At 45.4% G+C, this 121,896-nt stretch overlaps 2 protein-coding genes and 9 non-coding genes across 20 annotated transcripts; 4 read left to right on the forward strand and 7 right to left on the reverse strand.

Annotated features, from left to right (window-relative positions):
* Nucleotides 1-4,241: 4,241 nt before the first annotated feature.
* On the reverse strand, nucleotides 4,242-53,833 carry RMND5A (required for meiotic nuclear division 5 homolog A). Of its 8 annotated transcripts, none has more exons than XM_056554272.1 (9): nucleotides 52,754-52,913; nucleotides 39,469-39,614; nucleotides 34,012-34,155; nucleotides 27,730-27,830; nucleotides 24,966-25,132; nucleotides 24,725-24,890; nucleotides 17,288-17,390; nucleotides 8,710-8,864; nucleotides 4,242-5,342 (listed from the first exon to the last, which is right to left on the reverse strand). In XM_056554272.1, the coding sequence occupies exons 1-9, from the start codon at nucleotides 52,782-52,784 to the stop codon at nucleotides 5,279-5,281; spliced, it is 1,077 nt and encodes a 358-aa protein (XP_056410247.1). In that variant the 5' UTR covers nucleotides 52,785-52,913; the 3' UTR covers nucleotides 4,242-5,278. The 8 variants fall into 8 exon arrangements, with proteins under 8 accessions (XP_056410247.1, XP_056410256.1, XP_056410251.1 ...); XM_056554281.1 differs by lacking the exon at nucleotides 52,754-52,913 and adding an exon at nucleotides 53,800-53,833 and having other exon boundaries at nucleotides 4,243-5,342; nucleotides 39,469-39,611; XM_056554276.1 differs by lacking the exon at nucleotides 52,754-52,913 and adding an exon at nucleotides 53,800-53,833 and having other exon boundaries at nucleotides 4,243-5,342.
* A 4,409-nt stretch (nucleotides 53,834-58,242) lies between these two features.
* On the forward strand, nucleotides 58,243-95,831 carry RNF103 (ring finger protein 103). 3 transcript variants are annotated; one of them, XM_056554232.1, is made up of 5 exons: nucleotides 58,243-58,487; nucleotides 63,305-63,564; nucleotides 65,107-65,246; nucleotides 89,315-89,430; nucleotides 91,102-95,831. In XM_056554232.1, exons 2-5 carry the CDS (start codon nucleotides 63,339-63,341, stop codon nucleotides 92,627-92,629), a joined length of 2,010 nt encoding a protein of 669 aa, XP_056410207.1. In that variant the 5' UTR covers nucleotides 58,243-58,487; nucleotides 63,305-63,338; the 3' UTR covers nucleotides 92,630-95,831. The 3 variants fall into 3 exon arrangements, with proteins under 3 accessions (XP_056410207.1, XP_056410205.1, XP_056410208.1); XM_056554230.1 differs by having other exon boundaries at nucleotides 58,244-58,482; XM_056554233.1 differs by lacking the exon at nucleotides 58,243-58,487 and adding an exon at nucleotides 60,864-60,984.
* Nucleotides 95,832-100,951: 5,120 nt separating this feature from the next.
* On the reverse strand, nucleotides 100,952-101,024 carry TRNAT-CGU (transfer RNA threonine (anticodon CGU)). Its single transcript has one exon. It is a non-coding gene; the product is annotated as a tRNA-Thr (tRNA).
* A 2,721-nt stretch (nucleotides 101,025-103,745) lies between these two features.
* TRNAT-CGU (transfer RNA threonine (anticodon CGU)) lies at nucleotides 103,746-103,818 on the reverse strand. The gene has a single exon. It is a non-coding gene; the product is annotated as a tRNA-Thr (tRNA).
* A 1,370-nt stretch (nucleotides 103,819-105,188) lies between these two features.
* On the forward strand, nucleotides 105,189-105,261 carry TRNAT-CGU (transfer RNA threonine (anticodon CGU)). Its single transcript has one exon. It is a non-coding gene; the product is annotated as a tRNA-Thr (tRNA).
* Nucleotides 105,262-106,319: 1,058 nt separating this feature from the next.
* On the reverse strand, nucleotides 106,320-106,392 carry TRNAT-CGU (transfer RNA threonine (anticodon CGU)). The gene has a single exon. It is a non-coding gene; the product is annotated as a tRNA-Thr (tRNA).
* Nucleotides 106,393-107,762: 1,370 nt separating this feature from the next.
* Nucleotides 107,763-107,835, forward strand: TRNAT-CGU (transfer RNA threonine (anticodon CGU)). Its single transcript has one exon. It is a non-coding gene; the product is annotated as a tRNA-Thr (tRNA).
* Nucleotides 107,836-109,903: 2,068 nt separating this feature from the next.
* Nucleotides 109,904-109,976, reverse strand: TRNAT-CGU (transfer RNA threonine (anticodon CGU)). The gene has a single exon. It is a non-coding gene; the product is annotated as a tRNA-Thr (tRNA).
* A 1,920-nt stretch (nucleotides 109,977-111,896) lies between these two features.
* Nucleotides 111,897-111,969, forward strand: TRNAT-CGU (transfer RNA threonine (anticodon CGU)). The gene has a single exon. It is a non-coding gene; the product is annotated as a tRNA-Thr (tRNA).
* Nucleotides 111,970-120,126: 8,157 nt separating this feature from the next.
* TRNAT-CGU (transfer RNA threonine (anticodon CGU)) lies at nucleotides 120,127-120,198 on the reverse strand. Its single transcript has one exon. It is a non-coding gene; the product is annotated as a tRNA-Thr (tRNA).
* A 1,419-nt stretch (nucleotides 120,199-121,617) lies between these two features.
* TRNAT-CGU (transfer RNA threonine (anticodon CGU)) lies at nucleotides 121,618-121,690 on the reverse strand. The gene has a single exon. It is a non-coding gene; the product is annotated as a tRNA-Thr (tRNA).
* Nucleotides 121,691-121,896: the final 206 nt, after the last annotated feature.

Consider the following 121,896-nt stretch of genomic DNA (forward strand, 5'->3'; position numbering starts at 1 on the left):
GACAAACATGGTGACATCCTCGACATTTGCTACCACCCTCAGAGTGGAATCTGGTACGGCCTGATGCATTCTAATCCCGGTCCCCAATCAATTGGACTGGATCAATTGCGAACACATACAATACCATCATTTAAAGCCCCAGCCAGAATTTTATTACCAGATACATTTTCCCTACATTCACTTCTACATTAATTCCCTCATTCATACTGGCTGGATCAGATGTCATAATCTCAGCATCACTGACAGCTCACTAGCCCATTAGGCAAGGACCAACAGCCTTCCTAGCCTGTTTAGAAGCAGCCCCAGCCCTGTTTTTACTGGTACATTCCATTTCATCAGTGCTCGAGATTCCAGCTCCTGGACACTGCTAATCTAGATCAGCAGCATCTTCTCTGACTTTTTTTTCTCCCCATGTTCCTCCTCTGGTAACTCATCTCCATCTGTAAAGTCTTTGATGCGACCTGGTGACTCCAGGTGCTTGATCCGACCTCCCCAGTAACTGGTGTTGCTCATAGCCCGTGAACCACCAGGCGACATCGCTGCTTGCAGGGAGCCCACTGTATGGAGTCAGTTGTTGCAGACCCCCAGGTGGATTCAGCTTAAAGGGGTACTACCGTGCTGACAACTTATCCCCTATCTAAAGGATAGGGGATAAGTTGCCTGATCGCGCAGGGTCCCACCGCTGGGGACCCCCGCGATCTCGCATGCAGCACCCCGCTCTCATCAGGCCCCGGAGCAAACATTCGCTCCAGGTCTGATGACGGGGCCGGTGATCGTGACGTCACAGCTCCGCCCCCATGTGACGTCACGCTCCGCCCCTCAATGCAAGTCTATGGCAGGGGGCTAGATAGCTGTATCGCCCCCTGCCCTAGACTTACATTGAGGGGCGGAGCGTGATGTCACATGGGGGCGGAGCCGTGACGTCACGATACTCCGGCCCCGTGATCGGCAGTCATCAGCGATGTTCACTCCGGGGCCTGATGAGAGCGGGGTGCTGCGTGCGAGATTGCGGGGGTACCCAACTGCGGGACCCTGCGCGATCAGGCAACTTATCCCCTATCCTTTAGATAGGGGATAAGTTGTCAGCACGGTAGTACCCCTTTAACATTACCGTCCTCTGCATTGTCATCTTCCCCCTCCACCCTGCTCAATGGCTTAAGGACCCTCAGCCTTCTTTTCTTTCTCCATTTGAGTAAATCGATCATCTTTTAACAGTTTCTCTTTAAAAGGCCCACTATTCTAAAAGTTCCCTTTCTCTCCAGCTTGATTTCATTTTTCCGCTGTTTTAATCCTGGCTGACAGCTCAGCCTTTTCACATGTGGGTGCAGTGTCCATCAATGCTTTAACGTCATGTAACTCCTTCTAAAGCCTATACAAGTAGTCCCTGGCTTCATTATACCCATGGAGGCACTCCACTACCCGGAAACCATAGAAAGATGCAGGTTCCTGGGCTCGGAGCATTCTCCAATCATTCTCCATAGGCATGCAGCCTTAATCCAGGAGTGTCCCGCATTGCCCTGGTTTGTTTTCACAATACCTGTACCTCCAGAAATTGTACTTGCGTCTACTCTTTGTCAGCATGGGTTCAGGGGGGCTTGAACTGCATTGCTACATCTCATAGGAGAACACCATCCTGAAGGCCTCTGACCCAAGCGAACCTGTTTTAGGGGCAGGAGTTAGGGACATGTCCCCCTCCAATTTAGAGGAGAGCTCCACCTGGGAGGCTGATGTTTTCCCTCCTAACAATTACATTACTTATGCTATACTGAGTTGCACCCTGTATACTCCTGAGCTACACTTACTATTCTGCTGGTGGGGTCACTGTGTATATACATTACTTATCCTGTACTGATCCCGTATTATACTAAAGAGCTGCACTCACAATACTGCTGGTGGGGTCAGTGTGTGTATATACACATTACACTAGTATAATTTACATGAAATCAGATTATTGTATAGTACATTTGTGCATTTGTAGCCTGTAGAATTGTGAATGCATTTGTAGACTATAAAACAGGCTGTGTCACAGGATCAGTTTAAGATCAGTTTTGTTCAACAGGAATTCATTTCTCATTCATTTCTATTATGTGCATCTCCAGCGCCACCCTGTGGGCTATGACAGGAATGTCACATGTACATTTATAGGGGGAGATTTATCGTTGCTTTTAGAGCATTTTTTGTTTATGTTTTGGCGCAGTTCAGATGCAAGCAGCATATTTAGCGACATTTATGCGCCTTTTGATATAGACAGGTTCAGTCTTTATGCCTACCCGTAGAACTTTTTCTTTTTGACCATGCAGTGGTCACGTATTTATCATTTGCAACTTTTGTCAAAAGTCGCTATTTTGTGCGCAAAGGTACTTTTTTAGGTGCAAAGAGAATCACTTCTACCTTCCACAGTTCAACCTTTAACCTCTTGTGGACGACATCGTCCCACTCCCCTTCTAGGACATGCCCTCAGGAGCTGAGCATGGGTCATAGCTGGGTGGTCCTGGCCGCTATCTGCCACCAGGACCCATCTCTAATGCCAGACATCCCCGATCACAGTGATGCCCGGCTTTAACCCCTTAGACACCGCAATCAAATTTGATTGCAGCGTCTAAAATGCAAGTAAAAATGTCCCGGCAGCTCTGTGAAAGTAAATAAAAACACCTAACCTGCCAAATTCAGGACCCGGGAAAGTGTCTACTTCCCTCCCTCACAAGCGTCTAGAAAAAGTGTATGTGGTAGAGCTTTTCCCGCCACAGCAGAACTGCGCAAAATTCATCATCCTGCTGCACCTTCTTGATAAATAAGATGGACGCTAATCAAACCCACCACCCAAATAAACGTGGGAAAATAGCTCTACCATAGACATTCTTTGATAAATCTGGGCCATAATCCTTATTCTGTATTGCCTACCTGTAGAGATGAGCGAACTTACAGTAAATTCGATTCGTCACGAACTTCTCAGCTCGGGGGTTGCTGACTTTTCCTGCATAAATTAGTTCAGCTTTCCGGTGCTCCGGTGGGCTGGAAAAGGTGGATACAGTCCTAAGAAAGAGTCTCCTAGGACTGTATCCACCTTTTCCAGCCCACGGGAGCACCTGAAAGCTGAACTAATTTATGCAGGAAAAGTCAACCGCCGAGCCGAGAAGTTCGTGACGAATCGAATTTACTGTAAGTTCGCTCATCTCTACCTACCTGCAGTTTTACTAAATCTAGAACTCTTCTAGAATTGAAATGTAACCAAAATTTCTTCCCCTGATGATAGGACAAAATAAGGTAGAAAATGAAATTAATAAATTACCGTAATTTCTCATGCCCAGGAACCAAATCATGTAGAATCAGTGTGGGGGAGATTTATCAAAACCTGTCCAGAGGAAAAGTTGGTGAGTTGCCCCTAACAACCAATCAGATCGCTTCGTTCATTTTTCAGAGGCCTTTTCAAAAATGAAAGAAGCGATCTGATTGGTTGCTATGGGCATCTCAGTAACGTTTCCTCTGGACGGGTTTTGGAACTAAAAAAAGCACGTCAAAATAAAATTAAAAAAACTATGTGGGTCTAGCATTTCATACTTGATCTTCAGTTAACATCTGGCTGCAGTGTTTTCGGTGAGGCATTTTTTTTTTTTTTTTTTTTGTTAAATTCCAGCCTTATACACATAAAAAAAAAGACAAATAACACATGAATAACACTATAACTTATTAGTCGAAAACACTGGCTGTTTAGTCATGAGTAAAAGGGTTAAACATGTTGTCCCCTCACAGGTAAAAACAGTATAAGAGCAACTTCCAAGACCTTGGGCAACTAGAATGAGCTGCATTTCCCAACCAGCGTGAAACAAGCTGTTGCAAAACTACAATTCCCAGCATGCCCGGACAGCCGAAGGCTGTCCGGGCATGCTGAGAGTTGTAGTTTTATCCACAACTGGAACATATAGGCCCACATTTATCAATATGTTTACACCGTTTTTTCCTTCTATATTTGGCGCTAATTTGGCGCAAAGTATGGTTTTTGCGCCTTTTTGTTTAGAGGTTTCTGCTGATTTTGAGTTACGATCCACCGATTTGGGCAGTACGCATGATATGGACGTGTTTTATCAATTGCGTATTTTATTTTAAAAAAAAGGCGCATAAAAAAGGCGCAAAGACCAGAAATACGGCAAAAATTTACACCAAGCTCGAGGTGGTGTAGGAAATCCTTCTACGTGTCCACAAAAACCAGCGTAAGAGAAAGGTGTAAGATAGAGGTTTCAGGGTATTACCGTGCTTGCGCCAAAATCAGCAAGATGCGTGCGTCTTTTTAATAAAAAAGGCGCAAGGACGGGATCTATACGGGGTTTAAAAAGACGCGACAAAAACAAGGAGGTAGACAGCTAATGATAAATGTGGGCCATAGAGTCCTCCATACCAGAAGAGGATGATTGTTATCAGCTCTTGGCTGTATCTCTGGTGTCCTGTACATATCTGAAGGGATCATTGCCTAATAAAGCTTTGTATTGAGAAGACTGACCGCTATACAGTCACCCGACAAACGCGTCAAAGTCATAGCTTTTTTTTTTTTTTATTGAATATTCTGTTCACACAAACCTTTTTTTTTCTTATTTCAGTAAAAGCACAATATACCCCGTTATATCTTAGCAGCAAATAGCTCCTCGCTCTTATTAAATTATAGTCACGGTGCCGGGATTATTTACACTTTTTTTTTTGTTAAGTACAGCAAAAGGAAAAAATAAAATAAAATTAAAAATCAAAAAGGAAACTATGAAGATATTACGGCAATTTTTTCTTAGCAAAAAAATACATATTAGATCTTCTATCGGCTATGTCTGTACTAGGAGTCTCTGAAGAATGGGTTTAGGTTATGTACAACGTACAGGAGGAGGTAACTCACGACATTGCTCTATATTGACAATCAGCAATAAGATGACAGGAGGGAGAGTAAGAGGAGGGAGAGGAACTGATTTGGGGCTTTACCAATAAAAAGTTTACATCATCTCTTGCTTTGTAAGTACAAAAAACCTGCATGGTTTGACTGCTGCGGTCATATACAGAGGTTACGCGGAGGTCCTTGGGACGCACATTTACAACAAGACTTCAACCCTTGGTGCTGACTTTATTGTAGTCAGGATTATGCTTGTTGGTAGTAGTGTCTGTGTGGATTGGCTTTACCAAAAAAATTCTGGATGATCCTGGGAGTTCTGTAATAAATGGAAAATGAAGGGGGAAACTCCCCGAGCTTTCTTCAAAATGAACTAAAAACAGAGGAGGCCGCCGAAGGAAGAAGCCTCCGTCCTCAGAAGAAGATCTGCTTGGCGTCTCCTGGACTCTGCTCCATAGGGCAATACGGGCACTTTAATCTGCGGAAGAGACACAGGTTATCAGCACAGAAGATGGCTACATACAGTACAAATCACTAGTCAGACCACACATAGAATACTGTGTACAGTACTGGTCAGACCACACATAGAATACTGTGTACAGTACTGGTCAGACCACACATAGAATACTGTGTACAGTACTGGTCAGACCACACATAGAATACAGTGTACAGTACTGGTCAGACCACACATAGAATACTGTGTACAGTACTGGTCAGACCACACATAGAATACTGTGTACAGTACTGGTCAGACCACACATAGAATACTGTGTACAGTACTGGTCAGACCACACATAGAATACTGTGTACAGTACTGGTCAGACCACACATAGAATACTGTGTACAGATCACTAGTCAGACCACACATAGAATACTGTGTACAGTACTGGTCAGACCACACATAGAATACTGTGTACAGTACTGGTCAGACCACACATAGAATACTGTGTACAGATCACTAGTCAGACCACACATAGAATACTGTGTACAGTACTGGTCAGACCACACATAGAATACTGTGTACAGATCACTAGTCAGACCACACATAGAATACTGTGTACAGATCACTAGTCAGACCACACATAGAATACTGTGTACAGTACTGGGCACCAGAGTACAAGAAAGATATAGTGGAGCTGGAGAGGGTTCAAAGACGGGCAACCAGGGTAATACGGGTAATGGGAGGACTACAGTACCCAGAAAGATTATCAGAATTAGGGTTATTTAGTTTATAAAAAAGAAGGCTTAGGGGAGACCAAATAACTATGTCTAAATATATCAGGGGACAGTACAGAGATCTCTCCCATGATCTATTTATACCCAGGACTGTATCTATAACAAGGGGGCATCCTCTACGTCTAGAGGGAAGGAGGTTTCTACACCAGCACAGATGAGGGTTCTTTACTGTAAGAGCAGTGAGACTGTGGAGTTCTCTCCCAGAGGAGGTGGTCATGGGGAACTCTGTAAAGAGATCAAAAGGCGCCTGGAAGCATTTTTGGAGAGTAATAACATTACAGGTTATGGATTCTAGATTTATAGGGACAGAACGTTGATCCAGGGATTTATTCTGATGCCATATTTGGAGTCGTGAAGGAATTTTTACCTCTAGTCTGAGGGTTTTTTGCCTTCCTCTGGATCAACTCCGTAAGGACTCATTAGGGTTATAGATTGAACTTGATGGACTCTGGTCTTTTTTCAACCTCATGAACTATGTTCCTATGTTAGTTTAGTGACATGTCAAAAGTTTAGATCGTATCGTGTGTCAGTCACAAGACAGACTGCGATCACGAGTAATGTTCAGGTGAAGCGCGCAATGCACTCCACGACTGTTACAATTACATGTAACCTTATTGACATAGAGAATACATACACATATACATAGAGATATATCTCTCTCTCTCTCTTTCTCTATATATATCAATCGAAATATATATATTTATATATATATATATATTAGCTGAGTACCCGGCATTGCCCGGTTTTTCCTTACTAATCCTTGTTGGGGAGGAAAATCAACAAAGGAGGAAGCTTTTAACTTCATATCCCGTCCTCATATATTGTCATATCCCAACCCCATATCCAGTCATCATATCCCATCCCTATATACTGTTGTCATATCCCATCCCCATATATTGTTGTCATATCCCAACTTCATATCCCGACCTCCTATCCCGACCTCCTCTCTGTGAGATGGGGTGTGGCTTGCAAGCCAGACAGACACATTCATCAGGAGATGCAGAGCGGAGCTTGTGGAGTAAGGTACTGGAATATACTCGCATGGGACTTGAAACAAAACCCCATCTTTCATATAAGGGTGTATGTAAGGGTTAATTTAACTATCATATCTTTTTATTTGGCATATAAGTAATATGTGTACCAGGTATTATTGAAATATCTCCAGCCGTATGGAAGTTATGTGGGAACATACATTTCCTATTGATTTGCATGGGACTTTAAACAAAACCCCGACCCTCACAAATGTGGGTAGTTAAGGGTTAAATTAACTATCCTATATTTTACGTGGACATATAAGTAACATGTGACCAAGTATTATCGAAATATCTCCAGCCGTTTGGAAGTTATGCAGTAACATATTTCCCATAGACTTGTATAGGACTTTAAACATAAACCCCGCCCCTGGCAAATGGGGGTGAGTAAGGGTTAAATCACCTATCCTATGTTTGTTGTTGACATATAAGTAACATGTGTGCCAAGTTTCATGTTTATATCTTTAGCAGTTTGAATGTGATGCTGGAACATACACACATACATACATACACACACACACAGAGATATATGTGACGGAGTCAGCTGAGGCGAGTCCCGGAAGTGGCGCGGCGTTCGGTGGCTCGTGCGTCATGCGTCACAATGGAGACAGACAACTTTATCAGCCACTCAGGTATGTGATATTTACTACAAATCACTAATTCTGGTCCCTGATTGGACAGTATTTAGATAAAGAGTATTTGCACTAAGAGGACGTCACCCCCCAGGACGAAGGATATCGCCGAAAAGTACGCTGGGGTGGCGTCACCCCTGCTGCACTGGTCACTTTATACCTCATTTAGGTTGGTACTGTATATTATCTATGCACTTTGTGTTAATTTTTTCACCTTTGTTAAGACTTTGGTCTGTGTTATTATTTCAATATACTACCTATGCAATCTGCACCTTATTATGTTTACAAGTGTGGCAGCACTGACGCCCTTTGTTTTTTATTGACTCGGAGGGTGGGGGAGGGGCCTGACCGTTATAGCGGTATGGGCAAAAATCCATACCAGTATACCGCCCAGCACTACGGTGGGGGGTGGGGAGGGGGGTGGTCGTGGTGTGGTGGGTCCGGGGCGTTCGCGGTGCGGCGGGTTGGTGGGCGGGGGTACGGTCACGGTGCCGGCGGTGCGAGGGGCGGGGCATTATCGGCTTATCGGCAAGGTAATTGCCGATACCGATAATGCCCAAAATCGTGATTATTGGCCGATAATCGGTCGATCCCCACTAAATACGAAAAGCGCAATCTCTTCTCACTGCTGAGACCAGAATAACGGCAGACACGGCTCTGAACAGATAGTAAAGTGGACACACAATAATGCTGTGTTTCCCCAACCAGGGTGCCTCCAGCTGTTGAAAAACTACAACTCCCAGCATGCCCGGACAGCCTTTGGCTGTCCGGGCATGCTGGTAGTTGTAGTTTTTGCAACAGCTGGAGGCCCCCTGGTTGGAAATCACTGCAATAAGGAGAAGAGGAGAGACTGAAAGAAATACTGTTAGGGCATAATAATATAAGACACCAAATAACATGAGCTAATGTATTGGGGGGGGGGGGGGGGGGGGAGTCAGACACTTACTTGCTACCATTAAACATTTTATTTAATGCATCTCTGGATATAATATGTCCACAAACAAGTTTCATTGGAGGATTATTGTCTGTAGTTTGCTGACGAAGGATCGGGCAGGCGAATATTGAATGGTACCAGCACTTCTTACCAAGGTCCACTTCAATCTGGGAAGAAAAAAGAAGGACACATACATTATGCATTGCTGACACAGGACGAAACTGTATTAGAAAAGGACAATCCACATTCTACAGCAGAGACTGGCTCATCACTATGCTTACAGTCAGCAGATTGGGCAGGATTTTAATAAAGTATATAAAGGTCCGTTCTGGATGACCAGCATGGTGTGGGGGAGGGGTGACACTCTTTAAATTCTACAAACTCCCGACACAACCGGCCATCAGCTGCATGGTCATAGTAAAAAAATTATATCAACTGGCTCCAGAAAGTTAAACAGATTTGTAAATGACTTCTATAAAAAAAAAAAAAAAAAAAAAAATCTTAATCCTTCCAATAATTATCAGCTGCTGAAGTTGAGTTGTTCTATTCTGTCTGGCAACAGTGCTCTCTGCTGACATCTCTGCTTGTCTGGGGAACTGCACAGAGTAGAATAGATTTGCTTCTACTCTGGACAGTTCCCGAGACAGATGTCATTAGAGAGCACTTAGACAGAAAAGAACAACTCAACTTCAGCAGTTCATAAGTACTGAAAGGATTACGATTTTTTAATAGAAGTAATTTACAAATCTGTTTAACTTGCTGGAGCCAGTTGATCTATAAAAAAAAAAAAAAAAAAAAAAATAATGACATTTTTAATACTTACCGTAAAATCTCTTTCTCGAAGGATCCATTGGGGGACACAGACCTTGGGGGTATATGCTGCTGTCTCTAGGAGGCTTGACACTATGGTAACCAAAAAGTCGGCTGCTACCAGCAGGATATACCCGCCTCCAGGCCACTGAGCTAATCAGTTTTATTCCCAGAGCAATAGGAGGAGACCGACAGGTCAAGGAAAAAACACGAACTGTCCAAGAACCAGAAGAAAAATTAACTGAACACTCCCTCGGACAGATAACCGAATAGGAACCCCAGAAAAGGGCGGGAGCTGTGTCCCCAAATGGATCCTTCGAGAAAGAGATTTTACGGTAAGTATAAAAAATCTCCTTTTCTCTATCGGCTCCATTGGGGGACACAGACCTTGGGACGTACCAAAGCCGTCCCTTGGGTGGGCAGACAAAAAAGGTCAGGCAGTCGGCTGTACCACCGCCGCCTGCAACACTTTACGGCCCAGACTAGCATCAGCTGATGTGAAAGTATAAACCTGGTAGAATCTCGAAAAAGTGTGCAAAGACGACCAGGTGGCAGCTTTACAGATCTGCGAGGCCGAGGCCTTGTTTCGGAGAGCCCAGGATGCTCCCATAGAACGGGTGGAATGAGCCAAAACCCTGAAGGGTGGGATCTTCCCCTTGCAGCGGTAAGCTTTCGAAATAGCACATCGGATCCACCGAGAAATGGTGGCCTTGGAAGTAGGCTATCCCTCTCGACAACCTTCCGTAAGGACGAAAAAAGAATCGCACTGATGAAAGGAAGAGGTGACAGGAAGATAAGTCCGAACAGCCCGTACCACATTCAATTTGTGGAGCAAGCACTCCCTGGGATGAAAAGGAGCGGGACAATAGTACGGAAGGACGATGTCCTCGGTGAGATGAAAAGCCGAAACGACCTTTGGTAAAAAGGACGGATCTGGCCGGAAAACAACCTTGTCCTGATGAATTATCAGGAAAGGAGAACAGCAGGAGAGAGCTGCCAGTTCAGATACTCTCCTAATGGAAGTAATAGCTATAAGAAAAGCCACCTTCCAGGATAGGAGGCGAAGGGGAACCTCCCTAAGAGGCTCAAAAGGTGCGTCTTGGAGAGCGCCTAGAACTAAGTTCAAGTCCCAAGGGGGAGAAGGGGACCGGTAAGGGGGAACAGGGTGTGCCACGCCCTGAAGGAAGGTCCGGACATGCGAATCGGAAGCAAGAGGAAGCTGAAAGAGAATGGAAAGGGCCGAAACCTGACCCTTAAGGGAGCTGAGAGACAGCCCTTGTTCCAACCCCGACTGCAAAAAGGAGAGGAGACAGGGAACGGAAAAGGTAATTGAAGAAAAGGTCTGAGTTTCGCCCGCCCCGAAAGTAAGCCCGCCAGGTACAGTGATACATTTTCGCAGAGGAGGGCTTGCGAGCCCTGAGCATGGTGCGAATTACCTGGGAAGAGAAGCCGCGGGCCCTTAGAACCGCGGTCTCAACCGCCACGCCGTCAAATGCAGCAACTGTAAATTGGGGTGGCAAAGGGGACCCTGTGACAGTAGGTCTGGACGAAGTGGAAGACGGAACGGAACATCGTCCAGAAGCCAGGCCACGTTGGCGTACCATGACCTTCGGGGCCAGTCTGGAGCCACCAGAATGGCGGGAACTCCTTCCGCCTTGAACATCCTCAGAACCCTGGGAAGGAGGGGGAGGGGAGGAACAGATAGGGCAGGACAAAGCCCGACCATGGAATTACTAGGGCATCCATGGCTAGAGCCAGGGGGTCCCTGGACTTCGACACAAACGTTGGAATTTTCCGGTTGTGTCGAGACGCGAAGAGATCCACGTCTGGGGTCACCCAGAGGTCGCAGATCTGTGCGAACACCTCCGGAAGAAGAGACCACTCTCCGGGGTCGGCTGAGGACCGACTGAGGAAATCCGCTTCCCAGTTGAGCACTCCCGGAATGTGAATCGCCAAAATGGCCGGAACTTCTTGTTTCGCCCAGAGGAGGATCTTTGTCACCTCGGACATGGCTGCTGAGCTGCGAGTGCCGCCCTGCCGATTGATGTACGCCACAGCGTTGTCCGACTGGACGCGGACAGGGTGGCCCTGAAGCAGGGACTCCCAATGCTTCAGACAAAGATATATCGCCCTCAGTTCCAGGAGGTTTATGGAAAGAAGGGCTTCTTGGGGAGGCCAGAGGCCTTGAACCGTCTGATCCGTGAAAACACCCCCCCAGTCCGACAGACTGGCATCTGTCGTGACAACCTGCCAGTGGAGGGGAAGGAACGAACGCCCCTGAAGAAGAAGGGGGGAGCGGAGCCACCAGTGCAGAGACCGACGGGTCCGAAGAGGGAGAACAATCTTGCGATCGAGAGAGAGAGGAGACCTGTCCCACCGGGCAAGAATCGCCAGCTGAAGAGGACGTAATGAAACTGGGCAAAGGGTAGGGCCTCCATGGCTGCCACCATCCGACCCAGGACTTCCATGCAAGTACGGATGGAGACCGAGGATGGTATCCGGAGGGAGCGGACTACCGACAAGAGGGCCAGACGTTTGTCCGGCGGGAGGCGAATCCGAGCAGAGGCTGTCGAACTGAAGCCCCAAGAAGACCAGAGACTGGGTGGGGGAGAGAAGAGATTTGTCTCAGTTGACCATCCATCCGAAGCGACATAAGGTCTGAAGAGTGAGGCTCACATTCTCCCGAGCCTGGGCTCTGGTGGAGGCCTTGATGAGGAGGTCATCTAAGTAAGGAATCACTGAGACACCCCTTGACCATAGTAGGGCTATGACAGGTGCCAAGACCTTGGTAAAGACCCGCGGAGCAGTGGCCAGACCAAAGGGGAGGGCCACAAATTGAAAATGACCTTCTGGAACCGCAAGCGGAGGTACCGCTGATGGCCGGGAAATAGAGGAACGTGGAGGTAGGCATCCTAGATGTCCACCGAGGAAGAAACTCCCCTTGATCCATAGACGCCACCACTGAGCGGAGAGATTCCATTCGGAAATGGCAGATTAGAAGGTGTTGATTGAGACGCTTGAGATCCAAGATGGGCCGCACAGAACCGCCCTTCTTGGGAACCACGAAAAGGTTGGAATAGAAACCTGGAAAGCGCTCCCTGGAAGGGACCGGGACAATGACTCCCTGGATGAGAAGGGACTGAAGCGCCCCCGAAATTCCCTCCGGAAGAGAAGCAAGTTCGATCCGGTATCTGTTGGACACCACGTCCCTGACCCAGGAGTCTTGAATGTGGGCCGCCCAGACGTCTCTAACAATAAAAGACGACCTCCCACCCGAGAAAAATTTGTGGGTGGGGGCGTCCCTTCATGCGGAAGTGGGTTTGCGGGTGCCAGGCTTGGCAGCAAAACGGCCGGAAGGATTTTCCAAATTCCAAGAAGGGCGCCCGGAAGGAGGGAACCTTTTTGTCCCGCGAGGGCGCCCGCCCCGACCCATTATTGGGACCAAAGTCTGAAAGGACCGAAAAGAAGCAGACTTCCTATGGGAAGTAGTGCAAGCCCTATTCTGAGGTAATAAGGAACTCTTGCCGCCCGTTGCCTCAGAGATGATCTCATCAAGGCGCTTGCCAAAAAGTCGGGAGCCGGCAAATGGAAGCTCAGTGAGAGACCTCTTGGAAGCGGCATCCGCCTCCCATGCCTTAAGCCACATGGAGTGACGGAGGGCCACTAGGTTACCAGTGGCAAAGGCAGCACAGCAGGCTGACTGCATGGAAGCAGAACTTAAAAAGTCTCCAGCCTTGGAGCACTGGAGCGCTAGGTCAGACAGTTCCTCCGGAGGAGATCCAGAAAGAACACCTTGACAGAGTTGGGAGGACCAAACTGAGAGTGCCTTCTGACACCCAGGCAGAAGCAAAGGCAGGAAGCAGGGAGGAACCCGCTGCTTGGAATGCAAACTTTGCCAGGGTCTCTACCCTTTTTGTCTGCCGGATCCATGAAGACAGCTGCATCCGCCAGCGGCAGCGGCGTAGCCTTAGAGAGGCGGGAGACTGGCGGGTCCACTGAAGGAGGGGACGTCCACTTTGAGATGAGGTCCTTGGCGAAAGGATACCGCGCCTGAACCTTCTTTGCTTCCTGAAACCTCTTGTCAGGATGCCTCCAGGCGATTCCAGCATCCAACATCTTGGGTGCTGGATGGGCACGATGAAAGGATACTTCTGGAACTACGTCCGAAGATCCTGGGTCATCTAGATGGAAGGTGTCTCTTATGGCCAAAACCAATGAGTTCACCATGTCAGCCATATCCGATCGGTCCTCTGAATCAGATGCCGAATCGGAGACTTCATCCGCAATTTCTCCAGGAGAATGGGAGCGTGTTGAGGCGGACCTGGATGAGGGAGAGGCTGACCTGGTACGCGGGTCTGGGGAGCCAGAGCGGCGACCATGAGAGCGTCCTCTGGAAGAGAGACGCCTGCAACCTGCTGGAGCAAGGAAGCGATTGCTCAGAGAGGAGCGTCCATGCCTGCCAGAAGACTCTGGGGAAAACCCTGAAGAAACACCCCGAAGACTCTTACGAGCGCGGTCAGCATAGGGGGAAGGGGAACTGGTCCATCTGGAGGGCCGGTGAGGAAACCCAGGCTGGAGGGACGGCTGAACCAACAGGGTCTGGAGGGACATCCTGAACAGAAACGACCAGGGGGTCTCAGGGAGCAGTGGTGCAGGCAGAGCAAGTTGGTTGAGCAGAACCAGACATTTTAGAGTTAAAAGCCTTACAAGTGTAATAAGTAAAAAGAAAACGGCCTCACCCAAGTCTGTGTCCCTTAACCAGGCAGCTGCTGGGGAGAACTCCTGTGAGCTAGCTGAAAACTTGGACCAAGGAGCAGGGGAGGGGGGGTCGGGCTAGAGTAAGGGCACACTGATTGGTTGAGAAACTCCTCTCTGCGCGAGCAAACGGCTTGTAGGAGAGCGTTTTCGCGCCGGAGAACAGTGCAAGACGGTGGGCGGAGCTAAATGGCACGTACTGTGAATCCCCTGTAATGGCGCCCGCTCCCGTCCCCAAGCACACATGCGAATCGGGAGCGGGGAGCGGGCGGAGATAACCCGCCGGCAGTTTCCCGGCTGACGTAGACCAGCGCACACACGCGGCAGCCGGCAGCTGCGCTCATAGAATCTCCACACAGAAGCACCACTGACATCCCCCAAATGAATAAAGAGAGTCCCTTTCCATAAAAAAAAGTGGGGCTCCATATAGAGAATAAGGAGGGAACAATACCCTCCAGACAGACCCCCAAAAACTAGCATAAGAGTGGTCACAAGTCAGGGGTCTCCAGAGGTTGCAAGGGCTCATCCAGGACCTATAGAGAGAGGGAGATATACTCACCTTGTCTGAAGAACTTACCTCATGAAGTCTTCAGTCATGGAGTCTTCAGTCAGCATTGTCACCTGCAGCAAGCCAAGCTCATAGCGAGGCAAACAGGGAGGTAGGGGGACCCGGACCCATGAGGTACAACTCCAAGCGCTGACCGTTGGCGAGAGGGGGTTAACAGTACATCCAAGATGCCTGCCACCTCCCGCAATGGGGAAACAGTGAACCGCAGTTCCCGAGTCCCCACCTGAAAACGGAAAGAAAAAGGAATAAAAGAACACATTCCCTAACTAGGAAAATAAAAAAAATAAAAGACCTGGTCTGAGGAGAATCCCAGATCAGTGTCTATCCTCCTTAGACACTAAGCTTAAACTGATTAGCTCAGTGGCCTGGAGGCAGGTATATCCTGCTGGGAGGAGCCGACTTTTTGGTTACCATAGTGTCAAGCCTCCTAGGTCTGTGTCCCCCAATGGAGCCGATAGAGAAAAGTTTTTTCATGGATAACCCCTTTAATGCGTAATGTGTCTGTTTCAGGAAATACAGTGACCCCCCCCCCGCCCCCCCCGGACCTACGATGGCCCCAACATACGATAATTTCAACATACGATGCTTTTGTATGTCGGGGCCATCACATAAACGGCTATCCGGCAGTGCAGGCTGCTTCAGCTGCCGCCGGATAGCAGTTTATGGTGCCCCTTGTGCTCCGGTGATGGTCTCCTACCTGTCCTCGGGGCTCCGGAGCGTCCTCTTCAGGATCCCCTGCATCGCCGGCGCTCTCATCCGTCGTCATCACGTCGCCACGCACGCCGTCCCGTCATCCAATAGGAGTGGCGTGCGTAGTGATGTGATGGCGGCGATGGAGAGCGAGGATCCTCGGGAAGCAGAGATGTCCGGAGTGGCGGGGACACTGCGACAGCGATGGAGGGCGACATCCAGGACAGCGGTGACGGGTCCGGAGCGGCGGGGACAGGCGAGTGTTACGTCCTATACTTTACATTGCACGGATCCCTCAACATACGATGGTTTCAACAAACGATGGTTCGTTTGGAACGGATTACTATCGTATGTTGAGGGACCACTGTATATGAACAAAATTAACCCTGGGTGTTACCATTCCACTTGTCAGTAGTCAAACAATCAAAGCATTGACTGAACAGCGTCAAAAGCGCCATTAGGGAAGGGTGACACGTAACTGATCCGCAGTGTATTTTACGCTGCGGATCCACCGATGACCGACTCTAGAGTAAGCCCCCTACCTGTGCCCATGAGTCCACTTGTAGCAGCAACCCGCCGCTACGAGCACACACAGGGATCAGCGCCACTGTAGTAAACTACATGCACAGTTTACTCTCTGCCTAGCTCAGGGAGCTAAGGAGCGGCCGTGATGTCGGAGTAAACTGTGCATGCAGTTTGCTACAGCTGCGCAGATCCCTGTGTGTGATCATAGCAGCAGATTGCACAGGGACAGGCAGGGGCTCGGTCTAGGGTCTGTCATTGGCGGATTTACAGCGTAAAATACAATGCGGATCTGTTATGTGTGAGCCTACCCTTAAGTGGAACAGTAACACCTAGTTGTCATTTTTACTGAAGGTAAAACAGAAACGGCACAACAGAGTTTAAAAAGATACCTCATTATTGTTAAGAGAACCTGTCAGGACAGTCTTCTTCTATGATACAAGAAGATATTCCCTGAGGTAGCATTCACACAGACCGTATCAGATTTGATGCTGTTAAATATAAATATTTGACCGCAGCAGCAAATCTGCAGTGGATACGGTATGTGTAAGTGGGTAAAAGGAGTTTTCCTAACCACTTCTCCACAGGACAGGACGAGAAGAGAGATAGGTATATCGGTATACACAGATAGATATAAAGTGATCCCTCAACATACGATGGTATTTGGTTCCAGGTGGACCATTGTTTGTTGAAACCATCGTATGTTGAGGGATGCGTACCATGGATCATACTCACATGTCCCCGCCACTCTGGTCCTCAGTTCGCCGCTCATCTGCTGTCGTATAACTATGTCACTGCTGCCCTGCAACTTCGCTCTCCGTCGCCCATATTGGACGGCGGGGCGGCGTGATGACAGAGGGCGAAGGTGCAGGGCAGCGGCAGCAGTGGAGCGGCAGGGATATGTAAGTATCATTTAGCGGGACACATTAAACGGCTATCTGGCGGCAGCTGAAGGAGTCTGCGCTGCCAGATAGCCGATTTTTGCGATGGCCCCGACACACAGAAGCATCGTATGTTGAATTGATCGTATGTCGGGGGACCACTTTATAGATATATACATTTACTTATTTATACTAAAGTTATTCTTTGTACTTTGTCAGGCCAATGGTTGAACAGACTTGAAATTAAAACCATTTCTCTCTGCCAGAGATGTACATTTTTACTAGTAGAATAGACACGACACAGCACATCATATATTCCCATTATGTGGACCAGGAGCCATGTAGGCATTACACCACTACTCACCGGTAACTCGTCCTTCTGATTCCACACCCCGGTGCACTGCCGCTGTTCTATCACCGCCTTAATGTTTATTAACGCTGGGAGCGCCACACATCCCGCGGAAAAGCTACAGGACGACAAACGTAAAATCATGTGATGATTACATTCAGACTGAGCGCCAGCGTTCACATTGTATCACTTATGTATTCACACCACGTTTCTGCAATACAGTTCCCGTATATGTATGGAAAAGTATCGAAAACTGTATGCATTGACTGTCCATTGAAAACCGAACGATGTATCCGGTTGCACCAGTTTTGCGTCTTAGGCTGGGTTTACACCACGTTTTTGCAATACAGTACCCGTATACATTTTCAATTTGAAAACCGTACGGAACCGTATTGAAAACCGTATGCGTTGACTCTCCATTTAAAACCGTATGCCAAAAGATGCATCCGGTTGTGTTCGTTTTGCATCCTGTACGGTTTTGTCAGTTTTTTCCCCGTACCCAAAATCACAGCCTACCACGTTTTTTTTGTCCAGGTGAAAAACCGTATTGAAACATATACTTTTTATTAACATGGGAATCAATGGGCACCGTACAGAACCATATGTGCGTACGGTTCCATTCGATTTTCACCATACATTTTTTGACTTTGCACAGTTTTTTTTCTTGGAATTTCAATCAAACAAGTGAAACTTTATTCATAATGGAGTAAAAAGTTGAAAGTGTATACTTTTTTTTTTTCTTAAAAAACGGATGCAACAGGACATAATTTTTCAAACCGTATACAGTTTTTAACTGTATACGGGTTAAAATTTGTACACACTTTTTGATACAGTTTAGTCCGGTTTTGAGGAATCCGTTTTTCATCAAAAAACTGATACGGGAACTGTATGGCAAAAAACGTGGCATGAATGCAGCCTAAGCCAAATAGCAGGGGACAGGACAGAGAAAGCCTGTAAACTAAAGGCTGTAGCATGGTCAGTGACAACAGAAGATCAATAACACTGCGTGCAGCTTGTTTATTGGAGGAAATGCACAGTACTATTGCGAGGGAGTGTGACAGAGAAAACCTGGTGGAAATGAGAGGCTGCAGCACTGTCAATTGCCAACAGAAGAGCACCAAAACTGCCTATGCCGCCATTACGAGCAGGTCCCTGGCTGCCATCAGCAGCTGGGACCTGCCGTGCATGACGCGAGCATCGCTCCGATGCTCGCGGTTATGCATAGAACGTAAATGTACGTCCTGGTGCGTTAAGTACCAGCTCACCAGGACGTACATTTACGTCCTGGGTCGTTAAGGGGTTAAATGGGTACTCCGGTGGAAAAAAATTTTTTTAAATCAACTGGTGCCAGAAAGTTAAACAGATTTGTAAATTACTTCTCTTAAAAAACTTTACCCTTCCAGTACTTTTTAGCAGCTGTATGCTACAGAGGAAAAGGAGATTTTTTTAACACTTTCCGTAAAATCCTCTTTCTCAAAAGGATTCATTGGGGGACACAGACCATGGGTGTATGCTGCTGTCTCTAGGAGGTATGACACTATGGCAACAAAGAAGTCGGCTCCTCCCAGCAGGATACACCCGCCTCCAGGCCCTGAGTTAATCAGTTTTAGTACCAGAGCAATAGGAGAGGACCGACAGGTCAAGGAAAAAACACGAACTGTCCGAGAACCAGTCTAAAATATATAACTGAACACTCCCTCGGACAGAGAGCCAAAGAGAAACCCAAAAGGGTGGGAGCTGTGTCCCCCAATGGATCCTTCGAGAAAGAGATTTTACGGTAAGTGTTAAAAAATATCCTTTTCTCTATCTGCTCCATTGGAGGACACAGACCGAGGGACGTACCAAAGCCGTCCCTTGGGTGGGCAGATAATCAGTCAGGCAGACGGCTGTACCACTGCCGCCTGCAGCAGACTACGGCCCAGACTAGCATCAGCTGATGCGAAGGTATGAACCCGGTAGAACCTCGAGAAAGTGTGCAAAGACGATCAAGTAGCCGCCTTGCAAATCTGCGAGGCCGAGGCTTTGTTCTGGAGAGCCCAAGATGCCCCAACAGAAACGGGTAGAATAAGCCACAACCCTGAAGGGAGGAATCTTCCCCCTACAGCGATAGGCTTCTGAAATGGCAGACCGGATCCACCAAGAAGTGGTAGCCTTGGAAGCAGGTATTCCCTTACGGCGACCTTCCGTAAGGACGAAAAAGGAATCGCACTGACTAAACGAAGAAGAGATAGAGAGGTATACCTAACAGCCCAAACCACATCCAGTTTGTGGAGTAAATGCTCCCTAGAATGAGAAGGAGCGGGATAAAAGGACGAAAGAACAATGTCCTCATTGAGATGAAAGGCCGAAACAACCTTAGGCAAAAAGGAAGGATCTAGCCGGAAGACAACCTTGTCCTGGTAAAGCACCAGAAACGGAGAACGGCAGGAGAGAGCTGCCAATTCAGACACGCTTTGAATGGAGGAGATAACAAGAAAATGCCACTTTCCAAGAAAGGAGGAGCAGGGTCACCTCCCCAAGGGGTTCAAAAAGTTCACCATGGAGTACCCCCAGAACCAGATTCAAGTCCCAAGGGGGAGAAGGTGACCGATAAGGAGGGGCAGCATGCGCCACTCCTTGAAGGAAGGTCCGGACATGAGAATTAGAAGCCAGAGGACGCTGGAAAAGAAAGAAAGGGCCGAAACCTCACCCTTAAGGGAACTGAGAGACAACCCCAGTTCCAATCCCGACTGCAAGAAGGAGAGAAGACGGGAAACCGAAAAGGTAACAGGACACAAGACCTGAGCTTCACACCAACTAAAATAAGACCGCCAGGTACGGCGGTAAATTTTTGCCGAGGAGGACTTATGAGCCTTGAACATGGTGCGAATGACTTGGGAAGAGAAACCACGGCTCTCAAAACCGCGGTCTCGACCGCTACGTCGTCAAAGCAGAGACGGTAATAGGGGTGGCACAGGAGACCTGAGATAGGAGGTCTGGACGATAGGGAAGGCGCAATGTTAAGTCGTTCAGGAGCCTGACCATGACGACGTACCACGCCCGCCAGGCCCAGGCTGGGCCACTAGAATGGCGGAAACGTCCCACTGAGAGTTTCCTCAAGACCCCGAAAAGAAAAGAAAGGGAGGAAACAAATAAGGTAGGGCAAGGCTCGACCAAGAGAGAGGAACGCTTCGGTTGTGGTGGGAAAAGCAGAGGTCCACGCCTGGAGCGCCCCAGGGGTTGCAGATCACAGCAAACACCCCTGGATGTAGGGACCAGTGCCTTGGACGACTGAGGACCGGCCAAGAAGATCACATCCCAGGGACGGCCAGACTGAAGATAACTGAGATGGCCGGAAACCTGAGTTCCGCCCAGGAGGGAAATTCCCAAGAAGCAAGCGAAGAAAGAATTGCCCTAGGCCCCAAAATGTTGAAGGGGAAAAAGTTTCTCGGGGGAGCCAAGACCCCAGACCGGGCGATCCCTGAAAATACCTCCCCAGTCTGACAGACTGGCAGGGATGGACAGGAAGGAACACCCACGAAAAAAATGAGGGGAAAAACAAAGCCACCATAGAAGGGACCAACAAGACTGACGAGAGAGGATGATCTTGCGGCCGAGAGACAATGGAGACCTGTCACACCGGAAGAAAATCACCAGTTGAAGAGGTCGGTGATGAAACTAGGCAAATGGCACGGCCTCCACAGCCGCCGCGAATCGACCCAGGACATCCATGCAAAAGCAAATGGAAACTGGAGCAGGGAGCCAAAGGCATCAGACTCTTGAAGAGAGTCGGCGGAGTCGAAAGCGGGCAGAGGCCGCATCTAACTGGAGCCCCAGGAGAGCGGTTGGGCTTGTCCCAAATGACCATCCAACCGAAGTGAGACATGGTCTGGAGGTTGAGACTAAGACTCTCCAGGATCTGGGTCCTGGCTGGAGCTCAGATCAGGAGGTAGTCCAAATATGGAATCACGGAAACAACTGTTGTCCGTAAAAAAGGCTATCACGGGCGCCAGGACTTTGCTAAAAGTCCGCGGAGAAGTGGCCAGACCGAAATGGATAGCCACAATAGAAAATGACCGTCCGGAACTGCAGAGCAAAGGAACCGCTGATGACCGGGAAACAATGAGAAGTGGAGGCAGGCATCCTTGATGTCCACCGAGGAACGAAAACTCCCCTTGAACCATGGATGCCAGCACCAAACAGAGACTCCATTCGGGATGGGAACGCAAGATGCTGGCTGAGATACTGGCTGAGAACAAAGACTGGGCAAACAGAAACTCCTTTCTTGGAGACCACAGAGAGGTTGGAATAAACCTCGAAAACGTTCCCCTGAAGTTGCATGATCAGGCATCCCGGAGGGTAAGAGGCGACCAACCACCCGAGAGAGGTCGGCGGGTGGGGGAGACCCTTCAGGTCGAGGAAGGCCTACGGGTGCCTGATGGGGCCGCCAAACGGCCGAAACGGATAGCCGACCTCCGGGAGGAATGGAATTGGAAAGAGGAGCCCTCTTCCCTTGAAGGCGCCTTGCTGGACCCTTTGTTGGTACCAAAGGTCCGCAGAACCGGAAGGAGAACTTACGACAGAAAGCAGTTCTGTGAGTCTTACCAGAGGTAATAAAGAACTCTTTTTCCGCCCATCGCCTCACTTCCTGAAGGTGGCGTCCGCACAGTGGCTGCACATGGAAGCAGGACACAGAAAAATCTCCGGCTGCAGAGCATCGGAGAGCTAGATTAAATAAATCCCCCGGAAGGATTTTGAAGACTACCCTGGCAGAGTTGGAAGACCATACTAAAAGGGCCTTTGACACCCAGGCAGAAGCAAAAGCAGGAAAAACCTGCTGCCTCAAGGGCAGAGATTGCCAAAATATCCACCTTCATGTCCGCTGGATTCTTGAAGGCAGCCGCATCAGCCAATGGCCGGGTAGGCGCCTTAGAGAGGCGGGAGACCGGTGGATCCACAGTTGGAGAGGAGGTCCACCGAGCAATGAGGTCCTTGGCGAAGGAATACCGCGCTTGAACCTTCTTCGTTTCATGAAACTTCTTGTCAGGGTGACTTCAGGCGGATACCCGCAGGGTGTAAAATTCAGCGTGAGAGCTGAAAGTCTTGAGTGCCGGTCGGGCAAAGAGAAGGAGACTTCTGGAGCCACGTCAGAAGTTCCTGGGTCCTTTAGATGGAAGGTGTCTATTATGGCTGCAACCACTGAGTACACCACATCAGGCACATCCGTGCGGTCCTCTGAGTCGGAGGCCGAATCAGAAACCTCATCCACAAGTTCTCCAGGTGAATGGGAATGAGGTGAGGCAGCCCTGGAAGAGAGAGACTGACCTGGTACGCAGGTCTGGAGAGCCAGAGCGGTGACCCTGGGAGCATTCTCTAGAGGAGCGACGCTTGCTACAGGTCGGAGTAACAGGGTGATGCCTGCGAGGGGAGTGCCCGTGCCTGCCAGAAGACTCGGGGGATGAGTCAGATGACACACCCCTATGATGCTGCGAGAATAGGGTGAGAGTGGGACCCTCCGGAGGGCCGGTGTAGGGAGGGCCTCTCCAGGGCAGTCACCACATAACGGGAGACCTGAGCCAAGTCGGATATAGACTGGGAGAGGGAGGGAACCCAGGATGGAGGGGCGGCCGAACCCACCGGGTCGGGAAGAACAACCAGGGAGAGTAGCAGGGGGTCTGGGGGAGCAGTGGAGCAGGCAGAACAAGTGGTTCAGCAGAACCAGACAGACAGTTTAGAGTTACAGTATTGACAGAGTAAAGGAGTGGCTAACACTCCAGTTAACTGTTTAGAGGGAGGCCATTCTGGGCCTCTCTCACCCAAGACTGTGTTCCATATTACTGTGTTGCTGATACAGTCTGCTTATCTTACTGTTTTACATGCCTTGAGATCCCTATAGACCACAATGGGCCTATTAAAAAAATTAAACCACAACACTGTAACACTCTGTCCCACCCTGGGACTCGAACCCGTGGTGGTCTGCAGGCTGTCAAAGAGGAGAAATGCCGGCCAATAGCAAGTGAGGGGCATGTTAGGAGCAGGGGGCACCACTGATTGGCCCCTGCCACCAATTGCGCGCACAGCGCTGATTGGTGTACAGTTCGCGCCCAGAGAAGCATTAACAAGAAGTCTGTAATGGCGCCCGCTCCTTGCCCCGAGTGCACATGGGAATGCATGTGCGCTCGCGGGGAACTGAGCGGACTAGACGACGCCGGCAGCAGCCGCTGACGAAATGAAAGTAAACCGGCACTCAGAGCGCCCGCATAGAGAACGCCGCGTCTGTCAGCCGCTTCAATGTAAAAATACACACACACAGACGTTCCACACACACACACACACAGTATATTTGAATAAAGTGTAGAGAGTTGTGCCCCATCCAAACTGCCACTGATTACCCCAGTAATAAAGGACTCCCTGTCCAGGCCAGCCCCAAATCTGCACCTAAGGAGAAAGGGAAATATACTCACCTCAGTCAAAAGAGCTTACCTCATGAGGTCTTCCTATGAAGTCTTCAGCCAGCTTTTATCACCTGCATCATGCCGGGCTACCATGTGCGAGCGAGGCGAGCAAGGAGATAGGGTGACCCGGACCCATGAGGTACAACCCCAGGCGCTGACCGTTGGCGAGAGGGGGTGAACAGCGCATATACGCAATGACTGTTCCCCCTCAATCGCAATGGGGAAACAGTGAGCTGCAGTTCCTGAGTCCCCACCTGAAAACATGAAAGAAAATGGAATAAAAAACTAACACATTCCCTAACTAGGAAAATAATAAAACATAAGACCTGGTCTGGAGAAATCCAGACCATGTCCACCTCCTTCAGACACTAAGCTTAAACAGATTAGCTTAGGGCCTGGAGGCGGGTATATCCTGCTGGGAGGAGCCAACTTCTTTGTTGCCATAGTGTCATACCTCCTAGAGACAGCAGCATAGACCCACGGTCTGTGTGCCCCAATGGAGCTGATAGAGAAATTCTTTTTTTTTTTGTCTCGTCAACAGTGCTCTCTGCTGACACCTGATGACCGTATCATGAACTGTCCAGAGTAGGAGAAAATCCCCATAGCAAACCTATGCTGCTCAAGACATTTCCTGACACAGCTAGAGGTGTCAGCAGAGAGCACTTCGGACTATACAAAAAAGAAATTCAAAAAGAAAAGAATTTCTTCTGTAGCATACAGCTGCTAAAAAGTACCAGAAGGGTAAATATTTTTTAATAGAAGTAATTTACAAATCTGTTTAACTTTCTGGCACCAGTTGATTTAAAATAAATTGGTTTTCCACCGGAGTACCCCTTTAATAACAAAGAGTGATTTCATATGAAGCCAATTTTATTTTTTATATCCATGAACATCTATATAAGGGCCTTTCATGTGGATCCAGACACACCGGTAGATCTATACATGCAGCTCCATTAATGGATGTTCCCCTCTAACACGTCACTATATTTTAGAAGAAAAGTGGGCACGTGCCCCTCACCTAACACTAAGAGGAGATTCAACAGAGAGGCCCAGCAGGGCACAGGCATCCCGGGTGAAGATGTCACAGATGTCTGCCCACTGGTTTGCATCTAGCAGATGGACATAGGGAGAGTTCTCGATTCCCTGCCGCAGATACACAAGGCTTCCCATCAGCACCTGGATATCTAGGAATGAGAGGGAAGGATTAATACACAGAGGATCGTTCTTCACAGCTATAGAGGGACCTGCTGAACCCTCACCTTTCTGATGATTTAAAGCAAAAGGCTGGAAGTTTTTGGCGTACAGCAGTGCCTCCCTCTGGTTGGCGGCTCCCCCCATCAGTAAACTTATGAAGTATAATCTGTGCAGCTTGAACTCCAAGGAGCTGTTCTGAGCCATCAGCATCTCCCTGTTTGACACTGCCCATCTAAAGAAAGAGAAATAAATGAATATCCTCTCCGCTAACACATCATATTTAAAGGCGTACTCCGGTGCCAAAAAGTTAAACAGATTTGTAAATTACTTCTATTAAAAAAATCTTAATCCTTCCAGTACTTATCAGCTGCTGTATACTACAGAGGAAGTTGAGTTTTTCTTTTCTATCTGACCACAGTGCTCTCTTGCTGACACCTCTGTCCATGTCAGGAACTGTCCAGAGTAGGAGAAAATCTCCATAGCAAACATATGCTGCTCTGGACAGTTACTAAAATTGACAGAGGGGTCAGTAGAGAGCACTGTGGACAAGACAAGAAAGAAATTAAAAAAGAAAAGAATTTCCTCTGTAGTATTCAGCAGCTGATAAGTACTGGAAGGATTAAGATTTTTTTAATAGAAGTAATTTACAAATCTGTTTCACTTTTTGGCACCAGTTGAATAAAAAAAAATAAAAAAAAGGATAATTATAATAATAATAATAATAATGTTTTCCACTGGAGTACCCCTTTAAGACCTTTCCTTGCTGACGGTGCATAGGAACTTTCTTGTTTATGCCCAGAGGTGAGAATTTGCTACTATTTTGGAAAATCCTCTATGAGCTGAACAGCTTGGACTCCAAGCTGCTAAACTTATGTTTAAACTCACAGAGCACTGCCTAGACCAGTGTTTCCCAACCAGGGTGCCTCCAACTATTTCAAAAACTACAACTCTCAGCATGCCCGGACAGCCGTTGGCTGGGAGTTGTAGTTTTTGCAATAGCTGGATGCACCCTGGTTGGGAAACACTGGCCTAGACGTCAGCAAAAACTCAGCTAGGGCTTCTACTTATCAGCACCCGTTGCTCCGGCCATGGCCCCGCCCCGATGGCTTGCGTCATCTCTCTGCTCCGTCTGCTTAGGGAGCAGAGCGATGACGCGAGCCGTCATTCAAGGCCACGGCCGGAGCAATGCGGAGCAACGGGTACTGGTAAGTAGAACTCCCCGCCCAGAGGACTACTTGCCGGGCGCCTGGGAGGGACTTAGCTTAATCTCTTCACCATCCCTGGGGGCACCAATGTCCCCCAGGGATGGTGAGGATAATAACTGCCAGGCGTTATATATGCTAAAATCTGATGATTAGTTCCCTTTAACCCTTTAGAAGCCGCAATCAATCTTAATAAACTTCTTCCAGGTGCTCAGCAGAGCTGATCAGGACCACCAAGGTGGCCATAGCAGGCTGGAGCAATGGAGCACAGATAACACTGATCAATGCTATGAAAAATTAAATTAACCCCTTCCCTAATAAAAGTTTGAACCACACCCCATTTTCGCATAAAAAAAAAAAAATTATATATATATACACGTTTATATATTAGACAAGAAAGGAATAGAGGGAGCACTCACTGCGTAGGGATGATATCAAGTGGTTTCTTTATTCTTTGACATCGGTGCAGTGTGTGTGCATCGTGGAGCGGGACGCCAGGAGCCCATAGAGCTAGACACTCTAGCTCATGGGCTCCTGGCGTCCCACTCCACGATGCACACACACTGCACCGATGTCAAAGAATAAAGAAACCACTTGATATCATCCCTACGCAGTGAGTGCTCCCTCTATTCCTTTCTTGTCTGCTTTGCATGAACTTCCATTTTCATTAGGGGTTGAGCACGGGAAGATTTCATCAGAGTGGGCCAGTTAGTGTGTAATGCCGCTGTTGAAAATAGTGAAAGTTAAGACATCTGTATCAGAAACGGCAGTGGCCGATCTCTGTTTGTTCAAGTCTTGCCTGATTTTTTTTATATATATTTATTATAGACACACACCCACAAATATAAATATAATTAAATTTTTTATGCAAAAATGGGGGGTGTTTCAAACTTTTATGCACACGGTGATACCACATGTTCGTTTAATTTTGGGTACACACACACACACATTATATATATATATATACCCAAAAATAAACAAACATATGTGGTATCACCGTATGCATAAATGTCTGGATAAATTTACCCACAGGGTCAATGGCATGTACGTATGTAAAAAAATACCAGAAGTCCAGAATTGTGTATTTTTGGTCACTTTGTACACCATAAAACAAAAAGTATAAAAAGCAATCAAAAAGTCCCATTAAAACCAAAATGGTACCAATAAAAACTACAGATCACGGTGCAAAAAATGAGCCCTCACACATCCCCGTATATGGAAAAATAAAAGGTTATAGGGGTCGGAAGGACAATTTGAAACTTACTAATAAGCGAACAAAAAGTTATTTTTTTTTTTTTAAGTAGTAAAACAAAATAAAACCTACATAACTTGGGTATTGTTGTGTATATGAATGTAAAGAAGATAGATGAGGTGTCATTTTTACCAAAAAGTGCACTGCGTAGAAGTGGAAGCCCCCCAAAATTTACAAAATGACGGGGAGGGGGTTATTTTTAATTTTGCCCCACAAACATTTTTTAGGGGTAGATTTTGTGGTAAAATGATTGGCGTCATTACAAAGTGAAATAGTCTTCATGTAGGTCTGTAGGTGGAAAACTGAAAGAAAGTGACGAGGAAACAGTGAAAGTGCAAAAATAAAAACTGTGGTCCTTAAAGGGTTAATACTCACTCTAAAGCTGGTCGCAGAACTCGCACCTTCAACGCTTCTAATATCCTGTTCAGCTCCACAAATGGTTCTTTTTGGCTTGGGTCTATGGATAGTCCAGCTTCCTGCAAAACAGAGAGAAAACAAAACTGACCGTGAGCCTAAAGACAGAGGGGGAGATATTCAAAGACTACAGTCATTTTTTTTTTTCTCATTGCACCTTTTTCTGCTTTGAACATATAAAAATTTGTGAGAGTTCATTTTCGTGGTACTTGTGTTTTCTTTTTCTCACAAAAATTGCCAGTTTTGGCGCAAAAAAAAAACATTTCTTTTTGCCACCATCATGAATTTTTTGGCACCAAAATTGACGATTTGGCACCAAATTCTGAATCACGGAAAATTCTGGCAGAATCATCTCACATAATATTCCATGATTTCTAGTGCTCATACAAGCGATACCTGTATAAATATAACATGTCCAGGGGTTGAAGGTGAGTGCAGGTGCAGTGACCGTGAATTTTATTTATTTATTTATTTATTTTTTAAACAATTTTCCAAATAGTAATTATTTATTTTTCAATAGTTGATAAATAACACCTTCCCCCACCAAAAAAAAAAAAAAAATATATATATATAACCATTTCCATGATTTGCTGGTGTGAAATTTTTGATGACAAAGGGACTCACTGCTTTTAAAATATAATGTAAGAACTGGAATTTACTAAACCACACCCACTTTTGCAAAACTTGTGTGACTTGGATCATTCTCATGTAAAACCCTTTGAATATCTGATAGGAACTTTTTTAGAATATTGACCCCTAGAGACTACAATCCAGCAATGAGAAGATTACACAGGCCTGATGTGACACTCCACAAAAGACCAAGGTCTGTGCAGCGGGAGCAATTTACACAACGCTTTCACCAGCTGAATAGTAAGTGCATCTCTGACGTACAATACAGGATGTAACTTAGGATCAGTAATGTAATGGATGTACACAGTGACTCCACCAGCAGAATAGTGAGTACAGCTCTGGAGTATAATACAGGATATCATCAGGATCAGTACAGGATAAGTAATGTAATGTATGTACACAGTGACCTCACCAGCAGAATAGTGAGTACAGCTCTGGAGTATGATACAGGATATAACTCAGGATCAGTACAGGATAAGTAATGTAATGTATGTACACAGTGACCTCCACCAGCAGAATAGAGAGTACAGCTCTGGAGTATAATACAGGATATAACTCAGGATCAGTACAGGATAAGTAATGTAATGTATGTACACAGTGACCTCACCAGCAGAATAATGAGTACAGCTCTGGAGTATAATACAGGATACAACTCAGGAATAGTACAGGATAAGTAGATTTTTATGCTTACCATAAAATCTCTCTCGGTTGATTCATTGGGGGACACAGACCGTGGGTATTTGCTGCTGCCACTAGGAGGCTTGACACTATGGCAACAAAGAAAAGTCGGCCCCTCCCGGCAGGATATACCCGCCTACAGACTCTGAGCTAACAGTTTAGTCCCAAAACAGTAGGAGAGGACAGACGGGAGAGAAAAAAACAGTAACTGTCCGAGGAAACCACTGAATAAAAATTAACTGAAACCACCCTCGGACAGATAACCGAACCAGGAACACCAGAACAGGTAAGCTTCTGAAATGGCAGAACGGATCCACCATGAAATGGTCACCTTTGAAGCAGGAAGGCCCTTACAACGACCCTCCGTAAGCACAAAGAAGGAGTCACTCTGGCGAAAGGAAGAAGTGACTGAAAAGGTAAATCCGAACAACCCGTACCACATCAAGACTATGAAGCAAAACATTCCCTGGGATGAGATTGAGCAGGACAAAAGAATGGAAGGACGAGGTCTTCATTCAGGTGAAAGGCGGAAACCACCTTAGGCAAAATGGATGGGACCGGACAAAAAACAACCTTGTCCTGGTGGTAAGACCAGGTAGGGAGAACAGCAGGAGAGAGCTGCCAGCTCCGAAACTCTCCTAATGGAAGTGACCACAATGAGGAAGGCCATCTTCCAGGAAAGGATAGGAAGAGGAACGTCCGGGAGAGGTTTGAAGGGAATACCCTGTAGGACACTGAGAACCAAATTTAGATCCCAAGGTGGAGTAGGGTATCTGTAAGGGGGGGGGGGGGGGGGACGCATGAGCAACACCCTGCAGAAAGGTCCGGATGTGAGGATCTGAAGCCAGGGGACGCTGAAAGAGAATGGCGAAAGCCGAAACCTGACCCTTAAGGGAACGGAGAGCCAAGCGTAGTTCCAGCCCAGACTGTAAAAAGGAAAGAAGTCATGGGAGAGACAACATAACTGGAGAGGAGGGAGATTCACACCAACGAAAACAGAACTGCCAAGTACGGTGATAAATCTTTGCAGAGGAAGGCTTGCGTGCCCCGATCATAGTGCATATCACTTGGGGAGAGAACCCCGTGGCCCTCAAAACCGTGGTCTCAACCGCCACGCTGTCAAATGCAGCGACAGTAAATTGGGGTGGCAATGGAGACCCTGAGAGAGCAGGTACGGACAAACTGGGACGCGCATTGGCACGTCGTCCACTAGATGAACCACGTTGATGTACCACGCCTGCCTGGGCCTGTCCGGAGCCACGAGAATGGCGGGGACGCCCTCCACTTTGAGCTTCCTCAGGACCCTGGGAAGGAGAGAAAGAGGAGGGAAGAGATAGGGGAGTGCGAAGTGCAACCAGGGAATCACTAGGGTGTCCACGGCTAGGTCCAGGGGATCCCGGGACTTTGCCACAAAGCGAGGAACCTTCCGGTTATGGCAGGATGCAAACAGGTCCAAGTCCGGGGTGCCCCACAGGTTGCAGATCTCCGCAAACGCCTCTGGATGAAGAAACCACACGCCAGGGTCGGCTGAGGAGCGACTGAGGAAGTCCTCCTCCCAATTTTCTACTCCCAGTATGTGAATCACTGAGATGGAGGGAACTCTGAGCTTCCCCCAAGAGAAGAATCCTGGAGACCTCAGCCATTGCCACGGGGCCACCCTGGCGAGTGACATATGCCACAGCTGCTAAGTTGTCCAACTGGACACGAACAGGACGGTCCTGGAGAAGGTGCTCCCAATGGAGGAGGCAAAAGGTAAATTGCCCGGAGTTCCACGATATTGATGGCGAGGAGAGCTTCCCGGGAGGACCTAAAGCCCTAGGCCGTCCGGTCCCTGAAGACTCCTCCCCAACCGCTGAGGCTGGCATCTGTCGTGATGACCTGCCAGTGGAGGGGCAGAAAGGCTCGTCCCTGATGAAGAAGAGGAGGAGACCAAAGCCCCCACAGGAGGGACTGGCGAATCCTGGGAGGAAGAATGATCCTGCAATCGAGGGATAGCGGAGACTTGTCCGACCAGGACAGAAAAGAAATTTGAAGAGAGCGATAATGAAACTGGGCGAAGGGAACGGCTTCCATGGCTGCCCCTATGCGACCCAGGACTTCCATACACAACAGAATGGAAACTAGAAAAGAATGCTGGAGAAGCCGAACTCCTGATTCCGAGCAGAATCTTCGGGTGGGGGCGTCCCTTCAGGCAGAAGGAGGATTAGGGGGTGCCGACTTGGCCGTGAAACGGCCGGAACAGTTATCCGATTTCCAGGAGGGACAGGCCTTGAAAGAAGGAGCTTTCTTATCCGGTGAGGGTGCCGGTCTGGTCACCCTAACCGAGCCATAGGACCGAAAGGAAGTAGACTTCCTGCGGGAATCAATACGGCGAGACTTATTCTGCGGTAATAAGGAGCTCTTACCTCCAGTAGCCTCTGTGATAATCTCATCTAGGCGTTTCCCGAAGAGTCGGGACCCAGTGAAAGGAAGCTCAGTGAGAGATTTCTTGGAAGCGGCATCAGGGTCCCAGGCCTTGAGCCACATGGAACAACAAAGTGCCACTAGATTACCTGTGGCAAAAGCCGTACAACGGGCAGACTGCATAGAAGCAGAGCACAAATAGTCTCCAGCATTGGAGTTGAAGTGCAAGCCAAATCTTCCGAAGGGGCCCCGAAAAAAATGTTATGGCGGAGTTGGGAAGCCCAGACCCAAAGGGCTTTTGACACCCAAGCAGAAGCGAAAGTAGGAAGTAAAAATAACCCTGCTGCTTCAAAGGCAAACTTTGACAGATTTTCAATTCTCTTGTCTGCCAGGTCCTTAAAGAATGCCGCATCCGCCAGGGGTAGGGTAGTTGCTTTTGAATGATGGGAAACCGGAGGGTGCTGTTTCTAGTAAGGTGTCAAATTCAACAAATTCAACAGGTGTCAATAAGCTGAAAACCTTAGGAGAGCGACGGGAGCGGGTGAAAGGAAACTTCTGGAGCTGGGTCTGAAGTTCCTGGGTCCTCTATGTTTAAAGTGTCCCTGATGGCAGAGACCAAGTTGTCTACGATGTCGGACCAGGCTGGCTTGGTCCTCTGGATCACAGGCAGAAAGAACCAGACGCCTCACCTTCAGCTCCCCAGGAGAGTGGGAGCAGGTGGAGGCAGCCTTGGATGAAGGCAAGACGGACCTGGTATGCAGATCTGGAGACCTAGGACGGTGACCAGAAGAGCCCTTAGAAGAGGGGCATTTTCGGAGTGCCTGGGAAGGGGAGCGAGACCTATGAGGAGAGAGTCTATCCCGACTTCTGGAATCTGGAGATAAGCCAGAGGAGAAACCCCTAGAGCGCTTATGAGAGCGCCTAAAATAAGGAGAAGGAGAATGAGCCTCTCTGGAGGGCAGGCCTAAAGAAGACCTCTCCAACCTCCAAAGCAGTCACCATGGAACGGGAGACCTGCGCCAAGACGGAAATAGACTGGGAGAGGGAAGCCAGGAGGGCTAGCCCAATAAGAAGGAGGGGGGTGGGGCCAGCACCAGCCAGGTCCTCATTGGTCCAAAATGACCCCTGTAGCACGCGCACTACATTGATAGGCAGGTGACAAACACCCAGTGCGCGTGCTGAAGCACTATAGGGCCGGAATCCACGCCGAAAGCCGGCCGGCGGGGAGCGGATGGAGCTCAACTCTGTGAGGAGACCGCAGCCCGCGGCCATATTAAAAATTTCCTGTATGGTGACTAATAGTAAAGGCAAGTGCGGCTGGGATAAGGGAAGCTGTTCGCCGTGCGCGAACAGCGCAGCCGTCAGAATAACAGAGCCTCCGTGCACGTGGAGGCGGCCGGAGTTAAAATGATCCGGCGCATGCGCAAAGTGAAGGCGCCGAGAGTAGGGCTGTAAAAATGCCCCCCAATACTGTGAAAAAAAAATAGCAAAATGTCCCTGCACCACTGTCTCTGTCCCCAATATTCAGAATGGCAGAGCAGGAGACAGGGGGGCTACAGAGGTTGAGAATCCTGATGAAGGCTAGATATCTGAAAAAAAGGGGATAAATATACTCACCTTGCCCTTGGAAAACTTGCTTCATGAAGTCTTCAGCCAGCTATTACTACTTCTACGTCTGCATCATGCTGGGCTGAGACAGCGAGACGAGAAGGGTAGATAGGGGGACCCGGACACAAAGTTATAACCCCTGGTGGCGAGACGGAGTTGACAGAACATAACTCGATGCCTGTGCCCCTTCTTCGCAAATTGGGGGGGGGGGGGGACTTTTGAGCGCTATGCTCCTGAGTCCCCACCTAAAAATAGAGAAATAAAAAGGGAGAGAAAATTCTAAATATACATCCCTAAACTAAAAAATAAGAAATATAAACAACCAGGTCGGCAGAACTCCCTACTGACACCAAGCTAAAACTGTTCGCTCAGAGTTTGTAGGGGGGGGTATATCCTGCTGGGAGGGGTCGACTTTTCTTTGTTGCCTAGTGTCAGCACCTTCTAGTGGAAGCAGCATATACCCACAGTTTCTGTGTCCCCCCCAATGGAGCTGATCAGAAAAGTAAATGTATATTTACAGTGACACCACTAGCAGGATAGTGAGTACAGCTCTGGAATATAATAAGGGATATAACTCAGGATCAGTACAGGATAAGTAATGTAATGTACGTACACAGTGACACCACCAGCAGAATAGTGGGTGCAGCTCTGGAGAATTATACAGGATATAGCTTAGGATCAGTAAAGTGATAAGTAATGCATGTACACAGTGACTCCACCAGCACTTAGGATCAGTACTACATAAGTAATGCAGAGTAAGTGGAGTGATTCCATGTAGAGTAAGTGAGTGAAAGCATATCCATGGCTGCACTGAAAATGAAGACCGTGGTCATAAAAATCAGAACATATAGCTAATGCACATCTTTATATCTCATCACTGCTAGAAATTGCACAGAATCTAGAAATCTAGAGAGTACTACTGACAGCAGGTACCTGGCACAGCTCCTCAGCCACATCCAGCATTCCCTGCCTGAAGAAGTGTTCCACCATGACTTCATTCAGCATGCGTTGGCTGTCCGCCGGCCAGCAGCCGTCAATGCCCACACTGCTGATGTCTGCATCAAAATTCTAGAAAGGGAAAAAAAAAAAAAAAAATATATGAAAGATCTTGGTTGCCACTTTATGAGGCTTTGAATACAAGTCTAAGGAACTTATCCCCTTAAGGACCAGGCCCATTTTGGCCTTAAAGAAGAACTACGGGATTGAAAAATGTATCCCCTATCCTAAGGATAGGGGGTAAGTTTCAGATCTCGGGGGGTCCGACCGCTGGGGCCTCCCACAATCTCCCGTACGGGGCCCCAGCTATCTGGTTAGAGAGGGCGTGTTTGACCACCGCACGAAGCAGCGGCCAACATGCCCCCTCCATACACTGCTATGGGAGAGCCGGAAATTGCAGAAGGCAGCGCTTCGGCTCTCCCAAAGCAGTAAATGGAGGGCGCGTGTCAGCCGCCGCCTCGTGCTGTGGTCGACACGCGCTCTCTATGCAGAGAGCCGCGGCCCCGTACGGGAGATCGTGGGGGGCCCCAGCGGCCGGACCCCCCCGCGATCTGAAACTTATCCCCTATCCTTATGATAGGGGATAAAATGTTAAATCCTGTAGTTCTCCTTTAAGGACCAGAGCGTTTTTTGCACATCTGATCACTGTCACTTTAAGCATTAATAACTCTGAGATGCTTTTACCTTTCATTCTGATTCAGAGAGTTTTTTTCGTGACATATTCTACTTTATGTTAGTGGTAAAATTTCATCGATACTTGCAAAATTTCTTGGTGAAAAATTCCAAAATTTGATCAAAAAATTGAAAATTTCGCATTTTTATAACTTTAAAGCTCTCTGCTTATCCGGAAAATGGACATTCCAAATAAATTATATATTGATTCACATATACCATATGTCTACTTTATGTTTGCATCATAAAGTTGACATGTTTTTACTTTTACAAGACATCAGAGGACTTCAAAGTATAGCAGCAATTTTCCAGTTTTCACAAAATTTTCTAAATCTGAATTTTTCAGGGACCAGTTCGGTTTTGAAGTGGATTTGAAGGGCCTTCATATTAGAAATACCCCATAAATGACCCCAATATAAAAACTGCACCCCTCAAAGTATTTAAAATGACATTCAGTAAGTGTGTTAACCCTTTAGGTGTTTCACAGGAATAGCAGCAAAGTGAAGGAGAAAATTCAAAATCTTCATTTTGAATTTCTTGTAGACCCAGTCTAGGGGTAAAAGGAGAGAAATCTTCCTAAAATTTGTAACCCAATTTCTCTAGAGTAAGGAAATACCTCATATGTGTAGGTAAAGTGTTCGGCGGGCGCAGTAGAGGGCTAAGAAGGGAAGGAGCGACACTGGAATTTTGGAGAGTTTTTCTGAAATGTTTTTTTGGGGGCATGTCACATTTAGGAAGCCCCTATGGTGCCAGGACAGCAAAAAAAAAAAATAAATAAATAAATAAAAAAAATAAAAAACACATGGCCTACTATTTTGGAAACCTCACCCCTCAAGGAACGTAACAAGGGGTACAGTGAGCCTTAACACCCCACAGGTGTTTGAAGACTTTTCGTTAAAGGTGGATGTGTAAATGAAATTTTTTTTTTCACTAAAATACTGCTTCCCCCCCCCCCCCCAATGTTAAATTTTTACAAGGGGTAATAGTAGAAAATGCCCCCCAAAATTTGTAACCGCCATCTCTTCTGAGTATGGAAATACCCCATGTGTGGATGTCAAGTGCACTGCGGGCGAACTACAATGCTCAGAAGAGAAGGAGTCACATTCAAAAGCAAATTTTGCTGAAATGGTTTTTGGGGGGCATGTCCCATTTAGAAAGCCCTATGGTGGCAGGACAGCAAAAAAAAAAACTCACATGGCATACTATTTTGGAAACTTCACCCCTCAAGGAACGTAACAAGGGGTATAGTGAGCCTTAACAACTCACAGGTGTTTGACAACTTTTCGTTAAATTTGGATGTGTAAATGAAAAAAATTTTTTTCTTTTAATTTTTTTTAACACCAAAATGCTGCTTTCCCCCCAAATTTTTTTTTTCCTTTTCACGGACGACTGTTCCAAAAATCTGTCAGACACCTGTGGGGCATAAATGCTCACTATACCCTTAATACATTACGTGAGGGGGGTAGTTTCCAAAATGGGGTCACATGTGGGGGGGGGGGGGTCCATTGTTCTGGCTCTATGGGGGCTTTGTAAACACACATGGCCTTCAATTTCGGACACATTCTCCAAAATCCCAATGGCGCTCCCTCTCTTCTGAGCATTGTAGTTCACCCGGACAGCACTTTACATCCACATATGGGGTATTTTCTTACTCAGAAGAAATGGGGTTACAAATTTTGGGGGGCTTTTTTCCTATTTTCCCTTGTGAAAATGAAAAATTTAGGGTAACACCAGCATTTTAGTGAAAAAAATTTTTCTTCATTTTCCCATCCAACTTTAATGAAAATTTGTCAAACACATGTGGGGTGTTAAGGCTCACTATACCTCTTGTTACGTTCCGTGATGGGTGTAGTTTCCAAAATGGGGTCACATGTGAGTATTTATTTTTTTGCGTTTATGTCTGAACCGCTGTAAAATCAGCCACCCCTGTGCAAATCACCTATTTAGGCCTCAAATGTACATAGTGCCCTCTCACTCCTGAGCCTTGTTGTGCTCCCGCCGAACCTTTTACGCCCACATATGGGGTATTTCCGTACTCAGGAGAAATTGCGTTACAAATTATGTTTTTTTTTTTGCGTTTTTGCGTTTTCCGCTTGTGAAAATAAAAAGTTCAAATTTTAAAATTTAAAATGTAAATAAATTGTTAATTTTTTTTTACACTAACAGGCTGGTGTAGACCCCAATTTTTCTTTTTGATAAGGCGTAAAAGGAGAAAAAGCCCTCCAAAATTTGTACTGCAATTTCTCCCGAGTACGGAGATACCCCATATGTGACCCTAAACTGTTTCTTTGAAATACGACAGGGCTCCGAAGTGAGAGAGCGCCATGCGCATTTGAGGACTAAATTAGGGATTGCATAGGGGTGGACATAGGGGTATTCTTCGCCAGTGATTCCCAAACAGGGTGCCTACAGCTGTTGCTAAACTGCCAGCATGCCTGGACAGTCAGTGGCTGTCCGGAAATGCTGGGAGTTGTCGTTTTGCAACAGCTGGAGGCTCAGTTTTGGAAACACTGCCGTACAATAGGTTTTTCATTTTAATTGGGGGGGGGGGGGCAGTATAAGGGGGTGTATATGTAGTGTTTTACCCTTTATTATGTGTTAGTGTAGTGTTTTTAGGGTACATTCGCACTGGCGGGTTACGGCGAGTATTCCGTTAGGAGCTTGCGTAGCGGCGAAAAATTTGCCGCAGCCCAAACTTGAAGTAGGAAACTTACTGTAAACCTGCCCGTGTGAATGTACCCTCTACATTCACATGGGGGGGGGGGCAAACCACCAGCTGTTTCAAAACTACAACTCCCAGCATCTACTGACAGACCATGCATGCTAGGTTGGAAAACCTTCAGTTTAGTTGGAAAATACTGAGTTAGGTAACAGAACCTAACTGAAGGTTTTCCAACCAGTGTGCCTCCAGCTGTTGCAAAAGTACAACTCCCAGCATGTACTGATGGCCGAAGGACATGCTAGGAGATGTAGTTATGCAACAGCTGGAGGTACTCAACTACAACTCCTAGCATGCCCACACAGCTGTTTGCTGTTTAGGCATGCTGGGATTTGCAGTTTTGCAACATCTGGAGGGCTATAGTTTTAGAGACCACTGCACAGTGATCTCCAAACTGTGGCCCTCCAGATGTTGCAAAACTACAAATCCCAGCATGCCCAGACAGCAAACAGCTGTGTGAGCATGCTAGGAGTTGTAGTTTTGCAAGATCTAGAGGGCCATAGTTTAGAGATCACTGCAAAGTGATCTCGGAACTGTAGCCCTCCAGCTGTTGCAAAACCACAAATCCCAGCATGCCCAAACAGCTGTCTGGGCATGCTGGGAGTTGTAATTTTGCAACATCTGGAGGGCTACAGTATAGAGACCACTTTATAGTGGTCTCAGACTGTTGCCCTCCAGATGTTGCTAGGCAACTCACCGGCTTCCATAGGATCCAGGGAGTCGCATAGCCATCTTCTTCTGCTGCCACAGCTGATCGCTGACGCCGCCGATGGGTAAGTGGACTTCGTCCCCGGTCCTCTGTCGTTCCCCCGTTCTGCCCAGCCTACTGTGGGTGGGCAGGACGGGGAAAGCGAAGGTTAACCCCCCCGCCTCCGATCTGCTATTGGTCGTCGCGTCTATACGACCATTAGCAGGGATAGGCGTCTTAGACAGCCGCGATCCCCCTTATATTCCGGGTCACCATAGACCCGTATGACCCGGAATCGGCGCAAATTGCAAGTGTGAATTCACCTGCGATTTGCGCCGATCGCCGACATTGGGGGGGGGGGGGGGGGTCTGATGATCCCCCCCTGGGCGTTTGCGTGGGGTGCCTGCTGATCGATATCAGCAGTCCGTCCCACCCCCCCGGTCCCGGTCCCCGCACGGCAGGGACCGAAATTCCCTATGACGTACGCTTACATCCTTGCTCCTTAAGTACCAGGGAGCTAGGACGTACGTGTACGTCCTTGGTCCTTATGTGGTTAAAGAACTTTGCCCAAAAAAAAAAATAAAAACTCATAAGGGATTTTTTCCCCCCACAAGTTCCAAAAGACAAATACATGGGGCAGATATAAAGACGTCTCCTTCGTGAGCTGGACGCTCTCCCCATGGTGCTCAGCACAGCTCAGCTGTAGGACTATCACATTCGATTACACCAGTGTTTCCCAACCAGAGTGCCTCCAGCTGTTGCAAAACTACAACTCCCAGCATGCCCAGACAGCCGTCGGCTGTCTGGGCACGCTGGGAGTTGTAGTTTTGCAACAGCTGGAGGCACCCTGATTGAGAAACACTGCATTATCACTATGATTCTGTACCATACAACACAGAGCCACCACATAAGAAAACTTTTTTATTACTTTATGTATTTTATTTTAATTTATGTATTTTATTTATGTATAATAAAAAAATAAATTAAATATAAATAAAATAAAAATAAAATAGCATTTTCATTTAATTTATTTATTTATATTTTATTTATTTTAAATAAAATATTATAAATAAATTAAATAACAAAAATATTTATTTTATTTATTTATTTATCTTTAAATTATTTATTTATATTTTATTTGTATGTATGTACAAAAAAATAAATAAAAAAAAAACAGCTTGCGCAAAAATTTTAACACAAAAAACAGGGGTAAAATCTTTGATACATGTCCCACATTGAGTACATATAGGACAGAACGCACACATACAGTAACTTACGCACAATGCAGAGTGCACACATACCATACCTTATCTATGGCCTTCCCCACCCGGGACACGCTGCTGTGGATATCCTTGTGGTCCGAGGCCAGCTTCTGCACTGTGTCCTTTATCCGCTTACTGCACTGTGTCAGCACCAGAGACAACGTTCCCGACAGCTCTCCATCTTGTTCTACTGGGGAGAAGAAAGGAGAAGAGTTATTTATGGACAATGCAGCTCCTGTAGGATTGGGTGGGTCTATAAAAATATAGCATACATAGAAAGACAAAAAGGTACCCGCACTCACCGCGAGGAAACAGCAGACCGACTTCTATGGCATCTCGGACAGATCCGACTTCAGGGTGACAGCAGGGCGCTCAGAGTGGAGGCGACTGCCGGCAAAGTTTTGCGCAGATCGCGCTTCTTCCGGCCTCGTACGAGGCCGGAAGAAGCGAGATCTGCGCGAAACTTTGTCGGCAGAAGTCGATCTGCTGTTTCCTCGCGGTGAGTGCGGGTACCTTTTTGTCTTTCTATGTATGCTATTGAGTGACTTCGGGTTTCTTGGTTCCCAGCACCTCCGGACCCACAGGCATCAGGACAGAACGCTAGCCTCCACAGTACATGCTGACATAATTGGTCTTTCTCCACAGCAGCGCCCTCTAGCTTGTGTTAGTTACTATATAAATATAGCTATATGTGTATTTAGTCATGTTACATTCACAGGGATGGACAAACAACCAAGTACGACCAAAGTGGCTTTTCAATAAGAAAAGATTAGGTGCGTTTGGTACATACCACGCTAAATACTAGGGATCCACCGATATTGATTTTTTAGGGCCGATACCGATAATCAGTGTCCTTTCAGGCAGATAGCCGATAACTTATACCGATATTCCGGCTATTTCTCCACACACACCCCGAAGATGCTGCTGCAGATCATTGATTTAAAGCGGGCGCTTTAAATCAATGAACTGCAGCGGCTTTTGAGGGGCCAGAGACCGCCAGCGCCACCTGCTTCTCTCCCCCTGCCTGTCCTGGGGTCCTCCTGAGACCAACCCCCCCCCCCCCCCCCCCGCGCCCTATCCTCAGGCCAGAGTCCGCTGCCGCCCGCTTCTCTCCCCCTGCCGGATCTTAGTCCAACCACTGCCACCGCCGCTACCCCATTGCCTCCCCATCCCCGGTTTTATAGTTACCCGTACTTCTGGCTCCTGTGGCGTCCTGAGCTGTCACTGTGCGCACTGACTGCGACGTCGCGTTGAGGACATCACTCATCATTGCGCAGCACGCCGCAGGAGCCAGAAGTAGCGCGGACCCCGGGAACAGGCAATTATAAAACTGGGGATTGGGGAGGCAATGGGGCAGCGGCGGTCTCTGGCCGGGGCGGTGCGCGGCATTATCGGCAAGGTAATTGCCGATACCGATAACGTCCAAAATCGTGAATATCGGCCGATAATCCCTACTAAATACTATATCCTATCAATAAGCAGCACCAAACAAAAGATTGGCCGGTAAAATCACAAATTTTATTGAACAGACATGATCATAAAAACATGATAGTAAAATAACATGAAAAATAAGGATCAGTGACAACTCTATACTACAGAGGAAGTTGAGTTCTTTTCTGTCTGACCACAGTGCTCTCTGCTGCCACCTCTGTCCATGTCAGGAACTGTCCAGAGCAGGAGAGGTTTGCTATGGGAATTTGCTCCTACTCTGTACAGTTCCTGACATGGACAGAGGTGGAAGCAGAGAGCACTGTGGTAAGACTGAAAAGAACAACTCAACTTCCTCTGTAGCATACAGCAGCTGATAAGTACTGGAAGGATTAAGATTTTTTTAATAGAAGTAATTTACAAATCTGTTTAACTCTCTGGACCCAGTTGATAGGAAAAATATTGTTTCCCACCGGAGTACCCCTTTAAACCCTGTGTAGGAGCAGTGAACTCAGGCCGGTCAAGCATGCAGGCTTACTTCAGTATGGATGGGAGATAAGCGGCTGCCAGACACCTGGAGCCGCTTTTCTCTCACATATAAAAATTAATAGAATAACATCCAATTATTATGGACCCACGATAACCCTGAGAAGAATCTTTTGTCTAATATACAGTATATAAAAGGGGCTGGACAGATGGAAAGAGGCCGGACAACAAAACTTTCTGTATCACGAGGAGATCAGTTCTGGTACAATAACCTCATTGTCCTGTCACAGTTCACACCAGAAATAATGGACTGTAAGACAATAGGACGTTCTCAGCCATGACGGGGCCGGTCCTGACCTCAGCCAGGCGTCCTGTCCCAAAATAAAACTCAAGTGCAAGAGCCCAAAATAGTTTGTCCCAACCCCTGCCTGTGTAGAAAAAAAACAACAATCACTACAGAAAGCGTAAACCCAGATCTGGTTGCCACCTGTTATGCCCAGATTGGTGCAGAAACAGGGCAGTACAGTTGCGGATTAATGGAACGTGCATATAGAACTTGTTGGGCGTCGTACGGTCGCCATCTTTAAGCACCAATCTGATCTGGAGATCAACACTGGACTTATGCTTAAAGGGGTACTCCACTGGAAATTTATTTATTTATTTATTATTATTTATTTTTTTTAAATCAACTGGTGCCAGAAATGTAAACAGATTTATAAATTACTTCTATTAAAAAAAAATCTTAATCCTTCCAGTACTTCTCAGCTGCTGTATACTACAGAGGAAGTTTTTTTTTTCCCTTTTTGAATTTATTTTCTGTCTGACCACAGTGCTCTCTGCTGACACCTCTGTCCATGTCAGGAATAGTCCAGAGTAGGAGAAAATCCCCATAGCAAACCTCTCCTGCTCTGGACACTTCCGAAAATGGACAGAGGTGTCAGCAGAGAGCAATGTGGGCAGACAGAAAAGAAGTTCAAAAAGTAAAGAATTTCCTGCGGAGCAGCATACAGCGGTTGATAAGTACTGAAAGGATTAAGATTTCTAAATAGAAGTAATTTACAAATCTGTTTAACTTTCTGGCACCAGTTGATTTAAAATAATAATAATTTTTTTTTCAGTGGAGTACCCCTTTAAAGGATTTATTGATGCCAGCAAGTGGGCACTGCAGGATATAGTAATGCTGCCCACCTTACAGCAGCTCATATACACGGAGCAGTGTTTCCCAACCAGTGTGCCTCCAGCTGTTGCAAAGCTCCCAGCATGCCCGGACAACAGAAGACACATTCAGAATGGGAAATTTAGATCACAGATCCACAACCTATGGCACTCTGAGGAAGTGTTTCTCAACCAGGGCGCCTCCAGCTGTTGCAAAACTACAACTCCCAGCATGCCCGGACAGCCGTTGGCTGTCCGGGCATGCTGGGAGTTGTAGTTTTGCAACAGCTGGAGGCACTCTGGTTGGGAAAACACTGCTCTAAGGGCTGTCAGGACATTCTGGGAACTGTAGTTCTGAAACAGCTGAAGAGCCATAGGTTGGGGATCACTACCCTAGAGATTATAATCAAGGCGGCAGCAGTGACACATCTTGACTGTCTGTGACTTAGTATTAATACTTGTTGAGCTCTATTCTTACTATCCAGGACATTGGTCGCTTTCCTGAAGCATGGCACTGGCATTACCAGTCTGTAGAATCATGCACAATCCTGGGCTCCACATATAGGTCACCTTCTCTCTTTGGGTCTTCAGTAGAGATGAGCGAATTTACAGTAAATTCGATTCGTCACGAACTTCTCGGCTCGGCAGTTGATGACTTTTCCTGCATAAATTCGTTCAGCTTTCAGGTGCTCCGGTGGGCTGGAAAAGGTGGATACAGTCCTAGGAGACTCTTTCCACCTTTTCCAGCCCACCGGAGCACCTGAAAACTGAACTAATTTATGCAGGATAAAGTCATCAACTGCCGAGCCGAGAAGTTTGTGACGAATCGAATTTACTGTAAATTCGCTCATCTCTAGTCTTCAGCTATGGCAAACAATACAACTCTCAAAAAAAAAATAAATAAATAAATAAGCCATACTTCGAATGGGTTCACATCACGTTTTCCCCATACGGCAGGGGGGAGCTAAAACCTCGCGCTCCCGTAGGTCATTCATTTCAATGAGCCGGCCGGAGTGAAATGTTCGGTCCGGTCGGCTCATTTTTGCACCGTATGCGCTTTTTCCCCGGACCTAAAACTGTGGTAAACCATGGTTTGAGGTCCGGTTGTAAAAGCGTATACGGCGCAAAATTGAGCCGACCGGACCGAACATTTCACTCCGGCCGGCTCATTGAAATTAATTACATACGGGAGCGCATTCGAAGGCATACGGGAGCGCGAGGTTTTAGCTCCCCCCTGCCGTATGCGCTCCCGAATGGGAGAAAACGTAGTGTGAACCCACCCTTAGCTATCCCTGATCCCCACAGCACCCACTTGCCTCCTTCCATTCCACCAATGCTTCTTTTTTCATTCAAGACAAGCGCTCGGTGCTGGACCTGCCCAACCAAATCAATCAATCAATGGTCGATTCGGCATCCTATCTCTGACATTGATCGGCCAAGCCTGCGGGTCCTCTACTGAGCGCTTATCTTAGAAGCAGGAAGAAGAGAAAAACATTGGGGGAACAGAAAGAGAGAAAAAACCAGGAGGCGGGGGACCAGGGGTAGGTAAGTATGGCTTATTTTTTTTTTTATTTTTTTTTTTTTTTTTTTATTTATGAGACCCAGCAAGATTATTTTCATGCAAAAGCCTGAATACCCCTTTGACCTATTAGTAACTTCACATGACAATAACTATTCAGTTGCTTAAAGGGGTAGTCCAGGAAAAAAACTTTTGTATATATTATATATATATATATATATATAAAATCTCAACTGGCTCCAGAAAGTTAAACAGATTTGTAAATTACTTCTATTAAAAAATCTTAAACTTTCCAATAATTATCAGCTGCTGAAGTTGAGTTGTTATTTTCTGTCTGGCAACAGTGCTCTCTGTTGACATCTCTGCTTGTCTCAGGAACTGCGCAGAGTAGAAGAGGTTTGCTATGGGGATTTGCTTCTAAACTGGGCGGTTCCCGAGACACGTGTCATCAGAGAGCACTTAGACAGAAAAGAACAACTCAACTTCAGCAGCTCAGAAGTACTGAAAGGATTAAGATTTTTAAATAGAAGTAATTTACAAATCTATTCAAATTTCTGGAGACAGTTGAATATATATATATATTAAATAAAGTTTTTCCCTGGATAACCCGTTTAAAATGTACCAGTCATAAACAAAAACCTTTTATATAATGTAGATAATACTATTATATGTGTATATGTAATATACATTGATTAAAAAATGTCTATATTTTTGGGTGAAAAGATGCTGTCCCTGCAGCTATTGCCTGTGTGTCTCTATGAGGAGTCCAAATACAGGAAGTGAGGGCGGGACAAGCAGGGCTCTGAGTAGACTCCTGGCTTGTCAATCATCCTGATGTGTGGGCTGAGATCATAGATCATAGAGCCTTAGTGCACATTGTCCTGCTTTTTATTATTGCACAGATCCCCTCTTGTCCCCCCTCACTTCCTGTACTTGGTCTCCTCATAGAGACACACAGGTAATAGCTGCAGGGACAAAAATATACATATAATGGTATTATCTACATTAGGGTGGGTTCACACCACGATTTTCTATAGTTTTTTGGATCAGTTTAAAAAAAAAAAAAAAAAAAACACAAAAAAAAAAAAAACGTATGCAACTGTACAGAAAACCGTGCCCATAGACTTTCCATTCAAAACTGTATGCACCATATTGCATACAGTTGTCTTCGTTTTTCACACCACACGGTTCTTTACTTTTTTTCTTCTGGACAGAAAACCGTAGCCTACCACGGTTTTTGACCTGTATACGTTTTTTTTTTTTTTAACATGGGAGTCAATGGGAATCGTACAGAACTGTATGTGCGTACGGTTCCATCCAGTTTTCACCATACGGTTTTTGACTTTGCACAGTTTTTTTCTTGGAATTTCAATCAAACAAGTGAAACTTTATTCATAATGGAGTGAAAAGTTCAAAACGTATGCGGTTTTTTTCTTAAAAAACGGATGCAACCGGACATCACTTTTCAAACCGTATACAGATAAAAAACTTTGTACACACGTTTTGATACAGTTTAGTCAGGTTTTGAGGAATCCGTTTTTACTTTTTTTTAATCAAAAACCTGAAAAAAAACTGTATTGCAAAAACGTGGTGTGAACCCAGCCTTATAGAAAATGTTTTTTGTTGACGACAGGTACACTTTAACTAGTCCACTAATGTCATGTGACTACAGTGAACCGACCCCCCCCCCCCCCCGACCTACGATGGATCGCATGTTGAAGGCAGCATCAACATACGATGCTTTTGTATGTCGGGCCATCGCATAAACGGCTATCCGGCAGCGCAGACTGCTTCAGCTGCCACCGGATAGCCGTTTACGGTGCCCCATGTGCTCTGGTGATGTCTCTTAACTGTCCTCGGGGCTCCGGCGCGTCCTCTTCACGATCCCCTCCATCGCCGGCGCTCTCCATCGTCGTCATCACATCGCGCGCACGCCGTCCCGTCATCCAATAGGAGCGGTGTGCGTAGTGACTTGATGACGGCGACGGAGAGCGAGGATGCCGGGGAAGCAGAGACGTCCGGAGCATCGGGGACACCCTGGGGACGCGGCGACAGCGATGGAAGGCGACATCCAGTGCAGCGGTGACGAGCGGTGACGGTCCAGAGCGGTGGGGACACATGAGTATAACCTCCAATACCAGTGGTCTTCAACCTACGGACCTCCAGATGTTGCAAAACTACAACTCCCAGCATGCCCGGACAGCCGTTGGCTGTCCGGGCATGCTGGGTGTTGTAGTTTTGCAACATCTGGAGGTCCGCAGGTTGAAGACCACTGTCCTATACTTTACATTGCACGGATCCCTCAAAATATGACGGTTTCAACAAACGATGGTCCATTTGGAACGGATTACCATCGTATGTTGAGGGACCCCTGTATGACTATCCAGTGTCATCACCTCCAGACATCGATGTCCAGGAAGCAATAAAGACAAGCCTGACAACTTTCTGCCCCCCCTAGGAGGAACAGTATAGGATTCTCCTGACCTTAGTAGGGTCACACAAGTAATTTGACAACATACATTATTCAGTGCTGGATTCTGCCTTGAATCAGACCCCCATTGATCTTAGGGAATGTTCACACGGAGGAAATTTTCCTCTAAGAACATTCCCCCCCCCCCCCCCCATGGTAAAATGAAACAAGAAATGATCAGGAATTTTTATATTTATTTGACGCAGAATTTTAAAGTGGAATTTGGCATTGAAATTCAAAGTCCCATTGGCTTCTTGGGATCTTACATGCAGATTGCGCTGAAAGAATGGACATGTTTCGGATCAGTTTACACTAGAGATGAGCGAACTTACAGTAAATTCGATTCGTCACGAACTTCTCGGCTCGGCAGTTGATGACTTTTACTGCATAAATTAGTTCAGCTTTCCGGTGCTCCCGTGGGCTGGAAAAGGTGGATACAGTCCTAGGAGACTCTTTCCTAGTAATGTGTCCACCTTTTCCAGCCCACCGGAGCACCGGAAAGCTGAACTAATTTGCGCAGGATAAGTCATCAACTGCCGAGCCGAGAAGTTTGTGACGAATCGAATTTACTGTAAGTTCGCTCATCTCTAGTTTACACGTTGGAAATTCTGCAGTGTGAACAGAGTTTCTAAAATCCCATTGAAGTCAATAGGAGTCTGAGTCCAGGGCAGAATTTTAGAAAAATTTAACATAGAATTTGTATCAAATTCCTCACGAATTCCTTCTCAATTTCCTCTGTGTGTGAACTGGCGCTTAGGGTACGTTCACGTGTGCGGATTAGAGGAGAGTTTCTCACTGTCGGTATAATAGGTTTGTCCTACGAAAGAAACAACCTGTATATGGTGTCAAGATGTACAATAAAGCAACTTACTAATATAATGTTTCAGTCGTACTGCACAGATCTTTCCATATCAGCTGAGCTGTAGATATGACATCATGTCACACTCAGAGCCTCCATCCCTGTCCCCCCCCCTCCTCTCCTCTCCTCTCTGGACCAGATCATTGATGTGAAGAGAGGAGCTCATATTACTGCTCATCAGATTTTAAGGCAGGAGGAAGTAGTGCTGGGCGGCATACCGGTATGAACCGGATACCGTTTTTTTTTTTTCCTCCCATGGTATGGATTTTGCCCATACCGCTATACGGGTCGGGCCCCTCCCCCACCCTCAGAGTCAATAAAAGAAAGTAAACTTACCCGTAATGGGGGTGGTCTGGGCCATCCATCCTTCCTGTAGTGTCCGGCGGCATTCCGGGTGGAGGGTGAACCGCTCCGGGCTGTCCTTCTCTGGGGTCCTCTTCTCCACTCCGGGCAGGTTCTGGCCTAGTAACGCTGCATAGACGCCGCTACGCTGTGACGTCAGGTGCGTCGCTGCGTAGCGGCGTCTATGCAGCGTTACTAGGCCGGAGCCTGCCCGGAGTGGAGAAGAGGACCCTCGGAGAAGAAGAAGGACAGCCCGGAGCGGTTCACCCTCCACCCGGAATGCCGCCGGACCACTACAGGAAGGATGGATGGCCCGGACCACCCTCCCCAGACGGTCCCTGCAGCAACTGGGAAGGTGAGTCAGGGGTCTGTATAATATACTATACAGTAGGCCCTCCAGCTGTTGAGGCCCTCCAGCTGTTGCAAAACTACAACTCCCAGCATACACGGACAGCCAACGGCTGTCCGGGCATGCTGGAGTAGTAGTTTTGCAACAGCTGGAGGCACCCCTAATTGGGAAACACTGACCTATACTATACACTACTATATAGTCCAACATGCTGGGAGTAGTAGTTTTGCAACAGCTGGAGGCACCCCTAGTTGGGAAACATTGACCTATACTATACACTACTATATAGTCCAACATGCTGGGAGTTGTAGTTTTGCATCAGCTGGAGGCTGTAGGGTTGTTTGTTACATCTATTTAAAAGGGTACTCCCCTGCCCCAGTGTTCAGATCATTTAGTTCCGTTACGCCACCTCAGTGCAAGTCTCAATGTAAAAAAAATAAATAAATACCGTGAAATACCGTGATACTTTAGAAAAATACAGTGACACTCATTTTTGGTCATATCGCCCAGCACTAGCAGGAAGCCTCTCTCAGTCACAGTAGTTTACATCTGAGAATAAAATATGAGCTACTCCTCTTTACATTAATTGTCTGGTTCTGAGAAGAATGGAGCAGGAATGGGAGCTCTGAGTGTGATGTCATTTCTACAAGCCAGACAGCTCAGCTGATATGGAGAGATCTGTGCACTATGGTTAATAACATTAAAATAGTAAGTTACTTTGTTATACTTTTTGACACCATACATCAGGGGTCCCAAACTCCCAGCCTGCGGAACGAAATTTGGCGGCCCGCACCAGGGATGTGTAATTTGTATTGCTCGACGCCCGGAACATGCAGTTTCGGGCACCCGGCAGGCGATTTCTTCAGGCATTTAGCACTGCTTCGGGCAAGCAGCGCTAAATGCCGGAAGACTTCCCGCAAGACTTTATGGGGGCGCATCTCTGTCCCCTGTGTGTGTGTCTGGCCGGTCTTCATCTGCGCCCGCACTGCCACCAGTACACCCAGTCTTCATCTGCGTCCGCACTGCCACCAGTACACCCAGTCTTCATCTGCGTCCGCACTGCCACCAGTACACCCAGTCTTCATCTGTGTCCACACTGCCACCAGTACACCCGGTCTTCATCTGCGTCCGCACTGCCACCAGTACACCCAGTCTTCATCTGCGTCCGCACTGCCACCAGTACACCCAGTCTTCATCTGCGTCCGCACTGCCACCAGTACACCCAGTCTTCATCTGCGCCCGCACTGCCACCAGTACACCCAGTCTTCATCTGCGTCCGCACTGCCACCAGTACACCCAGTCTTCATCTGCGTCCGCACTGCCACCAGTACACCCAGTCTTCATCTGCGTCCGCACTGCCACCAGTACACCCAGTCTTCATCTGTGTCCGCACTGCCACCAGTACACCCAGTCTTCATCTGCGTCCGCACTGCCACCAGTACACCCAGTCTTCATCTGCGTCCGCACTGCCACCAGTACACCCAGTCTTCATCTGTGTCCGCACTGCCACCAGTACACCCAGTCTTCATCTGCGTCCGCACTGCCACCAGTACACCCAGTCTTCATCTGCGTCCGCGATCAAAACCCCCACCCCCACCCGTCCAATAGAGCCCATTACCTTCACTTTCTAAGACGCCCCCGGCTCCAGTCGGCCGGCCTGAATCTGATGAGGGACTTCGCGCATGTGACATCCCTCTGCAGACTCACGCAGGAGGACGTCAGTGATGTCACTCATCAGGCTGCCGCCGGAGAGAAGAAGCGCTGCTCAGGACAGGTAAGTGTGTATATGTGTGTGTGTCTGTGTGTGTTTGGGGGGGGGGGGGGCAACACAACGCTACCTAATGTGGGGAACATGCTGCCTACCCTAATGCTTCCCCGACACCATCCCCCCCCCCCCCCCCAGCAGTAGCTCCCCCATCATCCGTCAGCTCATTCTATTACCACAGAGGGATAGGGGGAATGGGGGGAGGGGGAGTTGCTGGTGGATGATGGGGGGGGGGTGCATGATGGGGGCATTATATGCGAGGGGCCCATGCGGCCCAGCCTCAAAAACCGGATGGAACCGTACGCACATACGGTTCTCATTGACTCCCATGTTAAAACATTTTTAAAAAGTATACGTTTCAAAACTGTGGAGAGTGAACCCAGGGGGGGGGGGGGGGGGGGAGTAAGAAGTTGGATTACAGGAGAAAGAAGCATTTTTGTCTAATAAGATCTATTACAATGTTTCTTATATTTCCTTGAACTATTGATCTCTGCAAAGTATTTCAAGTGACAGTGCCTATTAAAGTCAATGGGGGTCTGAATTTAAAGGGGTCGTCCGACGCATAGGAGATAAGTGTCTGATAATGCGGTGGGAACATTGGGACTAGAGTTGAGCGAACTTACAGTAAATTCGATTCGTCACGAACTTCTCAGCTCGGCGGTTGCTGACTTTTCCTGCATAAATTAGTTCAGCTTTCCGGTGCTCTGGTGGGCTGGAAAAGGTGGATACATTCCTAGGAAAGAGTCTCCCAGGACTGTATCCACCTTTTCCAGCCCACAGGAGCACCTGAAAGCTGAACTAATTTATGCAGGATAAGTCATCAACTGCCGAGGCGAGAAGTTCGTGATGAACCGAATTTACTGTAAGTTTGCTCATCTCTAATTGGGACCCCCGCAATTTCCTTAAAGGAGTACTATGGCATTTTTTCTTTAACCCTCTGTGCCCGGGCTGCAAAATGAAACAAACTTTAACTCACCTGCCTACGTTCCCCCGTTGCTCCGATGTGGGTGTCCCCCGTTCTCCGGTCCCTGTCTTCTTCCGCTTCCTGCGGGTCGGTGAGTCGCGCTGCTCATTGCTGCAGCCGGGGATACACTGAGAGCAGCGCGACTCACCGACCCGCAGGAAGCGGAAGAAGACAGGGACCGGAAAACGGGGGACCGTAGGCAGGTGAGTTAAAGTTTGTTTTGTTTCATTTTGCAGCACGGGCATGGAGGGTTAATTTAAAAAAATTAATAAATAAAAAAGGGGCCATAGTACTCCTTCAACAGGCCCCGGCTCTCTCCTGCTACAGACATTCTCCATGGGAGCGCCAAAGAGAGCCGAGTGCTGACTTCGGCCATCTCCGGCGCTCCCATAAAAATGAACGGGGTTCCGTTAGTGTGAACTAGCGCTTACGGCCTATTCAGTCGGCAGAATTTACGACTCAATCAGCCGGCACTCGGACACGCGCTGTCTCCATTGACGGCAACGCACGCCCGAGCGGGATCAGTCGGCGCTGGTAGCCCTAAGGGTATGTTCACACTGAGGGTTTGGAGAGGAATTCCCGCCAATAATTTTTTTTTTTACAATGTCTCCTATGCCGCGCTGAACGCCAGACTGATTTCTGTGCGGAATTCCACGCGGATTTTGTGCAGGAAAAAAAAAATAATAATAATTTCTGAGCGGATTTGTTCAGCGCAAATTCCTCGCACATATTTGTCAGTGTGAACGTTCCCTAATAATATCGTCCACAGATTCCTCAGTCTGAGCACGTTCAGACGGCGGATTCCGGGGGCTGACATTGCGGCGTTAGGACATGTGTCGTGTCCATAGCGGTTTCCCAAAAAAGCAAAAAACAAAGCGCCATTTCTGAGTGTTATTTTCCGGCGTGGATTCCAATTAGTGTCAGTGTGAACATATCTATTAGAGATGAGCGAACTTACAGTAAATTCCATTCGTCACGAACTTCTCGGCTCGGCAGTTGATGACTTTTCCTGCGTAAATTAGTTCAGCTTTCCGGTGCTCCCGTGGGCTGGAAAAGGTGGATACATTCCTAGGAAAGAGTCTCCTAGGACTGTATCCACCTTTTCCAGCCCACCGGAGCACCGGAAAACTGAACTAATTTATGCAGGATAAGCCATCAACTGCCGAGCCGAGAAGTTCGCGACGAATCGAATTTACTGTAAGTTCGCTCATCTCTAATATCTATATATCAAGTGTCGTGCCTCCAGCAGTTGCCAAACTACAACTCCCAGCATGCCCGGACAGCCGAAGGCTGTCCGGGCATGCTGGGAGTTGTAGTTTGGCAACAGCTGGAGGAACGCCGGTGGGTCTCTTACCGGCTGCCTGTACGATCTCCCTCCGTAGGCCGCCCGCATACTCGATCAGCTCCTCTAGGCTCCGCTCGCAGTGCTGCCCGTACCCCCCGAACTTCTGCAGCACCTTCTCCAGCTCCCGCTCCACCGTCACACACTGATCCATGTCCCCGCTGAGGCCTGAGGAAGGAGCCGGGGGGCCCGCTAGAACGGGGCGGCGGGGGGGGCGGCCCCGGGGCCTCCTCTTCCTCGGACAGCAGCAGAAGCAGCTCCTCAGCCCGGGCCGGAGCGGCCCCCGCCAATGCGACCGGGAGAAGGACGGACGACAACCGGCCGAATCAGGCCACCGACCGGCGGGATGACGACAAGTCACAACCGAATCGTCTCGCTTTAACCGGGCTGACCACCTACACACCCGGGAGCTCTACGTCAGCGCCGCTTGTTTTTGTTTTTTAACGGAGCTCATCGTGTGACCTGTTTTTTACCGGGACCGAACCACTGCGAACTATAGGGAGGTTCTTAATAACTGTCAACTTGAATTCTCCCAGACATCCTACATAATATCGCCTGTTTTGTCAGGTCACCATTAAAACAGTCAACATGACGTGTCCGGTAACTGTAAAAATAATACGTTTCTTATTTATTTTGGTAATAGTAAACACCTCCTACGCAAACTCCCCCTTTCCGCGACATCAACTAATGGACCATTCCATCTGATGACGTCAGCTCTACTTCCCCCTGCCCGTAGTTATGATTGCATCCTTCTAGTTATATACATTTTTTTTTTTTTTTTTTTTAACATCCGGGTCTCGGCTGTTGTTGCTGGGCGGGGCTTCGGAAGCTGCCACCCTGACGTCAGCACGTCACGGCGCTTGATGCCTAGCTGCGATCTGATTGGCTGCTCGGGAAAGCTCGTTAACTCTTTAAGAACCCTGTTAATTTTAAGTAGGACAAAACCATTCTGAAAAGGGGGGGAGTCAGAGTTTGGGGGCGACGTTTTAATTACACTTTATTGCGAGTGCTAGTATAAATGGAAAAAAACGAACAGGAATAAACAAGCTTATAAAGTCAAATATTATTGTACTTTTTGTGTGGTCTACAAACACTTGTTGGCATATCCCACTTTATTTTTTAATATTTTCATATTATTAATGATATATTTATTATATATTAATTTATTTTATGTGTTGTAGGTGTTTTTCTCTAATTTTGGTTAAAGCTTCAATGTGATTTTTTCCTTTGTTATCATTATCTGGTGAAAACCATAATGGCCAACACCTTGCGCCCATTCAGAAGACAGACTTTTTTTTTCGCCATTCTGGTGATCTGTGGGGGTCCAAGCGGAATACCTCTTTTGCAACAACAATGTTGTCAGCCTGTCAAATGAGATTAGGAGGACCTCTCATACTGACAGACCGAGAACAACAACCACCATTACCATGACAGACCATATAAGTGATTACAGTGCATTTATATCCACTGATGCCCCTACATAATGCTTATATAATATTGCCACATCATAACAGATATCATTTACACCACAGACCATACAAGTGATTACAGTGCATTTATATCCACTGGTGCCCCTACATAATGCTTATATAATACTGCCACGTCATAACAGATATCATTAACACCACAGACCATATAAGTGATTACAGTGCAGTTATCCAGTGATGATTTTTATTAGATCTGAGTCATTGTTCACCTTCTTTATTCTTCACCATCTAGCCCCCAGACCTTCATGACGATTTCTTGCAGCCATGACTCGTCTCTGCAGAACCAGATAAACATTTTGGGCTCAGCACTTCTCCAGCATTAGTGTTGAGCGGCATAGGCCATATTCGAATTCGCGAATATTCGCGAATATATGGACGAATATTCGGCTTATATTCGCGAATATTCGCATATTCGTTATATTCGTTTTATTTTCGCATATGCGAATATTCGCGTATGCGAAAATTAACATATGTGAATATTAGCATATGCAAGATTAACACACGTGAACATTCGCATATGCGAAAAGTAGCATATGCGAATGTTCGCATATGCGAATTTTAGCACGCCAGTCTCACACAGTAGTATTACAGCCTTCTTTACACCACACAAGCTGGAAGCAGAGAGGGGCGATCACTGTGATGTGTACTGTGAAGAAAAAAAAATAAAATAAAAAAAAAAACGAATATTCGTAATTACGAATATATAGCGCTATATTCGCGAAATTCGCGAATTCGCGAATATGCGATATTCGCGAATAATATTCGAATTGCGAATATTCGCGAGCAACACTATCCAGCACTTATAGAACCCCAAACAGTAATATAATCCCCTCTTGGTGTCCCACACAGTAAAGTAGGGAGATAAGTGTTTTGGGGAGGAGAAGGTAGGTGTCTTGCGCCCCCCCCCCCCCCCCCCATTAGTTAGGTTGCTCCAGTAGGTAGATAGGTCCCTTCAGGTAGTGTCCCCCATCACATAGGTGCCCAGAATAGGTAATGCTCCCCAGAGATAGCTGCCCCATGTAGGTAAACTTCTCAGGTAGCTGCCCCCTGTAGGTAAACACCTCAGATAGCTGCCCCTATAGGTTAACCCGACTACTAGCGGCACCCTGTAGGTAAACCCCCATATTAGCTATGTAGGTAGTAGATAGACCCCCATATTAACTATGTAGGTAGTAACAAGACCCCCATATTAGCTATGTAGGTAGTAGGTAGACCCCCATATTAGCTATGTAGGTAGTAGGTAGACCTCCATATTAGCTATGTAGGTAGTAGGTAGTCCCCCATATTAGCTATGTAGGTAGTAGGCAGACCCCCTTATTAGCTATGTAGGTAGTAGGTAGACCCCCATATTAGCTATGTAGGTAGTAGGTAGACCCCCCATATTAGCTATGTATGTAGTAGATAGACCCCCATATTAGCTATGTAGGTAGTAGATAGACCCCCATATTAGCTATGTAGGTAGTAGATAGACCCCCATATTAGCTATGCTGGTAGTAGATAGACCCCCATATTAACTATGTAGGTAGTAGATAGACCCCCATATTACCTATGTAGGTAGTAGATAGACCCCCATATTACCTATGTAGGTAGTAGATAGACCCCCATATTAGCTATGCTGGTAGTAGACAGACCCCCATATTAGCTATGTAGGTAGTAGATAGACCCTCATATTAGCTATGCAGGCAGTAGATAGACCCCCATATTAGCTATGTAGGTAGTAGATAGACCCCCATATTAGCTATGCTGGTAGTAAACAGACCCCCATATTAGCTATGTAGGTAGTAGATAGACCCCCATATTAGCTATGCTGGTAGTAGATAGACCCCCATATTAACTATGTAGGTAGTAGATAGACCCCCATATTACCTATGTAGGTAGTAGATAGACCCCCATATTACCTATGTAGGTAGTAGATAGACCCCCATATTAGCTATGCTGGTAGTAGACAGACCCCCATATTAGCTATGTAGGTAGTAGATAGACCCTCATATTAGCTATGCAGGCAGTAGATAGACCCCCATATTAGCTATGTAGGTAGTAGATAAACCCCCATATTAGCTATGCTGGTAGTAGATAGACCCCATATTAGCTATGCTGGTAGTAGATAGACCCCCATATTAGCTATGTAGGTAGTAGATAGACCCCCATATTACCTATGTAGGTAGTAGATAGACCCCCATATTAGCTATGTAGGTAGTAGATAGACCCCCATATTAGCTATGCAGGCAGTAGATAGACCCCCATATTACCTATGTAGGTAGTAGATAGACCCCCATATTAACTATGTAGGTAGTAGATAGACCCCCATATTAGCTATGCAGGTAGTAGATAGACCCCCATATTACCTATGTAGGTAGTAGATAGACCCCCATATTAGCTATGTAGGTAGTAGATAGACCCCCATATTAGCTATGCAGGTAATATATAGACCCCCATATTACCTATGTAGGTAGTAGATAGACCCCCATATTAGCTATGTAGGTAGTAGATAGACCCCCATATTAGCTATGTAGGTAGTAGATAGACCCCCATATTAGCTATGCAGGTAGTAGATAGACCCCCATATTAGCTATGCAGGTAGTAGATAGGCCCCCATATTAGCTATGTAGGTAGTAGATAGACCCCCATATTAGCTATGTAGGTAGTAGATAGACCCCCATATTAGCTATGTAGGTAGTAGATAGACCCCCATATTAGCTATGCAGGTAGTAGATAGACCCCCATATTAGCTATGCAGGTAGTAGATAGGCCCCCATATTAGCTATGTAGGTAGTAGATAGACCCCCATATTAGCTATGTATGTAGTAGATAGACCCCCATATTAGCTATGTAGGTAGTAGATAGACCCCCATATTAGCTATGTAGGTAGTAGATAGACCCCCATATTAGCTATGTATGTAGTAGATAGACCCCCATATTAGCTATGTAGGTAGTAGATAGGCCCCCATATTAGCTATGTAGGTAGTAGATAGACCCCCATATTAGCTATGTAGGTAGTAGGTAGACCCCCATATTAGCTATGTAGGTAGTAGATAGACCCCCATATTAGCTATGTAGGTAGTAGATAGACCCCCATATTAGCTATGTAGGTAGTAGATAGACCCCCATATTAGCTATGCATGTAGTAGATAGACCCCCATATTAGCTATGTAGGTAGTAGATAGACCCCCATATTAGCTATGCTGGTAGTAGATAGACCCCCATATTACCTATGTAGGTAGTAGATAGACCCCCATATTAGCTATGTAGGTAGTAGATAAACCCCCATATTAGCTATGTAGGTAGTAGACCCCCCATATTAGCTATGCTGGTAGTAGATAGACCCCCATATTAGCTATGCTGGTAGTAGATAGACCCCCATATTAGCTATGTAGGTAGTAGATAGACCCTCATATTAGCTATGTAGGTAGTAGATAGACCCTCATATTAGCTATGTAGGTAGTAGATAGACCCCCATATTAGCTATGTAGGTAGTAGATAGACCCCCATATTAGCTATGTAGGTAGTAGATAGACCCCCATATTAACTATGCTGGTAGTAGATAGACCCCCATATTAGCTATGTAGGTAGTAGATAGACCCCCATATTAGCTATGCTGGTAGTAGATAGACCCTCATATTAGCTATGTAGGTAGTAGATAGACCCCCATATTAGCTATGTAGGTAGTAGATAAACCCCCATATTAGCTATGCTGGTAGTAGATAGACCCCCATATTAGCTATGCTGGTAGTAGATAGACCCCCATATTAGCTATGCTGGTAGTAGATAGACCCCCATATTAGCTATGTAGGTAGTAGATAGACCCCCATATTAGCTATGCTGGTAGTAGATAGACCCCCATATTAGCTATGCTGGTAGTAGATAGACCCCCATATTAGCTATGTATGTAGTAGATAGACCCCCATATTAGCTATGTAGGTAGTAGATAGACCCCCATATTAGCTATGTAGGTAGTAGATAGACCCCCATATTAGCTATGTATGTAGTAGATAGACCCCCATATTAGCTATGTATGTAGTAGATAGACCCCCATATTAGCTATGCAGGCAGTAGACAGGCCCCCATATTAGCTATGCTGGTAGTAGATAGACCCCCATATTAGCTATGTATGTAGTAGATAGACCCCCATATTAGCTATGTAGGTAGTAGATAGACCCCCATATTAGCTATGCAGGCAGTAGACAGGCCCCCATATTAGCTATGCAGGTAGTAGATAGAAGCTATTAGTGGGTGGCCTACTGTATTAGCTAGGTAAGTAGGTAGTGGGTAGGCCCCTGTATTAGCTAGGTAAGTAGGTAGTGGGTAGGCCCCTGTATTAGGTAGGTAAGTAGGTAGTGGGTAGGCCCCTGTATTAGGTAGGTAAGTAGGTAGTGGGTAGGCCCCTGTATTAGCTAGGTAAGTAGGTAGTGGGTAGGCCCCTGTATTAGCTAGGTAAGTAGGTAGTAGGTAGTCGGCCACAGATTAATGCATCTCAACCATGTTGAGCAAAACTATAACTCCCATCATGCAATGACAACAGGAGCATCTGTCTTGATATTGGGGGAGTTTTCTTGCAGCCGGTTGGGGATCACAAATATAAAGTCTTCTTCAACTATCCAGCTGCTCAGTGTCAGTTACATCATCCCGCCACTGTGGCGCTGCAGTCTCTCTGTGTCGTCTATCGACCGTTCCCATCTCTATGCTGAAGCCCGTTAGTCCCCGCCCCCAAACACACTCACAGACAAGACTCAGCAGCATACACATACACAGCCGGGGTCGGAGGTCGTGGTGACGTCACTGCTGTCTTGTTGCTCAGCTGATTGCAGGACCTGATAAACATCCCCGGTGACAGCGGCGATGGACGGGGGGATCCAGCGGTACAACGCCTGAGCCGCCTCTCCTTCCTGCATCTGGTGAGGTAGGGGGTGTGGGCACCGTCCGATTCCCTATATAACCCTCTTGCTCTTTAAGGGGGCGCTGTACCCCCAAGTCCTGAAGCTGTCACGTGTTATTAGTACCCCCTCCCCCTCCCCTCAAGCTGTAGTGCCAGGTACTCTAGCATTACCATATTATTATGTTTTCACATGTTTCCCAGCACATTACAGGTTAATTGTTGTATGATGAAACGCTGGGCAACTTTCTAATATACGTTGTGCGATCATTTCTCCCTGTTTTTTTAAAACCTGCTTGCTGTCAGTGAATGAGATTCTGCTTTGACTTCTATAGGAGACCCATAAGCCTACTGACATGTCTGTTATAGTTACCCCCACAGCGGAACTAGGCACGGTAAGAGAGGCTGCGGCGGTGTAACGGGTGTCCTTTAGAAGTCTGCATGGGTTCTCGTTTACTGACAGCAAGCAGAGATATTGGAGACATTTAAAAAAATAATTGTATAGTAATCCCAGGATATAAATCAAACAGGTCAGTAGAGCTGACTGGTCTCTTTTAGTTACCCCCACAGCGGAACTAGGCACCGTAAGAGAGGCTGCGGCGGTGTAACGGGTGTCATTTAGAAGTCTGCAAAAGTTTTCGTTCACTGACTGCAAGCAGTGTTATTGGAAACATTAAAAACATTTTTTTTTTTTAAATGAGCATACAAAGATTGTTTTGTAATCCCAGTATATAAATCGGACAGGTCTGTAGAGCTGACTGGTCTCTTTTAGTATTCTGCAAAGGTTTTCGTTCACTGACAGAAAGCAGAGATATTGGAAACATGAAAAAAAAATAGCATACAAAGATTGTGTAGTAATCACATTATATAAAACAGACAGGTCAGTAGAGCTTACTGGTCTCTTTTAGTAGTCTGCAAAAGGTTTTTGTTCACTGACAGCAAGCAGAGATGCTGAAACTGATAAAGAATAAAGTACAAAGATTGTTGGACAACCCCTTTTTATGAAAACTTATAGGCCAGTAGAGCTTAGGGGTCTCCCTAGTAGTCTGTACAGGTTTTTATTCACTGGCAGCAAGCAGAGATGATGCAAACAGTTAGGAATTAATGTGCAAAAAATGGGCGAACAACCCATTGATCGGTCAGAAGAGCGTACAGGTTTCCTTTAGAAGTCTCTACAGGTCTCTTGTTGAAACTGGTAAAGATAACCTCTTTATGTAAATCAGAAAGGTCAGTAGAATTTACAGGTCTCCTTTAGTAGTCTGCTCATGTTTTTTGTTTGTTGACAGCAAGCAGAGATGTTGGAAACAGTAAAAAGTGAATATACAAAACAGACAGGTTAGTATAGCTTATGGGTCTCCTTTAAAAGTCTCTACAGATCTTTTTTTAGTCTGTGCAGGTTTTCGTTCACTGACAGCAAGCAGAGATATTAAAGGCATGCTCTGCCTCTAGACATCTTATCCCCTATCCCTGTGTTTCCCAACCAGGGTGCCTCCTGTTGTTGCAAAACTACAACTTCCAGCATGCCCGGACAGTAGGTTAGTAGAATTTATGGGTCTCCTTTAGTAGTCTGCTCATGTTTTTTTATTTGCTGACAGCAAGCAGAGATGTTGTAAACAGTAAAAAGTGAATGTACAAAACAGACAGGTTAGTATAGCTTATGGGTCTCCTTTAGAAGTCTCTACAGGTCTTTTTTTAGTCTCAGCAGATTTTTGTTCACTGACAGCAAGCAGAGATGTTGAAAACAGTAAAAAGTGAATGTACAAAGATTGCGGAAAACAGGCGGGTCAGTACAGCTCATGGGTCTCCTTTAGAAGTCTCTGCAGATCTTTTTTTTAGTCTGTGCAGGTTTTCATTCACTGACAGCAAGCAGAGATATTAAAGGGGTGCTCCGCCTCTAGACATCTCATCCCCTATCCCTGAGTTTCCCATGGTGCCTCCTGCTGTTGCAAAACTACAACTCCCAGCATGCCCGGACAGCCAAAGACTGTCCGGGCATGCTGGGAATTGTAGTTTTGCAACAGCTGGAGGCACCCTGGTTGGGAAACACCATCCTATCCAGCGGATAGGGGATAAGATGTCTGATCGTGGGGGTCCCACCGCTGGGACCTCCGCAATCTCTGTGCGTTTGTTTAGAACGCTGGGTTCAGGCGGTGGTGGGTCGTGACATCACGGCCACACCCCCTTGTGACGTCACACCACGCCCCCTCAATGCAAGTCTATGGGAGGGGGCGTGGTGACCGCCACGCCCCCTCCCATAGACTTGCATTGAGGGGGCATGGTGTGACCTCACAAGGGGCGTGGCCGTGACATCACGACCCACCACCGCCTGCTCCAAGCGTTCGGAACAAAATCAGTAGTCAGTACATATTTTTTTTATTTTTTTTTTATTCACTGACAGCAAGCAGAGATGTTGGAAACAATAAGTAAAGGACGTATAAAGACTGTAGGACACACAAAGATTGCCAGATAACCTCTTTAACCAAAACAGACAAATCCAAAAGAATTTTACAGGTTCTTTTTAAAGGTTTGTACTTCATTCACTGACAGTAAGCAGAGGTGTTGAAGGCAGTAAAGAACGATTATGCAGAGATTGCCATACAGCCGCTTTTAATACTCAATAATGATTGGGAATAATTGTGTGCTGTTCCTCTATTATTCCTGTTGGAAATGTATGACTAGAGGGACAGCTGGGTGCTACCATTCCCCATGAGGGGGAGGGTTCTACAAGTGGTCCAGTCCGGTGTATTGAGAAGAGGGATGGTAACACCCACTTGTCTATTTGATTCATACATTTCCAGGAGGAATAGCAGATTGGAGCAATGTGTCCCTACTTATGTATTGGTTCATTGCCCATTGCTGTGAATATAAGCAGATTTGCCGTTCAGGAGCTCTGAGAAGCTGAGTGACCAGCCGTGTGGCTGTACCGTACAGAACCTAAGAGCCTGGCTGAAGAGACGACTGCGATTACACTTACAGTGGAGGAAAATCCCTGAATCCGCTCCATATCTGAGCCCCCCCCCCCCCCCCCCGTATACCTCCACTCCATATCTGAGGCCCCCCCGTATACCTCCACTCCATATCTGAGCCTCCCGTATACCTCTGCTCCATATCTGAGCCCCCCCCCCGTATACCTCCACTCCATATCTGAGCCCCCCCCCCCCCCCCGTATACCTCCACTCCATATCTGAGGCCCCCCCGTATACCTCCACTCCATATCTGAGCCTCCCGTATACCTCCGCTCCATATCTGAGCCCCCCCCCCCCCCGTATACCTCCACTCCATATCTGAGGCCCCCCCGTATACCTCCACTCCATATCTGAGCCTCCCGTATACCTCCGCTCCATATCTGAGCCCCCCCCCCCGTATACCTCCACTCCATATCTGAGCCCCCCCCCCCCGTATACCTCCACTCCATATCTGAGCCCCCCCCCCCCGTATACCTCCGCTCCATATCTGAGCCCCCCCCCCCCGTATACCTCCACTCCATATCTGAGGCCCCCCGTATACCTCCGCTCCATATCTGAGCCCCCCCCGTATACCTCCACTCCATATCTGAGCCCCCCCCCCGTATACCTCCACTCCATATCTGAGGCCCCCCGTATACCTCCACTCCATATCTGAGCCCCCCGTATACCTCCACTCCATATCTGAGCCTCCCGTATACCTCCGCTCCATATCTGAGCCCCCCCCCCGTACACCTCCACTCCATATCTGAGCCCCCCCCCCCCCCCCCGGTATACCTCCACTCCATATCTGAGCTCCCCCCCCGGTATACCTCCACTCCATATCTGAGGCCCCCGGTATACCTCCACTCCATATCTGAGGCCCCCGTATACCTCCACTCCATATCTGAGGCCCCCGTATACCTCCACTCCATATCTGAGGCCCCCGTATACCTCCGCTCCATATCTGAGCCCCCCCCCGTATACCTCCGCTCCATATCTGAGCCCCCTCCCGTATACCTCCGCTCCATATCTGAGCCCCCCGTATACCTCCGCTCCATATCTGAGCCTCCCGTATACCTCCGCTCCATATCTGAGCCTCCCCCCCCGTACACCTCCACTCCATATCTGAGCCCCCCCCGTATACCTCCGCTCCATATCTGAGCCCCCCCGTATACCTCCACTCCATATCTGAGCCTCCCGTATACCTCCGCTCCATATCTGAGCCCCCCCCGTATACCTCCACTCCATATCTGAGCCCCCCCGTATACCTCCACTCCATATCTGAGCCCCCCCTTATACCTCCGCTCCATATCTGAGCCCCCCCGTATACCTCCACTCCATATCTGAGCCCCCCCCCCCCGTATACCTCCACTCCATATCTGAGCCCCCCCCGTATACCTCCACTCCATATCTGAGCCCCCCCCGTATACCTCCACTCCATATCTGAGCCCCCCCCCGTATACCTCCGCTCCATATCTGAGCCCCCCCCATATACCTCCACTCCATATCTGAGCCCCCCCGTATACCTCTACTCCATATCTGAGCCCCCCTGTATACCTCCACTCCATATCTGAGGCCCCGTATACCTCCACTCCATATCTGAGCCCCCCGTATACCTCCACTCCATATCTGAGCCCCCCGTATACCTCCACTCCATATCTGAGCCCCCGTATACCTCCACTCCATATCTGAGCCCCCCGTATAACTCCACTCTGGTATTTATATTTTAACCCTTTATCATATGTACAGCACCCAAGGGCACGCCATATCACAATAATAAAATCATGTCGTCTACCTGCTTCTTCCTGACACGTGAGCCGCTGAGTAAGATGGTATAAACCATTGTGTCCTCGGGTTGTTTGGCACTGACACCGGCTATACCTGTTTTTCATCCCACAGGGCACGTAGACTTGCATCCTTGAAGACTGGCAAGATGTGGCTGAAGCTGTTCCTCCTTCTCCTCTACTTTCTCATCCTCTTTGTCCTGGCCCGGTTCTTTGAGACCATAGTGTGGTATGAGACGGGGATTTTTGCCAGCCAGCTGGTGGACCCAGTGACCTTGAGCTTCCACCAGCTGAAGACCATCCTGGAATGCCGGGGACTGGGATACTCGGGGCTCCCAGAGAAAAGAGATGTCCGGGAACTGATGGAGAAATCAGGTAGGTGATGTATTATCTGAACAGCTAAAATAGGCTCAGCTCTGTCAGGTATACATACACTTATTGGTCTTTCCTAAAATCCTGACTCACTGTTTGGATGACAGTGTACTGGGGGCATACTGTGGCTGGCAGTGGGAGTACCGTATGGGAAGGGGAGACCCATGGTGGTTGTCATTGTATGGGGAGGGGAGACATGGGGGTTGGCACATTATGGGGAGGGGAGACACACTGTGGTTGGTAATGGTATTGTATGGGGAGGGGGAGACACACTGTGGTTGGTATTGTATGGGGAGGGAAGACTGGTTGGCACTGTATGGGAAACACTGTGGTTGGTGCTGTATGGGAGACGCACTGTATGGGGAGGTAGACTGGGTTGTTGGTGCTGTATGAGAAGGTAGGCTGGTTTGTTGACACTGTATGAGGAGGTAGACTGGGTTGTTGGCGCTGTATGGGGAGGTAGACTGGGTTGTTGGTGCTGTATGGGATGTAGACTGGGTTGTTGGCGCTGTATGGGGAGGTAGACTGGGTTGTTGGCGCTGTATGAGAAGGTAGACTGGGTTGTTGGCGCTGTATGGGGAGGTAGACTGGGTTGTTGGCGCTGTATGGGGAGGGGACACATGGGGGTTGGCACTGTATGGGAGGGTAGACTGGGTTTTTGGCATTGTATGGGGAGGTAGACTGGGTTGTTTGCAATGTATGGGAAGGTAGACTGGTTTATTGGCGCTGTATGGGGGGGTAGACTGGGTTTTTGGCATTGTATGGGAAGGTAGACTGGGTTGTTGGCGCTGTATGGGAAGGTAGACTGGGTTGTTGGCACTGTATGGGGAGGTAGACTGGGTTGTTGGCGCTGTATGGGGATGTAGACTGGGTTGTTGGCGCTGTATGGGGAGGTAGACTGGGTTGTTGGCGCTGTATGGGGAGGGGACACATGGGAGTTGGCACTGTATGGGGAGGTAGACTGGGTTGTTGGCGCTGTATGGGGAGGGGACACATGGGGGTTGGCACTGTATGGGGAGGTAGACTGGGTTGTTGGCGCTGTATGGGGAGGGGACACATGGTGCAATATGGTGAGGGGAACATATGGTAGTTGGTGCTTTATGGGGTAGGAATTACTGTGACTGGTCCATAAAGGGCAGTAAACATATAGTGGTTGGTAACTATGGGGCAGGAGTCGTCCTATGGTTGGTGCTGGGAAGGGGCACACTGTTAATTAGCAGCTGTGGCTGAAGTAGAGCCAGCTAACCATCCTCTGTTCATGGGGCACACTTGACCTCTGCTGCTTTAACCCTTTAGGCTAGGTCCATGCACACTGGAGGTATTTCTCAGCTCTTTTCACCTCAAATCCTTGGTGTATTGGCAGAAAAATATGAAACAGTGTGTGATGGGAAGCGGGTGTTTTTGGGATCTCCGCATTGGAAAGAATGACCTCTGACCCCTATAAAGATTTATTATGAATTGAATCAGCACAGAATGTTTCACCTACGTAATGTGTTCAGAGTCGTCATCATCGTTATTATTGACCCTTTACTGTCTCATTCCCAGGAGATCTTATGGAAGGGGAGTTGTACTCGGCCTTAAAGGAAGAAGAGGCCTCCGAAGCCGGATCCAGCACCAACTTCAGTGGAGAAATGCACTTTTATGAGCTGGTGGAGGACACAAAGGATGGCATCTGGCTGGTGCAGGTAGCTTTTACTCCGGCATGCGCTATGTCTATTCAAATCGATTAAACGGAATGTTAAAGTGTACCTGTCGTCAAATTTTTTTTTTATTTTTATATAATATAGATAATTCTATTACATGTATATTTGTAATATACGTTGATTAAAAAATGTCTATTTTTGGGTGAAAAAAAAGCTGTCCCTGCAGCTATTACCTGTGTGTCTCTGTGAGGAGTCCAAATACAAGAAGTGAGGGCGGGACAAGCAGGGCTCTGTGCACTGAGGACAAGCAGGGCTCTGTGCAGACTCCTGGCTTGTCAATCATCCTGATGTATGAGCCAGGAGCGTGTCATAGAGCCTTAGTGCACATTGTCCTGCTTTTTCTTAGTGTACAGAGCCCTGCTTGTCCGCCCTCACTTCCTGTATTTGGACTCCTCATAGAGACACACAGGCAATAGCTGCAGGGACAAAAATATACACATTTTGTAACCAATGTATATTACAAATATACATCTAGTGGTATTATCTACATTATAGAAAATGTTTTTTGTTGATGACAGGTACACTTTAACCCCTTCCCGACCCATGGCATACATGTACGTCATGGGTCAGGTGGCAGACATGATGGGGGGGGGGGGGGGGGGAACCAAGCCCATTTTCACCCTAAGGACCAGGCCAATTTTATTTTTGCGTTTTAGTTTTTTCCTCCTCGCCTTCTAAAATCCATAACTCCTTTTATATTTCCATCCACAGACCCATATAAGGGCTTGTTTTTTGCGTGACCAATTGTACTTTGTAATGAACACTCTCATTTTACCATAAAATGTACAGCAAACCCAAAAAATTATTTTTAGGGAGGAAATTTAAATGAAAACCACAATTTTGCACATTTTGGAGGGTTTTGTTTTCACACTATACACTTTACGGTAGAAATGACATGTGTTCTTTATTCTGTGCGTCAATAGGATTAAAATTATACCCATGGCTAGATACTTTTATATTTTTGTACCGCTTAAAAAAAAAATCGAAAACTTTTTGTACAAAATCAGTAATCTAAAATAACCCTATTTTGACCACCTATAACTTTTTCATTTTTCCGTATATAGGGCGGTATGAGGGCTCATTTTTTGCTCATTTTATTGATACCACATTTTTGTATATAAACCTTTTTAGATCATTTATTTATTTTATTTTATTTTTTAATAAAATGTGACAAAAAAAAGCAGCATTTTTGGCCTTTTTTTTTATTTTTTACGTTTACACCATTCACAGTACGGGATCATTAACATTATATATTTCACACGCGACATTATATATTTCGCACGCGGCAATACCAAATATGTTTTATTAAAAAAATGTAAAAAATTTACGCTTTTTGGGGGTAAAATTTGAAAAACCGACAATTTTCATTTTTATTGGGAGAGGGGATTTTTCACTTTTTTTAAACTTTTTATTTTTACATTTTTCTACTTTTATTTTTATTTTTATTATTTATTTTTATTTTTTACACTTTTTATGTCCATAGGGGACTATCTGTAGCAATCACTTGATTGCTAATACTGTTCAGTGCTATGCATAGGACACAGCACTGCTCAGTATTATCGGTGATCTTCTGCTCTGGTCTGCTCGATCTCAGACCAGAGCAGAAGACCCTGGAAGACGGCAGCGCTGCCGGCGATCCGATCATCCATTCAAAGTACCGCACTGCCGCAAATGCCGTGATCTGTATAGATCACAGCGTCTGAGGGGTTAATGGCGGACATCTGCGCGATCGCGGATGTCTGCCATTACCGGCGGGTCCCCGGCTGCTGCTAGCACCGTTCCGATGCTTGCGGTAATACACAGGACGTAATTGTACGTCCTGGTGCGCGAATTACCGCCAAATCAGGACGCACATTTACGTCCATGGTCGTTAGGGGTTAAATCAGTAATTCCCAACCAGTGTGCCTCCAGCCTTTGGCTGTTTGGGCATGCTGGGAGTTGTAGTTTTGCAACAGCTAGTTGGGAAACCCTTATCTATATGGTCATAATGTAATACTACATTCCCCCAATAGTGGTCACTGTTGGGGAAATACGTAGATTCTGGACTTAGAGCAATCAGCTGATCACTTGGCTGGCTTTGACTTGGACAACGCCTTTAAAGGAGTACTCTGGACGAGGGGAAATTTTAAACTCATATTGATGCCAGAAAGTTATACAGATTTTTAAATGACTTCTATTTAAAAATCTTAATCCTTTCAGTACTTATCAACTGCTGTATGCTCCAGAGGAAGTTGAGTAGTTCTTTCCAGTCTGACGACGGTGCTCTCTGCTGACACTCTTTTTATTAGAAAAATACAAAACTTATCAAATACAAAACACAAAGCAAGCTTAACCAGCTATAACATAAATAAGAAATACTCTTGAACCAAAAACAAAACCTCATAAACAAAACCCTGCCTAACCGGCCAGCCCAGCTTTACTGAGATACTAAAATACTAAGATATTAAAATATGCCCAAAATATCTAATCAAACACTCACACACTTACCGAAAATGAACATAAGAAAAATAAATAAATAAATAAAATAGCACAACTTGGCTTGTCAAAATATAAACATAAAAGTTATCATTATCCGACTATAACTCAAAACCATCCATACTTGGGAACACGCAACAAGAAAACTAAACAGAAACGTAGCAAGCACACCTCAAAAAAAAAAAAAATTATTATATTTTATATATAATATATATATATATATATATATATATATATATATATATACATACACATACATACAAACAAAAACTATAATAGTAATAATAATAATAATCATCAAAATAATCATATCACACATACATTCACTTACAAAACGTCCAAATTAACTGGATCCTCTATCCGGGACTAATGAAAATACCAAAGAAAACATAAAACAGACCAAATAACTGAAATAAACTAAATAAACCACATATCAACACAGCAACTGGTCCGCCTACCATAACGCTGAAACAATATGAAACAATATAGATATAACACAATATAGGTACAAAATTACTAAATATACTATATAAATAAAATATAATATAAACAAAATATATGCACTACAGAAAACCCCTACAAAATCAATAGAAAACCCTAGGAAAAACCCTACACTAAAACTGTACCCTCACCCACACCACCCCTCCTGTACATGGGTCAGAGTCCATACCGTTCTTACAGTTCACAAAGTCCAGTCCTTAACTGACCCATGTCAGGTTCCCCAAAGATGAACACCACCACCCACAAGCACACCCTCCCCACCTAGCACTCCTCCCAACCAACTTATACACAAACTTATACACACTGAACCACAACCCACTTTAGGCCCAAGTTTGGTCGCCTGTAAGCCCTTCATACCATATCAGCTTAAAAACAAAACAAAAAACTAGCGTGCACATGCATCAGCCCACCACCAGAAAGAAGGATGGCAGACTTGATACATTCAAAATAATTTTACACTCTTTCCCTAACTCCCCCTACAATTCTCCCTAATCCTATCCCTTCATTCAAACTAACCCTGTTCTCATCCTATCTCTGTCCCTCTGACACTGTCCCTAACCAAAATAAAGGTACTCTACCTAAAAGGTCTAGTACCTAGGGCACATCAAAGGAAAACCCTCTCCATAGGAGAGAAGCCCTACTGGTACCAAGACTGTCATGCTCCAAAGACCTGATCTTCCCAAGGTCACCGGTGATGTTCCTACAGACCTCCACCTCGGAGAGGATTTTCTGTTGGGTCGACACTAAACACCGTGCATTCCACGTGTAGTACCTAACCACTAAACTGACTAAGAATAAAGTGCCCCGATCTCGGCCACCCAGGGTCCTGAATGCCCCATAAGCCCACTCCTGATAGGTAAGGCCGGCAAGTTGACTCCAGCCGATGGAAGCGCCCACCCTGTTGTAAACTCCTATATTAAAGGGACAATGAAGCAGGAAATGGTCCATGCTTTCCAGCATGTCCCCACACTCTTCTCGGGGACATCCCCGGTCATCAGAGTTCCTACACTTCAAATTGTCCCTCACATATAGCTTCCCCTGAAAGCAGCGCCAGGCCAAGTCCCAAAACTTCTGGGGGATCCTTTTCATGTTTAAAAGGTACAACCCCACCCTCAGATCCCGACCTGGGCAGTCCCTGAGCGCCAGAGGCTTCTGGAAGTGGGTCAACAGAACCCGTTTGTCAAGGAACTGCCTTGACTGGGTCCTGATCTCCCACACTCCCAGACCCCACCGACGTATCGCCTTCAGAGTCGGGGTAGCGTAAGCCGGAAGATATCCATGGGGCGTACGGAGGTCCTTCACTTGCCCTCCTGTCTCCCATTCCTGGAAGAAAGGCCGAAACCATTCCCTGCAGGAGAGTACCCACGGAGGAGCCCTCTCTGACCAGAGGTTTGAGATGTTAGCTTTCAAGAAGGTGTTGGTTAAGAACACCACAGGGTTTACCATAGATAAACCCCCTAGTCTCCTCGTGCGATACGTAACCTCCCTCTTGACTAGGTTCATCCTGTTCCCCCATAACAGTTGGAAAAACAGGCTGTAGACCCTAGTGTAGTAAGCCTCTGGCAGGATACATACGCTGCCCAGATAGATAAACAAGGGGAGCAGGTACGATTTGATCAGGTGTACCCTTTCCCTGAGGGTCATAGACCAACCCTTCCACTGGTCCACCTTCTGAGTGGCATCCTGGAGCTTACCATCCCAGTTTTTGGTGGGATAATCATCCTGGCCGAATATGATGCCCAACACTTTTGCTGACTCTTGGGGCCCTGGAAGGGTGTCCGGGAGATCAAACGTGGGATCTCCCCCTCCCAGCCAGAGACTCTCACACTTATCCCGGTTGATCTTAGACCCGGATGCCTCCGAGTAGCGGTCCACTTCCGACATCACCACATCGACCTCCTCTCGCGAGGACACGAAAATGGTGACATCGTCAGCGTACGCCACCACTCTCTGGGCGACATCCAGCTCTGCCAGGTTCATCCCGACTCCCGCCAACGGCCCACAATCTACCCTCCGGACGAAGGGATCGATTGCGAACACGTATAAAAGCGGGCTCAAAGGACAACCCTGACGGACTCCGGACCCCACCTCAAAAGAGTGGCCAGACCAACCGTTCACCAGTGGGAAACTCTCTGCCCCTGCATACAAGATCTTAAGCCAATTCACAAAAGTACTCGGTAAGCCATATCTCAGGAGGACGGACCAGAGGTACTCGTGGTTCACCCGATCAAACGCTTTGGCCTGATCCAGGGACAGCAAGTACCCCTTCCAGAAACCCGCACTACTCCTCTCCAGTGCCTCCCTGACACTAAGGACCGCACTTAAGGTGCTTCGGCCTGGAACAGAGCAGTGCTGAGCTCCTGAAAGGAGCCGGGGTGCAAACTTCACCAGCCGATTAAACAGTATCTTGGCCAGAAGCTTCCTGTCCGTATTGAGAAGAGCTATGGGCCTCCAATTCTCAATACGGCTGGGATCTTTACCCTTTGATAGAAGAATCAGGGCTGACCTCCTCATTGACTTCGGCAGAGTGCCCGAGGAGAGACACTCATTGAATACCTCAGTCAAGAGGGGAGCTAAAGACTCCTTAAAGGTCCTGTACCACTCGGATGTTAAGCCATCCGGACCTGGCGACTTCTTAGGGGCGAGCCCCTCGATCGCCAGTCTCACTTCCTCTTCCCTGATTCCTTCTGCCAAAACATCAAGAGAGGGGTCTACCCCTGGCTCAGGAATGGTTTCAGCCATTAAAGCCGACATCTTGTCTCGATCTAGATCCTTCCTCCCCAAGAGGTGCGAGTAGAAGGATCTGACGACCTCCAAGATCCCTGATCTGGACCGATTCAGAGATCCTGTACTATCAATCAGTCCTGAAATGACTTTACTACTCACTGACATCTTACAGTTTCTGTAAGGGTCGGGCGAGCGGTACTTCCCGAAATCCCTCTCAAAAACCAAAGATGCGTGCCTATCGTACTGACACCTCATCAGCAAGGATTTCACTCTGGAGATATCCTCTCGGCTACCTCCAGTCGAGACAAGGAGCTCGAGTTTCCTCCTCAGACCCTGATACAGGCGATACCTGTTCAGGGACCTGAGGCTCGAGAGCTGGCGGAAGAACCCCGCAACCCGCTTCTTCAATATCTCCCACCACTCTGACTTACTACTACATAGGCCCAGTAAAGGTACCTGACTCTGAAGAAAATCCTCAAAGGACTGTCTTATCTCCGCTTCCTCCAGGAGGGACGAATTCAGCTTCCAATAACCTTTTCCCATCCGGGGGGTCTCTGAAACATTCAGGGAAAACAAAATCATACAGTGGTCGGAGAACTCCACCTCAACCACGGACACTGCGGAAGAGACGGCTTCCTCCTTTAAATAAAACCTATCTATCCTAGACCTGCGACTACCTTGATGATAGGTGAAACCCGTGTGGCCTGAGGGGCTCCGGATGTGGGCGTCCTCTAGGCGAGCTTCTCTAGCTATGCTAATCAGTGCCACACTATCGCAAGTCAGCGGACCATTGGAGCCTCCTATCTTGGGACCTCGTGACGTTATTGAAGTCCCCTCCAAAGATCACTTGCCGACTCGTAAAAAGAAAGGGCTTAATCCTCATAAAGAGATCTTTACGGCCCCGCTTAGTTTGCGGGGCGTAGATGTTAATGAGCCGGAGCTCTTGTCCCTTCATGAAGACATCTAAGATCAGGCACCTCCCCATTTCTAACTCAATAACCCGTCTGCATTCAACAGGAGCGGTAAAAAGGACCGCCACCCCACTATACGGCTCAGCCGCAAGAGACCAGTGGGAGGGACCGCGCCTCCACTCTCTTCTGGCTTTTACCAGGGAGGCTAGATCTGACAACCTGGTCTCTTGCAGATACAAAATGTCGGCTTCAACACGGCCGAGAAAATCAAAGGCTGCGAATCTAGCCGTATCAGACTTTATGCTGGCACAGTTAATAGATGCCAGTGTCAGTGGGGTGAGTGCCGCCATCCTGGGTGATCGAGTTAGATGGCCTCACCCCTTAAACCTTCTTCCTCTCCTTCCCTCCACCCCCATCTGAATCGGAGGAAGACCCTTTGCCTCTTTTTAAACTCAGGGATATATCCATCCCAGGATCTTTACCTCCAGCATCTGGTGTTACCTCTCCCCCTGAGGAAACTGCCTCAGAGGAAGGAGGCTCGGCACCTCCTGGAGGCCGCACTGCCTCCGGACCCTCGAGAAGAGGAGGGGAGATGGTATCCCCAAGGGCCTCATATCGATTTGAAAGGACGATCAGAGGGTCAGAGACTGAGTTGTTCCTTCTATGGTCTGAGGCTACAACTGAAGAGGAGGACGGCGCTGCCTTACTCTTACCCTTCTTCCTCCTCTTCTTCTTCTTCTTTTCCTGGCCACCATTTACTGTCTGCCCCTCCTTCTCCTCCTCATCCACAGTTTCGGATTCAGAGGCATGACTGGAGGAAGGAGCATCTTGACCTTCTTCCCTACGTAGTCTCCCTATCTCCTCATTCAGTTCGGCCCCACCCAAAGCCTCAGAGTTATTCTGACCTCCTTCTGAGCCAGTGTCTGGAGTGGGACCCCGAGCTACCCCTGACACCTTGGCATTCTCAAGGGCCCTCTCCAACCTGCGCTTCTCCTCTCGCCTCCGCATAGAGGGGGTCTTATGTTTTTCCTTCACTGGCTTTGGTGCCCCCTCTCCTCCACTAGTCCCCTCCCCCGCTGTGGCAACCGTTAGGCTCTCCCCAGCTGGGGCGGTCACAGTGTTGGAGAACGAGCGTGGACACCGGCTGAACGGGTGACCTAAGTCACCACACAAGTTACACCGAATCTGCCCACAGGTGGCCGCCAGATGACCCACCCCACAGCAGAGGGCGCATATCTGCTGAGTGCAGTTGGCACTAAAGTGGTTTGGGTCACCACACCTGTGACACAGCCTCGGCTGCCCCTGGTAGAAGATCTGAATCCTGTCGCGTCCCAGAAAGGCGGCCGAAGGGATGTGGGTGACCGTGTTCCCTGAACGCCTGAGACGAACGGAAAACGTCCAGGCCCCAGACCATATATTGTGCTCGTCAAAGTTCTTCCGGGGGACGTCCGTCACCTCCCCGTACCTGCCCAGCCAGGTCATAATGTCATAACAAGAAAGTGACTCGTTACGGGTCAAAACGGTCACTTTCTTTACCATACTCTGGCGAGATACCGCTTTTACAGCGAAATCTCGCCATCCGGGCTCTTTTTTTCATCAGCTCATAATTAGACCAAAAGAGATCTAGTCCTTCCGGCCTAACAAAGCTGACGTCAAACTCGGAGGAGCCGAAGGGGTGAATCAGGGCAAAGATGTCCCCAGCCCTGAAACCCATCTGGAAAAGAAGCTCCACCACCTTGCCCCTTTGGGGGCACGCATCTTCGCCTTTCCAGACCAAACGGGCCACATTCCTGCGACCTACCTCCTGCCCGTGTGTCTGGAGGGACCATACGGTCTCCCCATTCCTCTCTCGGAACGCTCCTAGACCATGTCTCTCCACCCAAAAAGACAGGTCCATCTCCTTTCCCTCTACCTGGAGCGTCCTTTCTCCTCTCTTTAGTGCCTCCAGGAGACGCCGTTGCAACTGACCTTCACCAGATGCAGGAGGTAAAGATCCTACTGAACCCCCAGCCGCCACACTTGCATAACTCCTGACGACCGGGGGGGCAGCCGGACCAGACACCGTCCCTACATCCCCGCCTAGGCCACCTGTACTGCCACAAAAGCCACTCTTATTCCTACCATCCACACCACTACTACTACTACTCTCATTCACACCACTACTCCTCCCATCTGCACCACTACCACCCCTCCTATTCACTCCACTATCACCACTCTTAATCACTTCACTGCCACTCCTCCCGATCACTCCACTACCACTCCTCCCATCTGCACCACTACCACTCCTCTCATTCACTCCACTATCACCACTCTCATTCACACCACTACCACTCCTCCCATGTGCACCACTACCACTCCTCTCATTCACTCCACTATCACCACTCTCATTCACACCACTACCACTCCTCCCATCTGCACCACTACCACTCCTCCCATCTGCACCACTACCACTGCCACATACATCCCTCTCATCCACAGCACTACCACTCCCATCTTTCACACACCTTGTATTAACATTGCTTTTATTGACAGTATTTTTGGGATCAGCAGCTGCTTCACCCACTACCTCTGGGCTGGCCTGGACATGCTTTAGCTTGGCCTTTTTGTACATTCTCAGGTTGCCGGCGGCTGCCATTGTCGGCGACGCTGACTCCTCCTCCATTCGAGATGTCACCGCCGACATCACCTCCCGAAGCTGAGGCTGCCCCTCCAGGCGCACCTCCACCACTCCTCCTGCCACTGATGTGCAGGGACTCCCCTCTCTCACAGGGGAGATCCCTGCAGTGCCTGCGCCACACACTGTGCCCAACCGCACATGCTCAGCAGCAGGTTCTGACACCTGGACGCTCCCCCCCCTCTCAGGGGAGTGCCCCGCAGCACCGACACTACTAGCAGCGCCCATGGGACCGCCCCCCAAGCAAAAGATCTCACCACACACCTCAGGCGCCTGGACACTCCCCCCCCCTCTCAGGGAAGTGCCCCGCAGGGCTAGTAACATTGCCCACAATACTCGGGGAACCGCTCCCCTTGCAAACTGCCGCATAACTATTGCCCACTATTAGCCTGTCCTGCTCTTCCCTACCAGCAGGACGCGTGACTGTAGCACCCGCGGCCATGTTGGATGCAGCAGTGTACCCCCCGTGCTGGTCCCGTTCCACAGCAGAAGCGGGATCTGGCAGGGTGGGGGGCCCAGCAGCCTGAACCAACTTTTCAGGTGGCCCAGACTGCTGGATAGGAGAGAAAGCAAACTTTATCTGCTCCTCAGCCTTATTCTTCTTCTTTTTCTTCCCCTTACTCTCCTCAGGGCCCAGGTCCTGGCCAAAACTGAAATTTTCCAGACGGGTGGGTGACTCCTGTATCACTATGGCCCGCAGGAGCCCCCCACAGACCAGTCCACTGTCACCGCCATCATTACTGTCACTTTCCTCAGAGGTGGCTGGTAGGGCGACTTGGGCAGGGTTGATGTAATCCGCACTCGGGGTGACAGAGGTCTTAGGGGTACACGGGGTATCACACACATCCCCCTCACTCTCATCACCCTCACTGCCGCCATCTCCCTCACCACCTTCCTCCATCTTCTCCTCCGTGACACACAAGCACTCTTCCTCCCCCTGACTATCCTCTTCCTCCTTCACAGGGGTCCGCATGGTTTTATAGCGGTCTTCATTCTTTAATTTTTCTTTAAACATGCCTGCTCCCTCTACAATCAGCATTCGGGCTCTCACCACCTCCTGCTCCTCTGCCTTCAGCTCACACACCCTGGCAGCAAACTTAGCCCTCATAGCCTTGGCAGAGTTATCTGTTTGGTAGCGGGCAAACTTCAGGTCCCTTATGATTTTCAGCTTTTTCCCCAGCTGCTCATATTCTACAAGATTTGCCTGCATGCGGGAACCGAAAGTAGCTAGCGACTCCCTGGGACCCTTCACCCCCCATTGCTGGGGTTCCATAGTATCAGACACAGTCCCCGAAGACATAACCATAAGCTTCTTACCGGACGCCTTGCGGTTTCCAGCGAAGGACGGGGGAGTGGGCTCCACATTACTGCGGAGCCTGCTGGATCTTCTCACCCTGTCCTGGGAATCGGCCGTAGCTCTCTCACTCCCACCCCCCTCCGGCCTAGTTCGAGGGGTGGAAGTCTGGGGCTCCATAGCAGGAGGCTCTCCCAAGGAAGCTGCCACCCTCCTGGGGAAAAGGCTGTAGGAAACACTGCTTCAATCCTCTCTCTCTGGAAGTCAGACACACCCAACAGCTGCTGTGTTCCACAGGAAGTGCTCTCTGCTGACACCTCAGTCCGTGTCAGATGAGGTTTGCTATGGGGATTTGCCTTTACTCTGGACAGTTCCTGTTACGGACAGAGGTGGCAGCAGAGAGCACTGTGGTCATACTGGAAAGAACTACCCAACTTCCTTTAGAGCATACAGCAGCTGATAAGTACTGGAAGGATTAAGATTTTCAAATAGAAGTAATTTACAAATCTGTATAACTTTCTGGCACCAGTTGATTTGAAAATATTTTTGCCTCTTTAGTACCCCCTTTAAAGGTGGTTTGTTTTTTGTTTTTGTTTTTTTATTCTTTTCAGACAACATTTGTGTGTTTGTTTTTTGTTTGGTGTTTTTTTTTCTGTGCTATTTAGGTTGGTAACATCAGTGTTTCCGTTTATTTGCTGGACAGAATAGCTATTCCATAGAGCAGGATCCAATAAAAACCTATACCATCCAGTATGTTTTTTCTTTTTTTTCATCAAAGTTTGTTTTGCTTAAGCTTAAAGGGGTATTCCAGTAAAAAAACAAAACTTTTTTTTATATCAACTGGCTCCAGAAAGTTAAACAGATTTTTAAATTACTTCTATAAAAAAAAAAATCTGAATCCTTCCAGTACTTATCAGATGCTGAAGTTGAGTTGTTCTTTTCTATCTGACCGCAGTGCTCTCTGCTGACACCTCTGTCTGTCTCAGGAGCTGCCCAGAGTAGAAGCAAATCCCCATAGCAAACCTCTCCTGCTCTAGACAGTTCCTGACATGGACAGAGATGTCAGCAGAGAGCACTGTGGTCAGACAGAAAAGAACAACTCAACTTCAGCATCTGATAAGTACTGGAAGGATTAAGATTTTTTTAATAGAAGTAATTTACAAATCTGTTTAACTTTCTAGAGCCAGTTGATATGAAGAAAAAAAAATGTTTTTACTGGAATACCCCTTTAACCCCTTAAGGACTCAGCCCATTTTGGCCTTAAGGACTCAGACAATTAAATTTTTAAGTTTTCATTTTTTCCTCCTCGCCTTCTAAAAATCATAACTCTTTTATATTTTCATCCACAGACTAGTATGAGGGCTTGTTTTTTGCGCGACCAGTTGTCCTTTGTAATGACATAACTCATATCATAAAATGTATGGCGCAACCAAAAAACACTATTTTTGTGGGGAAATTAAAACGAAAAACGCAATTTTGCTAATTTTGGAAGGTTTCGTTTTCACGCCGTACAATTTACGGTAAAAATGACGTGTGTTCTTTATTCTGAGGGTCAATATGATTAAAATGATACCCATTATTACATACTTTTATATTATTGTTGCGCTTCAAAAAAAATCACAAACTTTTTAACCAAATTAGTACGTTTATAATCCCTTTATTTTGATGAACTATAACTTTTTTATTTTTCCGTATAAGCGGCAGTATGGGGGCTCATTTTTTGCACCATGATCTGAATTTTTTTTTTTTTTTGATACCACATTTGCATATAAAAAACTTTTAATACATTTTTTATAATTTTTTTTTTTTTATAAAATGTATTCAAAAAGTAGGAATTTTTGACTTTTTTTTTTATTTTTCGTTCACACCGTTAACCGTACGGGATCATTAACATTTTATTTTAATAGTTCGGACATTTACGCACGCAGCGATACCAAATATGTCTATAAAAAAATGTTTTTACGCTTTTTGGGGGTAAAATAGGAAATAACGGACGTTTTACTTTTTTATTGGGGGAGGGGATTTTTCACTTTTTTTTAACTTTTACTTTTACATTTTTTTTACATTTTTTTTTACACTTGAATAGTCCCCCATAGAACAGATCAGTGTTTTCGGTCATCTTCTGCTCTGGTCTGCTCGATCACAGACCAGAGCAGGAGACGCCGGGAGCCGCACGGAGGAAGGAGAGGGGACCTTCGTGCGGCGTTATGAATGATCGGATCCCCGCAGCAGCGCTGCGGGCGATCTGATCATTCATTCAAATCGCGCACTGCCACAGATGCCGGGATCTGTATTGATCCCGGCACCTGAGGGGTTAATGGCGGACGCCCGTGAGATCGCGGGCGTCGGCCATTGCCGGCGGGTCCCTGTCTGCGATCAGCAGCCGGGATCAGCCGCCCATGACACGGGCATCGCTCCGATGCCCGCGGTTATGCTTAGGACGTAAATGTACGTCCTGGTGCGTTAAGTACATTTACGTCCTGCGTCCTTAAGGGGTTAACCCCTTAACAACGCAGGACGTATATTTACGTCCTGCGCCGGATCCCGCGATATGAAGCGGGATCGCGCCGCGATCCTGCATCATATCGCGTCGGTCCCGACGCTCATCAACGGCCGGGACTCGCGGCTAATACCACACATCGCCGATCGCGGCGATGTGCGGTATTAACCCTTTAGCTGACCGCCGCTTCTAAAGTGAAAGTGAAAGTGACCCGGCTGCTCAGTCGGGCTGTTCGGGACCGCCGCGGTGAAATCGCAGCGTCCCGAACAGATGACCGGACACCGGGAGGGCTCTTACCTGCCTCCTCGGTGTCCGATCGACGAATGACTGCTCCGTGCCTGAGATCCAGGCAGGAGCAGTCAAGCGCCGATAACACTGATCACAGGCATGTTAATACACGCCAGTGATCAGCATAGGAGATCAGTGTGTGCAGTGTTATAGGTCCCTATGGGACCCATAACACTGCAAAAAAAAAGTAACAAAAAAAAGTGTTTAATAAAGGTCATTTAACCCCTTCCCTAATAAAAGTTTGAATCACCCCCCTTTTCCCATAAAAAAAATAAAACAGTGTAAAAAATAAATAAATAAACATATGTGGTATTGCCGCGTGCGTAAATGTCCGAACTATAAAAATATATAATTAATTAAGCCGTACAGTCAATGGCGTACGCGCAAAAAAAATTCCAAAGTCCAAAAAAAGCGTATTTTGGTCACTTTTTATACCATTAAAAAAATTAATAAAAAGTGATCAAAAAGTCCGATCAAAACAAAAATCATACCGATAAAAACTTCAGATCACGGCGCAAAAAATGAGTCCTCAAACCGCCCTGTACGTGGAAAGATAAAAAAGTTATAGGGGTCAGAAGATGACATTTTTAAACGTATAAATTTTCCTGCATGTAGTTATGATTTTTTCCAGAAGTGCGACAAAATCAAACCTTTATAAGTAGGGAATCATTTTAACCGTATGGACCTACAGAATAATAAGGTGTAATTTTTACCAAAATATGCACTGCGTAGAAACGGAAGCCCCCAAAATTTACAAAATGGCATTTTTTTTTCCGATTTTGTCGCACAATGATTTTTTTTTTTCTGTTTCGCCGTGCATTTTTGGGTAAAAGGACTAATGTCACTGCAGAGTAGAATTGGCGACGCAAAAAATAAGCCATAATATGGATTTTTAGGTGGAAAATTGAAAGGGTTATGATTTTTAAAAGGTAAGGAGGAAAAAACGAAAGTGCAAAAAACGGAAAAACCCTGAGTCCTTAAGGGGTTAAAACAGCTATGTGGCATTTTATATAATTAGGGTGCGTTCACACTGAGTAATTAAAGAGTAATTCCTCTTGAATTCTCTGCCTAGAAATAATTAACATCTGCTTTGCCATTCACTTCAATGTACTTTTACTCTACACTGTTCACTCCGCGTAAATTGCGCTCGCCGAATTCCGCCGCAGAACTCCATTCCGCTAAAAGAAAGAACATGTTCATTCTTCTTGCGGAATACGCGAACAGAAGTCCATTGAAGTCTATTTCTGCTTGAAATTGTTTCCGCACGGAATTCGCATGGAATTTGCAGGGAATTCGCGTGGAAATTCCGCAGGAAAAAAAAAATAAATAAAAATAGAATTTTCAATTGGTAGTTGTAGTCCCACAAAAAAAAAAAAAAAAAAAAAAAAAGTTTCCTCCTATATTCTGCACAGAAAATCTGCAGAAAATTTGCACAAATTTGAAGCGGGGAAAAAAACGGTAAATTCCGCAGCATAATTTTCCGCAAGGATTCCTCTCCTATTCCTCAGTGTGAACGCTCCCTTATACAGAAAAGGTGTCAAGAAATCTCCCCTATCCTCAGGTTATTTGTGGTATAACAACTTTCATTCACTTCAATGAAACTGAGCTGCAGTACCACACACCACCTCACGACAAATGTTTGGCGCTGTTTCTGGAAGAAAACAAGTTATGTCTAGAGCACAGACAGTGACACTAACATGACAAAGAGAGAATCATGTCTCTGGATGGCAACCAAATGGGCTCCTAGAATTTTGTAAATGGTGGCATGACGTTAAATGCGTATGACTGACTATTCCCAACTAGTTCAGATCACTGCTTTTCCATGTTGCAATGTGGAAAGAAAATATATATATATAAGGCATATCTGCAATGGAGGATCTGTCCGGGGCCTCGATTTCAGAATCCATTCAAATAACTGGAAAAAATAAAACTGTATGTCATTTTATTTATTATTATTTATGTTCTAGTAAAATGAAAGACCCATCGATGTTATCCTAGCCTAATAATTCCTGTAGAGTACATATATGGTGCTAGAAATTATTATAAAAGAAGACCTCAGAATATAATGCACGGTCACACGGAGTCCTCCAGGGTGGGAGACACTCTTTGCAACAGCTTTTTGTTCTGGCTAAAATATCTGGTTGCAGATCAGGGGATTTCTTTCTGGAATATCTATATTCTACGGCTGTCCAGGCATGCTGGGAGTTGTTGTTTTTGCAACAGCTGGAGGCACACTGGTTGGGAAACACTGATCTGTATGATGGGACAACCCCCTGCTTAGTATGAAACAAACAAGGACCGGATTGGAGTTGATGCAGCATCGGTAGTGTTTTGGCAGGATGACAGATATCCAAACGGTGATCCATGAACCTGTTTGTCTGCATTGCCTTTTATGTTAGACGTGAGTCATGTTTGCTTCTAAGCTTTGTTTGTAGGTAAAAGGTTCTGTGCGTTCAATGTATATAGCAAACTAGCTGAGTACCCGGTGTTGCCCAGTTTTTCCTTCCTAATCCTTGTTGGGGAGGAAAATCAACAAAGGAGGAAGCTTTTGACTTCATATCCGGTCCTCCTATCCCGTCTCCGTATGCTGTCCTCATATTTTGTCCTTATGTCCCGTCATTATGTCCCATCCTCATATCCCGACCTCATATCCCGACCTCATATGCTGTCCTTATGTCCCATCCTCATATCCTGTCCTCAGGTGGGACTGATTTGTGATGAAGATATTGTAATCTCAAAATAGAAGGGGACGTGGCTTTGTGGGATTGGGCGTGATTTGCGAGCCAGACCGATGCACACAAAGGGTAGATAATTAAAGGGGTGGGGCTTAAACAGTGAGTGTGTCTTTGTGAGATGGGGTGTGGCTTGCAAGCCGGATTGACACATTCACCAAGAGATGCAGAGCGGAGCTTGTGGAGTAAGGTACTCGAAGTCCCATATACTCGCATGGGACTTGAAACAAAAACCCATCTTTTATGTAAAGGTGTAGGTAAGGGTTAATTTAACTATCATATCTTTTTATTTGACATATAAGTAATATGTGTACCAGGTATTATTGAAATATCTCCAACATACATTTCCCATAGATTTGCATAGGACTTTAAACAGAAACCCTGACCCTCACAAATGGGGGTAGTTAAGGGTTAAATTAACTATCCTATATTTTAAGTGGACATATAAGTAACATGTGACCAAGTATTATCGAAATATCTCCAGCCGTTTGGAAGTTATGCAGTAACATATATTTCCCATAGACTTGTATGGGACTTTAAACAAAAACCCCGACCCTGGCAAATGGGGCTGAGTAAGGGTTAAATCACCTATCCTATGTTTGTTGTTGCGGAGAAGATTGAAGAATACCCTTAGTAGATGGCGCAGCAGCTCTTTCAGACAAACGGAGTTGGACCAAAGCTTGGTTTAAAGGGGTATTCCAGGCCAAAACTTTTTTTTTTTTTTATATATCAACTGGCTCCGGAAAGTTAAACAGATTTGTAAATTACTTCTATTAAAAAATCTTAATCCTTCCAATAGTTATTAGCTTCTGAAGTTGAGTTGTTGTTTTCTGTCTAACTGCTCTCTGATGACTCACGTCCCGGGAGCTGTGCAGTTCCTATGGGGATATTCATCATGCACAGCTCCCGGGACGTGACATCATCATTGAGCAGTTAGACAGAAAACTTCAGAAGCTAATAACTATTGGAAGGATTAAGATTTTTTAATAGAAGTAATTTACAAATCTATGTAAGATATATATATATATATATATATATATATATATATATATATATATATATATATATATATATATATATCTTACATAGATTTGTAAATTACTTCTATTAAAAAATCTTAATCCTTCCAATAGTTATTAGCTTCTGAAGTTTTCTGTCTAACTGCTCAATGATGATGTCACGTCCCGGGAGCTGTGCATGATGAATATCCCCATAGGAACTGCACAGCTCCCGGGACGTGAGTCATCAGAGAGCAGTTAGACAGAAAACAACAACTCAACTTCAGAAGCTAATAACTATTGGAAGGATTAAGATTTTTTAATAGAAGTAATTTACAAATCTATGTAAGATATATATCTATCTAATATAATATAATGTTTTGCCTGGAATACCCCTTTTTAAGGTCCACAGCGGGACCAAATTTTATTTGGTAAATAAAATGAATAAACATGCGATGACGCATCAGATCAGGATGCTATACAGTGATCATGCTAGCACTTAAATACATTAAAAAACCTCCAAATTACAGGTAAGGGCGGAGCTTATGACATCATCAATTTTCAAAAACTTGCAGGGGAAAGAAAAAACACATAGTATCACATATACATATAATGTGGGTACATAGTGGATTTACAAGGTGCTTAATCACAATAGTTATGATGTGTATACTGCTCCATATCTCTCTGTTTGGAGCGCAGGAGCGGAAGTGCAAACCTGTCAGCTTCTACTAGCAGGCGGCAGCTTCCTGGAGCGCCATGGCTGTGGTTGTCATGGACACGTTGCCATGCGCAGCAATCACGTGGCCGCACATGGCAAATAGGAGTTCACACAGATCGCGCAATGTAAACAATGCGATCTGTGTGAGCGCATCGCAGCGGCGCTGTCAGAGGAGGCAACATGATGGAGAAAGCGCATAGTAGCGGCGCTGTCAGCCGCTGTGATGTGTATATAAGAATAGGCAAAATGAATGGATGACACAGTGTCCACCCCCACCTCCCCCTCTATACCAGCCAGCCACCCCTCTATCCTTTTGCCTCTTCTTATATACACATCACAGCGGCTGATAGCGCCGCTACTATGCGCTTTGGTCCAACTCCGTTTGTCTGAAAGAGCCGCAGCGCCATCTACTAAGGGTATTTTTCAATCTTCTCCACAACTCATCCAGGACAGTGCTACTGCTACTCCTGTTACCCAGAAGGCTCGGCAGCGACTCCACCTTTTCAGTACCCCAGTATCACTGGGGTGATATGCTCGTATTATCTATTTTAAGGTGAGCAGCCATCTATATGGTTCCTGTCTAACTCAGGACTACTTTTGCTCCGGTCTCCAAGGGTAATACACCAGGCGCCGGTATCGGTCTCTCCTTTTTTTTTCTATGTTTGTTGTTGACATATAAGTAACGTGTGCCAAGTTTCATGTTAATATCTTTAGCTGTTTGGAAGTGATGCTGGAACATAAACAAACACACACACACATTGGCCCTCCTTTACTATTGCAAACCCGACCTGTTTTGTCAGGTTGTGCGCCACATTCTGTTTGCGCCAGAAATTCTGTCTGCGTCAGAATTTGTGCCAGAAACTGCGCCAGAATTTGTGCCAGAATTGAAAAAAAACAGACCAACTCTACATTTTGCTAAGAAAACCCGAAAAGGGGCGTGGCCGTCGAGAAAAGGTTGCGTGATCACAGAAAAAGGGCGTGTTCCCGACATTTTCACAAAAAACAACATATTTACAAAGGTTTCTACAGAAAATGTGGTGCATTTCAACTGAGGAAAACTCTACAGATAAGAGCATGTTTAAAAAAAAAAAAAAAAAAAAATATAATAAAAAAAATAATAATTTAGGGAAACCTAAGTAAATACTGTGGGAAAAAAAAATTCTAGGGAATTAAAACCCACAAAGAAAACTACCCAACACTCTTAGTAAATAAGGGCCATTGAGATATATAAATATAATATATACTAGCTGAGTACCCGCTGTTGCCCGATTTTTCTTTCCTCATCCTTGTTGTGGGGGAAAATCAACAAAGAAGGAAGCTTTTGACTTCATATCCCGTCCTCATAGCCCGACCTCCTATCCCGACCTCCTCTCTCTGTGAGATGGGGTGAGGCTTGCAAGCCGGATTGACACATTCACCAGGAGGTGCAGAGCTTGTGGAGTAAGGTACAGGAAGTCCCATATACTCGCATGGGACTTGAAACAAAAACCCATCTTTTATGTAAGGGTCTATGTAAGGGTTAATTTAACTATCATATCTTTTTATTTGACATATAAGTAATATATGTACCAGGTATTATTGAAATATCTCAAGCCGTACGGAAGTTATGTGAGAACATACATTTCCCATAGATTTGCATGGGACTTTAAACAAATACCCTGACCCTCACAAATGTAATTAAGGGTTAAATGAACTATCCTATATTTTAAGTGGACATATAAGTAACATGTGACCAAGTATTATCGAAATATCTCCAGCCATTTGGAAGTTATGCAGGAACATACATTTCCCATAGACTTGTATGGGACTTTAAACAAAAACCCCGACCCTGGCAAATAAATCACCTATCCTATGTTTGTTGTTGACATATAAGTAACATGTGGCCAAGTTTCATATTAATATCTTCAGCCGTTTGGATGTGATCCTGGAACATACACACACACATACACACACACATAGGGGGACATGTATCATCGTTGCTTTGGTAAGCGAGTTCTGTCGGCATTTTTTTTCTTGCTTTTGGTTTTGCTTATGTCTGACACATTTATTATACTATCATGGTGGGTTGATAAATTTGGCTTACATAAGCAAAAAACAATAAATTACTTCAGAACACCAATTTGCAGCTTTGAAAAAAATGTGTGATATATAGATATATGTATGTATGTATTTTTTTTTTTTTTTAACCACTTGTTTTTTTTCCCCCTAAATGTACTAACTCCTTTTTTTTTTCTTCTCATTTCAGATCCGTGTATCTTGTGGATTACTTTAGATTCAGGGGAGTACAGTGATCAGCATTTTTTTGGTTTAATGTTAATAAAATGGTTAATGAGGACTTTTGTGGGAGTGTTTTATTTTTTTTTTTTTTTGGGAATAAATTTTTTTTTTTAAACGTGTTGTGTTTTTTTTACTTGACAGGCTTAGTAGTGGAAGCTGTATTATAGACAGTCCATTACTAAGCTGAGGCTTAGCATTAGCCCCCCAAAACAGCTAGCGCTAACCCCCAATTATTACCCCGGTACTAACAGGCCCAGAGCGTCAAATATGGCGCTCCTGGGCCTAGGCGGTAACAGGCTGGCGTTATTTAGGCTGGGGAGGGCCAGTAGCAATGGTCCTCGCCCACCCTGGTAACATCAGGCTTTTGTTGCTTGGTTGATATTTGGCTAAAAATAGGGGGAATCTTAATTTTTTTTTTTTTTTTTGCATAAATAATTATTTTAAAAAAACAAAACGCATAGGGTTCTCCCTATTTTTATTTTCAGCCAAATACCAACCAAGCAGCAACAGCCTGACTTTACCAGGGTGGGTGTGGACCTTTGTTACTGGCCCTCCCCAGCCTAAATAAGGCCAGCCTGTTAGCGCCTAGGCCCAGGAGCACCATATTTGATGTTCCCGGACTGTTGGTAACGGCACCCCTGTGGCGGTGGGTACCGGGGTAATAATTGGGGGTTGCGCTAGCTGTTTTGGGGGCTAACGCTAAGCCTCAGCTTAGTAATTGATTCCGTCTATAAGACAGCTTCCACTACTAAGCCTGTCAAGTAAAGAAAAAAAGATTCAAAAAAAATTTTTCCTAAAAAAACACTCACACCCACAAGCCCTCGTTAACTATTTTATTAACATTAAACAGATTTAAAAAAAGAAAAGCTGATCATCCAAGCAGTCCACCGAATCCGAAGTAGTCCACAGGATACACGGATCTGAAATGAGAAAAAAGAAAAATAGGTTAATACATTTATTTTCACCCGAAGGCGCATGACTACAACTCCTAACATGCCCTTATAGTAAGGCTATGCTGGGAGTTGTAGTGGGGGGTAACAATCTCCCGCACCACATGACTACAACTCCCATCCCTACTGTAAGGGCATGCTGGGAGTTGTAGGGGGGCGGGTTAAAAGCCTGACACCTGCCCCCTGCCACACAATTACAACTACCAGCATGTCCTTACTGTAAGGGCATGCTGGGAGTTATAAGGGGGTGACAATCTCCCGCACCACATGACTACAACTCCCAGTATATCCTTACAGTAAGGGCATGCTGGGAGTTGTAGTTGTGCGGCAGGGGGCAGGTGACAAGCTTGTCACCCTCCCCCACCCCCCCTACAACTCTCCCAGCATGCCCTTACTATAAGGACATGCTGGGGGTTGTAGTCGTGCCAGCCAGGGAAGTGGGTGGTAATGCGATCCGTTCCCTGGCTGCAGTAATCAGAGAATCACTGTAATTTCATATTTCCCACCAGGTCACATGACCCAGCGGGAAATTTGAAATTACACTAAACTCCGCCGCACTGTGGTAAGGAGCCCGGGCTGACATAACTCTGCAGCCGCCCGGGACTCCCGCAGCCAGGCAGGGAGATGTGCAGAAGCCGTCCCTGCCATCTCTCGGCGTGTACTGCAGGGGGATGGCAGGGACGGCACCTACACATCTCCCTGCCCTGCTGTGGGACTTGTCCCGGGCGGCTGCAGAGTTATGTCAGCCCGGGCTCCTTACCAAGCGCTGCGGAGATAATAGTTGATGGAGCCCGGGCGGCTGAAGTGAGGCTAGCCTGCGGGCTCCTTACCACGGCGCCGCAGGATATATGAGGAGCCCGGGCGGCTGCAGACTGATGCCAGCTCGGGCTCCTTTTAACATCTTGCGGAGCTTTTAGTCCCTAATGTAATATCAAATTTCCCGCAGGGTCCCGTAATTGGATGCTCGGTCCTGGCCAAGCACGGGACCCAGCGGGAAATATGAAATGACATTAGGGGAAATAGAAACTCTGCGGCGCCGAGGTATGTTAAAAGGAGCCCGGGCTTGCCTCACTCTGCATCCCCGCTACCCTGATATAATGATGGGGACACTGCTTTACATATCCCCCACACCCCCTTGTCTTCCACCCGCCCACGCCGCACATTATATTTTTTATATATATATATATATACACAAATTATATCTATATTGTCCGCCAGCTACAATACTACAACTCCCAGCATACCCTCACTGTATGGACATGCTGGGAGTTGTAGTCTTGCAACAGGTAGCAGGCGGGTGGGAGACAAGGGGGGGGGATGTCATTATGTTAAGGTAGCAGGGTTAGAATCAGACAGAGCTGGGCGGCTGCGGAGTGATGCCAGCCCAGGTTCCATTGTACAGTTGCGATATATTTCCCGCTGGAGCTGTGATCACGGCTGCCAGCGGGAAATATAACATTTTCTCTCAAAAGCCGTTTTGTAAGCCAACTCTGGGCTGGCTTCCATTTACGCAGTTTTTGAGAGCTTGCGACTTTTTGTGCGACTCAATAAATCCCTGACCACTGCAAAGTAAAAAATTTAATTTACTTTCGTACGCTCTTTTGTAGCTTTTTGCTTACAGCCAAAAGTCGCACAAAAAATTGCTTAAGTGCTAATGCGACTTTTTGTAATCAAAAAAAGAGCTCTAAATCCCTTGATAAATGTCCCCCAATGAGTTTTATATATATATTGGACATATTGTAGACTGTTTTGTGCCTTCTTGATGCTATAAAAGCCCCCCCCCCCCTTTATTAGCAGATGGGAGGGGTGCTGTAGGAAGTTGGAAAGTATTATTGCTGAGCCATGCAAAATAGTCCATGTCCTTAAATGGGCACTGTCCTCTGCAAAAACATTTATATAATGTAGATAATAACATTATATGCATGTTTGTAATATACATTGATTGATTTAAAAAAAAAAAAAAGTGTAAATTATTGGGGTGGAAAAATGCTTTATACTTCTTACCACTAGGGGCCCTTCCACCGTCCAGAGCACTGTCTTGTCCCTGCAGCTATTGCCTGTGTGTCTTGGCTGTATTTTGCAGAATATAGGAAGTGTGGGTGAGACAAGCAGGGCTCAGTTTAGGCTTCCCGCTTGTCAATCAGTCTGTTGTGTGAAGTTGGGACGTGTCGTAGAGCCTCAGTGCACAGAGCAGCCAGTTGTCAGCTCTGAGAAATGAGAGAGGACGTTTCTCATGAGATGCCAGGGAATGACCCCTCCTCCTCCTCCTCAGTGAACTGCATGCAGTCTTCTCACCATAAAAAAGGAAATTAGGAGCCATAAAAGCATGATAACCAGGATTTAAACACTTGGACATGATCAGCACCAGTTAAAGGGTAAGCCTGGAGCATTCTTGTAACAGGTACCCTTCAAAGGGGTACTCTGGTGGAAAAACTTAATTTTTTTTTTTTTTTTTAAATCAACTGGTGCCAGAAAGTTAAACAGATTTGTAAATTACTTCTATTAAAAAAAAAAAATCTTAATCCTTCCAGTACTTATTAGCGGTTGTATACTACAGAGGAAATTCTTTTCTTTTTGGGTTTCTTTTCTGTCACGACCAAAGTGCTCTCTGCTGACACCTCTGTCCATTTTAGGAACTTTCATGTTTGCTTTGGGGATTTTCTCCTACTCTGGACACTTCCTAAAATGGACAGCGGTGTCAGCAGAGAGCACTGTGGTCAGACAGAAAAGAAATCCAAAAAGAAAAGCATTTCCTCTGTAGTATAAAGCCGCTAATAAGTACTGGAAGGATTAAGATTTTTTAATAGAAGTAATTTACAAATCTGTATAACTTTCTGGCATTAGTTGATTTAAAATAAATAAATAAATAAGCTGTCAAATAGGACATAGACATATATGTACAGCTGCATGCAGGAAATGTAGTCAGTGTCTATGCAGTTACGTTGCTTTGTAGTTCTTTCTCATTTTTCCTCTTATCATAAATCCTTCTCTCTCATTGGCTGCAGGTGGTTGCAGATGGCCGGAGCCCTCTCGTAAGTAAAGTCCATTGGGAGAAGATGGTGAAAAAAGTGACCAAATTTGGCATCCGTACAGGAACATTCAACTGCTCTAGTGATCCCAGGTGAGTGTGCTTTATTGTAGTATTTGGCATCTTACAAGGGTCTTCCAGAACCGTTCCATTCATAGCCTATCCTGAGATCACCCTGACAGGTCAGCTGTTTGCCATGGTTGTGGCGCCTGGATATACAGTGAATAGGTCCGTACATTGTGTAGTGGTTGTACTGTTTTACTGGCTCTAGTACACAACATACAAATTGCTGCCGCTTTGACAAAAAGCCAATCAGAAATGCATGGCTTAACCCAGTGTTTCCTCACCCAGGTGCCTCCAGCTCTTGCAAAATTACCACTCCCAGCCAGCCTGGACAGCCTTTGGCTGGGAGTTGTTGACTTGCAACAGCTGGAGGCAACCAGATTAGAAAACACTGCTCTAATAGATTTTTGAATCACCTTGTGTTTCCTTTAAATGAGTAGTCACATTTAAAAATGTTTATATAAAAAAAAATTATATTTTAATTTTAAAACCAGGACACCTGTAATGTAGCCCTGCATACACATACTCGCTGTGCTATGTCCTAACATAGCTTTATTTTACTGTATATTGTGGTGGCCAAAAAAAAGGATTTTGTAAGTCCATTACCAGTGTCCTGGAGGTGGGGCAGCAGGTTCAGAACTGCGCCAATCCGACACACCTCTCTCTCCCTGATGTCACCAGCCTTTGATTGACACATAGTACGTACCCGGTTGGCAGCAGCCCTGTGCGTGTAGTCTGTGTGTGCGCTAGTACTGTGGTTTCTGGCGCACGCGTAGTGACTCTGTGACCCGTCTGCTGGCCTGCTGGTCAGTCACTAGAGGTAGAGAGCTAATTTTAGTGACTGATTTACGCATGCTGTGAAAACCTGGCCAACAGGGGTCAAGAGTACGGGCGCACACGTAGGCTACACTCACAGGGCAGCTGCCTGCCTGGTAGCTGTGTGTGTCAATCAAAGGCTGGGGACTTCTGGGAGAGAGTCATATCGGAGCAGTGCAGCTCAGGACCTGCTGGCCCCTCCTCCAGGACACTGGTAATGAACTTTCAATTTGTATTTATTTTTATTATTTTTTTTGCTTCTTTTTGGCCACCACAGTGTAAAATAAAGGTACTTTAGGACTTTGTGCTTATGGGGCTACTTTACAGGGGTCAGTTTATGGGACAGATGCTCTTTAAATTACAGTTAAAGGGGTACTCCACTGCTCAGACCAAACGCTAGAGCCGGCCCTGGGAGCTCGTGAAGTCATAGCCCACCCCCTCATGATGTCACGCTTCACCCCTTCAATGCAAGTCTATGGGAGGGGGCGTGACAGCCGTCACGCCCCCTCCCATAGACTTGCATTGAAGGGGTGAGGCGTGACATCATGACGGGCGGGGCTATGATGTCACGAGCTCCCGACTCCGACATTCGGAACAGTTTTTTCCAAACGCTGAGCAGTGGAGTACCCCTTTTAAATACAATATAAATACAACTAGGGACATCTTGATGTAAGGGTACTGCGATTAAATCCTAAAAAGCAGAATAAGACTGAGTGCAAATCAAACTTTGGCGTAAAGTCATTGAAAAATAGCAGCAGCAATCTTTACATCTACTTTCCATTTGTGAAAGTTTGCTTTGTTGACGTGCCATATCCCCGATTTTGCATTGATCCACATATTCTAGGCCTAGAACTTAAACTGTGCTTTTGTTTTCACAATCTCCAGATATTGCAGGAAGAGAGGATGGGTGAGATCGACCCTTATTATATCCGTGCCCCAAACGAACACCTCAAAGGGGAAAGTGATGCTTAAAGAGTACGGCGGGCGTAAAATAGAGACCGAGCACATCTTCAAGTGGATTACTGCACACGCTGCTTCACGCATCAAGACCATCTACAATTCTGAACATCTAAAGGAGGAGTGGGACAGGAGCGACCAATACAAGGTGAAGCTATATCTGTTCGCAAACCTCGATCAGCCTCCGGCGTTCTTCTCTGCGTTGAGTGTGAAGTTTACTGGGAGAGTGGAATTCATATTCGTCAATGTGGAAAACTGGGATAATACTAGTTACACTGCTGAAATCGGCATATCGAGGACTCCATCTTACGTTCTGAAAACTCCCGAGGGAATATACAAATATGGAAATAATACGGGAGAATATGTCTCCCTAAGGGCCATGGATTCCTTCCTGCGCACGTTACAACCAGAAGTCAATGACTTGTTTGTGCTCAGTTTGGTCCTGGTGAACCTCATGGCTTGGATGGACTTATTTATCACTCAAGGAGCCACCATAAAAAGATTTGTGGTTCTGATCAGCACTTTAGGGACCTACAATTCCTTGCTCATCATTTCCTGGTTACCAGTTTTGGGGTTTCTCCAGCTCCCTTACCTTGATAGCTTTTATGAGTACAGCCTGAAACTACTTCGGTACTCCAACACCACCACCTTGGCTTCGTGGGTAAGAGCCGACTGGATGTTTTATTCTTCTCATCCCGCACTTTTTCTTAGTACTTATCTCGGCCATGGGTTGCTCATTGATTACTTTGAAAAGAAAAGACGAAGCAACAACAACGCCGATGAAGCCAATGCCAATAATCTAGAGTGGTTGTCCAGTCTCTGGGACTGGTACACCAGTTACTTATTCCACCCCATTGCTTCTTTTCATCACTTTCCCAACAACTCAGATTGGGATGAAGATCCAGAACTTTTCCTCGAGCGTTTAGCTTTTCCGGATTTATGGCTTCATCCTCTGATACCCACAGATTACATAAAAAATCTACCAACCTGGCACTTTCGTTGTCCTAGTCATCGCGTAGGAGAAGACTTCTCGGAAAGTTCACAAGAAAGTGACAGTGAGTCTGAAAGCTCTGGAAGTGAACAGTGCAGATGTACGAGGAATCCTCCTTCAAGTTGCACAGGAAGGCCAACATTAGAGTCTTCTGACCAGACTTGCTTATGCGAAGAAGCACAAGGTGGAAGAAAAATAGGATCCTCCACCAAGGACAACTTGGAACCAGACTGGTCCACATGGCCTGAAAATATGTTGCACTGTACAGAATGTGTGGTTTGCCTGGAGAATTTTGAGAATGGCTCTCTGCTTATGGGTCTCCCATGTGGGCACGTATTCCACCAAAATTGCATTGTAATGTGGTTGGCAGGAGGTAGACATTGCTGCCCAGTTTGTCGATGGGCGTCCTATAAAAAGAAACATTTCACTCAACAGCCATCATTGTCCAGTCCTGCCCAGTCTTAGCATCCGCTCTAAGTCTGGAAGCTTCCCGGCCTGTATCTGCTTGTATCTGTGGTTTGATGTCATGTTTTCTGTCTTAGTACAGTGGACTAATGCACATTATGTTTGTCATGATTTAATTTTCTGGCCTTGCGTGTTAAGTGTAAATGCATACGTAAGCAAAAAAAACAAAAAAAAAACATATTTTTATGACTTTCACAAATTATATTCATATTTCAGTGTATTTTTAAAATAATAATAATAATTATTGTCTGCCAAATTGTAGAGAGAAGAACATTATATTGATTTTTTTTTTCTTTTGAGCACTTTCATTTTGACCATCCTCGCTCAGTGTTCCATATGTTTTTGAACGTCCGTAATGGAAGTCTCAACCTTTCACTTGAGTGTTATGATTTATTTTCTTTTTAATAAAACTAAAATAGAGTCTTCTGTCCCAGTCTTTAAAGGGAGAACTTACTGCAAAACCTTTTAATATATAAGTAGGTCTCGTCACTTACATTTATTATTTCATTTTTTATATTTTTTTTTGAGGTTTCAGACATGTTCTAATGTAAGTGACTATGCAATGTTTACACATAACAATACAGGAATCATGATGGCAGGAAAGGAGCACAGCGTTGCTTTATTTATCCATAAAAAAAAAAATGCTATTTTTTTTTTCTATTCCTGCATTGGTTTCTGTTAGGTTAGAGGGGTTGTCCATTTTTTTTTTTTTCTGTGTAGATGTGCTATCATGTGTGGACAGGATTTAGTCTCTCCTGTGTGGCTGTCCTGTGAATTTCAGGATTACATTATGCCCAACCCATACAGTATCCATACCCTCCTGGCAGCTCTCAGACCCCTGCCCTCCCATCTCTATGACCACCTATGCATAGTGTGTTGCTGAAGATAGACTGTCTCACCTCTCTGTAGGAGAGCAGGGATATATAAGGTGAGTCTATACTAGGTTTAGCTGTAGAGTTATAAAACTCCCCCGACTCACACTGTCTCTTTCTGCTTTGTTCAGAGACTCTTGCCTGTCCTGTAGGATGCAGCTAGACACTGTTATCCCGGCCTCCTGCTTTAAAGAGTTAAGAGGGATAAATCTTTCACAAGGAGCCAGACAGCTGCATCTCAGAGGAATACATAGAGACTCTGGTATGAGTTAGCATTCAGGAATTCTGTGTCGCAGATGATTTGTTTTACTTAGGACTCAGAACAAGTGCAGTGATGAGACGCCGCCCCCCTCTCTGCAAAGCCACAGGCAGCTTTAGGGAAACAATAGCAGAAGGTGTAAGGATGGCAGGCAACCTGCAAATGACCAATCTACATACATTTTTATATAATAGCAGTCTATTTTACATTACATAGGCAAATAATAAATATATATATATATATATATATATACACACACACACACACACTCTGCTCAAAAAAAATAAAGGGAACACTAAGATAATACAGCCTAGATCTGACTGAATGAACTAATCGTATGAAATACTTTCGTATTTACATAGTTGAATGTTCTGACAACAAAATCACACACAAATTATCAATGGAAATCAAATCTATCAACCCATTGAGGTCTGGATATGGAGTCATACTCAACATCAAAGTGGAAAGACACACTACAGGCTGATCCAACTTTATGTAATGTCATTAAAACAAATCAAAATGAGTCCTCCACCTATGACCTCCCTACAACGCCTGGGCATGCTCCTGATGAGGTGGTGGACAGTCTGTGGTGCAACGTGGCGTTGGTGGATGGAGCGAGACATGATGTCCCAGATGTGCTCAATTGGATTCAGGTCTGGGGAACGGGCGGGCCAGTCCATAGCATCAATGCCTTCCTCTTGCAGGAACTGCTGACACACTCCAGCCTCATGAGATCTAGTATTGTCTCGCATTAGGAGGAATCTAGGGCCAACCACACCAGCATATGGTCTCACAAGGGGTCTGAGGATCTCATCTCGGTATCTAATGGCAGTCAGGCTACCTCTGGCAAGCACATGGAGGGCTGTGCGGACCCCCCAAAGAAATGCCACCTCACACCATTACTGACCCACCGTCAAATTGGTCATGCTGGAGGATGTTGCAGGCAGCAGAATGTTCTCCACTGCGTCTCCAGACTCTGGCATGTGCTCAGTGTGAACCTGCATTCATCTGTGAAGAGCACAAGGTGCCAGTGGCAAATTTGCCAGTCTTGGTGTTCTCTGGCAAATGCCAAACGTCCTGCACGGTGTTGGGCTGTAAGCACAACCCCCACCTGTGGATGTCAGGCCCTCATACCACCCTCATGGAGTCTGTTTCTGACCGTTTGAGTGGACACATGCACATTTGCGGCCTACTGGAGATCATTTTGCAGGGCTCTGGCAGTGGTCCTCCTGCTTCTCTGCACAAAGGCAGAGGTAGCAGTCCTGCTGCTGGGTTGTTGCCCTCCTAAAGCCTCCTCCACGTCTCCTGATGTACTGGCCTGTCTCCTGGTAGCGCCTCCATGCTCTGGACACTACGCTGACAGACGCAGCAAACCTTCTTGCCACAGCTCGCATTGATGTGCCATCCTGGATGAGCTGCACTACCTGAGCAACTTGTGTGGGTTGTAGACTCCGTCTCATGTTAACACTAGAGTGAAAGCATCGCCAGCATTCAAAAGTCACCAAAACTTCAGCCATGAAGCTGTGTGATTGACTTGGAGTTACACTGTCTTGTTTAAGTGTTCCCTTGAGCAGTGTGTGTGTGTGTGTGTGTATGTATATATATATATATATATATATATATATGAAAAGTTTTGCAACTGACCTGTTATTTAGCTTGTCGGACAGATTCACCCATTGCCGCTCCATTCAATTGCTGCGCGAGTGCTGAAGTGAGCAGAGTAGTTCACTTAGCTGTCTCGGTTAGTCCCATAAAGGGTAAATGGAGCGGCAGGGCGCATACTAGGCTGCTGCTTTATTTACAAGGAATAGCAAGGGAAACTAGTGAATGGTGGTGGTTCCGCCAGTCGGACGTCCACTGATCCATTTAAGTAAATGGATCCAAGTTGTAATACCACACAAAACCTGAGGACAGGTTGTCTTATTCCTGGATAAGCCCATTAAGTCAGGTTTATAAAGGCTATTGATTGGGTTATGGCTGCTTTAAATTGCATTCTTGCATGATGAAAAGTGATATGTCTATACGTAAATACAGCTGGTTACTGATAAGCCTCTAAATGGCTTTGGTTTTGGACATGATCAATGCACTAAATAAAATTACATAAATTTGTACTTCTTTGTTATACTTCAACCTGCAGAACCCTGTTTAGCCAAGCTCGAGCTGCTCCACGTATAAAGAAGTCCCTCAGAGTTGACTTTCTAGGTTCCGTTATATATAATATATACATATAGTTTATGTACATTTGTATGAAACCATATGCAAAGCAAAGTGAGCAACAGTAAGATAGTAGTTGTGAGGGAAATATAGGTGCTATACACAAAAATTATGTGTACATGATCAGGATTAGGTACTGAGTAACATATTTTTGTTGAATATTACAGGTACTCTTTAGGGTCACACTGGCCGGACACGCAGCCTATAAGAAGCCTCCAACCTCGGAACCTCCGAATATTGCAGACGCAAGGCTGTAGCGGGGAAAGCCCTGTGTCTGCTCCTAATGTATACACAGCGTATTCCCTGCTGCTCGGCAGATTTCTCGCAGCGTCAAATATGCTGCATATCCACCCAGTGTGAACTTACCATAAAGGTAATGGCCATAAAGGTAATGGCCATAAAGGTAATGGTCATTGGCCTTATTGCTCAGTGGATAGAGCACTGGGCTTTTAAACCAGGGGTCATGAGTTCAATTCTCACTGGGGCCTCATTTCTTAGTCTAGGCTAAATTTAAAAGACAACTGTAGTGCAAGACTTTTCTGTTTTGCTGTGCCTCAAAAATAAACTTTAACTCACCTTCCTACGTGCCCCCGTTGGTCCGGCACAGGCCTCACCGTCCAGCGGTGCTAACCTCATTCAACTAAGGTAAGGAGCTCTGGCCGGCTTCTTACATGACAGTGGGCTCAGCCTATCACCGTCCGGGGCAGGACATCGCTGCGGCCGGTGATACGCCGAAGGCTCTGCGGCGTCCCCGTCTCCAGGAAGTTGAATGAGATTAGCACTGCCGGACCAACGGGGGCACATAGGAAGGTATGTTAAAGTTTATTTTGTTTATTTTTGAGGCCCGGGCACAGGAATATATAAAAGTCGTGCACTACAGTTGTCCTTTAACTAACATTCTGAAACATAGAAAGGATTCTTAAAACCTTGTCTTTTCAATCTTCCAAATTCTAGACTACAAGTGATGCAAATCAGAACAAAAGATCTTGAAGGATCCTCTTTCTTGCTTGATCCAGACAATTATTTAAGCTTAGACCAGTGTTTAACAACCAATGTGCCTCCAGCTGTTGCAAAACTACAACTCCCAACACTGCCTAAAAGGGCAACGTCAGCAATAACCACTGGCTACTCATCACAATATGAAGAGCTCAGATCCAGCAACGTGGCCTAAGGTGCTTCGTTAAGGCTGGCCCCTTCCCTTATCCTGTTCAGGACGTAATGCGTCCTGGTACTTAAGGATGCAGGGCGTACCTGTACTCCCTGGTCCCCTTACTGGGGTTTGAAGCACACTCACAAGCTGAGCGCACTTCAAACCCGTGGGTCCCGACTGCTATGAGCAGCCAGGACCTAGAGTTAATGCAGGGCATCGGCAAAGTTGATTGTGACGTCTAAAATTAAAGTAAAAGGATCCCTGCAGCTCAGCGGAGCTGATCAGGACCATCGCGATGTCCAGATCAGCTGAGAGGACGGTCGGAGGGCCCTTACCTGCCTCCTTGCCGTCTGATCGGTCCTTTGCTGCCTCCAGCCTGGAGCAGGAGAGCACCCATAACACTGATTAATGCTGAGCCAAAGCTCAGCATTGAACAGTGTAAGCAATCACAAGATTGCATGTTATAGCCCCCCTATGGGGGCAAAAAAAAATAATAATAATTGTGAAATGTGTAAAAAAAAAAAAAAAAAAAAAAGTTTATAAATATGAATAAGCGCCTCCCCTGATAAAAGTTTGAATCACCCCCCTTTCACATTTTTTAAATAAAATTATGTAATCAAAAATAAACGTGCTATCACCGCGAGCGTAAATGTCCGAACTACTAAAATACTGTATACGGTTAAACCACACAGTTGATGGCGTACACATAAAAAATATGTGCATTTTGTGCATTTTTCGTCATTTCATATACCATATAAAAATTTATAAAAAAAAACATCAAAAACTCCCATCGAAACAAAAATGGTACCGATAAAAACTACACACCACAGCGCAAAAAATTTGCCCTCATATAGCCCCGTATGCAGAAAAATTAAAAAAGTTATAGGGGCCAGAAAGTGACAATTTTAAAGGGGTACTCCGGTGAAAACCTTTTTTCTTTTAAATCAACTTGTGGCAGAAAGTTAAACATATTTGTAAATTACTTCTATTAAAAAATCTTAATCCTTCCTGTACTTATTAGCAGCTGAATACTACAGAGAAAATTCTTTTCTTTTTGGAATGCTCTCTGATGACATCACAACCACAGTTCTCTCTGCTGATGTTATTATAATAATTATAACACTTTATTTATAGTGCAATGTTGCAGTGCTAACCACTGAGCCACCATGCTGCCCTTAGCATACATCTGCTATGCATCTGCTATGCATGGTTGCTAAAATGGACAGAGATGTCAGCAGAGATCACTGTGCTCGTGATGTCATCAGTATTCCAAAAAGAAAGGAATTTCCTGTGTAGCATTCAGCAGCTAATAAGTACTGGAAGGATTAAGATTTTTTAATAGAAGTAATTTACAAATATGTTTAACTTTCTGCCACCAGTTGATTTAAAAGAAAAAAAGTTTTCACCGGAGTACCCCTTTAAACATACAAATTTTGGTGCATGTAGTTAAATATTTTTTTAAAGTAGTAAAATAAAATAAAACCTAAATAAATTGGTTATCCTTGTAACCATATGGACCTACAGAACAAACATAAGGTGTTATTTTACCGAAAAATGCACTGCATGGAAATGGAAGCTCCCAAAATTACAAAATGGCGTTTTTTTTATTTTTTATTTCACCACACAAAAATTTTTTTTTTTTTTTTGTTTCGCTGCAGATTGGCCCTTATTTACTAAGAGTGTTGTGTAGTTTTCTTTGTGGGTTTTAATTCCCTACAATTTTTTTTCCACAGTATTTATTACATTTTCCACTTTCCCTACATTTTGCTTTTTTTACACATGCTCTGATCTGTCTGGTTTTCCTCAGGTCAAATCCACCACATTTTATGTGGAAACCTTAGTAAATATGTTGGGTTTTTCGGAAAATGTCGGGAACACGCCCCCTTTTCCCAACAGCCACACCCCTTTTTCGACTTTTCTTAGTAAAATGGAGAGTTAGTCAGGTTTTTTTTTCAATTCCCGTGCAAATTCTGGCGCAGACAGAATTTTTGGCGCAATGCCTACAAAACATGTCGGGTTTGCAATAGTAAATGTGGACCATTATGTTATAAAATAAGTGGTCATTAAAAAGTATAATTGGTGATGCAAAAAACAAGCCCTGTAGGTCTGTAGGTGCAATATCGAAATGTTATGATTTTTAGAAGGGGAGGAAGAAAAAACGAAAGTGCAAAAACTAAAATTTTCCGAGTCCTTAAAGGGGTGAAAACCTTTTTTCTTTTAAATCAACTGGTGGCAGAAAGTTAAACATATTTGTAAATTACTTCTATTAAAAAATCTTAATCCTTCTAGTACTTATTAGCTGCTGAATGCTACAGAGGAAATTCCATTCTTTTTGGAACACTGATGACATCACGAGCACAGTGCTCTCGGCTGACATCTCTCTCCATTTTAGCAACCATGCATAGCAGAAGCATCTTAAGGGCAGCATGGTGGCTCAGTGGTTAGCACTGCTGCCTTGCAGTCCTGGGGACTTGGGTTCAAATCCCACTAAGGACAACAACAAACAAAGCGTTATGATTATTATAATAACGTCAGCAGAGAGAACTGTGCTCGTGATGTCATTAGAGAGCATTCCAAAAAGAAAAGAATTTCCTCTGTAGTATTCAGCAGCTAATAAATACAGGAAGAATTAAGGTTTTTTAATAGAAGTAATTTACAAATATGTTTAACTTTAACTTTCTGCCACCAGTTGATTTAAAAGAAAAAAGGTTTTCACCGGAGTACCCCTTTAAGACTAAAATGTGCTGAGTCCTTAAGGGGTTAAGGTACCAGATTGAATCTTTTTTTCTGACACCCCATTTGTTTTTTTAAATATTACTAATGGAGAATGAAGAATTTTTGCACATTTTTGAGCAATCACTGTGAAATAATTGCTCAAAAAATTGTTAGTCTAAGCCGGTATTTTGCAACCAGTGTGCCCCCAGCTGTTGCAAAACTACTACTCCTTTGGCTGTCCGGGCATGCTGAGAGTTGTAGTATTGCAACAGCGGAAGGCACCCTGGTTGGGAAACACTGCTATAGGGTAGGGTCATACATACTGTATTTTGCTGCATATTTTATGCAGCAAAATATGGCATTTGTTACCCAACCCTTAAAGAGTACCTGTCATCAAATCATATTTTCTAGACTAACTGAGATTATATTCCCTAAATTCTCCTAAAGCTGTGTATCATACCTTTCCCCTTGCTCACATTGTGTGAGTTCTCTGCATGAGAAAGTGGGCGTTCCCCAGCAGACACAAGGTCACTGAAGCCTGCGAGAGCTGTGTTGGCCAGGCCCCACATGCACTTCCTGAGTTTGGTCTCCTGCCAGGCTGGAGACCAAATACTGTTTGACATGCGGCAGGAAACAGAACAGAGCCACCTAGTGGCGGTTGTTTCAATCACATCAAAAACATATAAAGGTTGAGAATTTTAACAGCAAGAGCATAGCAAAGTGTCTTATAATTACATAAGGATTAATATATTAAAAGTTTAGTTTGGTGACAGGTTCTCTTTAAAGTGAAAATATCATTTAACTTTTATATGAATAGTTAAAAAATATAAGGGATTTAAAATCAATTATTCAATGTACTCAATCGATGTATAAATCCACGTCTAAATGCCCCCCCCCTTCCCGTTTATGAAGTAGCGTTGCTATGTGATGTCTGTACACAGTTAAAAACATATCTCCTATGCACATCAGTCAACCAGACGATACATAGAAGAATGTATTAAGATTACTTATATTTTGTAAATATACAATAAACAACATTCCTCTGAATTGCAAGTTCTCAAATATTTTTTTCTAGAATATTAGATATTCATTTTAGCCTAAACTAAGAAATGAGGCCTCAGTGAGGATTGAACTCACGACCCCTGGTTTACGAGACCAGTGCTCTATCCACTGAGCTATGAGGCCAGTTGTTCATTAACAGTTGCCATGTTTTTTGTCGTATTATATTTTCTTTGGTGCTAAGCAAAATGAAATAGAGAAATGTCACGATCACACCCTATCGGTCCAGCTAAGACGCTAGAAAGAGTGTGATGGTGCAAGGGTTAAAGCCGCCAGACCTCTGGGTATCCACTACAAGTCCCAGCAAGTCACCAAATTAACCCTTAGATAAACATGTTTTACCAGAGCTGCCTTCGGAAATGTGAGCTCATATATTTAGAGATCAAAGACCAGAGCTGATTAATTAAACATTTAATCTGATAAAAGGTATCACAGTGCTGACTATATAAAAATACAGAAACAAATGACATACAGGTATAAAAATATATAAAAGAGTTTAGCAAGACAAGTTCAGAAAACAAAAGATGAAGTTCTTACAGCATGATGATATAGCAGTCCTTCAGTGAGTTCCAGCTGTTCTTAGGATGGTCTTGTCAGCTTGTTGCACAGCCTTGACAACAACTTTTAGTCTAGCATTGTTTAAATATCATACCTGCTTTCTTGGGAGGGAAACTCCATTCCCCCCTCCCCTCTGATCCCACCAGGGAGTCTTCTCTCTTCCTGACCCCTTATCTGTTTGATTATATGATGGGACCAGAGTGCATGACTTCAAAGGAGATACCAAGACAGCCAGACCCCCAATAAAATGCAATAAACAAAACACAGTCTGAATGACCTCTCACCCATGTCTTGGATAATCCATTACACACAGTTATAATTTATAATACACATATAGGATTTTAATAATCAGGCCTTGGGCCTGACAAGAAACATAAAGAAAAGCTAGAATGTCATATTTCATCTTCAGGATAGACTGGATAGGGGCCAAAATGTGACAATTTTAAACATACAAATTTTGGTGCATGTAGTTGAAAATGTTTGAAGTAGTAAAATAAAATAAAACCTACATAAATTGGGTATCCTTGTAACCATAGGGACCTACCGAAAAATGCACTGCGTAGAAATGGAAGCTCCCAAAATTACAAAATGGCGTTTTTTTAATTTTATTTCACCACACAAATACGTTTTTTTTTTTTTGTTTCACCGCAGATTGGCCCTTATTTACAAAGAGTGTTGTGTAGGTTTCTTTGTGGGTTTTAATTCCCTACAATTTATTTCCCACGGTATTTACTAAGGTTTCCCTACATTTTTCACTTTCCCTACACTTTGCTTTTTTTACACATGTTCTGATCTGTAGGGTTTTCCACATTTTCTGTGGAAACCTTTGTAAATATGTTGGCTTTTTCTGAAAATGCCGGGAACACGCCCCTTTTCGGTGACCAAGCCCCCTTTCACTGGAGGCCATGCCCCTTTTTCGTTAGTGAGGTTTTTTCAATTCTGGCACAAATTCTGGCGCAGACAGAATTTTTGGCGCAATGCCTACAAAACATGTCGGGTTTGCAATAGTAAATGTGGGCCATTATGTTATAAAATAAGTGGTCATTAAAAAGTATAATTGGTGATGCAAAAAACAAGCCCTGTAGGTCTGTAGGTGCAAAATGGAAACATTATGATTTTTAGAGGGGAGGAAGAAAAAACGAAAGTGCAAAAACAAAAATTGTCCAAGTCCTTAAGGCCAAAATGGGCTGAATCCTTAAGGGGTTAAGACACTAGATTGAATCTTTTTTCTGACACCCCATTTGTTTTTTTAAATATTACTAATGGAGAATGAAGAATTTTTGCACATTTTTGTGCAATCACTGTGAAATAATTGCTCAAAAAATTGTTAGTCTAAGCCAGTATTTCGCATCCAGTGTGCCCCCAGCTGTTGCAAAACTACTACTCCTTTGGCTGTCCGGGCATGCTGAGAGTTGTAGTATTGCAACAGCGGAAGGCGCCCTGGTTGGGAAACTCTGCTATAGGGTAGGGTCATACATACCGTATTTTGCTGCATATTTTATGCAGCAAAATATGACATTTGTTACCCAACCCTTAAAGAGTACCTGTCATCAAACCATATTTTCTAGACTAACTGAGATTATATTCCTTAACTTCTCTTAACACCCCTCCTGCCGTTAAAAAGCTGTGTTTCATACCTTTCCCCTTGCTCACATTGTGTGAGTGCTCTGCATGAGAAAGTGGGCGTTCCCCAGCAGACGCAAGGTCACTGAAACCTGCGAGAGCTGTGTTGGCCAGGCCCCACATGCACTTCCTGAGTTTGGTCTCCTGCCAGGCTGGAGACCAAATACTGTTTGACATGCGGCAGGAAACAGAACAGAGCCACCTAGTGGCGTTTTTTTCAATCACATTAAAAACATATAAAGGTTGAGAATTTTAACAGCAAGAAAATAGCAAAGTGTCTTATAATTACATAAGGATTAATATATTAAAAGTTTAGTTTGGTGACAGGTACTCTTAAAAGTGTAAATATCATTTAACTTTTATATGAATAGTTTCAAAATGAAAGGGATTTAAAATCAATTATTCAATGTACTCCATCGATGTAAAAATCCACGTGTTAATTCCCCCCCCCTTCCCGTTTATGAAGTAGCGTTGCTATGTGATGTCTGTAAACAGTTAAAAACATATCTCCTATGCACATCAGTCAACCAGACGATACATAGAAGAATTTATTAAGATCGCTTATATTTAGTAAATATACAATAAACAACATTCCTCTGAATTGCAAGTTCTGATATATTTTTTTCTAGAATATTAGATATTCATTTTAGCCTAAACTAAGATATGAGGCCTCAGTGAGGATTGAACTCACGACCCCTGGTTTACGAGACCAGTGCTCTATCCACTGAGCTATGAGACCAGTTGTTTTCTTAATGGTGGCCATGTTTTTTGTCGAATTCTATTTTCTTTGGTGCTAAGCAAAATGAAGTAGAGAAACATAAAGAAAAGTTAGAATGTCATATTTCGTCTTCAGGATAGACTGCAAGCTTAAAGCGTAACTCTGCTCCAACGGCAGAATATCTGTATAAACTGTATGTATTGTGAACTGGCACCAAGCAACTTATGGCTGCTGGAGTCTAGCTGGATAATGTCCTTAGGGAAGCTGCAGGAATGAGATTTCACCCCCTCTCTCTGCAAGGCCAGGTTCAAAAACGTTTTATATGTTGTACATCTTATGGCTTATAAAAAAAGAAAGAACACTAGGGGCCCCCCATGCCATCCGGAACATAATCCTGTCCTGATGCAATGTCATCTTTGTCCCAGCTGAAGCACAGGCAGGGACAAAGTCCAGAAAGTGAGGGCAGGAGTAGCACTCCTCTGTGCTCACTCCTGTCCTATCAGACTGCAGCATGAAAACAGAGAGAAGGGGGGTTTCATAGCAGCCTGCAGTGATTGGATGAAAAGACCCAGCACACCACAGCAGACTTAGGGAGGAAAATTCAAGTGAGCAACAGAAAGAAGGTATTTGTGAGGAAAATATAGGTGCTAGACACATAAAAATGATATGTACATGATCACATGATCAGGATTAGGTACTGAGTAACGTTTTTTGTGGAATATGGCAGAAACTCTTTAGGTCTTTAGGGTAGGGTCACACGTGCAGTATTTTGCGGCATATGTTCTGCACCAGATTATGCTACCTATTGACTTCAATGGGTAGGGAAAAAAATAATAGGCTTGTAGTGTGGGTAATTCTGATGAAAATGATTCTTACCATTCCCTGATCCATGCTTTCATTCTGCTGATATTCCTCTTTTTCTTAATATGCTAATGAGAAACTTGGTGCATAAGTGGTATTCCCATGCCCCCAAGCACAAAGACTCCCCAAGCACAAACAAAAGAGGGGTCTAGTTGAAGAGTGGAGCTCCGTTCTGCAGCAGAGAAGCCTCAATATAGGAGAGGAAGTGTTTCCTATGAAGAATAAAGACAGCTGTCACCGTACACAGGGGATTTGGGAATGCCCCCGTGCACCAAGCTCCTTATTAGCATATCACAATAAAGAAGTATATCGCTGTAATGAAGGCATGGATTGGGGAAGGAGAAGTATCATTTTCTTCAGTATCACCCACACTACAAGCCTGTACCTATAGATTAGTACAGGTGACACTGAGGACAGATTCCCTTTAAGCTTCCAGTCTATCCTGAAGATGAAATATGACAGCTTAGCTTTTCTTTATGTTTCTCGGTGCCTCATTCGACAAAAAACACAACCACGCCTATCAAGCAGCCGGCCTCATAGCTCAGTGGATTGAGCACTGGTCTCGTAAACCAGGGGTCGTGAGTTCAATCCTCACTGAGGCCTCATTTCTTAGTCTAGGATAATTAGAAAATCTAGAATGGGTGTACTGGTTCTCAAGGACTCGTGTAAGTGATCAACGTGATGATTTTAAAGTGTGTGTGGATAAAGCCCAAAAGTATACAGATAGTAGTGACTGTGGATATTTATAACAGTTTTATTTAACACTTTAAAATAATACAGAGCAATACTACCAGAGTGGATGTCGGCAATCCACCCCAGTGGTGCACAATTTGTTATGCAATCAGTTACATATACATTTATAAAAAATAAAAAAAATAGCATGAGATATGTTTTTCCCCCATGGTGTTGTCTTAGTGACTTAGCTCCCTCTCTCTTGGTTTTTGGCCTGCTTTTTCTATAGTCTTGCTTGTAGCTACTGGTGCCCTTGGGCACCTGATTGCTTTACCTTACTATCCCTCTCAGGGACTCCGCTGCATTCTTATTTACAAAGAGTGTTGTGTAGGTTTCTTTGTGGGTTTTAATTCCCTACAATTTATTTCCCACGGTATTTACTAAGGTTTCCCTACATTTTTCACTTTCCCTACACTTTGCTTTTTTTACACATGATCTGATCTGTAGGGTTTTCCACATTTTCACCTAGTGGCGTTTTTTTCAATCACATTAAAAACATATAAAGGTTGAGAATTTTAACAGCAAGAAAATAGCAAAGTGTCTTATAATTACATAAGGATTAATATATTAAAAGTTTAGTTTGGTGACAGGTACTCTTAAAAGTGTAAATATCATTTAACTTTTATATGAATAGTTTCAAAATGAAAGGGATTTAAAATCAATTATTCAATGTACTCCATCGATGTAAAAATCCACGTGTTAATTCCCCCCCCCTTCCCGTTTATGAAGTAGCGTTGCTATGTGATGTCTGTAAACAGTTAAAAACATATCTCCTATGCACATCAGTCAACCAGACGATACATAGAAGAATTTATTAAGATCGCTTATATTTAGTAAATATACAATAAACAACATTCCTCTGAATTGCAAGTTCTGATATATTTTTTTCTAGAATATTAGATATTCATTTTAGCCTAAACTAAGATATGAGGCCTCAGTGAGGATTGAACTCACGACCCCTGGTTTACGAGACCAGTGCTCTATCCACTGAGCTATGAGGCCAGTTGTTTTCTTAATGGTGGCCATGTTTTTTGTCGAATTCTATTTTCTTTGGTGCTAAGCAAAATGAAGTAGAGAAACATAAAGAAAAGTTAGAATGTCATATTTCGTCTTCAGGATAGACTGCAAGCTTAAAGCGTAACTCTGCTCCAACGGCAGAATATCTGTATAAACTGTATGTATTGTGAACTGGCACCAAGCAACTTATGGCTGCTGGAGTCTAGCTGGATAATGTCCTTAGGGAAGCTGCAGGAATGAGATTTCACCCCCTCTCTCTGCAAGGCCAGGTTCAAAAACGTTTTATATGTTGTACATCTTATGGCTTATAAAAAAAGAAAGAACACTAGGGGCCCCCCATGCCATCCGGAACATAATCCTGTCCTGATGCAATGTCATCTTTGTCCCAGCTGAAGCACAGGCAGGGACAAAGTCCAGAAAGTGAGGGCAGGAGTAGCACTCCTCTGTGCTCACTCCTGTCCTATCAGACTGCAGCATGAAAACAGAGAGAAGGGGGGTTTCATAGCAGCCTGCAGTGATTGGATGAAAAGACCCAGCACACCACAGCAGACTTAGGGAGGAAAATTCAAGTGAGCAACAGAAAGAAGGTATTTGTGAGGAAAATATAGGTGCTAGACACATAAAAATGATATGTACATGATCACATGATCAGGATTAGGTACTGAGTAACGTTTTTTGTGGAATATGGCAGAAACTCTTTAGGTCTTTAGGGTAGGGTCACACGTGCAGTATTTTGCGGCATATGTTCTGCACCAGATTATGCTACCTATTGACTTCAATGGGTAGGGAAAAAAATAATAGGCTTGTAGTGTGGGTAATTCTGATGAAAATGATTCTTACCATTCCCTGATCCATGCTTTCATTCTGCTGATATTCCTCTTTTTCTTAATATGCTAATGAGAAACTTGGTGCATAAGTGGTATTCCCATGCCCCCAAGCACAAAGACTCCCCAAGCACAAACAAAAGAGGGGTCTAGTTGAAGAGTGGAGCTCCGTTCTGCAGCAGAGAAGCCTCAATATAGGAGAGGAAGTGTTTCCTATGAAGAATAAAGACAGCTGTCACCGTACACAGGGGATTTGGGAATGCCCCCGTGCACCAAGCTCCTTATTAGCATATCACAATAAAGAAGTATATCGCTGTAATGAAGGCATGGATTGGGGAAGGAGAAGTATCATTTTCTTCAGTATCACCCACACTACAAGCCTGTACCTATAGATTAGTACAGGTGACACTGAGGACAGATTCCCTTTAAGCTTCCAGTCTATCCTGAAGATGAAATATGACAGCTTAGCTTTTCTTTATGTTTCTCGGTGCCTCATTCGACAAAAAACACAACCACGCCTATCAAGCAGCCGGCCTCATAGCTCAGTGGATAGAGCACTGGTCTCGTAAACCAGGGGTCGTGAGTTCAATCCTCACTGAGGCCTCATTTCTTAGTCTAGGATAATTAGAAAATCTAGAATGGGTGTACTGGTTCTCAAGGACTCGTGTAAGTGATCAACGTGATGATTTTAAAGTGTGTGTGGATAAAGCCCAAAAGTATACAGATAGTAGTGACTGTGGATATTTATAACAGTTTATTTAACACTTTAAAATAATACAGAGCAATACTACCAGAGTGGATGTCGGCAATCCACCCCAGTGGTGCACAATTTGTTATGCAATCAGTTACATATACATTTATAAAAAATAAAAAAAATAGCATGAGATATGTTTTTCCCCCATGGTGTTGTCTTAGTGACTTAGCTCCCTCTCTCTTGGTTTTTGGCCTGCTTTTTCTATAGTCTTGCTTGTAGCTACTGGTGCCCTTGGGCACCTGATTGCTTTACCTTACTATCCCTCTCAGGGACTCCGCTGCATTCTTATTTACAAAGAGTGTTGTGTAGGTTTCTTTGTGGGTTTTAATTCCCTACAATTTATTTCCCACGGTATTTACTAAGGTTTCCCTACATTTTTCACTTTCCCTACACTTTGCTTTTTTTACACATGATCTGATCTGTAGGGTTTTCCACATTTTCTGTGGAAACCTTTGTAAATATGTTGGGTTTTTCTGAAAATGCCGGGAATACGCCCCTTTTTGGTGACCACGCCCCCTTTCACTGGAGGCCATGCCCCTTTTTCGTTAGTGAGATTTTTGCAGTTCTGGCGCAAATTCTGGCGCAGACAAAATTTTTGGCGCCATGCCTACAAAACATTTCTGGTTTGCAATAGTAAATGTGGGCCATTATGTTATAAAATAAGGGGTCATTAAAAAGTATAATTGGTGATGCAAAAAACAAGCCCTGTAGGTCTGTAGGTGCAAAATCGAAACATTATGATTTTTAGAAGGGGAGGAAGAAAAAACGAAAGCGCAAAAACAAAAATTGTCCGAGTCCTTAAGGCCAAAATGGGCTGAGTCCTTAAGGGGTTAAGACACCAGATTGAATCTTTTTTCTGACACCCCATTTGTTTTTTTAAATATTACTAATGGAGAATGAAGAATTTTTGCACATTTTTGAGCAATCACTGTGAAATAATTGCTCAAAAAATTGTTAGTCTAAGCCAGTATTTCGCAACCAGTGTGCCCCCAGCTGTTGCAAAACTACTACTCCTTTGGCTGTCCGGGCATGCTGAGAATTGTAGTATTGCAACAGCGGAAGGCGCCCTGGTTGGGAAACACTACTATAGGGTAGGGTCATACATACCGTATTTTGCTGCATATTTTATGCAGCAAAATATGGCATTTGTTACCCAACCCTTAAAGAGTACCTGTCATCAAACCATATTTTCTAGACTAACTGAGATTATATTCCTTAACTTCTCTTAACACCCCTCCTGCCGTTAAAAAGCTGTGTATCATACCTTTCCCCTTGCTCACATTGTGTGAGTGCTCTGCATGAGAAAGTGGGCGTTCCCCAGCAGACGCAAGGTCACTGAAACCTGCGAGAGCTGTGTTGGCCAGGCCCCACATGCACTTCCTGAGTTTGGTCTCCTGCCAGGCTGGAGACCAAAATACTGTTTGACATGCGGCAGGAAACAGAACAGAGCCACCTAGTGGTGGTTTTTTTAATCACATTAAAAACATATAAAGGTTGAGAATTTTAACAGCAAGAAAATAGCAAAATGTCTTATAATTACATAAGGAATAATATATTAAAAGTTTAGTTTGGTGACAGGTACTCTTAAAAGTGTAAATATCATTTAACTTTTATATGAATAGTTTCAAAATATAAGGGATTTAAAATCAATTATTCAATGTACTCCATCGATGTAAAATTCCACGTGTTAATTCCCCCCCCCCCCTTCCCGTTTATGAAGCAGCGTTGCTAAGTGATGTCTGTACAGTTAAAAACATATCTCCTATGCACATCAGTCAACCAGACGATACATAGAAGAATTTATTAAGATCGCTTATATTTTGTAAATATACAATAAACAACATTCCTCTGAATTGCCAGTTCTGAAATATTTTTTTCTAGAATATTAGATATTCATTTTAGCCTAAACTAAGAAATGAGGCCTCAGTGAGGATTGAACTCACGACCCCTGGTTTACGAGACCAGTGCTCTATCCACTGAGCTATGAGGCCAGTTGTTTTCTTAATGGTGGCCATGTTTTTTGTCGAATAATATTTTTTTTGGTTCTAAGCAAAATGAAATAGAGAAAGATAAAGAAAAGTTAGAATGTCACATTTCATCTTCAGGATAGACTGCAAGCTTAAAGCGTAACTCTGCTCCAACGGCAGAATATCTCTATAAACTGTATGTAGTGTGAACTGGCACCAAGCAACTTATGGCTGCTGGAGTCTAGCTGGATAATATCATTAGGGAAACTGCAGGAATGAGATTTCACCCCCTCTCTCTGCAAGGCCAGATGATTCATGGGAAAGGAATCGATATGGATTAAAACCCATGCTTGCGACATAGGCTAAAACAGTTAAGCACAAGGCATTCACAGAAACCTCTATAATATTCTGTAATAATACCCTATGCTGCACTATATCAGAAAAAATGCCAGGAGTGCGTCCATAAATGCTCACTGTTAGGTTCAAAAATGTTTTATATGTTGTACATCTTATGGCTTATAAAAATAAAAAAAAGAACACTTGGGGCCCCCCATGCCATCCAGAACATAATCCTGTCCTGATGCAATGTCATCTTTGTCCCAGCTGAAGCACAGGCAGGGACAAAGTCCAGGAAGTGAGGGCAGAACTAGCACTCCTCTGTGCTCACTCCTGTCCTATCAGACTGCAGCATGAAAACAGAGAGAAGGGGGGTTTCATAGCAGCCTGCAGTGATTGGATGAAAAGACCCAGCACACCACAGCAGACTTAGGGAGGAAAATTCAAGTGAGCAACAGAAAGAAGGTATTTGTGAGGAAAATATAGGTGCTAGACACATAAAAATGTACATGATCACATGATCAGGAATAGGTACTGAGTTTTTTTGTGGAATATGGCAGAAACTCTTTAGGGTAGGGTAACACGTGCAGTATTTTGCGGCATATGTTCTGCAGCAGATTATGCTACCTATTGACTTCAATGGGTAGGGGAAAAAATAACAGGCTTGTAGTGTGGGTAATTCTGATGAAAATGATACTTACCATTCCCTGATCCATGCTTTCATTCTGCTGATATTCCTCTTTTTCTTAATATGCTAATGAGAAACTTGGTGATAAGTGGTATTCCCATGCCCCCAAGCACAAAGACTCCCATCTTCAATCCTCCCATAAAGCGCTTCCTCCCCCTTGTGCTGAGGATCCTATGATGCAGAATGGAGCTCCACTCTGCAGCATAACGCTTCTCTTCTGCATGCACAGCCAGCATGGAGTGAAATCTCTGCTTGCAAGAGATTTTATAGAGGAAGAAAAGTGTCATACTGCAGAATGGAGCTCCATTCTGCAGCACTGGGGAAGAGGGATATAGCTGCAGAGTGGAGCTCCATTTCGCAGCATAGGAGGAGAAGGGTCTAGATGCCGAGTAGAGATCGATTTTGCAGATTAAGAGCCTCAATAGAGGAGGAGGAAGCGTTTCCTATGAAGATTAAAGCTGGCCGTCACCATGCACTGGGAGCTTGGAAATGCCCCTCTGTGCACAAGCTCCTCATTAGCATATGCAGAAAAAGAAGACTATCACCAGAACAAAAGCATGGATCGGGAAATGGTAAGTATATATTTTTTTCATAGATCGGGAAATGGTAAGTATAATTTTTTTCATGGATTGGGAAATGGTAAGTATAATTTTTTTCATGAATTGGGGAATGGTAAGTATCATTTTTTTCATGGATTAGGAAATGGTTAGTATAATTTTTTTCAGTATCAGCTGCACCACAAGCCTGGACTGATAGGTATGTGCAGGTGACACTGAGGACAGATTCCCTTTAAGCTTGCAGTCTATCCTGAAGATGTCATACGACAGCCTAGCTTTTCTATATAATACTAGATTTCTTTCTGCTGAGCGTTACAGAAAATAACAATCAGCAAAAAACATGGATGTACTTACTAAACATCTGGCCTCATAGCTCAGTGGATAGAGCACTGGTCTCGTAAACCAGGGGTCGTGAGTTCAATCCTCACTGAGGCCTCATTTCTTAGTCTAGGATGATTAGAAAATCTAGAATGGGTGTACTGGTTCTCAAGGACTCGTGTAAGCGATCAACGTGAAGATTTTAAAGTGTGTGTGGATAAAGCCCAAAAGTATACAGATAGTAGTGACTGTGGATATTTATATCAGTTTTATTTAACACTTTAAAATAGTACAGAGCAATACTACCAGAGTGGATGTCGGCGTAGTACATTTTTCGGTAAAAGTGACACCTTATCTTTATTCTCTAGGTCCATACGGTTAAAATGATACCCTACTTATATAGGTTTGATTTTGTATCACTTCAGAAAAAATCATAACTACATGCAGGAAATTTATACGTTTAAAATTGTCATCTTCTGACTCCTATAACTTTTTTATTTTTCCGTGTTCAGGGCGCTATGAGGGTTCATTTTTTGCGCCGTGATCTGAAGTTTTTGTCGGTACCATTTTTGCATTGATCTGACTTTTTGATCGCCTTTTATTCATCTTTTCATGATATAAAAAGTGACCAAAAATACGCTATTTTGGACTTTGGAATTTTTTTGCATGTACGCCATTGACCGTGCGGTTTAATTAGTGGTATTTTTTTAATTCGGACATTTCCGCACGCAGCGATACCACATATGTTTATTTTTGTTTTTATTTACACTGTTTTTTTTTTTATTATTGGAAATGCCGAGTGATTAAAATTTTTATTAGGGGAAGGGATAATTCAAAGGGTTAATAATTTTTTTAAACTTTTTTTTGCAATATTATAGCTCCCATAGGGGGCTATAACATTGCATTTACTGATCTTTAACACTGTTCAATGCATCTCCATAGAGATGCAATGATCAGTGTTTTCGGCGATTGATTGCTCAAGCCTGAATCTCAGGCTTGAATCATTCAATCAGCGATCGGACTGCAGGAAGGAAGGTAAGAGACCTTCCTCCTGTAGTACAGCTGTTCGGGATGCCGCGATTTCACCGTGGCGATCCCGAACAGCTCCCTGAGCTAGCCGGGCACTTTTACTTTCACTTTTAGCTGCGTGGCTCAGCTTTGAGCGCGCGGCTAAAGGGTTAATATCGCGCGGCACCGCGATCAGTGCCGCGCGCTATTAGAGGCGGGTCCCGGCTTCACTATGACGCCGGGCCCGCCGTGATATGATGCAGGGTCACCGTGGGACCCCGCGTTATATCACGGGAGCGGGACCAAGGACGTACTCATACGTCCTTGGTCCTTAAGGGGTTAAAAGCCACCGTGGTAAGTGGCAACTGGTAAATAAAATAAAATAATTTCTAGCTGTCGTTTTCCTAAAAGTTTTGCACACTAACTTGGACTCTTTAACCTTAACCGTCAGATCCAAGAATTCTACGTGGGTTTTACTGATCTGTGGGTTGAAGGCAAGATTAAAAGAATTTTTGTTTAAAGTGGTTAAAAATGTCATCTATGTATCTTTGCCAGAAGACCAGGCTCGCACCAAGCAGTGGGTTGATGGCAATATGCTCCCAAAAGCCCATAAATAAGTTGGCATAGCTTGGCGCGAACCTGGTCTCCATCGGGCCCCACTGAAGAATATGCAATGAAAATGCAAACAATGTGCAATAAAGCTTTTATGAATCATATTTTAAACAGATCAGAGAGGGATTTCATACTCGGTACAGAACAAAGACTCCCACTATTATACGTTCTACCAAAGGTACACAAAAACGCCACACAACCTCTAGGAAGACCCATAGTTTCAGAGATACAATCCCTAACCACAAAACTCTCGGAATATGTGGATCCTTACCTCCAACCATTAGTCAAACAGATCCCTTCGTACTTGAAAGATATGACAGACATCATTAGAACCGTAGAGAACTTAAAATGGGAAGAAGACAGGATTTTATGTACCTTAGACGTGAGTTCCTTGTACACCTGCATTAATCACAAACAAGGAATTCAAGCCTCCTTCCATTTTTTAACCAACCATAGCGACATCCCACCCCTTCAAATCATATTTTTAACAGAGAGTATGGATTTTATCTTACAACATTACTACTTCTTTTCTAACCAACAGTTTTATTGCCAAAGAATTGGCACCGCCGCGGGGACCAGGTTTGCGCCAAGCTATGCCAACTTATTTATGGGCTTTTGGGAGCATATTACCATAAACCCACTGCTTGGTGCGAGCCTGGTCCTCTGGCGAAGATAAATTGATGACATTTTTATGGTATGGAGAGGGACTGAAGAATCGTTGAACGTATTTTTAACCACCTTAAACAAAAATTCTTTAAATCTTGCCTTCACCCCACAGATCAGTAAAACCCATGTAGAATTCTTGGATCTGATGATTAAGGTGAAAGAGTCCAAGTTAGTGTGCAAAACTTTTAGGAAACCGACGGCTAGAAATTCGGTCATTTTATTTTCCAGTTGCCACTTTTTTAAAGGTGGCTTTTAACCCCTTAAGGGCTGAGGGGTTTTCGGTTTTTGCACTTTCGTTTTTTCCTCCTCACCTTTAAAAATCATAACCCTTTCAATTTTGCACCTAAAAATCCATATAATGGCTTCTTCTTTGCGACACCAATTCTACTTTGCAGTGACATCAGTCATTTTAGCCAAAAATCTACAGCGAAACGGAAAAAAAAATCATTGTTCAACGAAATTGAAGAAAAATCGCCATTTTGTAACTTTTGAGGGCTTCCGTTTCTATGCAGTACATTTTTCAGTGAAAATAACACCTGATCTTTATTCTGTAGGTCCTTACGATTAAAATGATACCCTACGTATATCGGTTTGATTTTGTCGTACTTCTGGAAAAAATCATAACTACATCCACGGAAATTTATATGTTTAAAATTGTCATTTTCTGACCCCTATAACTTTTTTATTTTTCCGTGTATGGGGCGGTATGAGGGCTAATTTTTTGCACCGTGATCTGACGTTTTTAGCAGTACAATTTTTGTATTGATCGGATTTTTTGATCGCTTTTTATTCATTTTTTCATTATATAAAAAGCGACCAAAAATACGTTATTTTGGACTTTGGAATTTTTTTGCGCGTAGGCCATTGACCGTGCGGTTTAATTAATGATATATTTTTATAGTTTGGACATTTACGCACGCGGCGATACCACATATGTTTATTTTTATTTACACTGTTTTTTTTATGGGAAAAGGGGGGTGATTTGAACTTTTATTAGGGAAGGGGTTAAATGACCTTTGTTAATTTCTTTTTCACATTTTCTTGCAGTGTTATAGCTCCCATAGGGACCTATAACACTGCACACACTGATCTTCTATGCTGATCCCTGCATAGCCATGGCTCTGCACGGATCAGCGAGATAGGGGCTCGATTGCTCAAGCGTGTAGTTCAGGCTTGGAGCAATCAAACCCCGATCGGACGCCGTGGACACAGGTAAGGAGACCTCCGCCTGCGTCCCAGCTGATTGGAACATCGCGATTTTATCGCAATGTCCCGATCAGCCCGACTGAGCTGCCGGGAAGAATTTACTTTCGTTTTCAGATGCGGCAGTCAACTTTGATCGCCGCGTCTGAAGGGTTAACAGCGCGCGGCACAACGATCGGTGCCACACGCTGTTAGCCCAGGGTCCCGGCTATGATTGGCAGCCGGGACCAACCCGGTGTGATGCGGGGTCATGGCGTGACCCCGTTTTTAACACCGGGAGCGGGCTCAGGACGTACAGGTATGTCTTAAGTCCTTGAGGGGTTAAAATGTCCCTCAGAGTCAATACAGACGATTAAAAAGGAATTGCACGGATCAAGCAGATTTTGAAAAAGAGGCCTATACACTAACAGAAGACTTCAAAGAGGAAAATTACCCAGAAAAACTGCTAGTAGAATCATTAGATAAAATTAGGAAACAAAAAAGAGAAGACTACCTCTAAGAAAAAACTATGACAAACGACAAAAAAGAACAACAAAATGAAATTGATTTTACCTTTTAACGACCAATATAAAAAAGTAGAACATATTATAAATAAGTATTGGCCCTTACTTCAACAGGACATGACATTAGCTCCTCTTTTAACAAATAAAGCCAAAATCATATACACCAAAGCACCAAATTTTGAATTGAAATTGGCACCAAACAGCCAATTCTGGAAGAGAAAAAAGAAAAAGAAACATGGCTAGCCATGAAAGGATTTTTTAAATGTGGGAAATGCAGCAATTGCAGAATGCCCAAATTCACAAAGAAGAAGGAGACCATCACGTCGAAGAGCAACAACTACCAATAAAATATTACAGAATTTCTGACATGCACAAGCACTTCCGTACTATGTATTATAACTTGTCCATGCCAAAAACAATACATTGGCATTACAAAAAGAAGCCTGAAGATCAGAATAAGCGAGCACATACATAACATTAAAATAGGATTCGAAAAACATACACTATCAATGCACTTTATAGAAGCACACAATTGTGACCCATCTGGTATAGTTTTTTTCAGCCATAAAATCCATAAAAAAAGACTGGAGAGGGGGAAACCATATCCCAAAGATGTCAAGAGAGGAAAGTAAAATGATCTACGAATTCAACACTTTGTCACCTTATGGACTAAATGCAGAGCTAGAATTATTTGGATTTTTAACATAATATACTGTTACGTCTAGCGCTCCGGGTCCCCGCTCCTCCCCGGAGCGCTCACGGCGTCTCTCTCCCTGCAGCGCCCCGGTCAGTCCCGCTGACCGGGAGCGCTGCACTGTCATGGCCGTCGGGGATGCGATTCGCACAGCGGGACGCGCCCGCTCGCGAATCGCATCCCAGGTCACTTACCCGTCCCCTGCTGTCATGTGCTGGCGCGCGCGGCTCCGCTCTCTAGGGCGCGCGCGCGCCAGCTCTCTGAGACTTAAAGGGCCAGTGCACCAATGATTGGTGCCTGGCCCAATTAGCTTAATTAGCTTCCACCTGCTCCCTGGCTATATCTGCTCACTGCCCCTGCACTCCCTTGCCGGATCTTGTTGCCTTGTGCCAGTGAAAGCGTTTAGTGTGTCCAAAGCCTGTGTTACCTGAACTTCTGCTATCCATCCTGACTACGAACCTTGCCGCCTGCCCCCGACCTTCTGCTACGTCTGACCTTGCCTCTGCCTAGTCCTTCTGTCCCACGCCTTCTCAGCAGTCAGCGAGGTTGAGCCGTTGCTAGTGGATACGACCTGGTTGCTACTGCCGCAGCAAGACCATCCCGCTTTGCGGCGGGCTCTGGTGAACACCAGTAGCCTCTTAGAACCGGTCCACTAGCACGGTCCACGCCAATCCCTCGCTGACACAGCGGATCCACAACCCGTAAGCCGAATCGTGACAGTAGATCCGGCCATGGATCCCGCTGAGGTGCCGCTGCCAAGTCTCGCTGACCTTACCACGGTGGTCGCTCAGCAATCGCAGCAAATTGCCCAACAAGGACAGCAGCTGTCGCAGTTGACCGCCACGTTACAGCAACTTCTGCCTCTGCTACAGCAGCAACCATCTCCTCCGCCAGCTCCTGCACCTCCTCCGCAGCGAGTGGCCGCTCCTAGCCTCCGCTTGTCCCTGCCGGACAAATTTGATGGGGACTCTAAACTCTGCCGTGGATTTTTGTCTCAGTGTTCCCTGCATATGGAGATGTTGTCGGACTTGTTTCCTACAGAACGGTCTAAGGTGGCGTTCGTAGTAAGCCTTCTTTCAGGAAAGGCCTTGTCTTGGGCCACACCGCTCTGGGACCGCAATGATCCTGCCACAGCCACAGTCCAGGCCTTCTTCGCTGAACTCCGGAGTGTCTTCGAGGAGCCAGCCCGAGCTTCTTCTGCCGAGACTGCCCTGTTGAACCTGGTCCAGGGTAATTCTTCAGTGGGCGAGTACGCCATCCAATTTCGTACTCTTGCTTCTGAGTTATCATGGAATAACGAGGCTCTCTGCGCGACCTTTAAAAAAGGCCTATCCAGTCGCATCAAGGATGTGCTGGCCGCACAAGAGATTCCTGCCAACCTGCAAGAACTCATCCATTTGGCTACCCGCATTGACATGCGTTTTTCTGAGCGACACCAAGAGCTCCGCCAGGAAAAAGATTTAGATCTCTGGGCACCTCTCCCACAGTATCCGTTTCAATCTACGCCTGGGCCTCCCGCCGAGGAGGCCATGCAAGTGGATCGGTCTCGCCTGACCCAGGAAGAGAGGAATCGCCGTAGGGAAGAAAATCTCTGTCTTTACTGTGCCAGTACCGAGCATTTCTTGGTGGATTGCCCTATCCGTCCTCCACGTCTGGGAAACGCACGCACGCACCCAGCTCACGTGGGTGTGGCATCTCTTGGTTCTAAGTCTGCTTCTCCACGTCTCACGGTGCCCGTGCGGATTTCTCCTTCAGCCAACTCCTCCCTCTCAGCCGTGGCCTGCTTGGACTCTGGTGCCTCTGGGAATTTTATTTTGAAGTCGTTTGTGAACAAATTCCGCATCCCGGTGACCCGTCTCGTCAAGCCGCTCTACATTTCCGCGGTCAATGGAGTCAGACTGAATTGCACCGTACGTTACCGCACAGAACCCCTCCTGATGTGTATTGGTCCCCACCACGAAAGGATTGAGCTCTTCGTTCTCCCCAACTGTACCTCTGAGGTCCTCCTCGGTCTGCCATGGCTCCGGCTTCATTCTCCCACCCTTGATTGGACCACCGGGGAGATCAAGAACTGGGACTCTGCTTGCCATCGGAAGTGCCTCTCCCCCCCTCCCAGTCCCGTCAGGCAAGCCTCTGTGCCTCCTCATGGCTCCCGTCCTGGTGACACATTGCCCCGTGCCAGGCTTTGCCCTCTGCCCTCCCTCCCCATTCCTACTCCTGCTGTACTGCCTGCCGTTGAGGAAACCCTCCATTCTTTCCCGGTGTCCTCATCCCAGGGGAGGCAGTTACCGGACAAAAAAAAGGGGAGACCTAAGGGGGGGGGTACTGTTACGCCTAGCGCTCCGGGTCCCCGCTCCTCCCCGGAGCGCTCACGGCGTCTCTCTCCCTGCAGCGCCCCGGTCAGTCCCGCTGACCGGGAGCGCTGCACTGTCATGGCCGTCGGGGATGCGATTCGCACAGCGGGACGCGCCCGCTCGCGAATCGTATCCCAGGTCACTTACCCGTCCCGGTCCCCTGCTGTCATGTGCTGGCGCGCGCGGCTCCGCTCTCTAGGGCGCACGCGCGCCAGCTCTCTGAGACTTAAAGGGCCAGTGCACCAATGATTGGTGCCTGGTCCAATTAGCTTAATTAGCTTCCACCTGCTCCCTGGCTATATCTGCTCACTGCCCCTGCACTCCCTTGCCGGATCTTGTTGCCTTGTGCCAGTGAAAGCGTTTAGTGTGTCCAAAGCCTGTGTTACCTGAACTTCTGCTATCCATCCTGACTACGAACCTTGCCGCCTGCCCCCGACCTTCTGCTACGTCTGACCTTGCCTCTGCCTAGTCCTTCTGTCCCACGCCTTCTCAGCAGTCAGCGAGGTTGAGCCGTTGCTAGTGGATACGACCTGGTTGCTACTGCCGCAGCAAGACCATCCCGCTTTGCGGCGGGCTCTGGTGAACACCAGTAGCCTCTTAGAACCGGTCCACTAGCACGGTCCACGCCAATCCCTCGCTGACACAGCGGATCCACAACCCGTAAGCCGAATCGTGACATATACTAAGCAGTATGCCCCCTTCTCCCACATGCCCACCTCTCAATTCACAATCTTATCCAATTTTAGACATATTTTTATATATTCGTCAAACATACATATTATTATTTTTATTATATTTTTACCAAATTTACCATAAATTATATAAACCATTCAAACCATTTTATCCTAACATATGTCCATGGTTTTATTTCTAGATCCATGCATTTTATGTCCTCTTAAAATCCTTTTACATTATTTTTTATTCACCTTTTTATTTTATTCATGCAACATGCGCATATCCAATTTCACACTATGAGAAAATATGTTCCCCACCACAATATTATAAGGGATTTAAATAAATTATTCAGTGTACTCCATTACTGTAACCTCTTCTATGCAAAAAGCTATGTTAAAATGCCTCTACCCTATCCACAGCGATCAGCCATCCGCTACAGGGATACATGGAAGAGCTAACGTTTTGTAAATATACATAAACACCATCCTTTTGAAGTTGTTTATTAACCCTTATATTGTCCCAGGGTGTTAGATATTAAACTAGTCCTAGACTAAGAAATGAGGCCCCAGTGAGGATTGAACTCTCGACCCTTGGTTTACGAGACCAGTGCTCTACCGCTGAGCTATGAGGCCGGCTGTCTACCGGATGTGGCTGTGTTTTTTGTCGAATGAGATTTTCTGTGGCGCTCAGCAGAAAGAAATCGAGAAAAATAAAGAAATGCTAAGCTTTCATATGTCATCTTCAGGATAAACTGCAATCTTAAAGCGTAACTCCGATCACACTCTGGCGGCAGGATACCATTACTGTATGGAGGGCATCAGGGTGACACTCCTTTTGTGTGGGGGCACTAATTCTGTGAGAAAGGCACTATGGGGCAATAATACTATGAAGGGGCAGTAAGGAGCACTATTACTAAAGGGAGGGCATTAAGGGGCTGTACTGTGTAGACACAAAGGAGGGCACTGATACTGTGTGGGGCACAAAGGAGGCCATGAATATTCTGTAGGGCATTGCTATTATCTGGGACACTGTATTTTTTTTTTTAGACTTTATTTATGAGGGCCCCAGGGGCAGTAGCAGGCACAGTGAGGCAAGGTTTCTACTTGGATTTTTTTTGTTTGTTTTGCCCCAAAAAATGCTAAAACGGCCCCATGGTGTATTTTTTCAGTGAAAAAAATACTGAGGCCAGATGTTAGCTGTAAATCAATGAGAAATCACAAAATTCCTTTTCCACTTTGCGTTTTTCAGTTTGGCATATTCTTAATCCTTTTGGCGTTTTTTTTCACTTCTTTTTGGTGTTTTCCTTCTCCTTGCCAGTTTTTCAAAATTGCAGCATGTTGAGCCTATGGTGTTTTTTTCCCTGAAGTCGTGGTGTTTTTATCCCGTAGAAGTCTATGGGAGTAAAAAAAAACGCCAAGAAAAACGCCAAATGTGTTTTAACTTTGCGTTTTTGCAGGCGGTTTTTATTCTTTTTAGGACTTTAGCGATCCAAAAAAAGATGTAGAGACCTTTTTAACTAAAATTTTATAGGGTACTATTAAAAAAATAAAATAAAAGATACAGTAGGGATTGAAAACATTGTATTTAATGAGATAAGAAAATATGCCGATTTTTTTCCTGTAAAAACACTTTTTCTACAGCTAAAAAAGCCAATTTTACTGTGTGTAAACATATCCTTAGCCTAAACATCCTTAGCTTTCGGCTGTCTGGGCATGCGTGGGATTTTAAGTTTTGCAACAGCAGGAGGACCCTGGATGGGAAACACAGCTTGAAAGTGTAAACATCATTTAACATTTTTATTGAACATCAACAAAATATAAGGGATTTAAATAAATTATTCAGTGTACTCCATTACTGTAACCTCTTCTATGCAAAAATCTATGTTAAAATGCCACTACCCTATCCACAGCGATCAGCCATCCGCTACAGGGATACATGGAAGAACTAACGTTTTGTAAATATACAATAAACACCGTCCTTTTGAAGTTGTTTATTAACCTTTATATTGTTCTATGGTGTTAGATATTAAATTAGCCCTAGACTAAGAAATGAGGCCCCAGTGAGGATTGAACTCACGACCCCTGGTTTACGAGACCAGTGCTCTATCCACTGAGCTATGAGGCCGGCTGTCTACTGGATGTGGCTGTGTTTTTTTTCAAATGAACTTTTCTGTGGCGCTCAGCAGAAAGAAATCGAGAAAAAAAAAAGAAAAGCTAAGCTTTCATATGTAATCTTCAGGATAAACTGCAATCTTAAAGCGTAACTCCGATCACACCCTGGCGGCAGGATACCATTACTGTATGGAGGGCATCAGGGTGACACTCCTTTTG

Source organism: Hyla sarda, chromosome 1, assembly GCF_029499605.1.
Source record: "Hyla sarda isolate aHylSar1 chromosome 1, aHylSar1.hap1, whole genome shotgun sequence".
NCBI classification, from domain to species: domain Eukaryota; kingdom Metazoa; phylum Chordata; class Amphibia; order Anura; family Hylidae; genus Hyla; species Hyla sarda.

What these genes read in the sequence shown, in the direction of transcription:
- RNF103 (XM_056554232.1), top strand. Translation starts at nt 63,339, where the DNA reads ATGTGGCTGAAGCTGTTCCTCCTTCTCCTCTACTTTCTCATCCTCTTT. An exon ending in GGAACTGATGGAGAAATCAG is followed by an intron (nt 63,565 to 65,106) that starts GTAGGTGATGTA and finishes TCTCATTCCCAG; the next exon opens with GAGATCTTATGGAAGGGGAG. An exon ending in AACTGCTCTAGTGATCCCAG is followed by an intron (nt 89,431 to 91,101) that starts GTGAGTGTGCTT and finishes CACAATCTCCAG; the next exon opens with ATATTGCAGGAAGAGAGGAT.
- RMND5A (XM_056554235.1), bottom strand. Translation starts at nt 52,257, where the DNA reads ATGGATCAGTGTGTGACGGTGGAGCGGGAGCTGGAGAAGGTGCTGCAG. An exon ending in AGCTGTGCCAGGTACCTGCT is followed by an intron (nt 27,831 to 34,011) that starts GTCAGTAGTACT and finishes TCTGTTTTGCAG; the next exon opens with GAAGCTGGACTATCCATAGA. An exon ending in ATCAGAAGGACGAGTTACCG is followed by an intron (nt 8,865 to 17,287) that starts GTGAGTAGTGGT and finishes TTTTCTTCCCAG; the next exon opens with ATTGAAGTGGACCTTGGTAA.